The sequence below is a fragment of the Amborella trichopoda genome, chromosome 11 (assembly GCF_054954075.1).
Source record: "Amborella trichopoda isolate Santa Cruz 75 chromosome 11, AtrichopodaSantaCruz75HAP2 v2.0, whole genome shotgun sequence".
In the NCBI taxonomy this organism is placed as follows: Eukaryota; Viridiplantae; Streptophyta; class Magnoliopsida; order Amborellales; family Amborellaceae; genus Amborella; species Amborella trichopoda.
In genome coordinates, this window is record NC_142346.1 from 46,618,724 (window position 1) to 46,762,902 (window position 144,179).

The following is a 144,179-nucleotide window of genomic DNA, read 5'->3' on the forward strand; positions in this document are numbered from 1 at the left end:
TGAATTTTTTTTGCCTTTGAAGATGCACTCTCGACCTCCATTATCTCATCATCCATGCCTAATTAAATTGTCAATATCATAAGATAACAACATGAATTGAAAGCAACATTTCACGGCCATAAGATTCATTCAACACATGACTACATCAATGCATGAATTGAGCATGTCATACTTTGTACTTAATAAACTGAAAGCTATTCCAACAACATTTGACTAACAAAGAAGAAAACTAAGAAATGCCAAGATGATCCTTCCACAATGAAGGAACTGAACATGTTATATTTAGTACTTAATAAATTGAAAATTTGCTATTCCAACAATATTTGACTAACAAAGAAGAAAGCTAAGAAATGCCAAGATTATCCCTCCACATTTTCATTGACATATTATCTCGAAATTTCGCTCAATCATCCCTCTCACTCTGACTCATCCCAAATGTCTCTGATTCAAAAACCGGAATAGTATTGTCCTCACATCTTTCCACATTGACATCTCCTCCAATTTCTTGCACATCACCATCAACTTCTGTAATGAAATTATGCAATATAAAACAAGCAAGGACTATCTTCACTTGTGTCCTAATTGGATAATTAGGGGCAACCTCCAATATAGGAACCGTGCCTTGAGGACACCAAAGCCACATTCAATAGCATTTCAAAGTGAAGAATGTCTTTTGTTAAAAAACTCCTTATAGTCTTGAGGATTCGAATTACCACGATTGAAATCGCTCTTATGGTAACGTGTTAGGAGGTACGGAGAGAGAAATCCTTGAATATTTGGGTAGCCAGCATCGACCAAGTAGAATTTTCCTATAAAACAAATAGACTACGTTTATTATCTCATTGGTTTATGTATATGCAGTTTTGAATATTGAAAAATAGTATAATGTTTACCAAGGGGCACAGGAAGAGGGTCCGCACATGTGAGTGAATGTTGAAGAATACAAGAATCCAATGCCGAACCTTCCCACCCTACAAGGACATATTGAAATTTTAGAGTGAAGGAACAAACACGCATAACATTCTGTGATGTAAATCCCTTGCGATTCCAGTATGTACTTTGAACATACTGACTAACAATAGCAGGGATGTGGGTGCCGTCAAGGACCCCAATACAGTCCTACATAGACCAAAATTGAAATCAATGAGCAAAGTAGACTCTACCTAAAAATTGATAATTTGAAATGAAATGAATATAACTATGAAGTCACAAACTACCTTGAAGTAATCTTTAAACCTCCTATCTCTGCTTATTTATGCTCGTGTAACCAATTGTAGGCGTCTAATGTAATCAGGGTTGAGTCTTAAAAATGCTTTCAGCACGCAATTGAAATGTCGGTTGACAGTCTATCTTGCGATTCCTCAAGTTGTGGCCAATAGTGTGCAAGAACATAACCAATTGTTCATCTAGAGATATCAAGAATGCATCATTACTGTAGTCTCTCTGCCTAATAATATCCCTAAGTTGGAAGTAGGCAGCTCGACTCATTCTTATTTGGTTACAACGACCCACTTCATCTGTGTGGATTATAGAGCTATAGAAGTTAGTGGCCAATGCTCTTCGATTGGGACCCTCGTTTCTACGAAATGCAGTAGCCAAAGCTGCGGCTACTGCACTTAAATTGGGTGCATATACACCCAAATTATCATCATTCTTTCGAAGTCAGTTGTATCTCTCCGTTGGATAGTCCTTGTAGAATGTAGATATCAACTCGATGGATCTAAGTCAACCGTGCTTGGTAAGTTTTAGTTTTTTCACTTCAAAGCATCACACAATATTTTGCCTCTAGTAGATATAGATAGTAATTTTATGTTCATGCTTGGTAAGGCCAAATTAGCCAAAAAAAACCTAGAATAAATCAATACACTTTTGACATTTAAAAACATCAATATAAACTTCAACAATATTCACCACTTCTAGCACATATTCAATTGTAGATCGAATATTCAGTGTAGCACATAGTCACTTATGAGCTCCACTTACTTATGAGCTCCACTTACATCAAATGAGCAAAAATGACACAAGCTTGGCAGTTAATGGTTCTTGCATGGCAAAAGAATCAGTTTTAGAAATCTATTGTGAGAACACTACACCATAAGAGCTCTCAATGGATCCAAACACTCCTCAAGGTGTTATCTATCATGTATCCTTCATTGCGAAGAGGAAAAGTTGAAATGGGCAGTCACTTTTGTGCACCCAATGGTACAAACTACAAACCCCACAACCAACTAAAAGTACCCATCACCAAAATTGGAACACAAGCAAAATCAGAGTCTTATTGCCATTTTTTTACCAGAAAATAGTGAGAATCACATATAAAAAAACCATGAATTAAGACCATAGTTATATAGTTGGGGCCATAATTCAGTTAGATAACCTGCTATGTAGCAAATTTTAGGTTAAAATTCAGATATATTCAAAATTGTTTAGCAGAATCAAATATATTTCAAAACACCCAAACTTTTGGCCATTTCTAAACAACATACTGCTCATAGACAAAAATAATGCAAAACAATGACCAAAATACAATAGTTTTGCATTCACAAGGAGATGGAGAAAGAACTCCATAACTCATACACACAAGGAAAAGAAATATTGCACTTAACAATTGAAAATGAGAAAGAGTAAAAACAGAAAAACATCAAGAAATAGTGATTTGTAGCTTCACTTCCTATAATAGTATGTATTGTATGATTAATTGCACATAACTGAATTAGCATTAAATAAAGACACAGAACCCTCTCAGAAAAATCATTACTTCAAAGTTCACATATTACCTATCATTTTTGTCAACCAAAAGCGTGTACCAAAGTAGAATGCCATAGCAAGTAACCATGCATCGCTATGAACAGCAACAAGAGAACCAATCCTTTTCTTGCATCCCATCCCTAGCAAAATGTATCCCAAGTGCAGGTTCAGGTAGCTCAGGTGGCACCTCCTCAGCGGGCAGATTAACCTCCCACAACTCATTAGGCAATCAATACAAACATAGATGGCAAATAATACCTCATCATTTTCTTTTACTAATATTAAATATTTGAGTTTATAATATTAATATAGTGTATAATACAAATATTTAATATTAGTAAAAGAAAATGATAAGGTCATATTTTCCATCTATAATAGTGCATAATTGTCAATTATGTAAGAGGATACCACTAAAATAAACAAAACCATGAAGACAAGTAGAATCCTGTCATGCACTCCATTAAGAGCAATATTACACTCATGAAATAAGTACAAAGCCACAGCACATAGTAGTTTGATGGCTCACCACTCTCGTACATTGAGGCACCAGTGTTTGGATCAACAGGGTAGGGAAACCTGCACAAAAAAGTCCTCTGTTTCAATATCTTTATTTCAGTATTTTTTCACAGAGATGAAAGGGCGAAGTGAAGCAAATGTAAACTTTATTCTTGATTTTTTCATTTGTTCGTAGAGGCACATGCATATGCATGTTATATTCATATCGTAATTAGTACATATGTGGATATCCATCTACATGGCACAAACATATGCTGACACCAATGCACACACAAAATCAATTTGCTTAAAGTTTTCTTTCTTGCTTTTTCCTTCAAAACCCCTCATTGAATACTTACTGCTCTTTTCCACCAAGAGTTTTCACCATCTGCCGATGACTCAATGAACCTTTTGGACAAGGATAAACCTAATATTTGTTCCCTCAGCAGATGACAGTTATAATAGGAAAATTCTCAAGTAAAACAAAGACATTTTGGATTTTTACTCTTATATTCCATGGTACCACAGATTCCCTTTTTAAAGATTGTCTTCAAATTTGCTAGAAGATAACAGAGGAATAGAAGCTAAAGAACTCTTCAATCCTTGTACATAATGTATGGTTATACAACCTTCATGCCGGTTCCTAAGTTTCCTTTCTATCAGTGCTTTTATTAAAACAACTACTTAAATGGAACATATGTACTCTCCATACATCCTCGAAATATAAGATACTATAATCGCACCACACTGTTTTTTTGCTATGTGAAGAAGCTTTAACATACAATGAGCTTTAAACTAATCTATGCAACAAGAAGAGGTGAAGTTCTTCTTGAGGTTCATCAATAAAGAGAAAGCCATTCAGATTGCAAACAAACATTTGAAGCAAATCAATACTACTAGAAACAATTCAACTAGCATAAACTGATCTATTGCACAATATAATGCTCTAAACTTCCTTATCTCTCTTGATTTGAAAATCTCCAGAAAATTTTGTATCATTTCAGCTTTGAGTATTGATCACAAGCCTCGTTTTATATGTCCATGACATCGTATGTTAAACTTACAAAAGTATGTCTGTCTAGAATGCCGAAATCTAATGCGCTCATTAGGAATCCATATATGGGCTAGATGAACCACCACTAAATTAGCATCCCTAGGAAACCTTCATGCATTATGATATCAATCAAACCTTAATAGGCCTAGTAAATAATAGAAACACGGCATCCATATTCTTTTGCTCCAAATGTTTGGAGAACAATAATGAAGACAGACACGAATTTAATTGAATAATAATCGCTCCCTCCCTCCCATATTCAGATTTTTGGGTTTCATCCAAATTTTTTGCTTTCTCCGTAAGTTAATGTCCCTGTCCTTTAAAGGCCATAATAGGTATGAAACCACAGACTTATCAGAAACTCAAAAATATATGGCATCACAGAGCCTTATCAAGAATGTAAGGTTATGTTGAGCTTCAACTTCAGAACACTAGGAAATCTAAAAATGCTTTAGTTGAAATAACACAAGGAAAATCCTGTACCAACAACTTCTCACCTCCACTGAAAGATCAAGCTCAGTCATAGCCTGTCTGACTCTCCTGCAAAAAGGGCATGCCTCTGTTTGCAATTATTATTCAGGTAATGCCAAAAAAGAATGAGCACATGGGAGAAAACCTAAAAACAAGAAAACCCCAAAAAATACAGAGAATTGAAATCTACAGAGAAGCAAAATAATGCTGGCAAGAGCCCACTAAACAAGCTTTCTACCACGGTAACTAGTTACAGGTGGAGACAAAGAATCCTCAGGAAGTTGCCAACTTCACAGAAGATTTCTCAAGAAAGATAAAGTATGAATGACTGGAAGCAATTGAAATAAAGACATTTCACCTGATTGATTATGTAAATAAATGGAAGCAATTGTATTAATAATTCACACAAGCATATGACCATTTCAATGACTAAATTATACATCCGTCATGATTATTTCACTGACAAAAAAAAAAACTCATCCTTGTACAATATTATAATTTGAACAATAATGAGGCAGATATAACAAGATAATTACACAATATGAACATTTAATTAGACATTTTGGGTACTCATTATCATGGCTGGAAGAATCTATCACAACGCTCCATCACATTAGCCCCATATAAAGAGATGCTCAATCATCTAAATCCATGTTTGGACTATTTGGAGTAATTAAACAAAATAAAACTTATATATATCCAAAGAATACCCTGTGGATCAGAGTTTAGAGAAGACTTAGGTTTCTTAGTTTCGTCAAGTTTAACTTGATCCTTTAAGTTGTCAATTGTCAAATTAGGATGTGAGCTCAGGCAGCAACTAATGTCTTGACATAACAAGGGAGGCATTAATCAATAACCAAATGAAGGAATTTAGAGAACAATTGGTTAATCAAATGCATACCGGTTCAATGCATTTTATGATTCTAAATATCTACTATCTACCTACATGTGCATTCATTCAATTAACAAGTCTACCAAGCTTCAACAACATGTCTTCATTAACAATCCCAAATCAATAGTCAAAGAACTAGGCTCTAGTTCATGAGTCTTCAACCAAAATTTCCTTATTATGAACACTTGATAGTTGAGCTTAAATTTGCATGTCTTAACTATCATCACCAATCGACTTGCAATGACCTATTTAAGAGAATACATTGTGTTTAACATGATAAGTTTAACTAAAAAATCTGAAATTTCCAAAACTGATTATATTTTTATTATTTTTAAATTGAATATTTTATTTTCAATAAATAAAACAGAATATCTTCACCAAAGTGGTTAAGCTGCCCTAGTATTTGTCTTATTTTTAAATTGAATTTTATTTTCAATAAATGAAACAGAATATCTTCACCAAAGTGGTTAAGCTGCCCTAGTACATATATCCCCCAGCCAAAGCCAAACAGAGAGCGAAGAAAATTTCAGAACATTGGCAATGACAATAGAACCACTTGTGAATAGACCTTGGATATAATGGCAAGACACCTTATATGCAATAGATAGTGATGCTAAGTTAACATGCCACAAAAAGAAATAAAACCAATTCTTCGAGTGGGATCTATGATGCCTGGATATGCCTATAAAATCACTGTTTATATTTTACATATTTTTTAAGGACCTAGTTTTCACTCCATCCTTTTTAGTCACCAAGTGCAGCCCGTACAACAGGCACTCATACAGTACAATTCCTATCAGAGAAGAGGTGTGAGCTGTACAAATGGGATTTATTACTAGAAACATGTTTATGAAAAATAACCACCATTTTAGATCATAGGCTTAGGTAGAATAAAATTACTATTTGGAAGCTGAGGTGGCAGGAAGCAGAAACCTTGCTTCAACTAGACTCCCTTAGTATTTAGGAAGAAATGAGCTCCTTATTATCACAGCATTATCTCAAAAAAGTTGAACTTAGAGGAAGCATGAGAATATAATGAGGCAGGAGGAAACTCATTGGCAGTAAAAATCGATGGTCAAAAAATTAAAAGAAGGGGATCAAAACACTCATATGACTACAACAACATAAGAAGCAGGTAGTCATAGGATGCAGCCTAAGAGGGTACTCATATCAAATACCAGAATCTTGATTAACTCATTATGTGGTGGAGTAGTCTTATATTGACAAGATTTATAATCATTTTGTTTCTGGTGTTTGGAAAATCAGAATTTAGGATAACCTTGATTAATGACTAAAACTACACCACAGAATGAATGACTCCAAAGATCAGAAAGCAAAAACTTAAATAAATCCAAAAACCAGAAACCGGAACTGCAAGTTTGCCATAAGAAAACTGCTATGATGACAGAAAGCTTAAGTAATGAATGCATAGAATAAGAAGAATGAATCATACTTTAAACTTCAAACTCTATTAGTTCTATTGCATTTTACTTCCACTATCTGTTGGTGTCTAAAACTAAATTTACTTAGAGAGCTCAATATCATTAACCTTTGCCATAAGATTTGTATTTTCCAATTGTTCAACGTCAAATAAATGAAGCAGTCTTTAGAATTATCTGCATATGCCTATTTGAAAGCCTTGTTTATTTTGTGAGAGATATCTAAGTACAAATAGCATAAGAAAAATGTCATCTTCGCTCATTCATACTTGTCCTTCTTCCTTCTGTGTTTGCCTAACTTTTAGCATTAGCCAGATCACACACCTCACTTTGAAAAATGCAAAATAGCAGAAAGTTTAACATGAGAAATGGTTCACAAAGCAGACAAATGGATGCTTCAAACCCGAACTTTGTATTCACGTAAACTTAAAAAATATACCCAATCAGATTACAATCATAACATTTAGAAAATAACACGATTCTATTACAGAACTTTTGCTTCAAATCCTCAATACTATTAGGAGTTTAAAACCCAGAACTCAGAATTTTACTTCCAAGGCAGTAGTGACAATGAAAATGTAAGACATGGAAACCATTAACAACAAAGAAACATATCCAATACACTACTAACAAAGAGAACATTCTGACATATCCAAATTCCAAAGTGAACCAGAATCACCAATCCTAGAAGCATTATATATAGCCACAAAAGAATTTAAATTACATAAGTTTATCACTGTACACATTTTCCAAAAATGTTTACCAAGTCTATAGAGCCTTGTGGATGAGCTCATTGGCTTCCTCAATCCTACCCTCTCTGTGAAGACCTTCAATTAGTATCTTATATATAAATCTATCAGGTATGACACCATCAATCATCATACTATTGTACAAGAGTAAGGCCTCAGCTAATCTCCCAGCATCACAGTAGCCCTGAATCAGAATGCCATATGCTACAAAATCAGGCATCAACCCTCTATCTATTGATGAATGAAAAACTGAAAGTGCATCGTCCATCCGCCCCTCCTTGCATAGACCATTTATAAGAGCACTGTAAGATATAATATTCGGAGAAACATGGTCCCCCAACATCCTGTCATGAATTTTAAAAGCATCTTGAAGACTATGAGCTTTGCAATAACCATCAATCAAGCAACTATAAGTCACAATATTTGGCAAAGGACCCCTCTGAACCATTGTATTGAAAATTTGCAATGCCTCATCCATCCTACCTTCTTTACAAAAAGAATTGACAAGAATTGTGAAAGTTATAACATTGGGATCCAACCCTCTTAGCATCATCACCCGATACATTTTTAGGGCTTCATTTATCTTCTTTGCATGGCAATAACCAGTGATCATTGTGTTGTAACTTGCAACATCGGGTTTTAATCCACACCTAGAGAGACAATGGAAGAGTTTGGAAGCCTCTCCCACCCTACCTTCAGTAAAAAGAGCATTAATCAAGACATTGTAGGTGACAATATCAGGGAAAAGACCATTTCCTAGCATCATTTCGAAAATCTTAATCCCATCCGTTACTTTAGGTTTCTTACAAAATCCATCTATCAGAGTGGAATATGTTACAATATCAGGTACTATGCCCCTTTTGACTACTTGGAAAAAAAGATGTAGAGCTTTCTCTACCCTGCCTTGATCACACATCCCCTTGATGAGAGTAGTGAAGCCAAAGATGTCTGGAACTATTTTACTAGCGCCCATCATCTTGTACACCCTCAAAGCATCATCTAATTTTCCTACATTGCAGTACCCATCCATTAAGATATTGTACAAAACAGCATTAGGCTCTAAACCCATTCTTAACAATTTTAGAAAAAAAGTTAAGGCCTCCCTCAACCTTCCTTCCTTGCTTAATGCATTTAAAAGAACCCCAATAAGCACAACATCAGGAAAATGACCCCTTTCGAGCATACGCCCATAAAAATTGAATGCCTCCATAACATTTCCCAATTTACACAATCCATTTATTAGGTGGCTAAAAGTTATTATGCTTGGTTCCAGACCATCTTTGATAACCCTGCAAAGAAGCCCCAAAGCCTCCGAAATTCTAGCACTCTCACAAAGCCCATCGATCAGCACACTATAGGTAACTAAATTTGGACAAATTCCTTCTCCAATCATCTTTATATATAAGTCAAAGGCCTTTTGGAGATTACCCACTTTACTATACCCATCTATAAGTGTACTGTAAATCACTACATCTGGTACAGTACCCACACTGATAGCCTTTGAAAAGAGCTCAAATCCTTCTTCTAACCTACCCACCCCACAAAATCCATTGATAAGGATACTGTAAATGATAAGATCAGGAGCCACATTCTTAGCTAGCATACAATCATACAGTTCAAGAGCCTTAGTTAAATTACCCAGTTCGCAATAAGCATGGATCATAGAGCTATAGGTAACAAGGTTTGGATGGGGCCCCTTTTCAAGAAGCAAAGAGAAAAACTCAGAAGCAATTTCTATTCGGTTTTCCTTGCATAATGAATCAATGATCCTATTGCAAGCTACCGTTGATGGGATGAGCCCCTTTTCAAACATTTTTTTATGAAACCGTAATGCTCCATACGAATTCCCCTCCTTGCAAAGCTGATTCATCATAGGGAAATAAGAGCTCTGGTCTAAAACCAAATTCCTCTCAAGCATTTCTTCGAAACATGATTTGGCATCCTTTGCCCTACCAGACCCATACAATGCAGGGACTAAAGCTATAAATGTTGCAAAATTTGGTTTAATTCCTCTCTCGATCATCAATTCCATGAATCCAATTGCATCTTTCTCATTACCCAACTTCAAAAACCCTTCAATAAAACAATTAAAAGTGCTAATATTGGGTGGACAATTCTTCCTCTCCATTTCTCCGAATAATCCTCTGGCCCTTTCAGAATCACCGACTTTGAAACATGCACTAATCAATACATTATACATGAAAACATTGGGTTTTAAACCACTGTATGAAAATTTGACATAAATGTCCCAAATGGAATCAATCATATCAACCTTGAGCAATGAATCCAGCAAGAAAGCACATGAATAAGTTGAAATCGAAATACCCATACTGTGCAATCTATTGAATGCCTCAACAGCAAGCTCATTCATGCCGGCACGACAGTAACCAATATTGAGGAAACTGTACACAGTTACTCGGTTCGAGCCATATATTGGAAAACCAGATTGGAGTTCTCGAACTAAATCATAATTAGCACCAGAATAAGCAATCATATCATCAAAAAGATCCCTGGAAGCTTCAAACATTTGGTTTCGGATAAGGATATGACAAATACTGCAAAACGTTGCAGGAGTATGAGAAAATCCACGCAAATTAAGAGGTGCCCATTTGAAGAATTGGAGGGCTGAGCTGGGTTTTGACCCAAGTTTGTGGAGAAGTAGGTTGACATGGTGAGGCTGCAATTTGTGCAGGAAAATAGGGTAAGACCCTGTAATGGCGCCATTAGAGCTGGGTTTTGGTGCTTCAGGGTATGTGTTTCGAGTTGGGTTAGCGCTTCCACTGAAATTTAAGGATGGAAGAGAGAGGAAAACAGGCCTTTTAACGATTACCTTAGAGCGAGAAAGCATCAATAGTACTTAACCACCTTATGGCTTGTTTCCACGCTCTGAAGTTTGGCTTTTGGCTCTCTGCTATGGTTTTATATCTCAAGAGAGATATTTATCGAGCTTCGCCTGTTCTCTTTTCAAATTGCTTCTCTCTTTAAAGGGCCGTACCAACGGTTTAGCCTCGCCAGTTTCTCTCTCTAGAAATAGCTCAAATTCGATGAGAGAGAAAATGGCCCCCAAAAAAAATACGGAGATTTATAAGGCCTAAATTTTATCAAAACTAGGGGAAATGGTAAAAAACCCCATGGACGTCTTAGGCATTTTACCCCTACTCTACCTTTCCCGACAATCATCACAAAAAAAAAATTATGTTTTCTAGCTAATACTCTATATAAAAAATTAATTTTCTTTTAACGAAAATACCCTTTTTTTTCATCTAACTAATCGTTTTTGGATCCCAAATAAAAAGAAACACCTAATCGCACTTGTACAAAACGAACTGCTACTTCAAAACGTTGGACTGCATTTTCAAAATGTCGGACCGCTATATCAAAGCGCCGAACTGTCCCTTCAAAATGACGGACCGTAACTTCAAAACGCCAGACCACCCATTCCGGCAAAAAATAATAATAATCGTCAAACAACCACTATGAAATATCGAACACCAGACCACCACCATGAAACGCCGAACCGGCTATCCCAGCAAAAATAATAGCCACCAATTGTTCAAAATGTCTGACCACCCTCTCCAACTAAAATAATGTGGTATCTGAAAGACGGGTATTTTCATCCAAAAAATTGAATTTTTCTATAGAGTATTTATTTCCTAGATAAAGTTGGGTGAGTAGAGTCCGCATAAAGTACATTTTGGGGCGTTTTACAATTTTCCCATAAATAAAGCTTCACCTCAAAACCCCGTCCACAAAACACTTTTGATAATAAAAATCCCCTCTATGCGTTTAAAATCAAATTCCAACACTAAAAATAAAATTTGAAACTAAAAAATATACAAATATTGTGGATTTATAAACACTTATTTTTAAAGTGAAATGGACGGTCTAAATAATTTGGCGATGTGGATCTATGCGTTTTTCATGAATTTGAGGTGGGCTAGGATTCAATTCACAGAAAATGACATGGTTAGGGCAGGTCTCTTTAGGGGGCTTCCCTGATTTAGGCGGTGCAGTGAAAAAATATCGAGAACAATTTCGATAGTGCCCTTGGGGTGGAGGAGAAATCAGATGGCGGTGAAGGTAATTCTTTAGAATTGTTTGAGACTGGCTGGACCATATTTCTACAATATGCACTATGAGGTATAAAGATTTTATTTTAAAAATGGATGCAAATAGGTAGTCCATCTAAAAATAATTGTAATTAACCGCTCAAATGTTTTATTAATATAATTATTATTTATTAGTTTTTGAAATTTATGAGTTGAGGCTCTAAACAATCGAAGTAAAGCACACCTTCAAATAGTGTCGAGAAATGTAGTTTTTAATACTAAAATCTTTGTGAAAGCTTTAAAATATGTTTTCGTATTTAATTATAAAATTTCAAGCTTCAAAAATAGTGTAGATCGAGTAGATTTATGAAAACTTGAAAATCTTGAAATTGAAGATCCAAAAATACCTTATTAAATGCACCATTTTCAAAACTTGAAATCCACTTTTTTGTCATGCCCATGCATCTTGATGTTGAGATGATCAATTTGAGGATATTTGGACATCAAAACAACCTCTTTTTGGTGAAATTTTGAGGTAGGCTCTAATTTGATCGTTTAGAGCCTCGACTCTATACAAATTTTTTCCTTTTCTTTATAGTTATTTTGGTAATCTACAATTTATCTTAACAATTTATAAAGGCCTTTGTATTGCCAGTTTTATAAATATGGGTCTTTTTCTTTTTGTTTGGTTTGTTTTTCTTTCTTCCTTGGATTATAGAGGTACCACATTGGAAATTACATGGGATCCGGGTTAAGTTTTAGGTTATTTGCTTAGTAAAACTATGGGCCGATGTATATAATGTATCGTGGTACCGTGCAATGGTTATTTTTGTACTTTTTCATTTATTTAAAGGACTATGTTAACTTTAACTTGTTTGGATCCTAATCTTTTATTGTTATGCTTTTATTTTGTTTCATGCTTTTATTTTTGTTACACATGTTTATGATTTGTAGCTGATCCTAAGTAATTGGGATAAGACTTGGATGATGATAATACACTATTTTTAGAGCTTAAAATCCTAATTTTTTTGATAATAATGTTCATACCGAAAATATCGATGTAAAAGTTTTTCAATGCTTGAACTATAATTTTTGATGTTATTAGGTGAGGATTCGCTTATTTTGATGGGGCTGCAACGCTATCAAACCATTTTCCCAGTAAATATGCATCATGTTAATTGTTTTCTATGGTCTACCATCAAAAAGCAATAGAAGATTTGTGCCGTTCATTGAAGCACCATGATCAGGAGCTTTTGGATATTCGATAAGGTGGAAATGGGTCCGGCCAGCATTTGCCCTAGCTCAGCCCTATTCCCCACAAGGCAGAAGAGGCCCAAAGCCCGGGCTTGGTCATGTAAGGGCAAGACCGAGTGGGGCCAAATACAAACCAAAAAGAAGAAAGGGAAAAAAAAAAAAAAATCGTGTCCCTTGCTTTGGCCCAGTCCTCGGGCCATAGTGGTCCAGGTCCACATGTTGTGGAATAGATCCTAGTTTCTTAAGCCGAGACTATCCAGACTAAGTCGGTTGGATTGCCAGGCCTAATTCGATGCATCAATTGGGATTTGGACACTCGAAACACACCCACAAATGCGAGTTTCACTTATTCATGTTTCGGTGCCTCTATAATTCCTAGTATACTAGCATTGCATGAGAGTAGGTGGTAATCAAACGGTAGTTTTGGTTCGCAGATTGATCTGACCCGAATCTGAGTCTAGGCCGATCAGGTAGACCTTGCAGGTTAGGTTCGAGTCCAAGTGGGTCATAATTTGGTTGGATCAGCCCGGTTTGCCCTAACCTGACCTATACATAGTATGCTAATGTATATACATATTTAGAATATTTAAAGTAATGACACTAAGAGACCCTCTCACACTTATGTAAGTATGACTCTAAAAGATCACCATTAAATTTTGACACAAATCTCTAGAAGAGGTATCACATAAGTGTGGGACTGGGGAAAATGGATTTATTGATAACTTTTCTAGATATCCGTGTCAAAATTTAATGATAATCATTTGGGATCCTACTCGAGAGTCTCATAGTACATTACTCTTAGATTTAATATATATACAAAATTAAAATTAAATATACATGGATAGAGAAATAACCTTAATATATAGAGATAGATAACCTTGATATGTAATTAACAATTATGATTGGTCGAAAACTCATCGAAACTTAACAATTCTATAAATTTTCAATATATTATTATTTTAAAAAGTATTATTTATATTTGTATTTTATTATTTATAAAATTCACTAGTTCGACCGGCGATATACTGATTTTACAATTGGTGATCTTTTCACCCAATCGAGCACATGAAGAGCACAAAGCAACAAACGTAGACCCCTCAGTGCTCAAAATATCAAAACACCTATTTTGTCATTTATCCAACAATGGTTGACATGGGTCCCTATAGAAGTGTGTCACTTCAGTGAATCTGAATGCTCCTTTGCAAATGAGCAATAATTTGTACAAATCTTCAGTGAAATTGTGTATTCATGTGTCAAATTTTAGAGTCTTTTTAAATGAATTGCCCCCCATGTCAAGGTGTTTGCATCCTCTAGCTGTGCTCCATTAGTCTCTAGTCATTTCTTTCTAAAATTCACTACTATAAGGTCCACCCACAAAGCTGCCACGAATATTTTAAAGTACTTTGTGATAGACACTCCTTTATCCATAGAGATGTCTAGTTCATTATCAAAATACACTTAAATTATAAATTATTTAACATTTTATCTTTTTGCAAATTCATGGCTATTGATGTGTATAAAGTTAAAATAAAATAAAAATGAGTATAATGTTAAATACTTCATATCTTTGGTGCATTTTGATACATTTCTTTATTCAACGGGACATGTACGAGCTTTTTATCTTCTAATATTATTTTTCTTCAACTAATACACTATAATATCATGTTCATCATCATCGTAGCTTTTTTTCAATTAATTGATGTCGGCAACACAAATCCTATTCTGTCATTCTGTTCTATTAAAGGAAATACCCTCGGTAAGACCATAAGTCCACATATTTTTCCTCACTAATTTCAGCTATGTCCTTTTGGGCCTACCCTGTCACGCCCTAATAATTTACAATACCGATATTCTTAAGATGTGACAGTCAAAACATATATACATTTCATTGATAGGACAAATTTACAGTAACGAATTATTATAATATAACAAAAGAAAGTTTAAGCACAACTACAGTATCTTCCAAAGTTGATTCTGACGAGCACTCAAAATGAAACCGCAGTTATCCTGAAAAAATGTTTACAATAATTTGATGAGTTTGGCTACTCAGTAGGTGATCATCATAATCCTAAAAATAATCATGATTGAAAGATATCAATATTTTCAAAAAGGAGATCTATTAACATGAATGCATTAACAGTTTCACTTTCAAAAAATGCCTAATTAAGTATAATCCGAATAATTGAAATGCATATACATTTTAACGGCAGTGCATAATTCAAAGGATTTCACAAAATACCCTACTAGTGTCCCAAGCAGGTCACCTATATACCCCATCAACGTCTTGATAGGTCCACTTAATCCCTATCGATGTCCCAGATAAGTCTACTTATACCTCACCGGCGTACCGGATGAGTCCACTTAATCCCTACTGGCGTCCCATATAGGTCCACTTATAGCTCACCGGTGAATCGGATGAGTCCACTTACATACTTAAAGTATTTTTAAATCTCTTTAAACATTCGAAAGCAGCAATATCATGTACTCAACATATCACTTAAATCATTAATATGAATTTCACTGAAACCATTAATAACAGTCACTTTCAATAACATTTCAAAAATAACCAATCAAATATTTTGGGCTCAAATTTAGAAAGGTAACAGCTCGTAAAGACATTCTAGCATAATTGCCAATGTATAGAAAAACTCTTATAGAAATTCAATAATACGAAATTATCACAATTTATAGGATGTCAAATCGCAAATAAACATTTCACAGACAATGCTATGATCAATTGCAAAAATATCAGTTTTCAGATAATAAGGCAATCATTTGCACATGAATTTTACAATGTCTAAATATTCAAAAACAGTAGAAAGAAATATCACAATTTTAGTAAAAGCATAACTATCACATTTATTTACAATAATTTTATTTCTAAAATTTTCTAACAATAGACAAGAAAAATAAATAAACTTATTTCTAAGAATTTGCAGCATTTAAAATTTATAATATCATAATTTTATTAAAAATATTATTTTTCAAAATAATGAGGTCGCTTGTGCATAAATTTATCGCGCCTAAAATTCATGATAATAAGAAGAAATAATTATTTTATTTCATTTTTAAAAAGAATGGATTATTTTTCAAGATAATGAAGTTACTTACCTAAAATATTTAAGAGGGAGCTTCCGATAAAAATTCGGCTAAAGAGAGGAGCTCACTGTGTTTGTAAGAGGGAGAGCGAGAAAGAAGTTGTTAGGCGACATCTTACCTATCGTTATATTTAATTTCTTTTAAACACCTCCACCTCATGTATGAGGCGTCTCGTTAAAAGTCCGCTTTTATCATATAAAAACCACGTCCACTGAAGGATGTGGCAAGGCAGCAAGCAAAAGCTTAAACCACGTAAAAGCTTTTGAAAGTAATGACGGTCCTTAAGAACCATCATGCTCATATGAACAATCACTTATTTAAAATTTTATTCCTTTTTTTTAAAAAAAAAAAATTAAGATTATTACATATCCCTTGCCCTTGTTGAGCCCTCCACTTGAACTAACACGTACCTCCTAAAAAATGCTATATTGAGTTTGGGCCACACATAGCCAGGCCACCTATATCTATTCTCAAATTATCCCCTATTATAATATTAATATTATTTATTACAAATAATGAGGGGGTATTTTTTTGTTATTACTTAATATATATATACAACAATATCATTTATTGCAAATAATGGGGGGTATTTTGCTGTTATTACTCAATGGGTGCAGGTGGCATACGGATGCATCCATAGTTGTAGAGGTAAGGTGCAACTTCAAATTTTATCATCGTATATAATTTTGATGTAAAATGTTCTTAAAATTATCTCAAAATTTTTTTTTATATCTAATTATAAAATTTTAAATTTCAAAAATGGTTAAAATCAAGTAGATCTATAAACATATGAAAATCTTGAAAATTGACGGTGTAGATAATATATTGTAAAATGCACTATTTCTGAGACTTAAAATCTTTTTATCTTCATGGTCAATCAAAGGTTAAAACTACCTTTTCTGATGGATTTTTTAGGTCCATCTGTAGTTTTACATTATAAGGTTGCATCCTTATATAAACGTTTTCCTTACTTAATATATATAAACAATGGTTTTAATTATTTATAAATACTATTATATATTTTTAAAAACACATTGTAAAATTGTTACCCTTTTTGGTAATTTAGGAGTAGGCTTCAAATTTGGGGCACACCCTAACAAATGAAGTTTCCTTGTTTTGTTATGGTAAACAAGAAGATTATACTTTATTTTTGGGCTCCATACTACTTGTACCTTTTCAAGTTCCCAATCCTTTTACTATATATAATGTTTGCCCTTATAAACATAAACGAATATTAAAGTCCCACTAGATGATTAAATATATTTATAGTCCCAGCTAAGCACTCGCCCACCTTGTAACTTCATTAGTTTAAGTTATAACATTACCAAATCCCAAATCAGCTTGTGGTCATCTCCCAAGTTTTCAATGATTTTTGGACCAAAACACATCCCCTATTGCTATAAATCCGTTTTTGTCGTGTATCCATGAATTTGAAGCTGCAAACAAATATATATGCATAGATCTGATGATATTCTACGAATACAAGTGAACAATTTAGATAAAAGCATATAATATAATTTTTTGGAAAATTAACAAAAACACCTCTTTATTTATTAGGTTATTAAAAATAAACCTCAAAATTTTTAAAACCTCATTCATACCCCTTTTCACCACTGTTCTCATTTTTTTTTACTAAAATACCCTTCATGATTGTCTTAGATTCATGAAGGCATCACGGTACATACATAATTGTGATGATCGGCTACATTGTAACAATTAATAAAGAACCATGACGCAAACCACGGCAGTCGCACCACTGTGATACCCATTTCACATACCTTAAAATATCATTGTTCTATTAGAATCGTGATGGTTAGACAACCCAATCACAGTTGAAGGAATACCATAATGGTTGAATAAGTGCAAGAGGCATCACGATTTTGTGAGTGCCATGATGTCCAAATATTAACATACCTACATGGTTCAGCTAGAACTGTGATGACTTAAACCCCAAACCAAGAGGGCTTGAACTCTATACAACCATCACGGGTCTAGGTTAAGTGTGATGCCTTTATGGACCTAAAATTACAGTCGAGGATAATTTAATAATAAAAACGTAAATAGTGGTGAAAAAGGATATGAATGAGGTTTTAAAATTTTGGAATTTATTCTAGATAACCTAAAATTCAAGGATATTTTTAATAATTTCCCTAGACTTTTTTTAGGTTCACAATGATTTTATCGGTTACATAGTAGAAGAATAGACATGCAAAATGTCGAACCCAATGTCCATTTTCAAAAAGGAATTTGGAACGGTAGACTCACAATAGGCACACGGCAAAATTACAATAAATAATTCTCTTACCCAACAAAGGATTGTGAACGAGTTTGCAAGAAGCATGTTAGCTTCACATAATTTTATTATGTACAATATACAAAATGCAAGCCATAGGGGACTTTTGGTGTCACGGCGGTTACAGTCCTTGATAGAGCAAAATGACGAACCAGAATTCATGTAGCCTATCCCAAATAGTTGGAAAACATATGTGATGATGATGATGAAGCTAAAAGAAAATTTTACGATTCTATATTTATTTGGAAGATTAATAAAAATGTTTGTAAGTAATAAAAAATGATTGTTTTCTTTATATATATATATATATATATATATATATATATATATATATATATATATATAAATTTATTGCAAAATGAAGTGAGGAAGGGGTAAAAATGAAAAAAAAGGGACATATGACGGACATGGAAACGGGGTAATATTTCATAAATATATTCATTTTTTCTTTATTTAGCAAAAGGGATGTTTTCCTTTACATAGAGACCGCTATTTCCAGTTTTCAATGTTACTTCATTATAAAAATTAGGATGTATTCAACGAGTGTCAAGCCGTTGTATAATGGATTTTATAGAGGAACGATCGGTTGTTATATTTTACAACCCATTACCTTTATACGGTGTCATAGGTAGAGGTTTGTTTCTTTTCGACGTGAAAATATTTTTTAAAAATTTATTCATATAGTTAGGTGTGAGAATATTTTTACATCAATTGGTTTTAGTACATATTTTCACATCAATTGACAATTAATTAGTATGAATATGTTAGGTACGAGGGAATTTTTTCATGTAAAAATATTTACTATAAAATATTTTCACGCAAACCAAACATGCATATCAATCATTATTTGCTCTGTTGGGCAAGAGTAGTAGCACAGCTTGTTGAAAACATTGGGATAGGCTTGGTTAGGACAATAACTCCATGTTATGCCAATCCTAGCCTTAGGAGCCAAAATGCCAACTCGTACCCCGGATTGCGGGGCTGACATACCCATTTTAATGCCCATCCAAAAAAAGAGTCACATTCTATAGTTTTTGTCAGTTTTTTTTTGTTTCTCGTAGTTAAGTGTTAGGAAATTTTGAGTAAGTTTAGAGTCGATCTAAGAGCATGGCTAATCATCTCTTTTTTGCAAATTTGTTGAGTGAAGGAGGGTGGGTGTTTGTCTCCATGGCGGTGTGAATCTATCAAAGGATGAAGTTTTTATAAGGCCTAGGCTTTATGAAAACAAAATAAAATACCACCTCAAATCTTTATTCATAAAGTACTTTCGACAACATGAATTTCTATAATGGCTCTTAAATTTAATTTCTAATACCAACAAAAAATTTTGAAACTCAAACAATGGTACAAATCTTGTGGATTTGTGAATATTTATTTTTAAAGTAAAATAGATGGTCTAGATAATTTGTTACACTATACACTATTTTAGAGTTTGAAATCCTAATTTTTTTTCACAATCGTATTATTCAAGTCGAGATGATCGATGTAAATAGCTTTTCAATACTTGACTTGCAGTTTTAGATGAGTTATGAAGTGAAGATTTACTTATTTTAATATTTTAATAAAGCTGCACCCCTATCAAACCATACTCCTTTTATCGAATAAGCACGATTGGTTTGTGGGAAATATGATGACCAAGACATTGTCTCATGTTTGTTTCATGATAAAGTTTTCACCTTGAGTTGTTATACAATAATGATGTGACATTAAAAAACATATTTGTACCTTCGTAATCAGTGTTCCAATAATGGACTCGGACCATGTACTCGCCAATGCTCGGAGGCGCATTACTATGGTGTCCGAGTAGACTCGTATGAGTTAAGCCCACTTTAATGTAGGCCGGTGAAAAACCTGAAAAATGGGGAAAAACCTGAAAAATCAACATTAGTATTGCGTGTGATTTTTGTTTCAAAAAATATTTGTAATGGCCCAGAAAATTATTTTATATGAAAATTACTATTTTTCTCAAAAAAACAAAAAAAAATACAATGGAATTCAAGTGAAAAATCTCATTTTCCATCTATTAAACGAAAAAATCAATATGGGGTTATTGAAGAGGGTCGAATCACGATCGAATGGAACTAATTTTTAACAGTTTTAGGCAAAAAAATGGGGGACAAATCGATAGAATGGCGAATAGATTATGCTTGTTCTAAAAACGGTTTTCTCACTAGAACCGAGATTTTTCGAGCAATATCTCTTTATATCTAGCTTCTTACCCCCAACAAATGAGTATAAAGATATTTTAGAGGGTTGAATCAAGGACAAATTTTCAATAGAATTGAATAAAAATTGTGATAGAACTCAATGTTTAGGTTGATTGGTTCAAAATAACCAAATTTTCAACAAATTTTGATAAATAAATACCTATCACGAGTTTTGTTCTAATAAACCGAAGGTAGATTGATATGGATGGATAGCAAATTATATACCCCCAACAGTAAGAAAAATTGATCAATTATTTTTATCAAATTATGTGATATATATCGTGTATATCCAGGGTACCGGGTAACTCGAGTGCTTTTATTTACTAAGAAAAAATAAATAAAAATTAATATAAAGGTTTAAAGGATGGGGATTTATAGGACCTAAGAAAACACTAGAAAGACTTAAAAAAAGAAAGAAAAAAAAAGGAATTTTATTGGGGAATTAGAGACTAGCTCATACCATCTTGAAACTAATTAGGTCTCGACCGACTCCCTATTAATATCCCGATCAAAAAGTGCATGCTTTTAAAAGGCTCGTTTGGCTTATTTAAGAGAGTGAGAGTAGAGGTGGCAATGGGTCGGGTTGGGTCTGGCCCGACCCAAAAAAATCTTACGATACTTTGCCCAGATTTGGACTTGAACCAAATAATAAAAAAAGATATATATATATATATAAATATTAAGTTAGTATACATACATTATGTAAATATTATAATTTTAAATATGCAGTTATATTTATTTTATTGTTGTTTAAAAATTATATATTAAATATTATTTCAATATTAACACAATTCGTGTCAGGTCCCCGGACCAGGACACAGACCCGAATAGTGGGAACCCAACTGCACCGGTACACTTTTTGGACCTATACCCGAACGTGGGTCCGGGTCCGGGTCCGGTCCGGGTCCATTTCCACCGTAAGGCGCTTGTTTTTATGAAATGGCGCTGCGCTGTGCTGTGCTTGGTCTCCAACACAAGAGAAGCGGCTACCGGTCGAAGCGTCCAACCCAGCCCAAGACGAGGTCAGAGCCGGTTAAAGCCATCAGCCATCCCGTACATCCGCCGGGTATTGCCAGTAGGGCCACAACCCAACGAACCGAATAGATACCCCCTTCGCACCTCCTGTAGCCTGTCCCAAAACCGCCAAACGCCGCACTCCGTGCAAAACCCACCTCCTGCAACCGGTGAAATCCCTCATCCGTACTCATTCCTCTTGGCTATAGCCAGTGACTTCGCGGGCCCCGCCAACAACAACAGGACGGCCACAGCGCAGCCGCGGCGGGGCAGCGCCAGGACAGCCTGGGAGTCAGGCTAGGTCTCGCCACGTAGGTTCCGATAACGGGTAAAGTTTAGTTCGGAACTCGGTACCCCCAATGGTTAGGTTCAATGAACCCGAGGCTCAAGGTTCGGATCCTTGCCTGGAGGCTACGGCCACAGCTGGAGCCAGGCTGTCAGCAACCCAGCCCCTTCCTTAACACCCTTTTTTTTTTTTTTTCCGCTCTTCTTCTTTGTCCTCTCTCTTCTCTGTAAATCTGTTTCTCTCTCCTCTTTCTTTTTCTCTAGGGTTTTCTCTCTGATCGCTCGCATTTCGCCTGGAGGGAGGTCCAGATCCGTTTCCGCCTCTTCGAGCGCTTTCATTTTAGCCCATTTTCTCTCACTTCTGTTGATTCTGGCGCCGCCCTGAAAAACCTTGATTTCTTGCCTCCTCTCGTCGTTTCAGAGGCCGGCGATCTTCGTCTCAGGCTGTAATGTCAGGCTATGGAGGCTTCCTGAACAGGTATTTATGTGTTTTTTGCGTTTTTTTTCCTGTATATTTGTTTGAGCTTTTGTACTTCCCTTTGATCGAATGAAAGTGAAAGGATAAATCTATGAATCCCTGGTAAGTTAGTGTTTTTGTGTTTGTCGATTCCGGTATTAGATGTTTGTAATGTATTTAAGGAAAGGTCTCTGTAATTTTCTGGAAATTGTGGTTCTGGATAGTAGACATGGCGGATTGTTGAGGCTTAAGTGTATTTGAAGTAATTCATCTGAAAATTTGGTCCTTTTTCGTGCAAATTATCGCTGCATTTTGTAAATATTTGCAATTCAAGCAAGTACACTTTTGTTACTTAGAAATGGTGGTTTTTTATTCTAAAAATTGTTGAATGCAGTAGGATTCATGTGTAGTGAAGAAATCATTGTTTTCTCTGAAAGAAAATACATCTGCAAGTTAATTGTGTGTGATTATACAAGTGTTTGAAACTTCATGGAGCTTTTTTAGTTTTGTACTTTGGTAACTGGTTCTTGATTGAAATTGTTCAAGTAAGGATGACTTTACTTGTGATTAGAATTCAAATTGTTTTTGTTGGGTCATGGTATTATTATTATTATTATTATTATTATTATTATTATTATTATTATTATTATTATTATTATTATTATTATTATTTTATTTTGAAGTTCATTTTGACATTGTTATGTTATATCTGAATCAGAACATGTCTGCTCTATCTCTTTATTGGTGATACATGGAGAATATGAACCAATTGCACCTGTTATGGTAAAATTCGTTGTAAACTTGAATGCTTGGTAGCGTTTAACTTTTAAGCTTAACCTCAGATGTTTATTGAAGACAATCATATATATTACAGCTCCATGAAAGTAATTGATTGTTTCGCAATTGTTGAGTGATTGTGTCAGATTTTACTCGCGTTGGAGATATTTATGTCTATTTTGTACAGGCAGGAAGAGTTCAAGTTCATGTTGAAAATTTGTGTAGCTTCATTGCTTTGGGTACTGTAAATGTTTTAAACATTAGAACTTTAGGCTTGTTTTGTCATGGAAATTTTTAATGAGTTCAAATTGTAAAATTCTTGGTACCTATGCTTCACTAAAAAAGTTATTGGACTCTTATTTTATTGGAGATTTGTGTTCCTACATACTGAACATGGTTGGTGTCTTTAAAGAAATCTGTCTTTGTTAAATAATTTGACCAATTTTACGGTCCTTGCCCCAGTTAGCTTCAGCCATTGGGGCAAGGGCAAGGTACCCTGAGTTGTGTGTACAACCTGGGTACATGAAAAGTTTCAAAAAATCCCAAAAAATTGTAAAAAATATGGGTTTGTTTTATAAATTTTTTATATTTAATTTGAAATTTTTTTTGGCAAATATTGGTGAGCTTTTTTTTGGCAACTTCCTATTTTTATATTTTGGATTTCATTTTGAAAATGTCCACAACTATAAATCAATTTTTTTAACTGCATTTTTCCTATACTCTTTTTTGGACTTATGTAGAGTTTAGAAGTTTTTTTGTTTTTATTTTTTTGAAAATGTCCCCCAACTATAAATCAATTTTTTTTAACTTCATTTTTCCAATACTTTTTTAGGCTTATTTAGAGTTTAGATGGTTTTTGGTTTTGTTCAACTTTTAGTAGCTTCATTTTATTTTATTTTCAAAACTTTCCATTTTTTTATTTATCTAGGGCTTTTGTGCCTGTACATGACTTTGCTGCGTCCACTCGGATTCGGCTGAGTAACTGGCCTTGGTCAGGGGCCGAGTTCCTAAACATTGATTTCAACCATAAATGAGGTAGGATATTGGTGATTTTACTTGTTCCAAGTTTGATTGTATTTTTTGAGGGGTGGTGGGGGGGGAATAAAGTGAAATTTTTTTTCTTTTTGAACATATAGGTGAAATAGTGTTTATTGATAAGGATTATGAGTCTCTTGGATGCCTTTACATTTTCCTTGGGATTTATAGATTTTTACGGGGAATGATTGGGACTCGAAGTTGTTTGGAAATCATTTAGGGCATGTTTGACACCAGTAGTTTGTGGGAGTGGGATGCCCACTCAACAAAATACGGAAGAAGTCTCTTCCATCTGTTTTGATGGAAAAGGCGGCTTCCAAAACGCTGCCTCTTTAATGTGAAAATTTTGCCCTATGGAAGGCTGCCCTTCCACTTTGCGGCTTCCCTGAGGGTGTTATGAAACATAGAAGTGAGACGTTCGTCATTAACTCCCATTTCCAAAAACTCCCACTTATCAAACATGCCCTTAATGGTTTCCTTTATGCCTGTTAATGTATCCAAAGCCATTATTATATTGTGCTTGTTTTGAAATTTCATTCATATTGGCCATGGAAAATGATCAGGACTGTTGAACTTTGCATCTTAGAAGGAGTAAGTGTTGTTTGACCAGAATTTTTTCTTTTTCACTTTTCTGGGTAAATTGGACATTGAGAATTTAAAGAACATTTCGGTGAGGCATAGTAAAGAAATCCGTTCTGAACGTTTTTTTGGTTTTTTGAAGATGAAATCGTTTCTGAACATACTCATGCTAGATAAGTTCTTTCTTAAAGAGTTCATTTTTCTTTCCCATTTCTTTCGATAAAGTTGTTTTTTAACCTTTGTGGGGGATTTTCATTCTTATTCTGTCATTTGATGATGTTTGGCTTATTGAGCACGTCTTCCATTATTCCAAGTGATCTATAAGCAAATCCTGTAGTTTTATTTATCATGCTTTTTGGGCTTGCGAAAGGAGGCCAGATGAGGGAGAGTAAGTAGGAACCATTGTGCTATGTCTGTCGCTTCTGTTTTATATACCTTCTTGTTTTCTAATATAGCAATCCGTTTTGTTTTTTTTTTTTTTGTTTTTTTTGTTTTTTTTTAAGTTTACAGTCTTCCACTAAATCGTTATCTTGTTTCTTCTAAGTGCGATGCTTTCCTGAACAAAACTTCCATATTGTATATTACTTAATATGTGCTTTAGAAGTTGATGGTCTGGACCAGTCTGATTTACGAGTCAATTTCTGCCTTAGGTCATTATTGTCAACCCCCTTCTGTACCTTCTGTTTGTGGGTGTAAACTAATGAAGTCGATTTATTGATGACCTATATTCAAATTTGTAGGGATAGAAGAACCAAAAGTGGCACATGGGAATAACGGCAACTTAAAGGACTACTATACGATATATGCCTATTTGGATGCTCTCACTAAATTGAATGGCAGTAACCTGGCTGCGAAAACTGTGCTCTTTTCGCTCATATGGACATTTACTGGTTTACAAGGCTGATCTCTGGATGTGTATATAGGGTTTCAATTCCTGAAACTTCCAGGGGACATGTGACCATTGCATGAGTAGAAGTGAGCATTTAATCTGATATCAGCAGGTTATACTTCTTTTGGAAGGTCTATGATCAATTCTATCCCCTGATCCAATTGGGGGCAACCAAAGATTTAAGTAACATATTTTGTTTTTGGAAAGAAAAGCAGAGAAAAACCCAGTAAAAGCTCCAGAGAGAGAAGCTTATTTGGGATTTTGAGGGGCAGAGAGAGAGAGACACACGTTATTGCACTCCTGCAAGAGAGGGACAGAGGGAGGGTTTGTAGGGGTTTATTGTGCATCCATGCTGGAAGAGAGCATGCGTGGAATCCGAGCTTCGGGTGATGCCCCTGACCAGCCAAGTCGCCGATGCTTTCGGTGCTGTTACCATCTCTCTAGTCATCCTCTTCATTCTTCTTGGCTTCTTTTGCATTCTCCGTTTATTACACTTCCATGCTCGTATAAGAAGGCGAAGCACACCTCAACTCTGCTATTTTAGCGGCCCTTGGTTTGTCCGTCTCTCTCTCATCCTTTTCTTTCTCTTGTGGTCGCTTGGAGAGGTACTTCGACTGAGCCTGCTAAGAAAGAGGAGCAAGTTTCTTTCTCTAAGCCTCAAATGGCAGGAAGATTTATGCAAGATCTACCTAATTTCAAACCTGGGTTTCTCGGAACCATGCCTGTTTCTCTCTCTAGTCCTCCTCCTCCACGCTTCTCTTCAAAGGCAAGACTCAGGAACATTAAGCCGGCAATGGAACCGAAAAACCATGGCTTACATCTTCCTCTTTTGCTTGCCTGCCTTTCTTTCTCAGCTGGTCGTAGTTTTAATTGGACCCAGGTTTAATACATCTTACAAAAATGAGGGAATATACTCAGAGAACATCCCCAAATACTTTACTTCTGCAATTTTCAGAGCTCCGTGGAATCAGGCTATGGTTCTTTGTGCCTACCCTTTATTGAGCACGATTCTGCTCGGCCTTTTTGCTTCTATCTTAGTTGGATACTTTCTCTATTTGGCTGCGAAGATGGTGACCTTGGTTATTAACAGGGGCCTACAGAAGAGGATCTATTATCTGATTTTCTCCCTCTTGGGTCTTCTTCCTCTCCGTATCCTGCTTCTTGGGTTCTCTGTTTTATCCCACCCAGGAGAGCTGGCCTTTGAAATTCTTGTTTTCTTAGCCTTCTTAGTGCTGCTAATTTGTGCCGGAGTTGGGGCCTCTATACTTGTCTATTGCCCTGTCTCCGATTCGTTGGCGGTGAGGGGTGCTCTCTCTCTAGACATGGGGGTGAGGAGTGCTCTCTCTCTTGAAATCAGTAGAGAGATGGAAGATGATAACACTTCCCTTATCGCGAGCCAGGCATTGATCGAGGCAAGCCCGAACAGAAACTCTGATGCTTCAACAAAGGGGGGTTCGATCTCTTTTAGAACAATGGTTAGAGATGCAGAGGGTTCATCACCTGGTTCTCCTCCACTGCCAGGAAGGCCGATGATGGTTGTTCCCTTGCAAGAATTTGTAGCATCGAGAGGTCAGAGGCTTCCGTACCCTTATTTGAGTGATGTTTGATACACGAATGTTCCATACTATATTTGCTCTCCATGCTTGTAATAGAAACAGTGGTTTGGGTTCTGGCTTCTTTCTCTCTGGGCCCTTTTTCTTTGAAATGAAGATGTTGCAGAGTAGTGTTTTGTAGGATTATATTAGTTTAGGGGGAAGTGGTTGATGCGGTGAGTCATGTAAAGAGGGTGTGAATTAATAATGTTTATGGTCTTTTAAGAAAGAGAAAACTTTGAAGAAGGAAAACTGGTATTCTCTATTTGGCTTTTCTTCTGTTGCACCTTGGCATGCTTTTGTGCATGTGATGTCACCCACCAAATCCAGGAGTGGCAATGGATTGGGTGGGCCAGCTCAGCCCGATCAGCCTGGCCTTAGAGACTAGGGAATCATCTGACAAGTGCCAGGCCAGGCTGCGGTCAAGACAGGGCAGGCACAGCCCAGTTTTGACCTTTATTTTATCTTTTTTGCCTTTATTTTATCTTTTTTGTTTTGTTTTTCTTCAAATTTACAACCGAGTCTTGCCATGAGAGGGCTGGCATGGGCCGGCACTTACGGGGATAGGGCTGGCTACTAGCACTATTAGGCTGTTGGGTGTATGTTTAAGGGAGAGAGATCGTGAAAAAGAACGAGCCTCATTTCCATTATTAAATCTTTGATTGACCCATATTTTCTTATTCTTTTTTTATCGGAAATGCCCTAACTTGGACCTCAAAGACTTAAAATTACAAAAAATTGTGACGTATGAGATGATTTTGGTTCTTGAATATTCAAAATAAATTTCTCAAGTGGATTATGAAGGAGAGATTGGACCTTTAAAGTCCGAAACGGGATGGCTGGATGTTTTGGTTTTGGACCATTTTGCTTTAGGCTATCGGGGCCTATAGAATAACATAAACCTTTGTTTGAACTTGAAAAAATCGGCTGCCCGCATGGCAGCGTGGACTCACCGCCCAGTGCAGGATGGTGACCCTAGGGGACCGACTAGTTACCCAAGTCATTGCATGGGGTTCTTTTGGCCAAAGCCGAAATTGCCCTGGTAAAGAAATATCATCTTCCCCCATTAAAAAGGGGGGAAATCCTTGCATGGGGAGAGCCGAAATTGCCCTAGTAAAGGAAAGAGGTCAAAAATATCATGTTCCCCTTTTAAAAAGGGGGGAAATAGTATTTGTGCCGGATTTTAGCCCTCCCAAAACTTTAGACAACTATTCCTTTGTCTCAAAAACAAATTTTTAGATCAAAATCAAAAAATTTGAAGGATTGAATTTATTTTTGAAGTTTTTGGTTTTTTGCAAAATTGAAAGGTATGCACCCTAGAATTTTACATCTGAAGATGTAAAATTTGTAACATATAATTGGTTATACTTGGCTTTGTTTCTAATTATGATTTAAATTTTAAATATAAAAGCCAATAACACCCGTCTCCCCTAGTGGCTGCCCTAGTCACCGGGCGGCCGCCCTGTCTTCTTGAACGTTAACATAATAAACCTTCCACTCGGGCGGATACAACTTCACATGTTGGATTCAGACCAAGTTAAGAGATGACATGGGTTATGGGTTATTGAAGGAGTACTTGGGAATTTTTGTTTCGGATCCCTAAGATCCAAAGTCATTCCATAATGTAAATGTGCTTTAGATTCCCATGATCCAAAATCATCACATAATGTATTATTGGATCATTAGTTTGTAATAAAAGGTTTTTTGGGGTACATGAGCCTAAGTCCTTGTTTCACAGACCCGGACAATAAAAATTTCGTTTCCAAAACAGGGTAAAATGCTCTCTCGCCCTAATTCTCTTTCTCAATCACCTTTCTCTCTACCGCACATTTACAAACACATGCCTCTTTCCCTCGCACACTCTTATATAAACATGTTTCTCTCTCTCAATGAACTACATCAAAAGTGCAAAATGACGTGTACATACATAATTCTATGCAGTCTAAGTTTACTTTTGATGGAAAAAGGGAATCCATATTTTATCATAGTTTCATGACTGGAATGGTTTGGGGTCAAGCGGACCTCGGCTGTCTAAAGCAAAACTAGATTTAGATGAAAATTGATTAAAATTAATAAGGGATGTCTATAAGAGATTATTTATTTTTTGTACATAGAGGTCACAATCATTTTTACTCATTAGATTGTTTAAATTTAAATGGTTTTGGGTGAGTCACGAAGTCTGAGAATTTTTTTTTTCAAACTTTGTGTCTATTCAATAACACTAACCCAATTAGAAATTTAAGGGACAAGAATGATTGTGACTTCCATGTACAAAAAATAAATAGTCTCTGTATAAATAATCCTAGTTAACATTTGATCAATCTATCCATCACACCAAACAATTTTGTCTGGTTAAACAAAGTTTGACAAACTCTTTATACCTTCTACATACTTAAATTATTATAATATTTTTTTCTATTTTTAAAATTTTAATCCAGCCAATTTCACCAGTGATCGGATTGGTCTTGGCTTGACCAAGGCCCTCGATATTTTGTAGCGCACTAGTAACTCTACTCTTGAAAGTCCCACATTTTGAAATCGGGATTGTCTACAAAGAGACCATTAATCTTTTGTACATAGAGGTCACAATCATATTTGTTCCTTACATTTTAAAATAGGTAGTTGTATGAGTTTCGTTTAATAGATACAAAGTACCAAAAAAAATTTTCAGATTTCGTGACTCAACTAAGCCATCCAATTTGACATCTAACAAGTGGAAATGATAGTGACCTCCATATACAAAAAGATAAATAGTCTCTTTGTAGACAATCCCATTAAAATCGGTAGGAGAGAGCGCTTATGCAATATGTCAATATGTTATGATGGCTCATTGAATGACATTGCAACATCAAGAGAGAGAGTGAAGTTACTTATCCATATAGACGGTTATGATGAGGCCAATCTTACATGCAGAATTACGAGAACATGCACACGCATATTTTGAGTGATTGAATCCACACTCCCACAATTGTAGTGATTGTCTTATGTGTGACCATGATATACACAATTATATTTTTTTGAGAGAAGTTCAGGAATATTATTATAAAATCAACAGAAATACAATAAAATTACATCATTAGAAATCACCAGTGCCACATGAGAAATGCCGTTCTTCACGAGAGAGTCAGCCACAACATTGGCTTCCCGATACACATGAATGAAGGACAATGAAATGGAACGTGAGAGATCCAGAATTTGAAGCAAGAATGATCTCAACTCCCACGGAACTTTCTTCTCCCTATCGCACCAATTGATAATATTCAAAGAGTCTCCTTCAAAAATACAATTGGTGCCAATAGTTTTAGCGCATAAAAGTTTAAGGCCTTGAAGAAGTGCAAAGAATTCCGCGTAATTTAATGTATTCTCACCCAGAGGACCCGCATAAGTGAACATAATTTTACCCTTCCAGTTTCTTACAAGACCTCCAAAACCTGCAAGCCCATGATTTCCTAAGGAGCTACCATCAAAATTCAGTTAAAAACCCCCCTTAAAGGCGGAGACCAAATATCTCTGATTAACCAACTTTATTTTCCTCAAACCGAACCCTCCTTCCTTCTTCGATGTGCAAACCCTATCCCATCGAAGAAGATGGTATTTTTTGGTATCACCCACAGAGCCCCAAAGAAAAATCTGCATAAGCAACTCAATCTTACGAGCTACCGATGCAGAAATCTGCAAAATAGACATCTGATAAATTAGAAGATTGAACAAACAAGCTGTAATCAAAATAATCCTTCCACCCAGAGAAAGATATTTAAATTTATATAAATCAAGCTTAGTTTGAATCCTTTGGATAACCCTCTCCCACACGGCCAAAGGCAACCGAGCATCTGAAATTGGCAATCCCAAGTACATAACAGGGAAGTGTTCACCTTAGACCCTAAAACTTCCGCCAAATTCTCCACCAGCAACTCCTCACAATTAATGCCAATTACCCTTGTTTTCTCTAAATTCACCTTCAACCCCAAAGCTACCGGACAACACTTTAAGAATATTGCTAGATTGGAAACGTGATCGTCCATCGCCTCACAAAAAAACAACATATAATATGCATATTGGAGGTGAGAGGTGCAAGGACCATTATTTGGCAACTGAAATGCCACAAAATGTCCTTTAGAAACAACATTGCGTACCAACAAGCTAAAGCACTCAGCATAAATTGTAAAAAAGAACGGGGAAAGGGGATCATCTTGCCGAATACCCCTAGAAGCTCTAAAAAGCCCGTAGGACTACTATTATACAAAATGGAAAAATGGGTCGAAGAAAGACACCCATAAATCCAATTCTTCTACCTTTCCCCGAAACCCATATTTTTAATAATCTCCAGGAGTACACTCCATTCCACTCTATCATATGATTTCTCCATATCCAATTTAATCACCAGTCCAAAAAGCCCATTTAAAACATACACTTTTGGGCAACCAATACACTATCAGTGATCAGTCTATCCTTGATAAAAGCTTACTGAGGTCCCGAATAATGAAGGGTAGCACAAACTTTAAGCGTTCCGCAAGCACTTTGGCAATGATCTTATATAGACTTGTCAAAAGACTAATAGGTCTGATATCACAGAAACTAGCAATAACAAACTTCTTAGGAATAAGTGCTATAAAAGTGGAGTTAACACCTTTGAATAATTCACCTCTCCTAAAGAAGTCTCTAACCATCTCCAGAAGCTCTCTATTCACTAGATCCCAAAAGATACGGAAAAAGATCAAAGGAAACCAATCTGACCCATGAACTTTATCACTAGGAAAAGAAAACACCGTTTTTTTGAGTTCTTCCATAGAAATATCATCTTCTAAAAATGATGCCGAATGAGAAGGGAGGACATTGAAACCCACTCTTTCAAGCCGTGGGGTGATCTTGACCACTGAGGAAAATGCTTTATGGTAATGATTAACGATCGCACTGGACATCCCCTCTCTATCATCCGGATCCACACCCTGGATCACCAAGCCATAAACATCATTTTGACGAGAACGAGCATTAGCCATAGCATGGAAAAATTTCGTGTTCAATTCCCATTATTTTAGCCACTTAACTCGGGAGCATTGTTTCCAATAAACTTCTTCCACCCTCCTCAAGTCCGCTAATTCCTTAGTACAACCGGCTCTTTTTGCCAGTAACCCCTCCGATAACACACCTATGTTCTCTACCTCCGCATCAACCATTTCAAGTTTGGTAAGAACTTCCTCAATCTTACCTCTGATATGAACACAATTAGTTTTTTTTTCTAGTCCAACAACTTATGCTTGATATTGAGCAACTTTTTATGTAGCTGGAAGTCCAGAGAACCAACATAGATAGTATTCTCCCAGGTACTCTTGACAACTTAGCCACTTCTCTTTCCTGTAACGATCCAATTTCCAATTTGAAAGGTGTGGGAGCCTTAGAGAGTTTCTTCATACATAACATAATAGGGGTATGGTCAGAAAAAAGCCTAGGCAAGGCTTTGATCGAAGTTATAGGAAAAAATTCAGACCATTCACCAGAAATAAAAAATCGATCAAGGTTTGACATAAATAAATTTTCCATACTCCCATTGGTCCAGGTAAAGATTGAACCTGAGATCTGCAAATCAATCAAGGCATGGGTTTCAATGAACCGATTGAAGAGATGCATTGAGTGCGTAATAACCCCACCATTGTTATTTTCATCAGGTCATCTAGTAAAGTTAAAATCCCCCCCCCCCCCCCCCCCCCCTAGACAAGTTAGAAAAGCAAAAGTCTGCAGAACATAAGACATTTCATTGATAAAAAAATCCTTAGAAGCAGCAACTTGAGACCATAAACATTTATCAGACCCCACTTCAAAGCAGAATGAGGGCCCAAAAACCCAACTAGCAAAAAATTATTTTTCACCACCATAGTAAAGGACTGTAAAACTGTAGGATCCTAAAGAATCCACAGCCCTCCATAAGCACCAACAGCATCAAGCCCCACAAAGTCAACAGAGCCAGGTCCCCAAACTTCCCAGGCACCAGAGAAGCTGGGGCTGGGGAGTTTATTTTCCTGTAAAATAAAAATAGACGGTGTATATTTTGAAACAAAAAACATGACGCCTTTTTTCCATTTGAGGTTTCCCAAACCTCGTACATTCCAGGAGAGAATATTCATAAAAAGAAAGGGGTAGAGGAAGAACCTGGACCATCCTTGAACGCACCAAAGTAAGCATATTCCAATATCAGTGCTTCTGCAAGGCTATCTCCCAGCATCCCCTCATCAATCGAGGAGCCAGAGCTGGCCTCAATGACTTGGTCATCCGCAATGATGAGCCCACGTGCCGCTGCATTCAGGGGCATACGTCCACGAGCCTGCAAACGTGATCTAGTGCCTTTGACAGTACCCTTCCCTTTGCCTTTCGCTTTACCAACACTAGTTCTAGGTGTATCAAGCACTACTTCCTCAGCTAAAAGTACTTGATCAGACACCAACACATTCTGCTTCGGGGCCTTCGTCGAGTTCTTAGATCTCTGTCAAATTGTGTGGTCACTAATTTGGATTGGTTTGGATCAGTTTGAATCAGCGATATGCAAAATATTAAAAATAAAAAATAAGGGAAATTATCAAATATATCCCCCATAGTTCCCTTTATTTCGAACTTAACTCTCTTTCTTGTTTAAGACATCCCTACCTGTCTTCTACTGATTTGGCATAAAAGGCACTTTTGCATAAAAAGCACTTCCGTGGCACTCTTTAAACAAACCCTTGCACCTCTTCCTCCCATCACCCCTCTCCGTTCTAGCTGCCATTTGTTTCAGATTGCACCACACCTCTATTAGATTTGTGGCAACCGTCACAGACTTTGTATGTCTGTAATGGTTATAGGCTTCTTGGAGCACCATGAAGCTTGACCGAACCCGTCAAGCCACCATGGCGACTGTCATGGACACAAAAGGTCTGTGCCGATGTATAGGATTCCTGATGCACCACAAATATCGACTTGGTTAGGGCTTGTTTTGAGGGAGGATTTTAGGGTACCTAAAAAAATATTAAATAAGATTAAACAATAAACAAATAAAGAGATATGAAAGAGGGGTTTGGGGTCAACCAAGTTGATATGATACCTTCTTAGAGTTCATTCAATCCTGACTGTTTTAGTCCAGATCAATGGTTCTTGATTATATCAACGGGTTTTAAAAACCATTCCACTCGAAAACAAGAGAGGGGGAAGAGGTGACCATTTTAGGGAAGGAAATAAAAGACGCCTCAACCCTTTTACAAAAAAAAGGAAACAGAGAGTGAGAGTGGTTGAAAATAAATGATGGCTGATTGAGAGAACAAAACAAATGCTACTTACCATGCTGATACGGATCTCATAATCCACTTCTCTCTTCATTCGATACCCCTTGGTCGGCTTGTCCTTAAAATACTATGGTTTGGGCTCTAAAACGTAGCTCGAGGGCGGAGCTACTACAACTTTAGGGCTGCACTCGGCCAAGTTTGGGCGGACTGGTCCGGCCTGGTCTTGTCATGACAAAGCCATGGCTAGGCATGGCCTAGGGCTTGTTTGGCCCGGCTATCCCTGATGGAGCCATGGCCGGGCGCTAAACGATCAAATTAGAGCCCACTTCAAAAACTTCATTAGAAGAGGTGGTTTTAATGCTCAAATATCCTCAAATTGATCATCTCGGCATCAAGATGCATGAACATGAGAAAAACATAGATTTCAAGTTTTGAAAATAGTTCATCTTATAGCATATTTTTGGACCGTCAATTTTCAAAATTTTCAAGTTTGTATACATCTGCTCGATCTACACTAATTTTTAAGCTTTAAATTTTATAATTAAATATAAAAATATATTTTAAGGCTATTACAAAAATTTCCAGTATTGAAATCACATTTCTCGACGTTTTTTGAAGGTGCATCTTACTTTGATTGTTTAGAGCATTGACTCTATACAAATTGCACCATATCTACATAGTCCCTCCTCAATTTTTATACAAACTGCACCATATCTACATAGTCCCTCCTCAATTTTTATATCTGACAACAAACACTCTGTGTCCCAACTAAATTTCCATACGAATTAGATTAGATTTTGGAAGTTATAGAAAGATGAAGTAGTTTGGGATGAGATACATGAAGAACTCGTTTTTTTCGAAATGTTTTAAGGCCCCCAACTCAATTAGACATCGAGATGCAGACGGTATCGACTAGAGAATACAACCAAATTAAGTTACATGCTCAAAACCCGCCCAAAATCATTTATATACTCTTTGACTGTTACTAAAGTTTTGTGATCGTCAATTGCAACTAACTGTTTCAAAATTAATAAATTATGCAGGCTTTATAAAGCTCGTATGATCTCTATAAAATCACATAAAGTATTTCATTACCATGACAATCATCATGGTCATTTTGGCATCACCAAAGGTACAAGAGAAAATCATGGTCATTTTGGCATCACCAAATGTACATGAGAAAATGGGAAGTTTTGGAGTAAAAATAAAAGGGAAAGGTTTCCCCTATAGCATATAAGTTCTATCTTTCTCTTACCATCCAGCCATCCAATTTTGATCAAGAGAGTCACTCATCGTTTGATCTTAGATCCGACGTCTCAAAGTATTTTATTTTTAGTTTTTTTATACAAATTGTATGAATATGAAATTGGTATGTACCATCTTCTCATTGGGGCGTACTTATAAAAAATATTTAAAATAATTTTTTGATAAAATATAATGACCAAAATATCCCTTGAAATTTTCAAAAGTATTTTGGTTATTTTATTTTATTGAAAATATCTTTTTTAAAAATTTTTTGCTAGTACGAGTTTAATAAAAGAATGCACACCCAAATTTTGGTGTCAAAATAATTCATATAAAAAAATTAAAAATAAAATAATGTAAAAATGTGATATTTTGATTGAGATAATCTTAACCCTCCATTCAAAATGGAGGGTTGGATAGAAAGAGGATAGAACTTCTACGTTGCAAGAGAGCATAGAAAACTTAGCCCAAAATAAAAATAAAGAAAACAAAAATAGAAAAGAACAGTATGAGGCCATTCGCGATGCTATTTCCAGGAACACGTGGCAATTTCTACGCCATACACGCGTCGGTATTTCATCGACCCCCTTCGAGCTTGACCTCGGGCGAAACTTGGGGATTTCGCTAGTCTGGCTTATACAACTACCCTTTTTATTCAATTAATTTACGGGTGTACTCCTCGCATGTTTAATTTCGTATTTGCGAAGGACGACCTTGTGGCCTTGTTGCTTTGGTAGCCTATCAAATGGGCTCTAGGTTTGGCCTGGTCAGCTTGGCCCTTAAAAGCTAGGGCCTGGGCGACGAAATGTGACTTGAGGACCGGGCAACTCCGGCATAAAAGTAGGCCTTGGATTGGGTGTGGGCCAAGGCATGCTCAGCCTGCGCTAATAGAGCTAGGGGCGGGCTTGGGCCAGGGCTTTTTTCGCCATGTTAGGGCCGAGACAGCCTAGGGCCTTTTTTGCCAGGTTAGGGCTAAGACGGCCCGGTGCAAAAGGCGGTGAGGCCCATTGCCACCCCTTTGGGCTCAAAGGAATGTGGATGAGCTTAAATATATCAAATGAACATGAAACACTCACTCTAGTCCTTTTGTTTTTTAGCATAAACAACTAATCATAGTTTTCTTATAGAAAAGCATTTTGTCTACTGGTTTACTTTATATAAAAATGTAGTCTTAGGACCCGAAAATTTGTAAATCAATCATCTCGTTTTCGACAATGATAGACATAAAAGAAAACGGATAAAAAATGAAATGTAAGCTTCAAAAGTGAGCCTATTTCATAACTTGCTATGTGGACCATTTAGTTCTTGTGTTTATAGAACCATCATATGTGCACTATTATTGAAGTTCGAAATTCCATGACTTGGCTTGAAATATATTTACAAGCCATCACTAGGTTTTCGGCAATGGAATAACTTTATCTAGTGAGGCTTTGAGGTGCAGATTTACCAAAAAGCGAGTATAGTGTAATCAAAGCAAGAGCTGTGCGTTGCTCAAAAGACCTATTTTTGTATTTTAAAATTTTGGGAACCACCTAAAAATCACTAGATAATTATTTTTAAAAGAAAAAAATGAATTTTTATTTTTTTACATTAAATCTCATGGTTAGAAAATTGGACAGTTACCGTTATTGTTCCAGGACATTATTATTTTTAGTAAATAGAGAGTTCAATTCGGATCTTTTTAGTCTATGAGTTGAAAGGTTATATTCTAAAATTTAAAATCCTAAGATTACTCGTTTTACACAAGAGAGTAAATACATAATATACTCCTACATGACTACAAAATATTGTCAGGGAATTGGATGGTCTAAGCCACGCTGATCGCTTGATTCCCTAATTTTATATTTATATTTTTTTCCTTTTTCTTTTCAATATTTCATTTTCATAGAGCAATTCTCATTTTTTTTTTTGTTTTTTTTTTAAGGTTTTAACTTCTATAAGATTATAATTTGTTCATAATGATCATTTTTAATTTTTTCATAATGATCATTTTTAATTTGAAAATTGAAATTTAGTGAAAAAAAGTGGGACTCAATAACTCATTACCAGCTAGCTATACATAGGCTCAATTATGCAGGGAAAAAGTTCATATAAAGATGATACCTTATAATGTAGAACTACGGATGCCCGGCAAAAATCCACCGGAAATAGTTTTCATGTTGAAAAACCTTTTGATTGATCATCTTGACATCAAGATGTATGACTATGAAAAATAAAAAGATTTTAAGTCTTAGAAGTAGTGCATTTTACAACATATTATCTACACCGTCCATTTTCAAGATTTTCATATGTTTATAGATCTACTTGATTTTAACCTTTTTTTAAATTTAAAATTTTATAATTAGATATAAAAATAGATTTTAAGATAATCTTAAGAACATTTTACATCAAAATTATATACCATGATAAATTTTCAAGGTGCACCTTACCTCTACACCTACGGATGCGTCCGTATGCCGACTGCATCCATTATGTAGATTCTCATACTCAACTCATACTACTATGTAACGCTCTAATTTTATAGGAGGTTTTCAAATAGCACATACTGTAAAATAAATTACAAAAATTACAAAGTTATTCATTTAGACATTTATAGAAAAAATTGTTAAGACGTACCTAACTTGTCATTTAATAAATATTTTAGCCTTTTTTAAGCTATTCCAATTCCTCCATTTTGATGGAATTTTTAAAATTAAATTAAAACATATGAATAAAAAAATAGTATTAAATAGTTATCTCTAAACATGTTTTGACAATTTTTTTTTAAATTATTAAATAAAGAGAAATTTATCAAAATACACTCAAGAGATCAACTATTTAAAATTGATCCTTTCAAAATATTTATCAAAATACATATGACCGAGGGAAAAAGTTTATATAAAGTGCCAACCTTATACTGTACCAGTAAATTGCATCTAAAAACCCTCCTAAAGAAGGTTTTTGCTATGTTGGAAAACCCTAGTATCGATCATCTCAACCTTTAGATTCATAGACATGGGAAGAAGGGATTTTTTAGTCCTAAAAATAGTTCATTTTCTAACACATTATCTGAACTATCTATTTTTAATATTTTCAAGTGTTTATAGATTTGCTTGAGGAGCAATCATATATTTCCATATTATCGCAAAGCCTTGTGGCACCGAAACTTTATTTTCAACATAGTTTTGAGGTGCACCTTATTTTAATAGTATGAGCTTGACATTTAATACAAACCTCACCCTAATTAGAATAGTGGAAAAAGTATAAGTTATTAAATTGCTGAAAATTTAGGTATATTTTGCTAAATTTCCTTCAAATAAATAAAATGTCTACCGGAAAATTCTCAAAATTCTGGGGGGTATTTTCGTTATTTTGCCAGTTCACCAAGGGCGGTTCAGATGTTATTTTTTTTAGCAACAAATAAAGGGTATATTTGATATATTATTGTTATATTGAGGGCTAACTTTGTAGCTCCTTAGCTTTCCATGACGGCCAAGAGACGTCGGACCATTTTTGAACTTCTTTTCGCCTTCCTTGGCAATAAGCGCAGAGAGCTTTCGGCTGGTCTTTTCTAGGGTTTTTAAAGCGTCCATTGCTAGGGTTTCAGATCCTCCGTTTTTAAGGTTTCCTGCAAAAAATGGCCACCTTCAATGAAGCTCCTCCAGGCAATGATAAGGCCGGAGAGAAGATCTTCAAGACTAAGTGCGCTCAGTGCCACACCGTGGATAAAGGAGCTGGACACAAACAAGGTAAGAATACTACGAATCTGCGGCTTTCATTGATTTTTCTGGTTGTTGTTTCGTATATGATCTAATTGACCTTTGTCTTAGATGTTTATGCTTCTGATTATGCACTTTCAGGGGTTCATTTGGAGCCTGATGGTTTCTTCTCATTCTTTGTTGATTTTATGATGTGATTCATGCTGATCTGATCAGTTTTTTAATATTTATGCGCTCCTTATTGGACAATTTTAGGATTTTGTGCGGCCAGGGACGTCTGTGATTATTGATTTGACTGGTAGTCTAGGTTAATATGCTGGTGAATTGGATATCATTTTTCTTCAAATCTGTCAATTGTTCTAAGCTCACAGTTATCAGTGGTTCTCTAGGTTGTGATGTGCTTCGGTATCGATTTGTAGGGTATTTTATTTCATTGACTTTCTAGAATATCACTGTGTCAGAGGAATCGAATGCTTTAAGTACGGTAATTTTCTTATCTTGGAGTGTTGGTTTTTTACTGTTCCGTTTATTTCCTGCTATAGTATTTAAATTTGTATGGATCAAACACTGTCTTAATACGTTTCCATTCTTGATTAATGGGGTCTCTAGAGATTTTACATGTTTTCATGATTTACATAGATATTTGGATCTTATTCTAGCCAGTTATTTATTTCAATGGTATTCTCCAGATATAAACGTTCCTGACCATATGTTCTCTATTTAGATTAACCTTGGCAGTTAGGAATTATGTATTTCATTTGAATTAATGTCATTGGTTTTTTTCTTGGATTTTCCTTGGGAATGATTTGTTTTTGTTTGAATTTTGAACTCTACATTAGGGTGGTGGCTAATGAGCATGTATGGCATGCTGCTGGGAGGGATTACACAAGATCCCTGTGCAATGCCACATACCTAGCAGCCATGCCAGGTAATATTTCAAATCTAGTTATCGAAGCAATAACCGCAAAAAATTGTGTTATTGGAATCTTGGTACTGTCTCATGTGGTTGACTATAGAAGAGCGGAAATTAAGAACCTTGGCTATGAAGCTAATACAGAAAAATCTTGTATAAAAACTGATCCAAAATTCCATGATACCATAGAAGGGGCTGAATCATACAATATTTTGAAAATTAGAGAAGTTCACAAAAGAAAACCATTAAGCCTTGTAAGTTCTATTCGAGAAACAAAGGCACAGAGTTCAAGCTTCAAGGACCATGTTATGCCCGTAGAAAGCAAGGCATCTTGCAACTTAATGCCCTCAAAAAGCCCCAAAACAAATGAGACGTTTATTCGGGTAATAATTTCTTTTTAAAGATTGGTTTATGATTGAGACAGCCGAAGAGTTAGAAAAGAATTTGAAGAAGAAATTGTATGTGTTATAAAATAGTCTATTTTTGTCTTTCATTGTTATAGTCCATGGGTTTCTTTTACACTTGCCTGAGTCAACTCGGCTTGGGCTCTAGGCCTCTAGTCGAGTTTGAAGACTTTTATGGGTCTTGCAAACATGTCAATTCTATAATGTTGTTTCTTTAATAAAGGTGACCAGTTCTAATGAATCGTTAGCAAGTCAATTTGGCTTGGAATTAGGCCTAGTTCTAAAATAAATCTAATTTTTTAAACTCTAGTGCTGCAACTCATCAAAAAAGATCTTATCCTCTATTCCTCTGCACATGTGCTTGGACGAACTTCCACGTTATGTTTTTTTTGACCTTTGATCTGAATTGCCACTATTTTTAGACTTTTTTGTTTTGCATGAAGTTTTTATCGATTATTAAGACCTTGGTTAAGGTGATCCTGATGTGCCTAAATAGAGTTGCAGATAATTAAATAGTCTGTCTGTCTGTCTTGTCTCTCTGATGATTTAATTAAGATGCACTTTAGAAGATGAGTATCTTAGAATTATCCAGAAAAAGAGAGATTCTGGTTACTCCAGAACTTAAGCTATTGCTTGGATATTGAGTGTTAACGTTCATAAAACTTTGGAGCAAATTTATTGTGTTATGGGAGGGATTCTAATATGCTATTTGTTGTTTATTTATTTAGACTTCTGTTTTGCAGTCTAGGAACTATGTATCATTATTTCTTTTTTTCAAATGTGTTAGGGTCTTGTGGATATACTTGTATGTGGGCGTGTGTGCATGTGAGTGTGCTGTGCATGTGTTGCTAAGGCACTTACAGATGGATTATACTAGCACTCTGGATATTAATTATTTTTTAGAAAGGACTTCGATATTAATGTGTCTTGTTTCCTTGCATGTTTGTGCATTGTGCTCTTGCCTCTAGTTGTAAATGTTGATTTTCTGTCCAATTAGCTACTTTTTTCCAATTTTGGTTGTGTAGTTTGTAGTTCTGTATGATTAGGACCCTTTGCATGCCGTTTTATGCCACTTGACTCTAGTTATTCTCTTGTTTTCCTTTTCAAAGTGTTCATTTTTATTTGCTTGGGGCGCTGCAAATGGTTTTAATAATTGTACCAATAGAGCATCTTCATTTGTATGTTATTTCTTTAGTTTTGTAAGTAAAATCCATTGATCAACAAGGGAGCGCACATGGATTAGGTTAGGCACGTTTACAACAAGAACGTACTTTTTGTTGGCATGCGGATACTTGTTTGAACATAATTTATTATTCTGTCTATGAAATTTGATCTCAGTGGCTAACTCGGTCTATGCCAAACTCCTTTCATACAACATTGGTACCTCATAGTTGAGGACAATTCATGTGTTGAATAATTCTATGTTAGAGAAAAATAGACTTCTCCGGAGACTTCCATTTGTACAACTTGCTCATGGGCTTTCATTTGTACAACTTGCTCATGGGACGAGTTGGGTTTCTCAGTAAGTTTTTTCATTGGTCTTCATATTGCAATTGTGGACAATTTATTGTGAAGAATTTGTGTTGCTGAAGATGCTTGTCAGCTTTCAATGGAAACTTTTTTGTGCAACTTTCTTATGTCTTTTTAAGTCTTTTTTGTATACTTGATGGGATATACTCTGTTTATTGGCTTTATAGTATCAACTCATTTGTCATTTTTTAGGTTTACCTTCAAGTGTACATTTCTTGATTTGCAGAGTTGAGATTTAGATGAGTCTATCCTTGATGGGCTTTTCTTGGATTATTAGGATTTATTTAAGTTCAAATTGTAGGACATTTAGATGAATCTATTCTCGACCCCTATGGTTTCTTAGGGTAGAATTGAAGAGGTGGAATTTTGCAGGACCCAACCTGAATGGTCTCTTTGGGAGGCAATCTGGTACAACTCCTGGGTATTCTTACTCAGCTGGAAACAAGAACAAGGCTGTGATATGGGAGGAGTCGACTCTCTACGATTACTTGCTTAACCCAAAGAAGGTATGGATTTTTTCCCATGCAAAACAACTGGGTCCCGAGAATCTTAGCATCTAATGTAACATGGCAAGCCATTGTCCCTTCTCAATGAAATTCTCATTTGACAAACATTCATGCAAAATAAGTTATTCCACTCTGTGAACCTCTATAACATAAATTGAAATATGGAATACTTATTTTGAGTCTTTCTACTTGCAAATGTCACTATGAACTATTCGTCTATGGTATTATGATACATGGGGTCTGCTGTACATAACTGATGGCTTGGTAATGGATGTGAGAGATTAACTGTGGTTCAGATGTGTGGCCATCATGGGGAACAACAATTGATACCATGAATCATGGGGAGCATTGGTAGATGTTTGTGAGGCTTACGATCAAATCTCAGGTGTATGTTAGCAACAACAATGTATGTTGAGACCTACCACCAGTGTTAGGAAGGGTTAGGTGGTTCCTGGGGTGGGGGGGATGTGGTACCATATCATTGTGATATGATGAAACCAAACTTCTAAAAACTATGTTCATGGCATTTGTATGACCCAAAAGTTGAATACACCATTTATTCATCCCAATAAGCAATCCCCAAAAAAATAAAATTCAATTTGCATCCTAGATATAGTCATAATGAGTCTCCATTTATAATCCAAATTGTCTATTTGGTAAATTTCAAGATGTAGGCCTTTATGAACTCAGAATCAGTTTTTTTGTTTTTAACATTAATAATAAAACACTCTAACAAATTTGAAAAGGTAAAAAATCCTTCTAAACAATTGATCTAAGCATCTTACCAAAATGGATAACTTATGTTAATTGGGCTAGAAAAACAGTTTTTAGGTGTGTCTTTAATTTTTCTGTTTTGTACTTTTTCATTGGAGTGAAAAGAGTTGATGTTTAAAATTTGGTGTTAAACAAATGCAGCTACATTTCTATGCAACCATTGCATGAAATCACACACACACACACACATATATATATATATATATATATATATATATATATATATATATATATATATATATATATATATATATATATATATATATATATATATATATATAAGATACTACAAAACGCTTATAGGCGAAAATGAACAGTGATTTCGTCTACTCTCGTCGCCTTCCAAAGTTCATCTCACGGTTACGATTGTCCGGTAGTGTTTCATTTTTCATTTTTTTCTACAAATTGGAATGACCTGAAATTTAGAGCATATGTTCATAAAAAATAGTCGAATCTACAAAAAATGTCATAAAATATTTTACATAAAATTGACAAAAATACCCTTGAAAAGTTTAGGGTATTTTGGTTAATTTTTTCCGTAAATTTTTTTTTTTATAGTATTATTAGGTGTGCCTCACTAAGATGTACACACACTCCAAATTTCATTTCATTTTGATTTGTAGAAAAAAAATAAAACACTACGGGAGAAGCGTGACCGTGTGATGAACTTTAGACGGTGATGAGGGTAGGTGAAATCACTGTTCATTTTCGCCTATAGGCCTTGGGAAGACTTTTCCTATATATATATATATATATATATATACACACACACACGAAGATATTACAAAATGCTTATAGGCGAAAATGAACAGTGATTTTGCCTACCTTTATCACCATTCAAACTTTTATCGCACGATCACAGTTGTCCGGTAGTGTTTCAATTTTTATTTTATTTTTACTGATCGGAATGATCTAAAATTTGAAGCGTGAGTACATATCAGTGAGGTGCACTTAATAAAAATATAATTCAAGAAATATAAATTGACCAAACTACCCTCATAAGTTTTTGGGGATATTTTGGTCAATTTATATTTTACGAATTATTTTTTTCATATTTTTATAAGGTGTGCCTAACTAAGATGTACACATGTTCCAAATTTCAAGTTATTTGGATTTTTAGAAAAAAATATGAAACACTACCGAATAATCGTGACCGTGCGATGAATTTTGGACGGTGATGAAGGTAGGCGAAATTACTGTTCATTTTCGCCTATAGGCGTTGGGAAGAGTTTTTCATATATATATATATATATATATATATATATATATATATATATATATATATATAAATATATAAAATGTAGAGCTACGGATGCACCTCAAAAATCCATCGGAAAAGGTAGTTTTAATGTTGAAAAACCCTTTGATAGATCATCGCGATGTATGACCATGAAAAAATAAAAAGATTTTGTCTCAGAAATAGTGCATTTTACAACATATTATCTATACCGTCTATTTTCAATATTTTCATATGTTTATAGATCTACTTGAATTTAACCATTTTTGAAATTGAAAATTTTATAATAAGATATAAAAATAGATTTTGAGATAATCCTAAGAACATTTTACATCAAAATTATATACCATAATAAAATTTGAAGGTGTACCTTACCTCTATAGCTACGGATGCATCCGTACGCCAACTGCACCCATTTCACCTACCCATTACGGTGATGAGGGTTGGCGAAATCACTGTTCATTTTTGCCTATTGGTGTTTTGTAGTATCTTTATATATATATATATATATATATATATATATATACACATGAATACATGTATATATATGTATCCAATACATTTGTGTGGGTTTGCCAGAAACACACATGTATACATAGACATGCATATGTATGCACAATGAATTGAACATTAAAATATTCTGTTATATTTCTTGGTAGTTCACAAATAATGTCTTATCCAAAAAAAAAAGGATTTTAGATGATTTCTCAAAGTTTTTGGATACGCTCTAAAAAAAGAATCGAAAATCTTGATTTTTTCTTTTTGTATTCCCTCTCAAAACAAAACAAAAAAATGGGTTAGAGGGGGTTTGAATACATAGAATATTCTCCCACCATACACAGGACTACTAACTTGAAAGGGGAAAGAGAAGGTGGATTTGTTGGTTGGAGCAAGGGGAATAATATTCTTGCCCATGGCTTGAGGGAAATTTCCACCCTTGGGCGGCAGCCTTGGCTCTGTGGCTAGAGGCGCCAGCCTAGGGCCTGCTGGCTTGTGGGGGCATTCCTTATAGGAGTGTCAACTGACCCTACCCGAACTCGGATCTGGACCCAGACCCAAAAATATAGTGTGGGACCAGGACCCGACTGTACATGATTGAACCGAGACCCGAATAGTGTTCGGGTCCGAGATTTGGACCCGAACCCAATCCACTGGGTCCAATTTTTGGACCCATTCCCTGACCCAGATCGGTTCTACCCCTTGGGTCTTGTGTCGGGTCCGGGTCCATTGCCACCCCTAGTTCTTCAGCATATAGGCAAGGCATCTAGCCCCTGAGGTGGGCACCTTTCAATACATCGCCAACCGCTCTAAATTTTTTCTTTCGTTCGAGAGTATCAGTATCTTCAATTTATCTATGCACTATTTTTTACAATATTTTCTAGTATCCATTGTTTTTAGAGGGGCCATCTTATAAAATATCAAGAAGAAATTAGAGGGTAGGCCTAACGCTATCCCGTATTTGGTTTTGTGCAGTATATTCCAGGGACTAAGATGGTTTTTCCAGGTCTGAAGAAGCCGCAGGAGCGAACTGATCTCATTGCTTACCTCAAGGGAGCCACATCCTCCTAAGAGAAAGCATACTGTTTTTTCCCATCATTTTCTCTCTTCATTTCAATATTTTTGCGGCTCCCATGGTGTGGTTTGAAGCAGAGATACTCTACTATTTTTTCAACAATAAGTCCTTGTTGGGATCTCAAATTGGCTCTTAGAATCCTAGAGAGCCATTTCTCCTTACATTGTACATGTGAAACTCTACTCTCTTTTTGTACCCTTATAATTTACATTCGAACTAGGTGAATGTCTACTGTGAATGATTGCATTTAGGAACGCCATTCCTCCATTATAAATCTGGATTAATCTCTAATTGATTATCTTAGTCTTCAGAAAGTGCTTATTCTATGCAGGCGTGCCATTGGATTGGGGTTGGTGAATCCGGCTTGAAGAACCGGGAATTACTGCTGTCGGTTTTCTAGTGTGTTTTAAATTTTTTGTGAAATATAGCCTGGTCTGAGTCGGAGTCTTTCTTTTCCAATTCCTCCTTTTTGTTCTACTTAAGTGGAGTGATCCGAACTCGACTGAATAGAAAAGAGGACTGCAGGCTTGTGTGTCACCTTGGCACCATCAGAACTCATGTGGATGCCTAGCCCGAGGACAATCTATCAAGTATACATACAGATCGAATTTCCTTATCTTTGCTGGTGTCTTAATGAAGTTTCCCTTGTTGCACTAAGTTACGGGTCAAGGGAATTAGAGTTGGACCTTAATAGGGATCCGATTTGTGAAACCCTGGTGCAGCAGCTAATGTAGGGTGCAGGTACACTATGTTGTTTTATGGTACCATATTGCCATAAGGTTGATCCTGATGAGTGATCGAAATTATCCCGGTCGATGGATATTTAGCTGGGTGAGCTTAATTGTTGAGTGATTGCTTACTTTTGGTACAAAAGAGGTCAGAAACACGTTGTACGATATCAAATTGGGTGGTTATAGGAGTATGACATTTACTGAAAAGTTCAAAAAATTGATTTCTCGATCCTCGTGATATACCCCTGGTCATTTAATTTATTTGTGACTTCATTATAATAAAGATAATGATCTTATAGCATACAATTCCAAATTTAATTTCCATTGTCAAAAGGGACAATCGACTGTCTACAGTATAGGTGTATGATGTGTTACTATTAACAATCTATCATCATGTTGTGCTAAATGATTTTGATCTCCTTTGATCAAGATGATCGATGGTTGAGATTAACAATTTCTCCTAATGATTTAGGCATTTTTCTGGGTAAAGTTAATGGACATTGTCATGGGTGGTATACAAAAATTCACCCAGTTGACTTAGGCTATTTTGCAGTTAACGAGCATATTTTGTTTAGAGTCACCCGAATCGCCCAAGTCTTTTTGGGTTGGAAAAACCTATGAATCGGTTTTTTTTTTTTAATCTTTTCGTAAGGTTCTTTTTCTCGACGTTCATGGGCTTTTTAAAATATTTCTAGTTATTTTTGGCATTATTTTCTGAGGAACCACGAGAGATTAGCTACTTGACATTCTGCTTATATTTGAATATTTCAAAAGGGTGTGGTTTGTGTAAGCCCAAGATTCTAAACAATTAAAGTAAGATACACCTTCAAAGAGTGTTGAAAAGATACGCCTTCAAATAGTGTTGAAAAGATGCACCTTCAAATAGTGTTGAAAAGATACGCCTTCAAATAGTGTTGAAAAGATACACCTTCAAATGGTGTTGAAAGATGTTTCAATATTGGAACCCTTTGTTATGGCCTAGAAGCTTATTTTCATCTCTAATTATAAAATTTAAAATTTTAAAAATATTGTAGATCAAGAAAATATGTGAACACTTGAAAATTAACGGTCCAAAAATGTATTACAAGATGCAATATTTTCAAAACTTGAAATCCAATTTTTCTCACATCGCTACATCTTGAAGTCCAGATGATAAATTTGAAGATTTTTGGGCTTCGAAACATCAAGCGAAATTTTTGAGGTGCACCTTAATTTGATGGTTTAGAGCGTCACCTTTATATAAACTTTTTCCATTTCCAAATACCCACTAAAAAACACGTGATGGAATAGTTATTTTATAAGTACAATGTTGAATAGTTCATTTTTTATTGGTATTTTGATAAATTTTCATTTCCTTTTATGGGTAAGGTTTTTGCTTACAAAATTCACCATCCAAGTATCCAACCAATGGAGGGATGATGAAATGAGGACTATTATTTGGGAAATGCCTTGTTATACCGAGGCTCTCCCTCTCTCTTGGTAATGCCATGTTCTATTGTATCTCTTTGTCTCTCTCAACCCGTATGGCAGCAGTTCAAAATCTGTTGTCTTAGTTAAAAGACCCAAAAATATTGGGAAACTTCTCCAAGTCCTCTGCATTAAAAAAAAAAAAAAAAGGATTTCAAGCTCCCAAAATGCTTCAAAATAGCTGAAAGCTAATGCCTTTCGGATCCACCTAGGTGTGGATCGGATATCTCTAGGGCATCAAATTCGTTTGGGAAGGTTAGAGAATGATTTCCAAGTTTCTTTGGGTCCCCAAACACCCAAAGAAACAGCTAATGGAGATGGAGTCAATAGGTTCTGGTTCGTATTCCTGAGCAATTCTTCTTTGGTTACATATTACTAAAATATAACTAACAGATCCACCAGAGAAAGGAGCATGTGCATTATACTCCCACGACAATATAGTGTACATCTACTCTCTCGGTCAAAAGATCTACTTGCGAAGATTTGTTCAATCTTAAATTCTGGGAACCACCTAATAACAACCAGATGATTATTCTCAACAGAAGATCAAAAAAAAAAACAAACTTAAAAATTTGAATTTTTAATAGTTAGATCTCACCCTCTAAGAATTGGACCGTCTCCATTCAATCTTGAGACGGTATTTTTTTTGGGTGCATAGAAGGTACAGTTATGATTTTTTTTTTCATTGAGGTTAATCGATGGGTTAAAACACCGGACGGGGTTTTACCCGAGGGAGTAAATAGATAGTATATTCCCGGCATAAGAAAGATAATCATCATTTGCCAAAAGAGCAAAATGGTCCCTTTCTTATATGCAAGACAAACATCTCATGACTGATCACAACAAAAATTCCGACACTAATCCTAAGGGTATCCACACCAGGAAATCTTTTTCAAGTATTTACGTAGTAACTCTTACTGGCTCATTGTAACGGTCGACGAAGGAGAGGGATCTGCAAATGAGTAAAACGACATCAGCCTTAACTTACTCCTATTATGATTTAATAACTAAGGGCTTGCGTGCAAGGTGTGAACCAATCGAGAGCATTTTGAACAAAACAATATATAAATTGATTGTCTACAAAAAGACCATTTATCTTTTATATAAGACCATCACAATTACTCTTATCTTTTAAATTTCAAAATCGGTGGTTGAAAGAATGTCATTGAATAGACACAGTTCGAAAAATAAATTATCAAACTTCGTGACTCATCCTAAACCATCCAATTTGACATCTAATGAGTGAGAATAATTGTAACCTCCTTGTAATAAAAATAAATAGTTTTTTTATATACAATCCCATAAATAAAACACATATTTCATTCATGTAACACTATATGCAGGAAGAACTAATTAAGCAACTCGCTTCCCCTGGTTTTAAAAGTGAGTAACAAAATTGATGTTTGTCAGCCTGAATTAGAATTGACTGGGATTTCGGCCTAGTAATAAGAGACCTTTCCAAGGCAAACTTAAATTCTGCTGGATATATAGCTGTGTGGTGTAATTAATAAACATTCCACTTTCATCTATCATGTTTATCTATTATTCAGCCTGAATAAAAAATAATGAGAAACCTAAGTATCCAATTGACTCCTTTGGCGGCAAATGAAACTTCCACAGGAATATGAAATTTCTCATTTTATCCATTTCATCAAACATCACTGCATTCCACGTGTTCAAGTTACTTACAATATATCAAACATCACCACATTCCACAACGTGTTCTAGATACTTACAATATATCAAACACCACCACATTCCACTACGTGTTCTAGATACTTACGATATATCAAACATCACCACATTCCACAACGTGTTCTAGATACTCAATATTGTAAACCTTCTTTACTTTTTGGTTTAAGTAAGAATCACCTTGAAGTTGTGCATACTTCATCAGAACTGCCAAGTGATTCATGATTCATCTTCTATTAAACACATTAAGAAATCCTCGCATATTCGAAATTTTCATAACAATTCATTAAGGATCATACCATTTATCAATCTCCACCCCTAGAGTACCGTATTAATTGGCAAACTTGCTGAAGATGCCACATCCAAGGTATCCCATAATCCAATGGAGTATTGAGAAATTAGTCTCCTGGGTCATCACTGTACAATGGCGCAATGGACAGTGATGGAGAGGAAGTAGAACTCTCCATTGGAGTAATGTCTTGTTCCAGTAAGTTCTAACTCTCTCCCCATCACCATCCACCATTTGAATAGATGGCGATGACCCAGTAGACCATGCTTTCTTCATTGAATACTTTTCACCATTTTAAACACCACTACCCAACCAATAGTTGGGAGTTATGGATGAAAATGAAATGGTCAGGGAATTGAAACATCTTCATGTTTGATTATATAAAAAGGGGAAAAACAAGTGACGATGACAGGCACTTAGCAAGAGACTGTTAATGAAGATATTTATATGGCGATCTGGTCATGCAACATCATATTGTGAATCTTATTTTTATTATATATAGGCAAGCATACAAACCTGAACACCATGAGGGCCAATCCGATTGCGAGATATGAAATTGAGGACAAGGCCAGCAAATTCATCTGACACATCTTCCTGCAATTATTAGTGACAAAGACTCAAATACTTTATTTGATGATGATGACGATGATGATGATAATCCCTTTTTGTTGGGGATATTTAAAAAATGTTCCAAAAATTATAAATTTCCTTTTTTCCGTTTATCTTTTTTCCTAAAATACTGAGTAGTTTGGTACTCCAAGTCAAAACTACTATCCAATACTAGAAGTACCAAACAAATTCATGCCTTTTATAAAATTCGGTACTAAGAGTACCGAACAAATTCATTCTTTTAAATAAAAACTATACTGTTCGTACTCTTAGTACCAAACATAAGAGAGTCCCGAATACAAAATCTTAGTACTGAAAATAACGAATACAAAATTTAATATGAATTTTTTTGGTACTCTTAGTAGCAAACTTTATTAAAAGGCATGAATATGTTCACTCTTAGTACGGGGAAAAAAATTAAGGGAAAAAAAGATATATCTTACTAAAATTCAAAATTTTTGGGACATTTTAAATAGGATGTCATCCTTATATTGTAGAAGTAAGGTACACCTCCAAAATTTGCTTGGAGATGTAGATCTGGTGTCAGAAACCTTATGATGGCTTGACAATCTATTTTCATCCCTGGTTATGAAATTTAAAATTGAAAAAAAGGTATAAATCGAGAGGATCTATAAACACATGGAAATCTTGAAAATAGACGATCTAGATAGCATGTTACCAATATGTCACTTAAAATTTACTTTTTCTTCATATGATCATATCCACACATCTATCTGAAGGTCAAGATGATCATTTAAAGGTAACTCCAACATCGGAACACTCTTCTACAGTACTTTTGAGGTGCGCCTTACTTCAGTAGTACAAAGTTGAAAACTTCTATATCATTTTTCATTTTAAATAACCCTAAAAGAGGATATTTATGTTAATTTCCCCAATAATAATAATAAGAGACGGATACTCAAAAAAATTATCAAGAAAGTACAAAACACTTTTATATATATTACAAAAATAATACCTGTATAGCATGTCCAGTATGACGAACAACAACCATTTGAAACTTGCCTTGCATTTGGCCAATTGTAAGGGATCTGCAATAATTCAATACAGTAGACTTTCCAGTCAAATTGACGTAGTACCACTGCACCAATTATGGACAATAACACCCACCCAATCCTCTCATGCATTTCACAATTTAGAGAATATTTGACCTAACAAGCTGATCAACAGAAACTCTTCTTATTACTGCTCGTAGTCAAACCTATGCACAATTTAGTCCATTATTGTACAGAAACTCCATTTATTACTGCATATGTTTGGCTGGGCAATTGTTCCAAACCACATGGATTTGGGGATTGTTTTAACAGGCATCTTAAAAAGGAGAAAAAGAAAAACTCAGCTTACTAACATTTGTCATAAATAAATAATTATCCAAAACAAAATAGTCTGCCATAACACATATTTCCAGTTTCGTCCATTAGCATAATTCTCTTAATAACTTTCCAATAATAAATCAGTCCATTTCTCAATGGATATGTCTGCTATCAGATTTCAAGATTCCATAACTAAGACATGCATAGGTTGCCTGTACTAAATCTGCAAGACATGCATAGGTTGCCTGTACTAAATCTGCAAGGTCACCAGAAAGTGCTGTAGCTGAGGGAGTACATGAAAAAATTGATAGAAATTTTAGAAATTTCTCTAGAAGTTCAGGGATAAACTTCTTACATTGGAATTCAAGAAACTTAAAGAGAGAAAATTCTGAACTAACCGTCAGCTAGAAGTTGTATCAAAACATTTCTAAAGGGGCAGTTCAGAAATACTACAGAAAAATATAAACAAAGGTCTCATTAGAAAAAGCTCCATGTATAAAATTTACTTCGTAAAATTTTATGAAAATCCTGTATTGTAAATATTTTCCAAACATTGGAAGCATTTATAAAAGTTTACAGAGTTTTCAGAAACCAATATACACAACCTATTTAAACGAAAAGCGCGTATTGCATGCTCCTGCCGGAGATTTTTTTATGAGGTTTTGGATCCAACTAGTAATAACTGGACAACTATTTTCAAACCAAAAAAAAAAAAATTTGAGTTCTTTACCCACCTAGATCTTGTCCTCCAAAAACTGGACGTTCCTTGTTCATTCTCTGGACGTTTTTTTTTTTGCAAGCACAGACAACATTGCAATTTGAAAGATTTTTTTTTTTTTTGAGAGGTTGATTACTAAGCTCAAGAGGGCACATCCCCAAATTTTGGGGTACTAAAAGTATTTCTAGCTTGAGATTGACCCACGGGAGCAAATGGACAGTATGCTACAGAAGGAGCATCATATCTTTTGGCTTAAAAGTAATTAATATATACTAACCTAAACATATCAGGTATACTTCGTATTAGACGTTACACAAATCACATGATCAAACAGATACAGAAGTATAAAAATGTTCTGATCAATGGGAATGTTAAGTGAGACTGACGAAGAAAGCTCAAAGGTGATCATGTTCATGTGTGATACAACTCTCAGTACCGAGAATATATCAAACAAAACCATTTAATTTTAAGGAAGTCTGCGTTAACAGCTTCAAAAATTTTATTTTATGGGAGTCTGATAAATAGATCATGTTATAAAAGCACACATGCAAAGATAATAACCTGTCTAATCTATCTGTTCCTGCTAGCAGCAGGAGTTTTGGAACTGGGCTTGACAAGAACTTCTCCGATAAGCCTTCATACCTGGCATATATGACCAAGATCATATAATTCTCAACAATCACAACGTCACATCTGGTAATTTATAACATAAGTGTTTCTATGCATGTAGTGCACACTCCATACACACACATGGCACACTCACAGACATGCATACCCAGATACACCTTTCAACCAAGGTGTCCATACCAACAAAAAACAATAAAGGAAATTGCTATGCAATGTAACGGAGCAGTGATTAAAAGCAGATTCAGGCTCGGACTCACCAGGGTCCCAAGCCCGAGTCAGCGGTTGGACTTGACAGAGTTGGCAGACCGACACGGCCAAGTCTTTCTGAAGAAATACACAGAAGGGCCATGACCAGTGAGACTCACCCAAGTCTGACGGCTTTTATTCAGACTGGCACCCTGCATGGTCCAAGCGATTCTAGCGAGTCTGAGCCTCTATATGTTTTTTCATTTCATTTATAGACATCGATAGGCAAAACCCGCTATTTCACATGTGACATCCCATACTGTATTAATTTATTAAAAAAAAGATATCAATTTTTTATATCTGAATTTTCATGAGGTATCATCATATATCCAATGTACCACTATCCATGCTTGTAACCATCTTATATATCCCCACCCAATGAGAACTAAACCGCCACAATTTTGTGGTTATAGAATTTTGAAATTGATGTCTATTGTGTTATGGATCATAGGGTAGGTAGACCAACCACCCAAGCAAAGCATTCTTCCCAAATAAAATGGCAACTGGTATGTACATTGTGCTTGGTTTCGTCGCATAGGTACTAGATGTGACTATCTATAATACAAACTCAACATGTCCTCTCTGTCCTTGAATTTGTTCTTTTTATATTTTATATGTCCTAAATATCCTAGATGTTGTTGGTCTAACCCCATGTTGTAAGCAATAGCAGGCATTCCATACAACGTCACATTTTCTGCATTAGGGAGCTCTCAGAATTCGATTAATGGACACTTTGTCAAATGATCCGCCTAGCATGTGATTCTACTTCTAGGTAAACTATTGATTATCTAACCTGCAACTATGGAAAGAATGATGGACTGCTTCCACCTCTATTCCCCACAGAAGTACTTGTTGAATGTAGGAGTCCACATAGCTTCTCCCTTCCACCATATCCCCCATGACAGTAGATACTCATTGAACCACAGCCAACTGTCTTTAGGCTCCTCAAACCTAGTCAACACCTTCGATCTATTGTTTAGAATAGACATATAACACCATTCCAGGGGACAGATCCATTTGCTTAATGGAAATCATCTTCCACACGTGTTCATGTGCTTTGTTTCATAACAACTCCAAACATTCCCACCCAACTGATACTATAAAGATGTAAATACTTAGAAAACCATTAGGATATGTAACATGCAAGATTGATGTGTATCAGTACCATAAGCTCAGAAGAAAGGCCTTCTAAAATCAACCAAATAACAAGGAAGAGGAAACTTAGAAACATACCAGCCCTTCCAATATCCTTCTGTTTCCTCCAAACATGCCCGAAAAGTGTAACTGTAATAGAACTTCAAAATCAGAGCCATATTTAGTAGATGTAGGAAATCCAAAGAACAAAATGAATTCAGAAATATCGAAGCGATAATTGTGGCCATCAGATGTAAAGATACACACTGAATGAATGGTCCATTCTGCATTATTTTGCATAAGTACAATGCCTTAGGTTTCTTTTTCAACATAATTCCATAATTGGGCCCCTTTTTCCTCTGCTCATGTTGGCACAGATTATGGAGTTCATTAAATACATACCATTTCTTCGATTCATCGTATTTTAATGTCGATCGAACTGAAACACGTGCAGATTCAACATTCCTTAAAGAACCTCCTTTGACACTCCATTCGATCTGTGCAAATTGAAGACATCATCAATGATTTGCAAAAAGGGTAACCAACAAAAGCTTCTTACAAGACAAGCAGTCATTATTGAAATATTCATAATAGGAATTTTGCCAAAGGGATGCTTATGAAGAAATAGATCATGATAACAATTACTATTATTTCGAAAAATTAAGGACCATTGGTGAACTTGTACATTTGTGTAAGATGGCTACTCAATATAGTTTTATAAAAAAGTGAGAGAGTGTCTCCCTATGCGAATTAAGTCCATTATTTTCACATGTATATAAGTCCATATAAATTGCTCCATATTGAATGGTAAATGCTTTCCATCAATGGCAGTTCCTCATAATCATGATACCGATCAGTTTGTTTCTCTGCTATACATATCTCATTTTTATGTCAGGCATTGCAACTCTTAAAGGTCAAAGCAAAATGCATCAATTTCTGCTGGTGTATTTCTAGCTCACACATGTGGCTGTGAAGGAGAAGTTCTGTAAGACAGCTGTAAAACCAGCCAAGCTTTATGGGATGGAATGTTTGGCAATCAAGAAACAAAAATACTCATAGAATGAGTGTAACTGAGATGAAGATGTTGACATTGTTGAGTGGCAAGACAAGAAATTATAGAATTCAGAATGAATAAATTCAAAGGAACATAGGGTTGGCACCAATAGGTAATAAGATGAGGGAAAGTAGACTTAGGTGGTTTGTCCATGTGCAGTGTTAACCTAGAATAACACCGGTTAGGAGGGGTGATTTGGTTCAAGTGGAAGGCTCTAAAATGACAAGGGGAAGGCCCAAAGGACATAGATGGTGGTGAGAAGAGATATGGTAATGGGTAAACAATGGTTTGACTGAGGGTATGGCCCTTGATAGCGCGGAATGACGGAATAGGATTCGTATAGCCTATCCCAAATAGTTGGGATAGGGCTGATCACATGTTTCTGCGAAGGACAACTCTACAAGGTAACAAGGACAACCTATTAATTCTAATGCAACACTATTTTGAGTGGCCCATGGTGGACTAATTAGAGTATATCGTAGGAGTCCATATGCATGACAGTATAAAAGGTGACAGAAATATGGTCAGGACTCAGGTTTGCTTAACATGATATCTATTGTGTAAGGAGCAACCCTAAACGGTAAAGCACCTATTATTCACTGTGAAATAGCAATCAAATTCTGGCCCTATCTGTTGCATCCTTTCTGTTTTTTATGTTTGTTCCAGAATCTGTTGAGGCCTTGCTCCCACAATGGATTATCCCATCTCCATCAAAAGCAGGGCGCATCCCTTTAGAGTGCATACAAGCAACTCTATGTACAGTTTGGCTGGAAAGATAAATTGCACATTCAACATGATATTTCACATAGTATTTCTGAAGAATAAAATAAGGGCAAAAGTCATCGCGTGGTCTTAAATTACTTTTGGGATACTCGGCAGTGGACTTCAAAAATCAGTGGCAAACTATTGTGACAAGCAAGCCAAGCTGTGCAAGTTGCTCTGCAAAATTGGTCCCACCTTGTCAAGGAGTTCTGAAATTAAATGTCAATGGCAGTTCTAAGTGGAATACAAACCAGCAGAAGGTGGAATTATAAGGGATCATCTCGGAACATAGGATAGCAACAAGCTAAGCCAGCTCACAATCCATGACAGCTCAGCTTGGCTCACAGTGAGCCAAGTTTGAGCATTATTTTCCCGCTCAACAAGCCAAGCCATGCTGAGTATACTAGATCGTGCATTAAAACACCCAAGCTTAAGCTGAGACAAGCTCAAGTTGAGCATGTATAATATAATACATATAAAATGTACAAACAATATGCAATATACATGACATTGCAAGATATCACAATAATATAGACATTACATTGTAGATTGCCTTGTTTATGGGTGGATTGACTCAGTCACGCCAAGCCAAGATGAAGCTTACCTTTTCTTAATCAAGCCAAGCTCAAGGTTGCCTCAAACCACTCCAGCCAAGCTAGAACATGTCCGAGCTTGGCATGGCTTGGCTCATTGACACCCCCATCAGACAGTTATTATTCAGGCCCTTTGGTTAGATGTGATTTAAATGAGGTGGATGAATGGACCCCATTCTTCAGGATGCGTAATATGAAACCAAACAAGAACATACAAAGAAAAGGGGATTCATAAGCTAATGGGGGTATTGAATATCCATGAAGCTAGCAAACTTTTTCGATTATTTTTTCAAGATTCCCAAATCTCATTATTACTACCCATTGTACATGGAGCGAAGCTAATGTTGCTTACTGACTGCCATGCTGACCGACTGGCATGAGATAGAGTATCCAAGGCCTCCATTGGAATCTCATCTCTGTAAACATATCAGAGCCAATCTAGTGTTTCAATTTTGTGCACACGACATATTGTATATGTTTGTTATTATTTAATTTTTTTTTGTTGAGAATGTGTATGTTTGTTATTATATCAAGGAAAGAAAGTTAACCATCACAAAATAAATAAATTGAAAATCTGCATTGTTGTGGTTAGGATAGATCATAGACAGCCATAACAGTGGGCACTTTCCTGCTATGACTTGCAGTGTAAATTATATATTTATATATTGGAAATCTTTTCCACCACATTTTTTCACTTGATTAGATTTAAACTCATTGTTTTCTCAAAGATGGTCTTCTAAGTAAGATCTCAATGATCAAACTTGATTTCAGAAGCATCACAGCATACTGGAGTCTAATAACTATGAAGCTGCAACTCTCAGTTTGAAATTTCAGACACCTAACGCCCAACAAGCCGATCCGTATATTAAGTCCAAACTTTCAAAAAGTGAAACATTGCCCTAAAGAACATGATAACTAATAATACGTGAAAGAGCACATATTCCAAAATTGCAATCGTTCATACAGATTTTCCATAAACGTTGATGAGTTTTTTCATATCAGTCTCAAGAGCAGTAGATAAGACTCATCCCTATACAACTTAAAAGAATCAGAAACATTCATGGATAAAAAACTTGAAACTGCGATTGAAATTTAAAATTGTTGGTTCAGAACTTCAGGAACTTAAAAATCCAGAGGAAGAAATTCTCATCTCCAATAATCACCTTCATATAATTGACCAAAACAAATAAAAGAATAACCATAATGTACACAAGAACTCTTCCTAACCTAGTTAATATATCCAGAAAGCCGTAGCCCTAAGATAGCAAATGCACTAAGGTTCGAAACAATAAATGCATGATACATACCGCTTTCTCAATACTGTGAAAATATTGCGGTCGGCTTGCAAGGATTTTCTGCATATGAATCAATGATGCCATGGCTGTACCCTGAAGATGGTAGACCCAAAAGATAAATGATATGAACCACATTTATGCATCAGATTCTCAGTTTGTTAATACCAACCTCTACAACGTCAACTACAATCAATCCTTCCAAGCTTTTGATCACTTTCTTTGCTGCTAAATGCACAGCAACTGATCCACCCATGCTGCAATCAAGAACAGATGTTAAAACTTGGATAAGGAAAAAAGAACAATATACTGGTGAACTTACAAAAAAAAGGTGCATATGATCCTCTTCTCAAAAATCAGATCTTGCAAAAGGTTTTAATCTGAAATTCCGTCAATTTGAAAAAAAACTAACTGAGGAGAATGAATTCACACAAGGCATAATAGGAGAAAGAATTCACACAAGGCATAATAGGAGTATAGGACCATATGCACTGTCAAAAATGATAAAATGTGCCATTATTTTTTTCCCATTAAGAGAGAAAGCGAGATCGAGCAAGAGAGAGAGAGAGAGAGAGAGTGAGAAGAACCAAGGAAAAATTTTCACCTTAACTCAGATACAATAGTAGAATTGTGACAAATTCAGCTACACAACATGTTTACAATATATACACTGATAAAGGTACTCGCTGACATTATAGTGATTAAAGAAGAGGGAGGGGTACCACTTCAAGGTCTAAAAGAAATCAGAAACTGAACGAGGTCAAAAGTAGCATTCTTAAATGAACATCCATGACCACATCGTAATATCTCCTAGCAACACTGATTCTAAATACAGTAGGCAACCACATGAACATAAAAAGTGAAGCTTAGAAGCCAGGCTTGAGCAAGCTGCAAGACGAAAGGCATGACAGGGAGCAGAAATGTTTTAATGAACATTGTTTCCAATGACAGAATTGTCTTCTCACTGGCTCTTCCGGTTAAACCGGGACACTGAGACAATCCATATTTTGGTAATAGGGTGTCAGTTCATGTGAAACTTTCCCTGTACATATAGACTATATAGGAGATATCACAGAAGTACCTGTGGCCAACAAGTATAATTGCAGGGGCCGAATCTCCATAGAGTGCCTTCAGAACAGCCAAAACATCATTGCATAGTGTCTGCCAGTAATCAATGTCCCTAATTACGATCAGGAAACACTATTCACCACCAAGAATGGCTTTTGTAAACCAAACGCAGTCGAGAAACTCTAAAAAAAACTACTACGAAGACATGATGCATAACTTTTGTATTTTGGAGATTCATAGTATTATAAATAGCATACCTCTATAGACATATCTTTGTCATTGTCTGTGCAAGACCTTCCATGTCCTCGCATGTCCATGGCTACTACCTGAGCCTTTTCCTTCATCTGACGAGCTGCTATTGCAAAGGAAAGACTGGAAGAATGCGGCACCACTAAAATTCACATGTGAACATATATATATAGACTATCCGAGCCTTTCCTTCATCTGACAAGCAGATATTGCAAAGGAAAGACTGGAAATTTGGTGCACGACTAAAATCCATATGTGAACATACACAGATACATACATACATACATACATACACATTTAGTCAAAAAAGGTTACATATGCCAACAGGCTCATACTATAAGCGCACGCCACAGAAACGAAGGAATCATTGGAGTCTAAATTTTCAACACATTTAGAAATCATATAGACAATCAAAATGTAAAAAAGGAAAAAGAATTCACAGAAAAAGGAAGAGGGAGGATGAGCCTGTCATTTTCGGTGAACATATAACATCCATATGGCAGTGGAATTAGGCCTCCAAGTCAAAATCCTTTTTTAATTGTTTATTTTTCAAATTAAAGATTTTATGCAAAATTTCAGCAAAACAACACCTCTAGCTATGTGTTATGGAGCTGAGCTTATATTGTAGCTGTAAGCCAGTTGGCTTATAGAAGCACACACAGGTACACACACGCTCGCACACACACACACACACATCTATAAGTCCTAGAAGATGAGGCAATTGCCAAGGCAGCCTACTGGAATTTCCAGGCAAGGCGAACCTACATTGCTCAGAGATCGTCCTCGCTTACAGAGTTTGTTTGATAAAATCATGTATGGGTTTTAATCTTGCAATCCGGTAGGTGTCAGCCATCATCAAAAGATGTCAAACAGTAAGTAGGTAGGTTGGCTAACCTAGGGTTTGATCTGTTAAAGAACACAACATTGAAAGTTAAGTATCATTTTGTTCTTTTTTTTTTCTTTTTTTTTTTATAAGAAGCATGCTATACTAGATTTTCTTTGCACCAGTCTCCCTTCTTTAAGTGACATAAATAATAGCACTCATTGAAAACCATTTCATGATTTTATATTAGCATCTAATTATAGAAAAGCAAGTCAGAAAGTGTATGCATGAGTGTTGTTTGTAGTGCCATAAAGAACCTCTTAGACCTCTTCTCAAAAATAACATAGACCACCTCTTGAACCATTTATACATCTACCTGTAACCATTACTATTGGGCAACCATCTATGGATTGGTTCTTGACAGCACTAGCTCATGAAGGCCACACTTACATTCTAAAACACAAATCAATGAACAATAATTTCCAACGTCAAAACTAGCATTACAATAGTCCAAAGAAATGATGCCTGCCAACTGCAATCCATATCCATAGTAATTGAAAGTATTACAAGTTGCACGTAAAGATAGCATTCAAACAGAAAAGTGTGGAGCTTACCCTGAATAACCACCACCATGGATACAAAACACAATGGGTCCATGAGTTCCTGCAGTGTATACATGAAAAACCTAGAGGAGACAAACAATGTTATTAGCTTATTTTAGATAGAAAACTAAAATTAGCATTCCTGTATATGACAATGGAGATGAATGCAAGAATAAATTATTAACATCTTTCTAATCATTAAAATTAATGGTAGTCCCAACGATGAAATATATTACAGGAATTAGATCACTAAATAATACTTCATGTGAGAATATATCTTGTTGAAACAACATGAGCATAAAATCTGAGACTTTGACACCACCTGTTCAGATTCAAACCATCCAGAATAGGTCTTCTACAGGTTGTCCATTACATATTCTCATTCGCTACCATTATTCAGTGATCCATCAAAAGTCATAATTAAATAGCTCAATCTCAACCCAACTATATCAAGAAGGCCAAAAAAAAATCATTTTTTATTTTTTTATTTTTTTGGTACTAAGGTAGCATAGAGATCCACACAGAATTGAAGAAGTCAGAATAGCTTTTCTCTTACACTTTGTGAGTCTGGAATGTCAACATCCTCCTCTTTATCAAAGTAATCTGACCACTCCAAAGGTGAATATTTTTGGGGCATACTCCTGAGAGAACAATAAATGAAGCACATAAACAAAAACTTATAGCCGGGGCTGGGGGGGGGCGTACAAAATAAATCTTAGTGCAAAAAAAGAAAATAGTGCTATCTATAACACAACTTACAGAAAAAAAAAAAAAACAGACTGTCAGGATCTAACAAATGACAAAAAAGTTTGTCGACACTTGGAGAGAAGGGTTAGTTTAGTATGTTACCTAGCATGAAAAACTAATGTAGTTAGGGAACTACCTTTTTCTCATGGATTATTTTAGTCATTTGTGTTTCAAAAGATTTTAATGGGCAACTAATAAATTAGGGTCCAGGTTTTCTAAGTATTAGTTATTACGGTTTTACTTTCTTATAAATATATGTATTGCGTTTTGTAAAGAACGAGAAGTTGAATTGAGTTTTTTGGCCTTGTGAAAAAGATCTTTCCGGGGTGGATTCGCTCGCATACCTAGAAAGGGTCAAATCTCTCAACCTTTAGGGTGGATTCTCTTGCAGACCCAAAGGGAGCATTTCTCTCAATTTCTACTTTGTCTAGCTTTTATTTTCTTTCGTCTCATCCTTCTACATGAAAAACAGACCACATCATGATGAATATCTTTCGTCTCATCCTTCTACATAAAAAACAGACCACATCATGATGAATTTTCAACTTCTTTTGCATTTATTGATAATGAACCAGTTGAATTACAATGAAGTACACGTATAATGTAGGACCAAGGGGGCATGGCTCCTATACAAGCGGAACACATGTGGAGGGCGTAGAAAGAGGGGCACAAGCTATGGAATTTTGAATTAATTATGGATGGCAAGGTTAGGGCTTTGGTGTGATTTGTAAAGGGTTTGACAATGATGAGAACAAGTTGAGGCTTAGGATTGGATAAGGGCTTCTAATATAAACCCAAGACAATGATTTGAAGCTCTAGGAAGGTAGGGAAGGAGTTAGGGTTATGGAAAATGGTTTGGAAAGTTTAGGGCAACATTTGTATGAAAGGTTTTAACAGAGATACATCATGCTGAAATTTTGCAGGTCCAGCACAAGTGATGGCTGGGATTGAAGGGAATGAGGTGAGATTGTGGCCAAATTAGGTTTGGAGGGCTTAGGGATGAGGGTGATGGGTTTGGTAAGGAGGGGGGCTATGTTATTAGGGTTGGGAAGAGTCGGTTTGATGGGTACAAGTAGGGTGACAAATTTGATTGAGAGAAACTTGGATGGGAAAATGACGCGGTTTAAAATTACGGGCACCAACAACTAGCAAATCCAAATAAAAACTTGAGAAGAAATCCCCAAGAGAAAGGACAGACGTGGGAGTCCGTATTCTCCACCACGCACCACCAAAGCACAATAAAGAAAAACCTACAAAAAGGGCTCGTCACTCTCTTTCTACAAAAAGCTTTTTTCATTCAACCAAAATCCCTTCCAACTGTTACAATATACGCCTGTTTTATACTACCATCTCATTCTAAATGAGTTTGCCACCCCACCAAAAAGAACGTAACTTGCTTCCTTCTACTAAAGATAGACATCCCCATCACGTCAATAGAAGACACATCATAAATAGACCCTTCATATCCAACACTAAGACTTCTAAAGAAAAGATAAACATGCCTACAACCAACTGTGCAAAACGAAGGAAAGAAAATACATAGCCCACTCAATCAAAAAAATAGACTTATATTTTCTTTAAAAAAAGAAGCGAAAAGATTGACTCTTATTTGAAATTTGAATAAACGGACTCACTTCTTAAAAAAAATGTGCTTCCTTAAATATAGACTTTATCCAAACAAAAAAAAAAACCATACTAATCCTATTTCTAAAAATTAACCCTAATAAAAAAAATAAAAAGTCTACCAACATCTCTATAAATAAAATTAGCAAAATTAAAATTTAAATTTTGTAAATTAAAAAAAATAAAATTAAAATTTATTAGCAACCAGATCTTGATCTACATCATTCTCCCCTAGTTGGAGAAAACTCGACCTCAAGTTTTAAAATGCACTAAGATGAAATTTGTATTAATCGAAACCTTCTTTGACCCGAATATTGTAAACACAATCTTGGGACCTATGGGTTACTGCACTAATCAAAACACAAAAATTATGCATTGAAAATTAGAAATCCTCGATGAATGGGTCATTGTATATCCATAGAAATTGTTTATGTTCAGCCCTAAAACATACTAAGGGAGTATCTTCGAGACGAGCGCTTTCGATGACTGAACTAACTTCACTCATCGATTCGCCTTTGAGTAAGATTGTGCACTGAAACTGAGAAATCCTCAAGGAATGGGTCATTGTATATCCATAGAAATTGTTTATGCTCAGCCCTAAACAAACTAAGGGAGCATCTTCGAGATGAACGCTTTCGATGACTGAACTAGCTTCACTTATTGATTCTCCTTTAAGTCCATCTTTTTCTTCGTCAAGTATCTATATAGGCTCGATCTCCCCTGGGTTTGGGTCTATATCTTGCTTTTATCCCTCTCTCCATTGATGAGAAAGTTAGATATTATTGCTGCTTGAAGGCCAATTTCTCTCCTTTCATCTTGTTTTTCATCAAATATAGGACCTTCATAAAAGATAAGGTCATAAATGACATCAATGAATGACAATTCCAATTGAAGATCCAAACCTACTTACTCTTCACCTTCAACTGGATCTTCATCAAATTTAGGTAGCTCACTCTCCCAACCATGAGGCTCCTGACGCGGAGCATGCACATAGAACGGGTTCTCCAAAACAACGTCCGACTCACTACCGTCATCATAGTGTGTCGGGGCCAGATTTTGTGCCAAGTGCTGGGTCAGCTCCTCTACTTGCCTCCTCAAATTTTTGACTCAATATCTCGGATGTCTCGTTCTCGTTGGATGGGCTCATTCCCGATACCTGGCCATAGACTATGTCCACGAGCCATGATGCCTATCGATGAACACCACGATCCACAAGAATTTACCACTTGACGCAGTTTAAAATTACTGACACCAACAACCAGCAAATCTACCGCCTTTTTAGAGAGAGAAATAAAAATCAGAGAAGAAATATGCAAGAGAAAGCACAAACGCGGCAGTCCGCGTCCTCCACCACGCACCATCAGAGCACAAAAAAGAAAAACCCACAGAAAGGGCTCTCTCACTCTCTCTACAAAAAGCTTTTTTCATTCGAACCAAAATCTCTTCCAATTGTTACAATACGCCTCTTTTATACTACCATCTCACTCTAAATGAGTTGGCCTCCCCACCAAAAAGAAAGTAACTTGCTTCCTTCTATTGAAGATAGACTTCCCCATCACGTCAATAGAAGACACATGATAAATAGACCCTACATATCCAACACTAAGACTTCTAAAGAAAAGATAAACTTGCCTATAACTAACTATGCAAAAAGAAGGAAAAAAAATACAGACCCCACCAAAGAACTAAGCTGCATGTGCATGTAGTTTGTATAGGAACTAGGATTGCATTGAAATAGTTGTTATGGGTGCTGGGTTAGTCTTGCATGTAATTATTCAAAGGTGCATTTGGGTCATCAATGCATAAAGAGGTCATTAGAAGCATCTAGATTTTGGTTTTGAGACCCTAACATCTTGTACAATGGCTGAAAATAAAAGTGACAAATTTTGAATGAAAATTTTATTCGTTGCAAGCAGTTCTCTGCCACACTAGGAGTTGAGTGTGTCCTCCTACTAGAAGTTGAGAGATTCCTCCTACCTGGTGAATGTTTCCAGTCCACCTTGCTCTTGCAAGCCCTAGCCTAAGCACCCTAGACATACGCAATTGTGTGTTTTGGCTGCTAGAGGAACCCCAAAAGAAACTTTACCTTCATCTTTCTTTTCACAAAATTTGGAAGTCACATAATGGGACTTAACACCAATATTTGACATGTACCAAATGATGATCTGGATTTTGTAAGAAGTCCCATTACAGGTGATGGGTTCGAATTTGAGAGGTTGGATATTGAAGAAGGAAAGCAAGTTTATGAGGGAACTATAAAGAGTGGTTTGAATTCTAATGTTTGTGTCCATCTATGACAAGGGAGAGAGTTTAAGGAATACTCATAAAGTGCACAATGAGTGCAAGAGGTTGATTGTTAGCACTTGGGACCCCACGATTCTGGTTATCTGAGATGGGCTGAATTTGACATTGCATGCCAATTGTTTGATGAGAATGTAAAGAGGGATGTAGTATCGTGGGATTGCATAGTGAATGGTTGTTTGAGGGATGGTAACATGGGCTATGCACATCGATTATTCGATGACACCCCTAAGAAAAATTGCAATCGTAAAGAGGGAATTTCTTTAAAATGACAGTAGTTGAGGGAATAGACCCAAATGGGGTCTTAGACAGTGTTCTTCCTGCAATTGGTCATATGCGTGCCCTATGTCAAGGCAAGTGAGTATATGCATAGTGCATGCATAGACCAACACACATAGTATGGCATTGGACTGTGTTATGAGTTTAGCTCCAATCAGCATGTACTCTAGGTGTGGAAAGATTAAAGATGCCTCTGTATATTTGAGTGTATAGCGCACATATCAAATGTCATCAATGGAATGCCATGATCCAAGGACTATCCATGCATGGGCAGGGTATAGGAGTACTTACGCCATTTTCACACATTCAAAGATCAGGTATGAGCTATGACACATTAGTCACTGCTTTGAATGCGTGCAATCCAGGCGACCATATATACTCTAGCCCCACAAAAGAGAAGAACAATCGGATGTATGAGTATGGAAAATAAGCCACCAAACCCTTCAAAGAGATGAAGCTACTGGGGGTTATATTCATAACTATTGAAAGGACAGTTAACCTTGGAATGTTTGGAATAGTTCCTCCAATTTATCAAGATTGATTTCTGGAGGTTTTCACTTTTCCATTTAAACTTTAGATCCAACAAAGGAGAAGGTTGCAGGAGAATGTGGATTTGCTGCAGAGACCATCCTAACCCCTTTCAAAACTCAAGGACAAGTTTTCTACTACCAAGGAAGTATGATGCAGCGCCTAGTCAGCACCAAGGTGGATGCCTAGTGAGTTCATGTGCATGTGCATTGTAAGATGGTTGAATGGGCATGAAGTTTATTGTACTTTAGCTTTGGAGTTGTTTGTATAAGAACAAGGGTTGCATGCATGTAGCTGCATGAAGAGTAATGTATTTTGCTTTGGAGAAACTCACAAAGAAACTAGAGTTGCACGTGCATGTAGTTTGCATAAGAACTAAGATTGCATTGAAATACTTGTTGCCGGATGATGGGCTAGTCTTGCACATAGTTATGTTGAAAGTTTCAGTGGATTATGGTAATGCATGGGAACTTGGTGAGAGATCTTACAAAGCATCTAGACTTTGGTTTTGAGTTGGTAAGTCTTTTGTACAATGGCTGGAAATAGGAGTGACGAATTTTGAATGAAAAAATTTCATTTGTTGTAAGCAATTTTCTGCTGCACTTGGAGTTGCGTGTGTCCTCCAACTAGAAGTCATGTGATTCCTCCTAACCAGTGCACTAATTTCGCCCCACCTTGCTCGTTGAATGATTTCTGACAACACCTCATGGGCCCCTGGCTTGCATCATAACTAATATTGAAATTCGTAGTGAATTTTTTGGGAAGCTTTCAACCATGTATGAAGCCAGACATCCGAATTAGGGAAAAACACAAGAATAGATGATGTAGATCATGTAGAGATCTTTGATTTTAGATTTGGAACACTCCAAATGGAAATCCAGGTAAAAGCAATGGCCTCTGAAAGGTGATCGCATCTACTTTAAGTTGCAATCAAGGGTAGTGGACAAAAGGATACCTACACATCATATGTGAGTGACAGAGAGAGCATGGGAAAGAAACAAATCTGAGAGGAAGAGTACAAATCAAATCCTCTTACTATTGTTCATCTGCAACCTTAGACAAGGGAAATAACAAATCAATGAAAAATGATAGACAAACACATGAAATAAGTTGTTTCAAATAAATGTCGTGACATAAACCATGGCCCTGGTATCGGAAGTTATCTACCCTATACCACATTCCATGTGACGAATTAACTGCCAAACATGTCAAACCCAATGCTTGAGCTCTTAAGCCGTGACACAAACCATAAGGGAAAGAAAATACAAGCCGTCATATCAGTTTCTATCAAATTAACGAGGTTACGAACTTATAAGAACGAATTTTCAAGCAGATTAGGGCATAGAATGACTAATTTTTTAGAAAAATAAACTCATTCAAGCATGACATAGAGAATTCCAATAACTTTCACCAAAGAAAAGAGAAATAAAAAAAAAAAAAAAAATCAGACTCCAGCATTAGGTCAGGTGACTTAGTTTATTGCCCCCTGAGAATGCAGTTTTCCTTTGATCTTATCAATAAAAACTGTCATAACAAGTACAATTGAACCCATAATAATGAATTACATCAATCTTTCCCAGCTATCCTATCGATGTCAACCATAAAAACAAAATCATTTATCTTCATTTCAACTGAATCATGCCAAACGATAATGAAAACTGAACATGTTTCATTGATCACAAATAATTCATGCTTGCACATGAATTCATGACAAAAATCAACCTAAAATCCATTTACACCCAATAATCCATTGGTTCTAGGGTTTCATTTCTCCAGTGAACCAACGATCATCCATCAACACATGTAAAAATGAGAGAAACACACAAATGCAGTGAAAGTTAAAACTATTTCCTCAAAAAAAAAAAGGGCGGTGGCCTACCGAGTTGCAGGGCGATCATCGAATGCAGAGATTGGAGGGAGCTTAGGAGAGGAAGAGGAATCATCAGGATTTAGGGTTAGGGCTTCTTCAGAGTCTTCGGGCAGAGCAGAGAGCTTTGCAGCATCCATGTTTTCTGTCTTTGACGAGGAGAGGAGGGAAATGCAGTGATCTCCCTCCTTTTATAGTTCAACTTTTTCAAAAGCTCTGAGGTTCCCATACGCTGGTCCCGCGGAACTATTTTGTACATTTTTTTCCACGTGTTGGAAAGACACCGGCCAGCCAGGCTCCTGTCAACGTTTTCGTCCGGAAATTTTCTTAAACGAAAATAGTTTGATAGGGCTGCGGCCCTATCAAAATAAGTAAAGCCTCAACTAATAACCCGTTAAAAATTGTAATTCAACCAATAGAAAAAAAAATTATATGATGTTATGGACTTTGGGTAAAAAAATTAGGATTTCAAACTCTAAAAGAAAAAAATTACTTTAATAAATTATCTAGACTGATTATTTCTCCTTAAAAATAAGTAGTCAAAGATCCACAAGACCTCGACATTTTTTTAGTTTCAATTTTATTATCGGTATCGAACATTAATGTTAGATCCATCATGGAGATATTTGTTGCCTCAAGTGCTTTCCAAAGGAGGAATTGAGATGAAGTTTTATTTGGTTTTCATAAAACCTAGGCCTTACATAAACTACATCTTTTTTTAAATATCAAAAATAATAATTATTTTACTCAATGTGTTGTTTTAATAGGATTGCTTAGGCTCTAAAGAATTAAATTTAAGCCTACCTTCAAATAGTATCGAGAAATGTGGTTTCAATATTGAAAATCTTTGTGATAGACTTAAAATATATTTTTATATTTATTTATAAAGTTAAAAGCTTTAAAAATAGTGTTGATTGACTATAAAAACTTGAAAATATTGAAAATTGATGATCTAAAAATACATTACAAAATATATTATTTTCAAAACTTGAAATCCATTTTTTTTTCATGTGCACACATCTTATGTCTAGATGAGCAATTTGAAGATATTTGGACATCAAAAGAACCTCTTCTAGTGAAATAGGGTCAAATTTGATTGTTTAGAACCTTGGCTCTATATAAACTTTTCCCTTTTTTATATATATTATGAAATTAAATCAAAAGTTACATGTTAGACATCAAATTAGATAATTTGATAAATTTTTTTAGTTTTAAATTTATGGAAAGTATCATTTTATTATTTTTTATATTTTTAATTTTAAAAATAGGTCCATACTTTTTTACACTGAAATTCACTTTTTCTATGCACTTGTAAAAAATATTTAATATATATAATTAAGTTAAATAAAGATAACCAAAATATCTCTATAAATTTTAAAATTTTGGATATTTTAGTTATTTTATTTTAAAATTATTTTTTTGTTTTTTATAAATGTGAGACGGTGAGAAATATTAACTCTTCAAAATTGAATTTAATCCAATATATAGAAAATAAAATAAATTTAAAAGACACAAGTACTCTTGAAAATTGTGAATAGGGGGTAAAATGTAAAATATGCATGACTATTTATGGATTTTGATAAAAAAATAGGATTTTGTTTGGTAAACTTCCCTAAAATAATTCTTATGGTTTATATTTTAGTCTAAACACCTAATTGTGAACATATATTGCACTTTTAATTTTATTTCTTTTGTAGATGTGATTAAGCTTGAAATTGGAGGTACACGTGATTCTCACCATCACATTGTCAAAATTACAAAAATATTAATTTAAAACAAAAAAATGATCAAAATACCCCTAGCAAGTGTAGGGCTATTTTGGTTATTTTATTTTAGTAAAGTAATTTTACATTTTTTAAATGCACGATGAGAAGTATGAACAACCAAATTTTAAATTTAATCCGATATTTTAAAAAACCAAAATTAAATTACAAATATGCTCCCAAAGGTGGGAATTTGGCATAAAATAAAAATAAATTCGATTATTTTAAGGGTGTGGTTTGTATGGAGCCGAAGCTCTAAACCATCAAATTAGAGTCTACTTTCAAATAGTGTCAAGAAATGTGGTTTCAACGCTTGAAATCTTTGTGATAGCCTTAAAATATATTTTTATCTTTGTTTATAAAGTTTTAAGTTTCAAAAATAATGTAGATCAATAGATCTATGAAAACTTGAAAATCATGAAATTATTACTAAACTTGTATTCTATATACTCTAACTTAATCCAACTATTTTTAAAACCTTTAAATTATATAGTAAGGTCCACCAACTCTTGATGCGACGAAAAGACGACAATCTTCTAGCCACATAACTTAAAACATGGATGATGACAATTCGTCAATGAGGAGCACCACTGCTTAGAAAGAACAGGGCATTGATCTGAAGTGAGTTTATTTCCATTTTCATACCTCTCTTTGTATCGTAAACCATGTATATATATATATATATATATATATATATATATATCAAGCCCTATGTCATTTTTCTCTCTACCTTAAACGTCTGAATCTCTCTGTCTCAAACCCGACATCCTTTGCTCTCTATGACTTAAACCTCCTAATCTCTATCTCTCTCTCTCTCAAAATAGTAGAGTTCATCTCTCTTTACACCTACCCTCTCTATCTTCTCCCTTAAACCCAATCTCTCTCTCTCTCCCTCCCACCCAGCTGATTGTTTTTCTTACATGAAACTTTGCAACTTTCTTAGTCCACTTGGTATCTTCGTTTATGCTTCTTTACAAGCAGGAGCATATAGTAAGATCCATGTGGTCATGACACTATCCTGACCAATTTTCACTCCCTTATGTTCCCTATCTACAACGCACGAGAGCATTCAAAGAAAGATGAAATCAAAATTTCATTTTGTCTACCAAAAGTACTAATGATGCTATTGGATGATTATAAGTAATTGTGATATCCTTGTATCAAAGGTAAATGATATCATTGTGTACAATCCAGTTGAAAAAAAATCAGAACTAATGGTACTATGGGATGGTTATAAGTAAGGAAAAAATTTATATACAGCCGAGGCTCTAAACAATCAAATTAGAGCCAAAAAATATACTTGAAGAAGTTGTTTTGATGCTCAAATATTCTCAAATTGATCATCTTGACATCAAGATGCATGGACATTAAAAAAATGGATTTGTAGTTTTACAAACAGTGCATCTTGTAATACATTTTTGGACAGTCAATTTTCAAGATTTTAAAATTTTCATAGATCTGCTTGATCTACAATATTTTTGAAGATTTAAAATTTATAATTAGAGATGAAAATATATTTTAAGGCTATCATAAAGATTTTCAGTATTGAAACCACATTTATTAACACTATTTGAAGGTGGGTTCTACTTTTATTGTTTACTTTGATTGTTTAGAGCTTCAAACCTATACAAACCGCAGTCTATAAGTAATTGTGATCTTCTTGTATCAAAAATTAATAGTATCATTATATACAATCCCATAGAAAAAAAATCTAAGTTGCGCTTCAAACGAAATTATCATTCTACCTATCTTGAAATGCTCCCGTGACTTCAGATAAGGAACAGAAGGGAGTGGAAATTAGTCAGGATATTATCATGACCACATGGATCTTACTATATAGTCCTGCTTGTAAAGAAACATAAAACAAGAGGATACCCAAGGTGGACTAAGAAAGTTTCAAAGTTTCATGTAAGAAAAACAATCAGCTGTGAGAGACAGAGAGAGAAATTGTGGCAATGGATTCTATACAATGAGATAATCAGATTGTTATCTTAGTAATGATAAGTACATTTGTTCGATGTAATATATCATGGCTGGGGTGCAGTACTTTTTTTTACAAAGTCTATGAAATAATTTTTCAAAGGAAAAGTGTTTCATGAGTCATCTTTAGTTGTGTAAGATGAACCTCCACAACTAAAGATTCCTACCCAATAGATAGGAAATTTTTTTTAAAAAAAGGTTTAAAATTTCATTTTATGCTATTTTATTTTTTATATTTATGATCATCATAGTGTAGATCATGGATCTCCACAAATTAGATACAAGATCTATATCAAAAATAGGTGTTAGAGGGAGCCCACATGAGAATAATATGAGTCAGGGGACGCATAAAAATCAAGTCCATTTTCAAAACATAAAAAATAAATCAATGACATATTCCTTGCAACCCGATTTTACATCTAAGGGCTATGGAGTGATTGTAATATTTTTGTACCCAATGCTATATGGTATACAGATGTCTGCTTTGTCATGAGCGTGTTCATCTCGACCATCCATCATTTTGAATAAATGGTCATTAATGTGGCACAATTTATCTCTAATGCATGTATCATAGTATAAGATTTCTTAACAGTAATTAAAAATTGGCCTAGTTCATGTGGTACCTATCCGAGTTTAAAACCCCCAGGTTTTCCCGGTTTCTACCACATATCATGACTATTTTGTTCTTTAAATTTTTAATATGCAAAGAACCTAGATAAATATGATCCGATTTAGGCAATTCCGAGTCAACGCACACTCGGTGACTGATTAAACCTCCATTTATGAAATAATGCTCCTTGATAAATGCTAAAAGTTTTTTAAAATGAGAAAATATCTTTGTATTTTTTATTTTTAAATTTTATTTTTAATAGACTCTAAATTTTTAAAAATATCTTCTAACGTAAATTACGTTAAACTTATTTTTTAATTTAAACTTATTTTTTAATTTAAACTTATTTTTTAATTTAAATTACGTTAAACTTATTTTTTAACTTAAACAAATGTGAGAATAACATTTTAAACATATCTTTTAACTTCAAATGTGAAAAACACATACTAAATCTAAACACAATTTTTTTTCTCTTTATATACCACAAACTGCTTCCTTTCTCTCTCTTGGTGTGCCTTTCACTCTCTCTCCCCGTCCTTATCCAAACACATAACCTCTCACCTCTCTCTCTCTTTCAGAAATGGAGCATCACCCATCTTCTCTCCTTACTTTTTTTTTATCCACATTTCTCTGCATTTTTCGGTGCTCTCTCTCTCTCTCTCTCTCTAAAATGCAGCATCTGAAGCTCTATCCATCTGCTCTTCATGGCTATTTCATTCAAGATACAAAATTATTTGATCTCAAGTCCAGGCTCACTATGATCGGTAACTGACCTAGATTAGCCGGGCTCTCATTGGAAAATTGATTTTCCGATACGTCCAACCTACCTAATAGTGAGCCCAGGTCACCAAGATCGAGAGGCAGGGAGGCATTGAAGAGATTCGAGGAGACGAGGTTCTTAAGGCTCGATCCCAGCCCTGCTGGAATCTCGTAGAAAAATCGATTCCCCGCTAGAATCAGGCGCTGGAGTTGCTTGCACTGTGAAACTGTGAAATATCCGGCGAGAGGGGGTCGCCAAGATCATTATGAGAGAGGTCAAGGTTTTGGAGATGAGGGGGCCAGCATAAACCAGGGGGCAAGCTCCCTGTCAAATTGTTATTATAGAGAAGGAGGCTATGGAGGGAGGAAGCATTGAAGAGCTGAGAAGGCAATGAGCCTGTGAAATGATTTCCATGGAGGTTGAGCTTGTGAAGTGATCTCCATCTGGTGTTGGTGAGCACGAGAAGGGAATTAGGAGCAGCAGAGAGAAAAAGGAACAGAGAAAGAGGGAAAGCCCCATTTTCTCTCTCTAAAAGAGAGGGAATTCGAGAATGGGGCAAAAAAAAACATCTTCTGTGCTTCAGGAACACTCTTTAATGATGGTGAACGTGAAGAGAGAGAGAGAGTGAGGATCAGAGATAGGAAAGATGGAGAGAGAGAAGTCCCACAGTTGAATCTTTTTTAAAATGATTTTTTTAGATTTGTTTGGTCTAAAAAAACATGTTTAAAATAACTCATAAACTTAAAAAAATAAAATCTACAAAATAAAATCTACAATTTTTATCTTTCAATATATCTTTTAAAAACTTGAATCTATTGTGAAATGAAAATTAAAAATAAGGGGCATGAAAATATTTTTCTTTTTAAAATCTAGCAATTTTCCATCCAAATTGCAAATCTTTATTGGAATTAATTAGGACCCAACCAATTATGGGATGGTATGGGTCCCAGTTCCCTACAAAACCCTTCATAATTGCATAAAAGAGATTATACGTCTTTCGGTGAAAATAAATAGTATTTTCACCTATAGGCTCATCACCATCCAAAAAAATCGAACGGCATACGTTTTTCGGCCACCACATACTTAACATGTTCGTTGTGGTACCTGTGGAAAATATGGAAACCTATATTTAATTTTTGGAATAATATTTTTTTTTCTTTTTTTTATGTATAACCCATATTAAGAAGATGATTAATTACGTATGTTAGTTTATTTAATAGTTCATAACTTTGTAACCCTAAAAACTAGAGCTCTTGTTAGAACTCTCGTCTCTTGTCGTTCCTCTATTGAAGGTAAGTCTCCTTTTCCAATTTCATTACAAATTTTCATTGTAAATTTCGTTGCACCTTAGTTGTCTCTCAGTAAAATCTCAGCCCTTCAACAAGTGATCACCGCCTTTGTTTCCTTGTTTGCCTCCTTTCCTTTTTTTTTTTTAACTGAAGGTTTGGTTTCTATTTTTTTGGACATTCCATAGTAGGGTACTTGCACCTTGTGCTATCCATTACTTCTGTTTTCTCTTACAGGGCTAGGGTTTGTGTTGCAAAACGAGGGTTTTCTCAATGTTCTTATTCTCCCTCTTCCCATTGTCTTTTCTTTCTGGGATATGCCCTTTGTTGTTTGCTTTATGCAGTCCTCGTTGTTGAGGGTTTGTACTAAAAAAAAAGAATTTTGGGGTTTTCCATAGTATGTCTTTCTTGGAGTTGGTTTGGAAGGCATTACCTTGATTATGTTGGCGTCGAGACAGTTAGATTCAGATGATTGAACGCCTCCATAAAAGGAGCAGCTTCTAACCAAGCACCGTCCTCGCCGGCATAATTTCAGCTGTCGGAATCTTAGAAGAATTAAAAAAAAATAGAGGATCGTGGTTAAAACCCTTTCTCTCAATAAACCCCGCCCCAAAAAATATTTGACTGCAACTTCCACGGCCTTTGTCCTTTGGTTGGTTCATATTGAGGTCTCATCCATCCTTTTTTTTTTTCTTTTGCTCCGAATCAGGAGCAGCACCTCGTACGATGGTTAAATGCGACTAGGGATTGCTCCCCTTTGATGCTGGACCCTTGATGAGCCGAATCTGAAAATGGCATCTGAAAACGATCAATCTGCATCATCTTCAAAACAACCATCGAGTCGTATTTTGACTATCTGATTGTCTCTCTATCGGGTCGTGTTTCGACTCTCTGATATGTTTTGGATCTTATTGTTTCATCTCTGAATCTAAGGTCCAACTGTGCTTGTTGATCCGCTGTTGATTTTTGTTGGCTCTTCTAAGTGCCTCCTGTTTGATGATCAAATTTTTCGATCCTGATTAACGATCAAGTTTTTCGATACGTTATCCCATTTGATGATCAAGTTTTCCGTTACTCGATCATGTTTAATAATTAAGTTTTCCGTTACTCAATCATATTGGATGATGGGGTTTTCCGTTACTCCATCCCATGTGATGATCGAGTTTTTTTTTTTTTCGTTACTCTATCTTGTATATTCCGGAGGCCCATTGATTTGCTGTTATGTGAGACTGCTTTGTTCGAGGCATGCCCAATTATATAGAAATATAGTTTTTAACATGGACATGCTAGGTCCGTGACGGTAAAAAATTCACGTGGACCGCAACAAACCGTGAGTTGTCGATTGCGAGTCCATTCAATGAACCACTACGAACATAGGAAGTTTGTGGCGTGGGGAAACACTGTAGCACTTTCGCGTATATAATTATCGGATAGATGGTATGACTATTTCATAATCCAAGGAATTTGATATAATGCTATGAAATACATATGGAGATCTATTTTTGGATTATTATTATTGTATTCCATAAATTTTCTCTGAGATATTTGCATATGGGATGGTAATATTTCCGTCTTAGATCCCCATAACTGAAACCAATTCTTGAACCAGTTTGGAAATTCTCCTATTACTGGTATTTTTATTTGTATAAACCAAGTATGAGAATTCATATCATTTTGAAAAGTAAATACTTCGTGCCATGCCTTAATATATTCAAAATATTGATAATATTTATCATTAAACCCTTCAGCTTGTATTCTTCGGGGTTTTAGAGGATCAATACCCCATTCTTTGTATGAAATTATCTTTCGTATCTGAAATTTAGAATATGCTATTGTATTGGTATTCTTTTTATAAAAATGGACCATGGTTATTGATCTTGTCTCGATGAAAATGGTGTCATACCACTCTCTATTTTTCTCTCTATTATTGGGATGTAAATGATTTCTTAGGTATTTCGTGGTTATTTTGGCAGGATCTTTATCTTTGTGGTCATCTTCTACTATAGTAATGGTTATAAAGGAGGTTTCTAAGAATCTACTCTTTTCACTTGGAGTATTTATGGCTAAGGGTACAGGTTCAGGTGAAAAAGTTATTTCTTGGGTTCGTTTGGATTCGACTTTTGGTGATGATGAGGATGCCAAGACTTTACTTGGAACAGGGCCTATTTCCATAGGCCCTTTCTTTGAGAGACTCTTCTGGCCCTCCCTGTAAAAATTCGCAGGTCAAAAAGTCAGGAAGGTAGTTGGTAGTTCCATTAATATGTTCAATCTCAAATTCGAAATATGAGAATATAGCTTGCCAATGAGCAAATATCTGTTTTGAGACGAGATTTTTTACATCTTTATGGAGTATATCTCTGACAGCCTTGCAATCAATACGTATTAAGAATTTTTGATTGAGGAGATCACTCTGAAACTTTGTTACACTATGAACAATGACTAAGATCTCTTTTTAACAGTAGAAAAATTTTGTTGAGTCGAATTCCAAGCATTAGAAGTAAAACGAACTAATTGTTCTTTATTCTCAATTTGTAGTTTTATTATTCCTCATAATCCTATCTTTGAAGCATCACATTCAATAATTTTGATGGCAGTCGGATCAGAGAGTGTAAGGCAGGGTAATGATTTTGCCTTTATTTTTATTTTTTGAACAGCTGTAGTATGTAAATCCGTCCATTCCGGATGGTTCTTTTTTAATCTTTGAAATAAAGGCTTAGCATCAATAGCAAATCTTGATATAAATCAGCTCTATAATTAAGACAACCAAGTAACCTTTGGAGCTCAATTTTATTGGTAATAATATCAGGGAATTTGTTGGCAAAGTCAATGGCTCTATCTATGGGGACTATCTGTCCTTGGAAAATATTATGTCCTAGAAATCTGATTTTTGTTTGGCAAATGCTTATCTTTTTTGCAGAGACGACTAAGCCAGCTACTTTAATTGCTTTAATGAAAGTATTTAGATGCTTAAGATGTTGTTCTAGATTTTCTGAGAAAACTAGGACATCATCAATGTATACAATCATATATTTTGTATAAAGGTTAAAGATATCATTCATAATATTTTGGAATTCTGAAGGGGCATTTTTTAAACCAAAAGGCATTACATTTTACTCATATTGCTCAAAAGGGACATTAAAGGCGGTTTTATAACGATCATATTCAGTTATTTGTATCTGCCAATATCCTGATTTTAAATCGAATTTCAAAAAGATACAGGCATTGACCAGATTATCTAAAAGATCTCTTTTATTCGGAATATGATATTTTATCCATCTTAAAGCTTTATTGAGGGGCTTATAATTGATAACTAGTTTGGGTGTACCCCTTTCTATTTCAGAGGCCTTTTCAACGTAAAATGCTGAATAGCTCCAAAGGGGAGAGCTTTTTTGAATAAGCTTTTTTTGAAGTAATTCGGCAATTTCTTTTTTACAAATTTCCAGAAGCCTAGGATTCATCTGAATGGGCGTAGCCTGAGTAGGGATATTTTCTTCATGGAAATCCACTTCATAGGGCAAATGAACAATATGTTTATGTCTATCCCAAAAAGTATTTGGGAGTTCGACACATATTTCTTTTTCTATATTATTCTTAATATTTTCTATTACCCTTTTGTTTTCATGAAGTCAAAGCTTTGTTTTTATTGTTTTACATTTTATTTCTTCTTTGAGGTAATATAAGAATTTTTCTTTATTTGAGATTTTTTCTTTCATATTATTTATTTCTCTTAATTTCGTTTTTTAAATAAAATTAAACTCTATCGATTTTTATAGGATAAAGTATATTTAAAAAAGCAGTTCCTAATATTACAGCCTGACTTAAACCTGTAACCATGATGAAAGGAAACTCAAAGCAGTTACCGTTGTTACAGACTGCAGTATTAGAAAGTTTATAATTAATAATCATTTTACTGCCATCAGCTGTATTTAAGACTTGTGTTGTTTTGCTAAAATACTTATTAGGGACAAGTCCTTCATTTATGTAATTTAAATCTGCCCCTGAGTCTATTAGAGCAGTAGTTTTAAAACTGTATTCTTTATGGTCAATTATTTCTATTATGGTAAACCATTTTTGAGTAATTACTTTATCTAGAAGGCTAACATAATTACAATCCTGAATTGTATTCATGCTGGAAGATTCTGATTTATTGATATTCTTAGAAAGAGAAGTTTCTTCCTCGGTAGTCAGGGGATTCTTATAATTTTGTATAAGATTACTGAATTCTATCTCATCATTATCGGGTTCATTATTAGAATTGTCAATTAAAGGATCAGAAACCATTTCTATAGTCTGGACTCTATTTTTTTAAGCTTATTAGTTCATTACGAACTTCATTTATCTCATGTTTTAGTTCAGACAGATAATGCTCTTTATTTTGATCCTTTTTATTTTCCACTCTTCGGAGGATATTAGCAAAACTATAATCTTCTCTTGTTCGTACAAGAGGAGTAGAAGTTTTATTTGTTTTAGCCATATTTATGTATTGGACCAATGCTTCTCGTTTAGTCTCAGGATTAGATATTTTATCAATTAGATCTATAATTAGATTTTCCTCTTTAGTGAGAGTATTACATAAACAAGAATTATCAATTCTATTATAATCAGGGTCAGAACTACTAAAAATTAATTCTTCATCCTGAATTTCTCTTGTTACGATATTCATCTCAAAATCAGACGAATTTTCAAAAGATTCTTCATTAGTTTTAAAAATTTGAAACAATTGTGTTTTAATATTGTCATCTATTTGTAAAGAACTTACTTGTTTTTTATCCTACATTTATTCTTATAATGTCCTACTTTACCACAGTTATAGCAGACTGAAATTTTTCTTTTTCCCTTATACTTAGAAGTATTCTTTGGAAAAAAAAATTTAGAAAATTTTTCTTTGGTGAAAGGTTTGTTAGGACTAGTTCTATTAATATATTTTTTATTTTTATATCTCTTCCTAGCAGGGTCTTTAGAAGAAGGAAGCGTATTGTATCCAAATTGTTCACAAAAATATCCTAATTCTTTATTTCCAGTCATTCTCTGTTTTTCTAATTGTCCTTTTAGCTTTAAGTCTGTATAGAGAGCAAGACCTTAAGCACAAATTTCTGCAGACAATTCTCCCAATGTATATAGAGAATACAGGATAAGTCCACCATGTTTATTTTTTAGCCTTATTTTGACATTTTCGGCAAAAAGATGAGGTAGTCCGGCTATAAACTTTTCTTTCCAATGATCAGACTTACTATCTTCTCTAGAAAGAAGTCTAGAGAAAAACACATCATTATACCACTTATAATGGGATAATATTGGGCATTTAAGATTAGAAAGCAGGTCTACCCCAATAATGTTGGGCATCTAAGATTAAAAAGCAGGTCTACCCCAATGACCCATATTTTTTTATTTCTAGTTTATTGCATTTATTTTTTGATATTTTTTTATCACCAACTATCTAGACCTGATCCAGATCTCCAATCATGCAATTTGACACGGATGTGTGGATGAATGATCTACGTCACTCTTCCAAGAGTTAAAACATGCCAAAAGATATTATACTCCCTCAGAAATATACTGTCCATTTACTCCCTTAGGTATAACCCCACCTAGGATTAGTTTTAGGACCTCAAATTTCGAGGATATAACCTCTTTAACACATAGATTAACCTTAATAAAAAAGATTAACCTTAATATAAAAAAAATCTAATTGTACCCTATAAACACTTGAAAAAAAAACTCAAAATTGAATAGAAATCATCTAATTTTAGAGAGTGAGATCCAAGTGTTAGAAAACTCAAATTTCAAAAAAACAAAAACTAAAATAATCTTTGAGTGCTTCTTAGGTGGTTACCAAATTTCAGATTGAAAAAATCCTCTCAAGCATATCATCTAACCGATGGAGTAGAAGAAAACTATGCTCTCAATAGAGCACAATATACATTTTTTTTTTTTGGGTAAGTCAGCATTTGGGCTCTTAAAAAGAAACGCAGGAAAAGGAGCCTTAGGGTGACTACGACACATGAGCAATGATGATGACTATGGTTTCATCACCATGTAGTGATATTCCGCTTCAACGTAGAGAAAGTAAACTTCTCTCATTGGACACCTTAAAAGGAAATCAAGATCAAAATTCAAATGCTCCCGCGGGTTAGGACCAAAAATTTGGAGGGATGGATGTAGAAGATCAGAGATCAGCATAAGAAAAGAAAGAAAAAAGGAAAAACTATAGAAAACACCCCCTTATTTTTTTTGTTTTTTATAATGTTAAATTGTGGAAACCCTACTAGACTATAATTTTGTGTCATGTTTTATGTAAGTATCTTTAAATCATACTACAAATCTAAATATTATTTATTTTTGTATCTAGTCCCAAATACTAAAATAGGTTTTTAGGACTAAAATAACTCCATCTATAACTTTTTAAAAAAATTAGATAATTTCTCTCTCCTGGAAATATGTGAGTCTAAAGTTTGAAATTTGAATTAGTTTCTCTCTCTAAAACAATTGAAATAGTTTATCTATCTAGCAACTTGTATCTCTCTAAAAATTTAAAATTCGAGATAATTTCTCTCTCTAAAATTTGAAATATGAGATACATTCTCTTTCTAAATTTTTTTAGATAAGTTATCTCTCTAAAATTGTTGAAATGATTTATTTTTAAAATTTTAAATTTCAAATTTTTATGGAGAGAGACTTTGTTAAATACATAGAGGGTATTTTTAGGGATTGTCTACAAAGAGACCATTTATCTTTGTACATGGATGTTACAATCATTCTTGGCTATTAAATTTCAAATCAGGTGGTTGTAAGAGTGTCATTGAATAGACACAGTACCAAAAAAAATTGTCGGACTTCATGACTCACACCAAACCATCCAATTTGACACCTAATGAGTGGGAATGATTGTGATTCTATATACAAAAGATAAATGGTCTATTTGTAAACAATCCTATATTTTTATCCTAAAAATGCGGATTTCTTACTTGGAGGAAAATGTAAAAATAATTGGAAAATTATAGAATGAGAACATTTACTTTTTGTATAAGGTAATCACATTTAATCTTGACTATTGGGTGTCAAATTGTGTGGTTGTTTTTATTTCATTGACCAAGCTCAAAGTTAAAAAAAAAATTCCTCGACCTATATGAATACTTAAGCTATAAGATTTTCTATTGGATGGTTATAAGTAAATGTGACGTCCTTATACAATCCCGAAATAAAACTAGGCATTACCTAAAAACCATACTCCAAGGGGTATCTATAATTTTTCGAATAAACAAAATATAAAATTTGCATTTTGTGTGTGTATAAAACAAATAACACTTCTGAAATCGAATAGCAATTATTCAAAATTTAGACAACCAAATTTAAGGGTCTTGAAACTCAAAATTATTATGTTTGGAAATACTCAAGCAACTAGGGGTGGCAAATGGGTCGGGTTGGTCCGGGTTCAGCCGGATCCGGACCCGAGCTCGAAAATATAGTATGGAATCCAGACCCAACCCAAAAATTAAAATATCTATGTATTAATTATGTTGAAATATATTTCATATATTTAAATATCCAAAAATTATTATCAAACCCGGATTCAAATAGTGTGTGGGTCCAATATTTGTACCCAGACCCATCCATCAGTTCCAACTTTTAAACCCAGACCCAGATCGGGTCTACACCTCGAGTCCGTACCAGTTCCGGGTCCATTGCGACCCCTACAAGGAACCCTTCTAACGTGCAACCCAAATGCAACCGAAAATTTTAGATTAAAAACACTCGTACAAGTCTTTTGCACGACTGGAGCCGTGTACACTGTGCTCCTGTGGGAGCACATTGTACAGTCTCCACTAATTTTCCTCAGTGAACACCATGAATACGTAACAGATGATAAACTTTTTTAATGGACATAAATAAAATAAGTGAGATAATGCCCAAAAAACAGGAGGATTTGGTCGTCCCCAACATAGGACAAGAAGAGCGAAGACGGACAAATGAGTGGGTAAAATTAGACAAAGTGGGAATTTAATCTCACATTACACAGATATATTGAAAATGATAGAAGCTGCAAGGATAATAAGGTCACCACGTGGAGAGAGCACAGGAAGAGTGAGTGCTATGGAGTTGGTAATTACAATAATAGTGTTATGGAGTTGGTAATTATAATAATGAGCATGTACAAGATAAGGAAGTAGACAACTTTCTTGTCCTTTGTTTTGGATGATCTTTTATTAATGGATGCCCTTTCTATAAGACCTAGGTTTATAAAAGCAAAGCAAAGCTTCACCTCGAATTTTTATCCGCAAAATATTTTGGACATGGAAAATATCCACAATGGTTCTAAAATCAAATTCTAACACTTACTATAAAATTTGAAGCTTAAAAAATGGTGTAGATATTGCAGATCGGTGGATATTTATTTTAACAGCAAAATGAATAATCTAGATATGTGTTACAACGCACCATTTTTAGAGTTTGAAAACTTAATTTTTTAAACTAATGGTCAAAGTTGAATCTGAGATAATCAATTTGAAGGTTTTCCTTCGTGATAATTGTAATTCTAAATGAGTTTTGAGGTGAGGCTTTTTAGTATTGGAAAACCCTCCAATCATTCTTCACAGACCTCAAGATGTATAGATACAAAGAAAAAAAAGAATTTTAAATCTTATAAATAGTACATCTTGTAATTATCTGAACCATCTATTACAAGATGATAAAGTATAAAGATCTGCTCGATCTATACCTTTTTTGAAATGAGTAATGATCCTATAGGATCCTCTCCCACCTATGTGTGTAGGACCCCAAATGATCACATTAAATTTGACACGGATTTTTAAAAATATTATCACATAAGTGTGAGACTTGATTTTTTTAGAGATCCGTAACAAATTTCATGGTGATTATTTTGGGTCCTACACACATAGTTGGAAGAGGGTCTTATAAGATCATTTCTCTTTTGAAATTTTAAATTTCATAACTAATAATAAAATTTAAAAAATGCACTTTATTTCTACAATATAAGAAAAGCATCTTATACAAACCTTACTCTTAAAAGCATTACTCTCACTAAATGGATTATGAAAAATTTGTAGGAATTGGTGGAACATTGCCTTCAACTTTCAAAAAAAGCGGCCACGCTAGTTCAACTTTGATGTAAACGTGCCTTATCCACACTGTGGTAGGTGTTACATAATGTTCTATAATGGTATAACGGCCCCACCTTCTTCGTTTGATAAAAAAAATACATTGAAGAAATTCAAGCATTCCGTTCCACTTGATAAAAAAAAAATATTGAAGAAGTTCAAGCATTCCGTTCCACTTATGCCTAGTTAATATAACAAAAAAAAAAGAAAAAGGAAAAAGTTTTGAGAAAGTACATGATGAGACCATTTACCTTTTCTACAAATTGGTCATAATTAATCTTGATCGTTGGAAGTGAAATTAGGTGGCTACAATTATTTCATTGACGAAACTCAAAGTTTAAAAGAAAATTTATCGAACTTTAAGGCACATCCAATCTATCAGATTTCATATCCGATGGTTGTAAGTAATTGTAACCTCCCCATTCCAAAGGTAAATGGTCTCATTTTATACAATCCCAGAAGTTTTATATGGGTGAGGTCCTAAACAATCAAATTAATACGCACTTCAAAGGTTCATTGGAGGAAGTTGTTTTGATTTTGAAAACCCCCAATTCAATCATCTCAACCACAAGATGTATGGGCATGATAAAAAATAGATTTCAAGTATTGGAAATAGTGCATCTTGTAATGTATTATCTAAACAGTTAATTTTCAAGATTTTAAAGTGTTCATAGATTTATTTGATCTATACTATTTTTTAATATTTAAATTTTATAATTAGCAATGAAAATAAATTTTCAAGCCATCATAAAGATTTCTGATACTGAAATAACATATTTCTACACTATTTGAAGGTGTGTCGTACTTTGATTGTTTAGGGCCTCAGCCTTATAGAAACCACACCCATAAGAAAATGGGTGGGGAAAAAGAAAGAAAGAAAAGTGTCTAAGACATTTAAGGAAAAAAAAAAAAGTATACAATGAGACCCTTTATCTTTTATACAAAGTAGTCACAATTAATTTTGACCATTGGATGTGAAAATGGGTGACTACATTTATTCCATTCATCAAACTCAAAATTCAAAAGAAAATTTATCAAGTGACACATTTAAGGTATCAAATTTCACATAGAATAGATATAATAAATTATGACCTCTTTGTACAAAAAGGTAAATAGTCTCATTGTAAACAATCCCTTTACATGAATATGCTAGTGTTTATTGCCAACATGGTATTTGTTCCCACTAGATAAAATAACCTAGTTTAGGTTCCAAATTTTGGGAATATAATGTCCTCAATCAGGAAAAAAATTTCATGAGCACTTTTTCGTAGTCTAGGATTGAACATAGACCATCAAATTTTTACAAAAGTAATATCTAAATGTTGAGAAATTGAGAAACTCAAAGTCCAAAATTTATCTCTTGAAAATACTCATCTGGTAATAATTCTCAAATAGATCTCATGTCTAAAAGATCCTACTAAGTAGTTTTTTTTTTCTTTGGGTAATTCAGTGGGGAAGACAAACCGCTACTCGTTTTTTAAGTACATTGGGAATTAGATTTTTTTAATAGGATAGTGTTAGTGTTAGGAATGAAAACCACAATGAGGTAACTGAAAGGACCTTATGATAAAGCACGGTGTATATATTTAAAAAATAAAATAAAATTATTCCTACACCGGCAAGATCATTTACAACCTCAATTACAATTAAACCACTCTTAAAAAAAACAAAATAAAATCGATTCTCAATTGCTACATCTTCAAATACAATTCTTTTATTCAACAAACAAAACTAGACTTTTAGTGCTTTATGGAAAAAGAATATCAAAATGTATATAAATATTTTAAAAGGTAAAATTGTCAGTGATTAACTCAATCGGGCTGAGTAGACCCCACACCAAGTCTCCTCCTTCCGATGATGCTTAGGATCTGTGATCGGCATGTTGATTTCTTTACTATGGCATAAATCCACTCAATGGCTTAATCGTTATCGCGATCTGTGATCGGTATGTTGATTACCCTATTATAGCAAAAATCCACTCAATGACATAATCTTGATCAAGCCTCTTAACTTGATTTTAAAGAGATGAGAGATGGATCCCAAGAGAAAGGCAGAGATCTACTAGCAAGGGGCACCCCTTTGCCACCCACAAAAAAAACACGACCTAGGCTTAGGTGTGCCATCCAAAGAGAATTCCCCAAAGAGAAAAAGACACACAATACAACTTGGAGAGGGAGAGATAAAATTGGGGCGTGCCCCAAGAGACACCCAAAGAGAATTTGCTAAAGAGAAAAAGGTATATAATACAACTTGGAGAGAGAGGTAAAATTGGGACATGCCCCAAGAGATAAATTTGGGGCGTGTCCCAAGAGATAAAATTGGGGCGTACCTCCCTTTGGTAATCTTTCCAGAGATAGCTAAATTTTGGGGTAGAGGGAGAGAGAATAGATACATAATTTGTTGAAGAGGGAGACCTCATTTTATAGATTTTCTATACCATAGATTTTGCCACAATTCGTTTTGCTCCAGCGCGAATAAACCACACGCCCTTACTAAATTGATGCTCATATCCTAATGCAAATTATTACTTTAGTATTGGCTTTACTCTTTTTTCTCATGAAAAATTGGAAAATTAGAAGAAAGGACATAAAAAAAATTCTAACAAAGAATACTCACTTTGTGGAATAAATTAAATAAGACAAGATGCTGACTTAATAACAAATGGTAGGTAAGGTTCACATGGTACCACTATTCCATAGATTGGTGCGGAATTGAAAGGGAAAGGGGGAAGAAATTATTTGAGAGGGAGAGAGAGGGAAATGCTATTGGCCACAAATTTTCCCTTTATGTGTTTCTTTCTCTTTTTCATCCTGCAAATGCTTGGAACTTGAAATGGTCTCTAGGATTTTTCATCCTGCAATTGCTTGGAAGTTGGAAAGGTCTCTAGGAGTAAAATCAAGTTTGATATTCTTTATTGGACACTATTTTTATGAGTACAAGAAGAAATGAGTCCCCTCTTAAAAATCTATTTTACAAATGGATTTTTTACTTATTTTTTAAGTATATATAATCTCTAATATGAATATCATGAATATGAAAAAAAAATTTAAATTAAAGTTTAAAATAATAGTTTTATGAAGAAAACATTTAAACCTGTTTTTAAATGGACCTCCCATTTGTATCCATAGTAAATGGATGCTTTATACCTTGGGGGATGTAAATGTAGAAATATGTTCCCCAACTCATGAAACAATTTTCCTTTTTTTTTAGGAGCTTAATATCATTAATAGCTTAATCTTAATTAATTTTTGGGAGCTTAATATCATTAATAGTTTCCAATTTTCCTACTTTTTTAGGACAATCTATTTAGATCGCACCTTTTAAGATTGGACAATCTATATTCACTGTGGAGCAATTATTGTTCTCCAGTGATAATTCATTGAGATTGATCTAGGGGTTGAAGAGATTGCATGCCCTAAAATCAATCCTATATAGGGTTTTACCAGAGGGAGGAAGTTGATAGTATACTCCTATGAGATTGTAATATCTGTTGTCTAAACTTGTAAAAGATAAGTCTACCTAACATTTGAGAAAATAGAAGTCTGCTGCCCTATGACGTAGGCAAGTTGAAAATCATGTAAATCTATATTTTTCTCATTTTCTGCATAAATTTTATTTTTCCTTCAATTTTTAACCAAAAATTGTTTTTTATCATCTAGATCATTTAGTATAGCTATTAATTATTAAAAAAGGAAAAGGTCAGAGAAGGGTCGTGGCTCAAACCTCTCCAGATATCGATGGACTAACACTAAATTGACTCTCCCGCTCTTCCAGTCTCCACAATTATATATCTAAAAAAAAGGGAAAGTTTATATAGAGCAAATGCTCTTAACAATCAAATAAGAGCCTACTTCAAAAATTTCACTAAAAGAAGTTGTTTTAATGATAAAAAATCTTTAAATTGGTCATCTCGACATCATGATGCATGGAAATGAGAAAAAAATGGATTTTTTAGTTTTAGAAATAGTGTATTTTGTAATGTATTTTTTTATAATCATTTTTCAAGATTTTTAAGTTTTCATAGATCTGTCGATCTACACTATTTTTAATACTTTGAACTTTATAAATAAAGAAGAAAATATATTTTAATGGCTATCACAAACATTTTCATTATTGAAACCACATTTCTCAATATTATTTGAAAGTAGGCTCTAATTTGATTGTCTAAAGCATGGACTCTATACAAACCGTACCCCTAAAAAGAAGATAACAAGCCTTGTAAGACATAATGTGAACCATTCATATTTGACATATGCACCATATTTTCAATTCTTGATAAAATAGAATTTTAATGCCATCATTAATGTTTCTATGCCATACTGCATTTTTCACTTGAGCTGTGGCTTTACTATTTAGAAAAAGTGTTATTTGAGTAAGCAGACTCACTAGCCCGCACAATCACAACGTAGATCTTTAAGATTAATATACACAACTAAGGATTCTTGTCCAATAGATTGGAAAATATTCTGATAAAAATATTTTTAAATTTTATTTTATTATATTTTATATTCATTATCATAAATCATGCACCACTATAAATTTGGATCCAAAATCGACACAAATAATGTAAATTATGCACCACTGCAAATTTGGATCCAAGATCGATACAAATAATGTGTGTTAAAGGGAGCCCAATGTGTGTTAAAGGGAGCCCATGAAAATATTACGAATCAGGCGACTCATAAAAAACCGGGTCTAACTTTTTATGTTAACGCCTGGGCTTTTGCACCTGTAGAAAAACAAAATATTCTTTTTCAAGGACCCTATAAACATAGACGCCACCTCATTTGTCTTTAGTTGTATTGTTTGTATCCGCGAATCCAAAGAGAAGAAAATTCCAAATCAACCAAAGGAATCAAATAGACCAAATAAATGCACCAAAAATGTGATTAAGCGTAAAAAATCTAAAAAACCTGAACTTACCTTAATTTATAATTACAAAACACAAAAAAAATTGATAAGCCAGGAAATGAGGTTTAAAGAAACATCCTTTATGCTATTTGGAACTGAAAAATTATCCCAAGTATTTTGTATTTTTCTTTGTCCCACTTTTTTAGAGAATGTATTGATATCTAATTTTAGTACTTTTCTATAGGTCGGATTATGCACTAACTTTTGAGTGCTATGTAGAAATTTCAAAAATAATAATTATAAATAAATAAAAGGTTTTGTTAGGCTACACCACTCGGTGGTATATACTCTTAAAGTCCTCAACATTTTTCGACACGTAGATAACCTTATCTGTAGTAACTTTTTGTCTAGGGGTATTTCAAGTAATTTGTCAAAAGTAAAGTAGCAATTCCTAATAAAAACAAAATCATTTATTAACAATAGTGGACAATGATATCACCAACATGATGTGTGGCATCACCCATTGTCACGACCCCACCCCTAATCCCTACCGTACTTGCTGGAGGGCAACAGAGTGTGTGACCGCGACCAGAGGTAGCGAATGCTACCCTGGTGTGAGTGCGCTAACGCTTTTAGAATGACGGAATCAAAGCAAACAATGGAAAAAAATAAAAACCCGTGCACAAAGGTACAAAGAACTAGACAAATTAAAACCAATTTATAAATATAGGCTCCAATTTTATTACAATCATGTCCAAGGTACTACAACAAAATACAAGACTTCAAACAAAACAACTATATGGTCACCGCCATCAGACACCTACTATCTGGATAAGCCCTTTATTGACAAGCTCAAATATTCAGCTGCCAGCCACGAATTACCCACCTCTAGTCACGGTCCCGCACTCTGTTGCTCTCCGGCAAGTACGGTAGGGGTTAGGGGGTGGAGTCATGACACCCATGTATTAATTGTTTTGCAATTGTTAATAGAATGTAACTATTTTTTTATATAAATACCCATTATACCCTTCTAAATGACAAAAAATGCTTCTACTTGAAAAGTTTTCTAGTACAATTCAAGTGTATTTAAGTGTAAACAAATGTTGAGGACTTTTAAAGGGTATATACCACCAAGTGGTATAGCTTAGCAAAACCCATAAATAAAAATACCCTTAGAATTTATACACATGTTTGGTTATTGTATTTTTATTTAACCATCTCTTGTAATTTTTATGATCAATGTTGTTTTTTATGGGACAAAATGTTAGACGGTCAAGAAACAATATACTCTCAAGATTAGTGTAGTAGAGATGATAATGTTGAGATGGATGAGTGACTAGACAATATTAGATATAATTCAAAATGAATATATTCGAGATAGCTTAAAAATGGCTTTAATAAATAATAAAATAATACGAATCAGGCGACTCATAGAAAATCGGGTCCAACTTTTGGTCTTAAAGCCTGGGGTTTTGCACCTCTAGAAAAACACAATATCCTTTTTCGTGGACTCTATAAACATAGAGGCCACCTCATTTGTCTTTAGTTGTATTGTTTGTATCCGCGAAACCAAATAGAAGAAAATTCCAAATCAACCAAAGGAATTAAAGAGACCAAATAAATGCACCAAACATGTGATTAAGCATAAAAAATCTAAAAGGCCTGAACCTACCTAAATTTATAATTACAAAACACAAAAAAAATTGATAAGCCAGGAAATGAGGTTTAAAGAAACATCCTTTATGCTATTTGGAACTGAAAAATTATCCCAAGTATTTTGTATTTTTCTTTGTCCCACTTTTTTAGAGAACGTATTGATATTTAATTTTAGTACTTTTCTATACATCGGATTATGCACTAACTTTTGAGTGTTATATGTAGAAATTTCAAAAATGATAATTATAAATAAATAAAAGGTTTTGTTAGGCTACACCACTCGGTGGTGTATACTCTTAAAGTCCTCAACATTTTTTGACACTTAGATAACCTTATCTGTAGTAACTTTTTGTCTAGGGGAGTAATTAATCAAAAGTAAAGTAGCAATTTCTAATAAAAACAAAATCATTATTAACAATAATGGACAATGATATCACCAACATGATGTGCGGCATCACCCATTGTTATGACCCCACCCCTGACCCCTACCGTACTAGCTGGAGGGCAACAGAGTATGTGACCACGAATGCCACCCTGGTGTGAGTGCGCTAACGCTTTTACAATGATGGAATCAAAGCAAACAACGGAAGAAAATAAAAACCCGTGCACAAAGGTACAAAGAACTGGACAAATTAAAACCAATTTATAAATATAGGCTCCAAATTTTATTACAATCATGTCCAATGTACTACAGGCCCAACAATAAAATACAATACTTCAAGCAAAACAACTATATGGTCACCGCCATTAGACACCTACTATCTAGATAAGCCTTTTATTGACAAGCTCAAATCTCAGCCGCCAGCCACGAATTACCTACCTCTAGTCACAGTCTCGCACTTTGTTGCTCTCCGGCAAGTACGGTAGGGGTCTGGGGGTGGGGTCATGACACCCATGTATTAATTGTTTTTTAACTGCTAATAGAATGTAACTATTTTCTTATATAAATACCCATTATACCCTTCTAAATGACAAAAAATGCTTCTATTTGAAAAGTTTTCTATTACAATTCAAGAGTATTTAAGTGTAAACAAATGTTGAGGACTTTTAAACGGAATCTACCACCAAGTGGTATAGCCTAGCAAAACCCATAAATAAAAATATAGCCAATGTAATTAAAATACCCTTAGAATTTATACACATGTTTGGTTATTGTATTTTTATTTAATCATCTCTTGTAATTTTTATGATCAATGTTGCTTTTTATGGGACAGAATGTTAGGCAGTCAAGAAACAATATACTCACAGGATTAGTGTAGTGGAGACGATAATGCTGAGATGGATGAGTGACGAGACAATAATGGATATAATTCGAAATGAATATATTCGGGATAACTTAGGTGTGGCTCCAATAGATGATAAGATACATAAAATAAACATAGACAGGCTGGGCATGTGCAACACAGATCGAGTACAACATCTATTAGGATGTACGATTTAGTTAAAGTGGAAAGCTTAAAACGAGCAAGGGGTAGGCCCAAAAGAATACAGTTGAAAGTAGTAGGAAAATATATGGGGATTTGTAACTTCGATGAGGGTATGACCCCTAATAGAATATAATGGCATACCAGGATTCAAATAGCCGAACCCAAATACTTAGGAAAAGGTTGTGACAATGGTGATGATGATCTCTTATATTTTTAATAGACGTATGACAGTGGAAAGTATTGATACACAATTTTCAGTTAAATTGAAAATAAAATTGAAGTCGCTTCTAAAAGATGGGGCATAAGATATAAAATGTTGGAGATATTTTTTAAAAGGTGTGATTTGTATAGCGCCCTGGATCTAAACAATCAAATTAGAACCTTCCTTCAAATAGTATCGAGAAATATGGTTTCAATTCTGGACGTTTTTGTAATAGCCTTAAAATACATTTTCATCTTTAATTATAGAACTTAAAGATTAAAAAATAGTGTAGATCGAACAAAAAATCTTGAAAATTGACAATAAAAAAATGCGTTACAAGATCCACTATTTCCAAAACTTGGAAATCCATTTTTTTCTCATGTCCATCCATCTTGATGTTGAGATGATCAATTTGATGATATTTGGGCATCAAAACAACATCCTTTAGTGAAATTTTTGAGATAGGCTCTAATTTGATTGTTTAGAGCCTCGACTTATATAAACTTTTACCTTTTTAAAAATTTTGAAGTTGCAAGAGCTAAAGAGTGTGGTTTACCTAAGGTTGCAACCTTAAACAATCAAATTAAGGCGTATCTCCAAATTTTATCATAAATATAATTTTGTCGTTAATTTTTTTTAGGATGGTTGGAGAATCTATTTTCATCTCTAATTATAAAATTTAAAACTTCAAAAATAATTGAAATCAAGTAGATCTATAAACATATAAAAATATTGAAAATGGACCGTCCAAATATTGCGTTGCTAGATGCACTAGTTTTGGGACTCGAAATCCTTTTTTTCTTTTTATATTCATATATATATGAGATGACCAATTAGATGGTTTTTCAATCTCAAAACAACCTTTTATATAAGGGTGCAGTTTGTATAGAGCCTAGGCTCTAAACAATCAAATTAGAGCCTACTTTCAAATAGTTTCGAGAATTGTGGTTTCAATACTGAAAATATTTGTAATAGCCTTAAATTTTATTTTCATTTATAAATTTTAAAGCTTAAAAAACAGTGTAGATAGATAGATATATGAAAACTTGAAAATTGACGGTCAATAAATACGTAGCAAAATACACTGTTTTCAAAACTTGAAATCCATTTTTTTCTCATGTCCATACATCTTAATGTCGAGATGATCAATTTGAGGATATTTGGGCATCAAAACAAACATCTTCTAGTAAAAATTTTGAGATAGGTTCAAATTTGATTATTTAGATCCTCATCACTATATAAACGTTTTCCTTTATATAAACTTTTTCCTTTAATACTTTTTCGTGAAAATATAGGAATAATGACGAAAGAAAAGAAAAAAAAGAAAAGAAAGATACCAGTCCAATTTTTTTTAAAAGTTGGACGGCGGAGCCTAATTTTTTGCTGCATTGTTATATAGATCCGGACAGACCTGGGATTCCACAAGGTGTATTCTCTCTCTTCTCGTTCTCATTATCTTCATGATTATTTCTATTCTTACTCGTTGTCATCCGATCGTAGTATCAACTCTCTCTCTCTAATGATCGTATATGCCTCTCTCTCTCTCTCTCTCTCTCTAAATCACAAACTCTCCAGTGTTCATAATTGTACCTCACCCTATCTACGTTTCTATTCGTTGCTCTGCCAGGCGCGCATTTCTAACGTGCCGAAGAATCTCTCTCTCTCTACCTTGCCGAAGACTCTCTCTCCATATCTCCGACGGAATTTCAGGTTCCGTTCAAACTTTTTGGCGTCAAATTCAGATCTCAGCTCTCTCTCTCTCTCTCTCCTTAAGTTCCCGCTTCTAATTCGTCGAAGATCCATCCCTCTCTCCTCTCTCCTCTCTCCTCTCTCTCTTCCCTGTCAATCCAGCGCTTATAATTAATCGAAAATCCTCTCTATCTCTCTCCAGGTCTCTGTGAACTTGGACACGAAAGTCAGGTCTCTCTCTCTCTCCCTCGAATTTCAGGTTTTATTGATCTCTTCGGCTTGAAAACAAGGTCTCTCTCTCTCTCTCTCCTTTCCTCTCCCTCTCTCTCTCTTCGCTATCAATCGGGTTCATCTTACTTGTAGAAAAGTCTCTCTCTCTCTCTCTCTCTCATTTCAGAGCTCTCTTGAACTTCTTCGACACGAGCTTCATGTCTCGTTCAATCTCTTCGGCGTGAAAGTCAGGTCTCTCTCTCTACTAAATTCAAGTCATTCTCTCACGTCAACCTGAATTTCAGGTCTCTCTCGCTCTCTTGTTTCTTCCCCATGTAGTTGGATTTCTTTGGTCTCCTGTTTCTCTTATCGATTGCATTTAGTTTGGTTTCTCTGCTCTCTCTCGTTTGTTCCATTTTCATTACACTTATGTAGTTGTGTACTCTGCTCGGCCATTTACTTGCTCTCTCTCTCTCTCCCTATCAGATTTATTTCGTTATTTTTTCCCTTATCTGCTCTGTCCTACGTGCTTTCTCTATCTTGGTTCTTCCTTTTCGATCACGATTTCTTCTTTCTGATACAGATTTTAGTCGCATTTGCTTCCAATTTTATTTCATCTATTATTCTCTGCTATCCTGAGGAAACATTTGCTTAAAATTTGTAGCTTTCAATTTGTTCTCTTTAGAAATGCTTAAAATTTGCCTTCTCTTGGAAATTCGAGACAATCTATTGAATGACTTGAAGTTGATCATTTGAATCATAATTTTGATTTTGGAATTATTGTGGATTAGAGATGCTATTTAGTCATTTATCTTCTCAAAAAGTGAGGAATAATCCTCGTGTAGATACTGTAATTTGTTTGTCACAAAATGTTTTTTTTTCTTCAAAATTTTATACTTTTTCCCTGAAAATTTAAGATAAATCTTATGAAGTGATTGCCAGTTCTTTTATTTTGAGACACAAATTTGAATTGTTTTCATTTACTTTGTGTAATTGTCGTTCTTAATATAATTATGAAAATACAGTCCATGTATTTATTTCTTAACATTGGCTGTTTTTTTGAAAAAGTTATTATTCAAAAATCTAATCATTTACAATTTCAAGGAGATGCCATCTAAATATTGTGAGTTTTTAGTAAATTTTGTTCAGTGATCGGCTTCTTGCTGATTTGAGGCATTGGGCTTTTAAACTTATGTTTTTCATGTTGTTTTATATTTAGTTGCTTTCCAAATGGGGAGCCTTCTGCTGGAATGCTGGTTTTATTAATTTATTGGAGTATTATTGAATGCTGTAATTTATTGATTTATTACAACTCTTTTTTGTTCAACTTGGAAATTTTGTGGGATTTTTGGTCCGGGATACTCAGAAATCTGAAAATTCTCATTCATCCTTTGGTTTTTAATTTATAATTTTTGAATTTCTTTAAGTTGTTTATATCTCAAACAATATTAGAATATGTAATCATTTGAAATACTGCAACATGTCCTTCATGAACTTTTTCAAGGTAGGTTGTTCAAGTATTCACGTCATGCTTGTTTAATTTTTAATATTCGAATATAGTAATCATTTGAAATATTGCAACATGTCCTTCATAAACTTTTTCAAGGTGGGTTGTTCAAATGTTCACGTCATGCTTGTTTTAATTTTTAAATCCGAATTTTTCTTTTTAATAGTTTTTGATGAAATTTTTTTGATAATTTGATTGAAAATTAAAGATGGAAGCTCACCTGCCAACCTTTATAGCCACTTTTGGTTCTAACGAGAATTTACTCAAATCAATAATGTTCAACTCCGATTCCAAACCGTATATAAGTCCCTATTTATAGATGAAACCTTAACTTAAACCCCAAGAAACCCGAATTCTAATTTTTATGGTTGATTTTAGTGGTCTATAGCATGCTTTACTGGTTTTGCTCAGTGAATTTGGCTGAAAAATGCCTCTAAGGGTTTGAAATCAGCTGCATGCATCATTTTTCCATGAGAATCCTTGCTTAGTTTGTTGGAATGCTCATTATCTCATTCTTGGATTTTCTAAATACCTGCTTTAATGCTTTAACCTGACGCACTTTTCTTCTGCTCCTTTTTAATATGTTCTGATTACTTGTATTTTGAGTTTGTCACCTTATTTTACTCATTATCTTTCAATATATAGGGAATAATCAAAACTATATCTAAAACAATTTCTTTGAAAACTTTATTGTGCTGCGACTTGTTCTTTATATGGTTGTTTAAAATTAATACAACTCAATCTCTGTATAGAAATTATGAAAATGTTTGGATACTGTAATTTATGTTGTCTTATGTTATTTTCATGTTGAAACATACCATAGATTGACTCCCCAAGATGCTGACATATGGTTTCATTGAAGAGAAGAATGATTCCGCTAAGGATTTCACTACAGAGGTATGAGCTTAGTGTGTTCTACTGTGCTTTTCCTAATTTAGGGAATTCTCATCTCTGTTACTTTAGTCAGAGAGTCTTACCTCGTTGATGATTGATCATGAATTTAAGTTTGGGTTTGAATTTATTGACTAATGTCCTGCATGTACTCCTTATATCTACTTGTTCTTCATGGTTATATATGTACTGAATCTTTAATCTCGGTTCATGATGAACTCTTTTATTTAACTCTGGATATGTGGTTGCTTTCACACCTTTTATTAGACGCACGAGTTGATTGATATATCAAATAATGTTCTTCTATATGGGAACGCTCTTATATATAGAAATATGACTTCATATAGCTTCTCATCACATAATGGGTTATTTATTTTTATTGCCCCTCAGATGTTTACCTAGCCGATGACTTTTTGTATAACGAAGCACTGAAAATATACCTTCTGATTATCTATGGTTAACTATTCTCTAATCATCTACCTTGAACTATATAAATTCTAATTGCTGGCTGGCTCTTTTCCAGGTCTTTGTTGATCCAGGGCAACCAGCACCTTTGACTTGGCATCGCAAAATAAACACTAACCGGGATGCCCTTTCAGAATTCACTCTTACTATGCTTGAAAAGCTGAAGATGGTAATTTTGAAGAGCAATAAGATACTGCTTTCTAAATTTGTTGTACACTTGTTACTTAAATTTTTGTTCAACCATTTCCATGAAATTTTATTTTTTTGAATAATTGACATGTGAACAAAATTCTCATATGCTCTTCTATGATACTCATTTTTTTTGTTTTTAATTTATCCTAAATGTTTTGAACTTCTTTATTTTATAGGATAATGAATGCTAAATGTAACATGACAAAAGTTTGTTTTTTGAGTATAAATTATCAAAAGTATTATTATAGGGCACTCTTCCCCCTAAAATAAGAATGGCTGTTGCTGATGGTAAAATATATTTAAAAGTTATATTGTATGAATTTACAAAATGGGATTCTCTTGGAAAGGGATATTAAATACTCATTATTTGAGAGAATATTTACTTATTGTTGTGCACTCGTGATGAACTTCATTTTTTAATACGACATCTTGAATGTGGGCTATGCAATTTTTATAGCCTAGGTTTTTGAGAATTTAATATCATGTATCTATTGTTCTGATTCACCATGAATATCAATATATTTAGTTATATATTAGAAGAGTTTATTCTTGATGACAAAAAAAATATGTATTTGGATGTGACTTGATAAATGCGATCATGCATAGTAAAACAATGGTTTGGAGATGAATTACTGCAGAATGTGGCAAGATTGAAACTGACTAGCCTAGTAGTAGCATGAGAGTTATCATGGGAGGAAAATCTTTTTGTCCCTGTTTATTTTATCAGGAAACATTTTGAGCGTCTATATGGATATTGGTCTATGTATAATTTTAAGTATGTCAATATGTTCAATGACCAGTTTGTGGACACTTGCTTGTTGATTTGGATCTCCGGATTTTATTTCTGAAACCTGGTTTAGTAATTCATGAACACACTTTTATATCACTAAGCCTAGTCTTACCTTTTTTTCTTTAAAAAGATTCTTCTGTTTGGGTGAGTATGTTTTCTATTGGTATGTGGCAGATAGAGCAACACACACCTAAGATTTTCTGTATCTATAGTTGCATCTTAAGCAGACACAAGTGATTATTATTGTTTCAGCAAATATATTGTTACTATACATAGTAATCCAAGACACCACTTCTATCTAAAATGAGTCATTTTTAGTTTAATTGGGTTCATGTTTTAGTCTTCTTTCGTTTTTCACTACTTATGTCTAACTAAACTAACTTTATTTCTTAATGAATGACAGGCTAGTTTAGGTATTCGAATGTGGCGCCATATCAACGAAGAACATTCTAAAGGACGGGTAATTATTTCCTTATTCGTGATGTCATAATCAAACCTGTTTAAGGTATCCAATGCAATAACTTTATTTCAATTATAGCTACTTCCATTAATTTTTAATTTCTTCATTATCAATGTTTCCTTTTGCAGACAGCTGTTATTGATCCGTTTAATCCACAGATAAAGCATACATCTTGTCATGGCATCCCTCTTGGTGGGATTGGGTTAGTATTGATAGCTGATTGTAGTTGCTTGTATTTGAACTTTGACCTCTTTCTATTTTGTGACTATATATAGATGTATGACATGCAGACCTTTGGATTCTTTTATTTAAATTTGTTTTAGCATTTTTTTTTGTACATAGTGAATGTGCTATGGTATTTCACTTAACACAAGTATGTTAGACCTGGACTTGGATGGAAATCTACAGCCTCATAGTAAAGTAGATACTCTGATGAGCATGGTTTGCATTTAAATGTAGTAAGATTTGGGGGCTTCACTGAAATGCTATGTTTGTTGATTTTCTTATGCACTCTTGATAATAGAATATTATTGCATAGTTTTTAATAAGAGTAAACCTTTCAACAGCTGGATAACTATAATGAATAGTAATATAGGTGGAATATCAGCCGTCAGATCTTCATCATGTGGTTCAGAATGCATATTACTATATGAATTTTAATATTTTTTTTAGAAATCGGATCACAATAAAATTTTAGATGTGTGTACTAAACAATAGAGCGCACAATTAAAAAATATATGAAAAATATTTCCCAAAATAAGATGATCGAAATACCCCTGAAAAATGACGGGGGCAATTTGGTCATTTTAAATTATTGAAAATGTTTTTTTTATATTTTTATATGGTGCGCAAGAGTGTTAGGTATATACACCCAAAATTTTATCTTAATCAGATTTATGAAAATAATTAAAATTAAAATATCGATATGTATTTTGAACCACTCGATAAAGATTTGACGGCTGGGATTCCACCTATATTACTATTCATTGTAGCTGCCCAGCTATTATTAGCTTTCTCCTTTTAATAAAGATTAGGACATATGAGAATTGATTCCGAGCTAGTGGAATAAATATATTATGAGGGTGCATGAAATATGAAAGCGGATATATATATATATATATATATATATATATATATTTATATATATATATATATATGGGTGCAGTTGGCATACGGATGCATCCGTAGGTGTAGAGGTAAGGTGCACCTTCAAATTTTATCATGGTATATAATTTTGATGTAAAATGTTCTTAGGATTATCTCAAAATCTATTTTTATATCTAATTATAAAATTTTAAATTTAAAAAATGGTTAAAATCAAGTAGATCTATAAACATATGAAAATCTTGAAAATGGATGGTGTAGATAATATGTTGTAAAATGCTCTATTTTTGGGACTTAAAATCTTTTTATCTTTCATAGTCATACATCTCGATGTCGAGATGAGCAATCAAACGGTTTTTCAACATTAAAACTACCTTTCCGATGGATTTTTGAGGGGTATCCGTCGTTCTACATTATAAGGTTGCATCCTTATATAAACTTTTTCCATATATATATATATATTGGTGTCTCTCCAAATGTTTTTGAGTAATGTAGCTATTGCCTCACTATGGAATTTTTATGCTTCTGCCCTCAAGAAATTTTTTGTTTTAAAAATTGCTAACAAAATTGGAGCATGTGTATGGTATTCTGCAATAGGCATGGTGGATAGTCTAAGGGAGAGAAATTATGCTCTGTGAATGAAGTATGTTTTGTTCAATTGCATGAAGTGAAAAACTATTAAATTGTAGAAAAGGCGCTCATTCCAATGTAAGATAAGATGATAAAACTGCACATACATCATTTAACCTTAAATAGGGGTATTAGATGTTTGTAGGCAGTACCCATTTTAAGCCATACTTTGATCATTGGTGATATCTGCAACTTGGAAGATATGGGGAGCTTGTAATACTTCTGACCTAATGAAAGCAACCAAGTTTTTGGCAACACAAATTTATCGAGATGATGGTGGCATATATCGTACTAAGTTGAGGTAATACTGAAGAAGCCTAAATGGGTGATTCTTTGAACAATTAGAATCTCAATATCCTTAGAGGGGATGTTAACTTCTCAAAACTTTTAGACAATGGAGTTGGCCTTGGCCACCATCTGTATCATCAACTAGGGAGGATAGTGGTTTTTAATTATTTTAGATATGTGAGCCACCATATGATCTTAACTCATGAAAAGCAGTAGGTTTTGGGTGAGGGACATGTGATGTGTCTTTTAAGAAAATTATTGGTTCTCTAGAAATTTATAGATGTGTCCAGCTTCAGTAAACCTCAAATTATTGGGCATTAGAGACATGATTGGATAATATTGAGAGTGGACTTAAGAGGTAATGTTGTAAATTGAATTCAGGTTTACGATGGATCGATTTACCTCTTTTAGCCTTGCTTCTCATCTCAGTTAGCGAATGTTTGGAAATTGAGCTATACACGATAAATTCAGGATGAAGAATGTATACTTTAATCTTATATCATGGGAAGGAGAGGTAATATTTACTGTAAAAGATGATTCTTGTGTTCCGTAACTGAACTAAATAATTTGTTAACAGGGAAAGGAGCAAGGGGACTTTATCGTAAGGGATAACTGACATATTGAATGAATTGTGTTAAATTCACCTACAGAATGAAATAAATTTATGTAATCATGATCTTTTTGTTTCTTATACTGCATGGCAAACATAAGGTCAATCACATGTTGGCTATGATTCTCTCATGTTACCCCTTATCTTTTAATAAAGAGAAAATCAATTATCAACCTAACCTTTTCATAACTAACTACAGTGCAGGAAGCATCGGGAGAAGTTACAAAGGCGAGTTTCAACGCTGGCAACTGTTCCCTGGAATTTGTGAAGATGAAGCTGTCTTGGCAAACCAATTTTCTGTAACTATGACACTTTAATTTTATTTTTTCTGAAGTATGCAGCCACTAAAAGTATTTCTGAATTGCACAAAATTTAGGCCCTCTTCGTTTATGGAGAATTACTTCATGTCTGATGAGAAAATAAATATGAATAGACATATTATAAGGTGTATTCCCCTGGTGATACCAGATAGATACCCATAACACTCGCATAGCTCTGAAGAGGCCCAAAATCTAATAATCATGACTTTGGCATGCAAACATGCTATGAACACTTCAAGTGTTGCACTTCCGCAATGTCCATGACACACTGATTCATTGCCACAATATAAGGTCATACAAAAATCTGCAATGGAACCCAACAGTGATAAAAAACCCATTATCAATTTGGAAAAACTGGTGGCATCAGCTTGACTCGCCCAATTGCCTTGTTTAATGGATTAAAAACTTGAACATTTCCCAGTCTTTGGTTATACATACATGCACATATACATATGTATAACCATATGCATATACATTCATATATATATATATATATATATATATATATATATATATTTATATTAATATATATATAAACACACACACACACACACGCATACATATGCATATTGTGTTGTTTTGATGCATAAAAGGCATTTTATGTGGTAAAGAGTGTGGTTTGGCTTAGTCACAGGCTGGTTTGGAATCCTAGAGTTCAATTTTTTGTACAGTGGTACCCAGGATGGTAAGTAGTCTGCCTTCTATGTGGCTCTCTACATGGTCTACTTGCTTGTCTACTAGTATTAAGAATACAATGAGTTGGCGCGACCAATGATAAACATGATAAAACAAGCATGACGATGAAGAACTTCCAACTACTAGCACATGGGAGCCATATTCTAGCATCCCATGTTGAATTCTGAGTTGAGTGCAATGAGGAAATTCTTGCTGCCAACGCATGGGAGTGACATGGCAGTATTTCATGTTGAAGCCCAAATTAAGTTCAAAATACAAATCTGGTGACCATAGTTCTGATCTCTGCTTGGAAGCTGGAAGCTTCCCTATATGAGTGTGTATGCATAAACCCATTTACTTTCATGTCCCTGATTAACTCCCCCCCAAAAGAAAAAAAGCTGAGCCTGTTTTGGAGATACCATCTGAATTAATTTAAACAAGCCATGTGGAGGAGGAGACCAAGCAACTGATCTTGTCTTTCAAGCTGATCCCTGTCTTAAAGGAATCCCCAGTTTATGTAGGCATCTGCACCAGTAACATGTTTTGGCTCTGGGGAAGCACAGTACTCTTCCATCAATCAATACTGGCATTGCGTTTTACTAAGGATTTCAAATAATAGAATATTTGGCCAGCCTAAATTTTTGCATATTTCCATAGCATGTTAAGAAGATTAATGACGCGATTGAAAGCTTTTCTATACTTGGAATAACTTAAGAGAAAAATCATGAACATGATTTGATTACTTGTGTTAGGCTTGGATGTGAGTTGTCTCCATTTAAATACTTTTCATGTGACGTGTCAAGAATATTCTGATGACAGAGTCCCCATAGACTTGTTTTATGGCTATCCTTGCCTCAAATATTGGCAACCAAATCGAATTCGCCTCCTTACCTAACCCATTAACAAAAAGAAAAATTAAAATCCTCATAGTAAATGGACCTTATTATTGTTTCATTTACCACACAAACACCTGTAAATCTATTTTAATTTACATTTCCCCCCTTTTAAGGATTACTTGTGTCAATCATTAAGTCATTTTTCACGCACTTGATATATACAAGATTTTAAACCTCCTTACTACGCTTATGGGTTACCAGGAATCTGGCTTGGGTCAAGACGGTAGAGGCTGGGATTTCATAGCACAATATCTCAAGTTCCATTCCTATGTAACCTTGTCAAAAAAGAAAAACATGGGCTACAGAAAAGGGTGCCTGAATCAAAACCTAACTGATGGTGCAAATAATTTTTTACAATTAGATTTTTTAAGTTTCAAAATTTATTTATTTTTTCATATTCATGATCCCCATGGTTGAGATCATCGATGCCTGGAAATTTGGATCCCAAAGGCATCTCTAAGATGGACTCATCAGAACTGGATCATTTTTTGAATTTTGTTTGCATGATGATTCTTTTAATAAGCAAATCATGTGAGCTCTGTCTCCCTAATGATGTATCTTCTTCAAATATCCAGTATGACATTTTTTTCAGTGTCCATTTTTCATTGAGGTTTTCCCCATTAGTTTTCACTATCTGTGCTTGAGAAGTTATTTTCTTCATCATCATGGTTTATGAAACTCTCACGCAAGCAAGGGTTACCAATTTATATATTTGATGTCTTCTATTTTCATTTATACAGGTTTTCATTTCACGTCCAAATGGGAAAAGTTTTTCTACTGTATTACACCCTGGTCGCCCAGATGTGCTCAAGTAAGTATCCCTCTTGATTATTTCATTGCTAAATTCATGAATTTCCATTCTTGTTTAGAAGAAGTTTATGTAAATTTTTAATGTGAACTTTTTTTTTTTTTTACTACGTTATGTGAACTAGAGATTCTAATGTTGTTTTTCCAGTATTACTTTTTCTTCTATTAGTTGATTGAGTTGCTGGTGTTTGGTTTTACAGAGATCATACTATTTCAGGCATTGGATCTTGGGATTGGAACCTTAATGGGGAACATTCTACTTACCATGCTTTATATCCAAGGGCTTGGACAGTGTATGAAGGTAACAATATATTAGGAATATCTCCACAAACATATATGAATTTTAATCACCAAAAACATGTATGAATTTTAATCACCAAATGAACTTTGCTTTCTTTGTACATGTGATTTTACGTATTCTAGCTGACTTCTATTCCATTGCAGATGAACCTGATCCAGATCTTAAAATAGTATGCAGACAGATTTCACCAATTATTCCAAATAATTATCGGGAGAGTAGTTTACCTGTAACCGTATTCACATTCACGGTATGCAAGGGCACTTCAAGACATCTGGTGGCATCTTTCACTTCTCTTCATTATCATATCCTATTGTGAACTTATTTATTGATTCTGTCCAGCTAATAAATTCTGGGAAGGATGCTGCCGATGTCAGCTTACTTTTCACATTTGCTGTAAGTTAACAACTAGGATGTATATAATATAATATTGCTCATTTGTTCTTATATTTTCCTGGAGGTTTCATTAATTTTTACCAAGAAGAAGTTAATTTTATAAAACAATTATCTCTTAACTTACTGTCTTTTTCTTTATAATAGCAGATTTTTGCTGAAGTAGCTATGTAAATCACCTTTATCAAGTCAAGTGACTCAAAATCATCAGTCTTTGTATTGATCGTGCAATACTCAACTTCCTTGATAATTTCTTAGACAGTCCCCCTTATTTATTATCAACATGTATTCCTACTAGACTAACTATTTATTCAGGCTTAATTCTCTTTCGAAATACCTTGTAGAATTCTGTTGGGGGACAATCAGAGTTCTCTGGCAATCATCTCAATTCCCAACTGAGGTAACAATATATCTTACTTGAAATTAATATCTCACCAAATTTGTTGTTTTGTAGTGAGTAATTAATTTAAGTCTTTTCTATTATCCATACCTATTTGCGTCATATAATGCCTTCTTCACTGCGTGGAATGACAGGATGATGGATGGTGTGCGTGGAGTGACTCTATGCCACAAGCTAGTTTTCCTCTCTCATTACAATCTTTTTGAGTTTCATTTGCTCAATATAGATTAATTTGTTCACTTATTTGTCTATCTTTTGTCTCTTTATTCATGTTTTAGTGCATGGGCAATGCAGGGTGGTAAATGGGCAACCAGAAGTAACATTTGCTATAGCAGCCCAAGAGACCAATGATGTTCATGTCTCTGAATGCCCCAGCTTTGTGATCTCTGGAAATTCTCAAGGATTCTCAGCAAGAGACATGTGGCATGAAGTTAAAGAGGTTAGACATGTCACCATGTTTTCTTGGTGTTCATGTTGTGGAGATTTGATACTGCATCGTTGACCTATGTATTTCTGAGTGACTTTGTTCAATACATGTTAGAAACCTATTCTAGTTGACAACTTGTTTTGATAAATGCAGTCTATTGCATAATCTTCCTTTCTTTCAATCATTTCGTTCCTTACATGTTCAACATACTTCATGCATAGCTAACGTGAAATCAAACCAAAGTCGGGAATTTGTCACCTACTCATGATTCCTCACACATCCAACAAGAAGTTAATTCAAAATTTGAAAATACTCTTAACTCATGTTATATTCTGTTCTTTCTCAAGGATTTGACTTTTTAAGCTTTTTGTCTTAATAGCATGGATCATTTGATCGGCTTATTTCCAGTGCCACAACCATACCTTCGGAACCAGAATCATCCATTGGAGCTGCTGTGGTAGCCTCAGTTACTGTTCCACCTCACACAGTTCGAAATGTTACATTTTCTCTAGCATGGGCATGTTCTAAAGTCAAATTTCCTAGTGGAAAAATTTATCACAGGTAAGTAGTTGATTTCAGAATTAGCAGCAGTAATTGCAATCTTATCATATTGATTCCTGGTAATATACTTACAGGCGGTACACCACATTTTATGGCACTCAAGGGGATGCTGCGGCCAAACTTGTACACGATGCTATTCTAGGTAACAAATCTATAGACATGAGAATCCATAGATTTCTTTTTTTTAACAAACTTTTATCTTACAGGTCTTTACTTGTAGTATGTTTACCAATCTTATTATTGCTTTTCTATTAAGCCTATGAAGTCCATGTTAAAGAAAAGAATTGAAATTGATTACCAATTAGCACAAAGACTTATTCCATTTCTATTCAAGACAAACATATTTGAACATTTTACATTTTATGACACCTGACTATAGTATTGAAAGAGGAATATCCCATCTTCAAGAGGCCTGTAAGTTTAGATATTTTGTATCTCTAAATTTCTCAAGTTAGAAACAAAAAGAAATGCTTCTAATGATATGGACTTTCATCGATATATGTTATGCCCCTTACATTTTGTTCTTTGTTTCTATATGTTCTAGAGCATGGCAGTTGGGAGTCCCAAATTGAAGCATGGCAAAAGCCAATTATACAAGATAAAACCCTTCCAGAATGGTGAGTTTTATGTCCTTTCTAAATGTATTACAAAAACTCAACATTTCCACATGATCTTTTTGTAATATATAAACCATGTGACACTATTTGACTTTCTTTCTTTCAAGGTACCGCATCACCCTTTTCAACGAGTTGTACTATCTTAATGCTGGAGGAACAATTTGGACAGGTACTTCAAATATTTACAAGCCAAACTCCACTATGTGATTGAATTTTATCAATCTAAACATCTAGGCTCTGTTTTGCAGATGGGTTACCTCCTATCGAGAGTCAAGTTTGTGTAGAAGATAGAAAGTTCTCCCTAGACAAATCAAATTTTGAGAACACCACTTCCTTAGGTCGTGAAAATGATACTGCAATTGGGATCCTCGACCGAATGACATCCATACTAGAAGAAATGCAAAATCCAAGCACAGCTAATTCAGCCTTTGGACCCACATTACTCCTAAAGGATGAGGAAAACATTGGGCAGTTCCTCTATTATGAGGGCATCGAATATCACATGTGGAATACTTATGACGTCCATTTCTATGCATCATTTGCATTAATCATGCTCTTCCCAAAGCTTGAGCTAAGCATCCAAAGAGACTTTGCTGCTGCGGTGATGATGCATGATCCAGAGAGAATGAAAACCCTACAAGATGGTAAGTGGGTCCCACGAAAGGTTCTTGGTGCAGTCCCCCATGACCTAGGGCTAAACGACCCCTGGTTTGAAGTGAACGCTTATAACATTCATGATGTGAATAGATGGAAGGATTTGAATCCAAAATTTGTTCTCCAAGTTTACAGAGACATGGTATTCACCGGAGATAAATCATTTGCTCATTCAGTGTGGCCTTCTGTCTATATGGCGATGGCTTATATGGACCAATTCGACAAGGATAGAGATGGGATGATTGAGAATGAAGGCTTTCCTGATCAAACTTATGATGTGTGGTCAGTGACTGGTGTTAGTGCATACACTGGGGGGCTTTGGGTGGCGGCCTTGCAAGCGGCTTCTGCAATGGCCCATGAGGTTGGTGACAATGCTTCTGCAGATTATTTTTGGCATAAGTTTGAGAATGCAAAACGTGTTTATGGGACATTATGGAATGGTTCTTACTTCAATTATGACAATAGTGATGGCGCATATAGTTCGTCCATTCAAGCCGATCAATTAGCAGGGCAATGGTATGTTCCTTAGTTTTCCTATTCCTAATCCCATCTGTATATTTCTTTATGAATTTCACAATAAAAATGATGATGACTACGATGACAACAACAATATAATTGTCATTGTCCTTGTTGTTGTCGTTGCTAATGCATATCTATAGGGAATGGACTAGTAGGTCCACCTATATCGTTAGTCAACCCATGTATTTTATTTTGGGATAGATTGTCGACCTATATATCTTCTTTTCTATGTAGTTACTCGACCTATATATTTTCTTTTTGGATCAGTAGTCCACCTATATATGTTAGGATACTACATACAAAGAGCATTGTATGTGGCTCATGGCTACTTGATTTGCTTTTCAGGTATGCAAGGGCATGTGGGCTTGTACCAATTGTTGATGATGAGAAAGCACAAAGTGCACTGGAAAAAGTGTATCAGTTCAATGTGTTGAAGTTGGGTGATGGTAAGAGAGGAGCTGTCAATGGAATGCTACCAAATGGAACTGTTGATATGAGCACCATGCAATCTAGAGAGATATGGACGGGAGTGACATATGCTGTGGCGGCTGCTATGATTCAAGAAGGCATGGAAGATTCTGCATTTAAGACAGCAGAAGGAATCTATGAAGCCTCTTGGTCTCCAGAGGGGCTTGGGTGAGTTCTTACTTCTAGTTTTCTTTTGAAAATAATCTTTTCTATATTTAGAGATAATCTGAATAAAACAGAAGGGTCGCATTATTAATAGATTGCTTTCTATTTTGCAATTAATTTCATAGGATCCTTCCACAAATCTGAAGAACAATAATAGGCTGGTTCTTATTAACAGAGTATGAAACTAATATACAAATAGGACAAAGGGCATTCAAATAGTTGTTGGCATGGATTTATTTTAGGACCTGGATTCTGTGGCCAAGCCCGCATATGTAGAAATTCGGGCCTATTAATAAATCTAGTTTTTAGATAGATTTTAAGACTTAATATTTAAGAACATTTAATCTCTAACATGCAGATCATGAATCATGAAAAAATAAATAAATTTTAAAAGCTAAAAATAATAATTCTAGTAAGAAAACATTTGAACCGTTAGTCTCCATTGTTTTTAGATAGAACACCTACTTGCATCTATGTTTTAGATGGATGCTTTACTATTTCTGGACCGCATATGTAGAAATGCGGTCCAGCCCGCATGAAGCAATTTCCCTTTACTTTATGGGTGATGTCATATGCTCCTTTAGTTTCCTTTGTCAATTACTATATTGTGTTATGTTTTTTTTACACTGACAAATGACATGCATAACCCTTATTTACCTACATATTGCTCTGAGGGGTAGAGATTCAAGTGTTCAACACACTTGCACAATGTAGATAAAGTCCACCATATTATGAGGGGAATTATCATTCTCTTCATAGCTGAATTCTGGACATGAAGTTCATGAATAGCTACAAGGTTCTTCTCTTAAATTCGTTTTTCATAGGAGAGCCAAAACATTCATTCAATCAAGAAAAAGGGAACCAAAATGAAGAAAAACATGAAGACATTAACTAATATAGTGCATTCAAAATTAAATAGCTCGGATTTGTTTCTCTATAGGTACTCTTTCCAGACTCCTGAAGCTTGGAACACAAATGGTGAATTCCGATCGTTATCTTACATGCGCCCTCTCGCCATCTGGGCAATTCAATGGGCCCTCTCTCCTCCCGTTTTGAACAACAAAACTCAAAAGCCTAGAAAAACAACGGATAGCTCTCTCAAACATCATGTGGGTTTCTCAAAGGTTGCGGAGTTACTTAGATTACCAAAAGAGGAAAGTGCTCCCGGCTTATTGAAATATCTCTACGATTGCACTTGCAGAAGATTTAGGCACTGATCCAACAAGAAGTTTCATGGTTTATGAATATTTGCCAAAAGATCAAGGAAACGGCTGTCATCATATCTATATTCTATAATTGGTTAGAGTCCTATAGAGCACAGTCTGATATGAAAAGGGGTAGCCATGAATGGCTTGTATACATATTTATTTATGATTTGCAAATGCAAATGACTCTGCTTCGATGCATGAATGGCCTGTAAGGGTTTCCCGAAATGGAAATATTGATTTTGTAGTACTTTATATAATTATTTACTACTGGGAAAATCTGGTTTAATGCATGATATATTTGTTGTTTCATTGGTTTCCTAAGATGTGTGAACCGATTTAAGTTTGATGAGTTTTGCTACCTCTAGTTTCGGCCAAAATTGAATGGAAAATTTATACATTTCTAAGGAAAAAGACAATTCTTTTGTGGGCAAAATGCAGAATCGAGGAATTCAGTATGCCAAGGTTGAGCTAACAACATGAAAAGTGAGTAAAACTAATGAAAGTGAAACCATTGTGCATGCATGCACAGGAATGTCACATCGGCAGTATATATAATTAACAGTCAGAAGGCTGTATGTTCCCGCATGTAAAAAACCCTACCTACAATATCGTTGGGACCACAAACTGAATGCAACCTCCTCTACCTAGGGACCAGCCTAAAAAAGAGAAATAAAAAAATAAATGAATCGCATGTTCCATATGTCCCCAGATTGAACCGAGAATTTTTAAGTAGTCAGATCTAAGTATTTAGAATCGTTTTTTATACTCAACAGTGATTCTAAAATAGATTCCAAAATTTTTGGTCGAATAAGTGTACAATATGCTCTTGGGGAGCATGCTATAGGCACTTACAATTGAAAGGTTCAATCTATATTAGCAACAGTACATATAGGCAACATTGACATTGATGATACTTTTGAGCACATTGAACATAACCTCTCAAACTAAATACAACTTTTAAGAATACCATGCCATGAAGCACAAACGTGTAAGAGAAAGTTGTCCTATAGAGTCCTATGAACATTTTCCTTGTGACCTTACCACTGTGTAAATGGCTCAAAAGATGGCAATAAATTGCAAAGAGGACACGACGAAAAAAATACTAAAATAAGGGGAAAGATCAACAGGTTGAAATCTCAATATCTGAGTTTTTTGTAATATAATATGAAAATTTTGAATTTTTCATTATTGTTTAGAAAATATAGGGAATAATTCAAAACAAAAACCTAAAAATGAAATTTTATGAAAGGAAAATATCAATTTTTTTGTTCTTTTGACTGTGATCAAACTTTATACATGAGCAATCTATTATCGATAAATTTATGCACATATCGCCCAATTTTCCATTATTAGAAAACTCCCCTTTAAATTTTAGAATTTATGTTCATACCCAAACTTTTCGATTTTTTTTTTTTGTTCCAAATCTACCCTTGTTTTGTACCTTTTAATGGACAGGACCTTAAACCATGTAATTATAAAAGGAAAATTATATAAATATCCTTTTAATTTACCGTTATTACAGAAATTCCCTAAGATAGAAATATTACATTCATACCCAATTTGCACAATTTTGAATTTTTTCCCGAAAAATAGCGTGTAACAAACCTAACTTGTTTTATCACACATTTGCCACTTATATGCCCCAAAGCCCAAAAAATAAATAAAAATAAAGCACTTCGGATTCTAAAATCCAAGCTTTTACTTGACAAACAAGGCCTTTAAAATTCGGAGATTCAAAATCTGAAGTTTTTTTCTACAGTCATAAAAAAAAACTTTGGAATTTGAAAATCTAGAGTCGTTTCTCTACCAATAGAATAAACTTTGGACACTGAAAAACGAAAGTTTTTGGTTGAAAAAACAAGCAAAATTTTTAGCGCTTTTGATTAAATCAAGATCTAAGTTTTCCTACCATTCTGGTTTTTGGCTTTGAACACAACAAATGGGCTTTGATAAATTTCTGATATTCAAAATCTAAAGTATGGGTATTTTTAAAATGAACAAATTGGGTGAGATACAAAAATATATAAAAAAAAAAGAAAGGAAAAAGTTTATATAAGGTCGCATGTAGAAGTAAGGAGCACCTCAAAAAAATCAGGTAAAAATGATTGTTTCGAAGTTGAAAACCCTTCCAATCGATTATCTCGAGCTAAAGATATATGGATATAAAGAAAAATTTAAATAATAAAAAAAAACGTATTATAACAAGTTATTTGGCTTATTTATTTTCAAGATTTTTATAAATCTGTTCGATTTGTACTATTTTTATAATTTTAAATTTCATAACTAGGTTCAAGTATAAATTTTCAAGCCATCATAAGGTTTTTTATGCTGGAATTACATCTCTCGTAGTAATTTAGAAGGGAAATGTATACAATAAAATTATTCACTTTTGATAAAAGAATATCACATTATCATTAACGTTGATAACAGGTGGTTTAGATATAATATAAAAATAAATTTTTTTTTTTATGTTACGACCCACGTTTGTCTATTAAATTCTGCATCCAATGGTTAAAAGCCTAGGAGTGATTGTGACTTCTTATGCAAAAAATAAATTATTTTGTTATACAATTACTTAGAAGCACTTACACTGTGTGAAGAGGCAACCTTATGTATACTTTTCCTAACGGATGATCGGGAGGACACGCGCGTTAATTACACAAAAAAGTTTCTCTCTCATCTGAGTTCATATTTTCTCTCACATCCTCTCTCTCTTAACCCAAAATATGGCGAAAGGCGAGGGGGACAGCCCCTTAAAATTTGAACTCAGGAGAGAGAGGGGGGACCTCCACCCTAAAAATTTAACCTTTCCTCTTAATTCTTTTGAGAGAGATTGATTTTCTTAATTGATGAGCTTTTCTATTCCCTTTGATCTTTGGAACATATCCAGATAAAAACCCATGTCTTCTGATAAACAACCAGACTTCAAAATCGATCGAAGGGTCCATAGCGTCGATGATCCTCATAGAACAGGGACTGTAAAATACGTAGGTCCCGTTCATGGCTACTCTGGATTCTGGGTTGGTTTGGATTGGGACAATGGAGATGGTAAACACGACGGCTCTGTAAATGGGGTTCGGTATTTTCAAGCGAGAAGTGAGCATTCTGGTTCTCTTGTGAGGCCTCATGCTTTAAGCAAAGGAATTTCTTTTGTTGAAGCTCTGGATCGTAGGTATAGAGCTGACAGCACAAAGGAAGAAGAAGGTAGCTTCAATTGTGTCTGTATTTCTGCTTCTTTTGTTGGGTTTTCCTGCTTGTGTTTCTCTCTCTCTCTCATTGTAGAATTGTTTGGTTTTTCCACTTTTGTTTGTTTCTTTCTGTCATTCTTGGGTTTTTCACTCATGTTTGTTGCTCTCTCTCTTTTCAATGAGGTGCATTGTTTCTAGCTAACTGTGAATAAGTATTTTATATGGTGATTTTGGAACCAGTCATGAAATGGTTTGGGCTTATATCTATTTTCATTGTTGGGGCTTCTTCCTATCATTTTACATCTAAATTAAGTAAATTATTTATGTCACACTTATTGAATCTGTGTGTGTGTGCGTGCTCACACGCCTCATTGTTTCATGACCAACTGTGCGTCATTGTTTTGGTATGTTGTAATGTTGTAATGCAAGGTGCTCTCTCTCTCTCTGGTGTGAGCATGTGCGTGTGTGTGCGTGCGCTCGCAATCAAGAACAATAAGTGGAACAATCTATAGTCATAGTTATTTTTATTTTGTCTTGTCACTATCATCTTCTTGGATACTTTTTATATCTATATTTTTTTGGCATAAGATGTAGATACTCTTGTTTTTCTAGGAAAGTATACAATGGTCTGATAGAGTATGATATATGGTACTCCAGAGGGCATCTGGTTCCTAGTGAAAGACAGTGGAGGCTCACTATAGTAGCCACAGTTAATCCCAACTTCCATCATAGGAAACACTGGGTGGACTCTCCTTTTGAGTACCATATGATTTACTGTCCAATATATCGATTGCCTTTGAATTATGCCTAATGCTCTCGTATTATTTGTGTTTATATTTTAGATGAAATGTATGTGCTTTCGACTAGCAAAAGGCGAGTCAACATTGAACTTGTAGGCAAAAACAAAGTTCAAGAGAAGTTGCAGAAATTTGAAGACATGCACTGTGCATCACTTGCCTGTTTGGGGGTCAGTTCCCCTGGATCTCCACATGCTATTGGTGCTATTGTACCAAGTAGGTTGACGATGATACTCTTCTCTTGTTTATGGTTACGGCGTTTTAAACATTGTCTTCAAGTGAAATCTTAAGAGTAGTTATTTTTGCACTCGGTGGCCCAAGTTCTTGTGAACTGCACTTTTTCTCTTTTCATCTGATTTAATTTAATTATTTCTTGGATACGGAAAAACGGGATGCTTAATGACTACTTGTCGTCATATTTTATTTGCATTTCATACCTTATGTGGAACAAGAACTGCACTTTTTCTCTTTTCATCTGATTTAATTTAATTATTTATTGGATACGGAAAAACTGGATGCTCAATGATTACTTGCTGTCATATCTTATTTGCATTTCATACCTTATTTGTGTTTCACATATGTGCTTTTTGTTCAAAATATACATATCAAATTGTTGGCATCTTTTGAGTTTAGCCAAGATAAAATTAATGAGCTAGTGATTCTTTTCCGATGTTATCTAAAACAAATGTTTCTGTATAGATATTATAACGTCAAAGTTTTTGTCATAATTTTCTGAGTGCTAATGCTTCTTTGATTGCATTAAATTGCCATATTTTGTGTTGTTAATGCTCTTCTGGTCTCAGATTTCCTATGCCAGTTTGTTCCATCCATTTAAATGAAAGTAAATTTAACTATAGATTCAAACAGTTATTCTTGCTTTTAGAGTAGCTTCACACAAAGTACACAAATGCAGCTCAATCTTTATATTATAGATGTTCCAAAAATCTTAAATTATTGATTTCCTATTCTGATTATGTTGCACATTTGGTCTGCCTATCGTAGTGTTTCTATTGTTGCTATTGCAACTTATTTTTTTAATTATTATATTAATGTACTTTTTTCTTTCTCAATTCCAGATCTTAGGGAGCTTGATTTGACTGGTAGCTTACTTGGGGATTGGCAGGATGTGTGTGCCATCTGTGAACAGTTACCGGTTCTTGAAGTTCTAAATTTAAGCAACAATCAAATGTCACATAATGCCTTAGCCATGCCTTTGCTTAAAAGCATTCGCATTTTGGTATTGAACAACTGTGGAATAACATGGAAGCAGGTAATTGCTAGCTTCTTGTAATCTTACTTTCTATGAGTTCTACTTGGGGTGGTTAATATCATTGGCATATCATTGAACAGGTTGAAATATTGAAGCATTCACTTCCTGCACTTGAGGAGCTTCATTTGCTGTCAAATCAATTGGAGTCAATCGAGGTAGGTGTCATAAGTTTGTGAAGAATCCAGTTATCTTTTCTATAAAAATTGAACTAGTGTTACGTGACTCGCCCGAGTCAACTCGGTTTCGGGCGAGTTACTTGGATCATCCTATGGGTGAGGCTCAATAGCGTGTACACATGTAAATAATATGCATTACCATTTTAATCCAAACAGGTCTTAAATGGCTTTTTGGCTAGTACGTACAGTCTATAGGCCTCACGTCCAAGGTTCAAAGTCAGTCAGACTCTGCCCAACAACCTTCTCTTTTTTTTGAATAATCAAAGGGGGCTCATTAAAGTAAGGGGTTATTATGGGATTCAAAAATAATATCCATTTGTGTGGCTCAATCCCTCAACCTCTTGTTGAGGACCCACGCCATCCAGCTGGTGTGCCATTTGAATTTTAGTGTTAATAATTTGTTTTATATATATATATATATATATATATATATATATATATGGGTTTTTCTAGAGTTAACAACCTCTCAAAATACAAAGGTTCAAGTGAGAAGGGGTTGTGATGGGTGTATTTATCAAAACAATTATTACTCTTTTATTAAAAAATTGTTTAAATAGGTTACTTTACTATCAAGTAAAGGCAAATTTGAAATTTTCACAAAAGTATAATGGCATTTTGGAAGTTAGTGTCTTGAAACTTTGTTTGTAAAGTGCCTTTGTACTTTAGTTAAAATTTCAACCTTACCCCTTATGGAGATAACAAAAATACCCTTTGTCTTGTAGTAATATTTACAAATTTGCCCCACAAAAGTAACTTTTTTTAAAAAGTAAGATAACAAAATTAATAAATCCATCCTTCACAACTCTCTTTATGTTGAACCTTTGTAATTTGAAAGCGTTGTGAAGTTTAGAATATCCCTATATATATATATATATTCTTTTTCTTTTTCTTTTCATTTTTAACACAGGCTGGATTCAAGCGACTTACTGGGACCTGCCTGAGTAACTCGCCTCAGCCAATGGACAAGTACCTTGGCCAAAGTCCCGGTACCTTGAATTGAACTATTGGCTGGAAATATAGTGTCCTTTGCATTCATAGTTAAACGTTTTATTCATAGAAGTCATAGCTGTATATGCAACATTCCCTCAGCAACTAACCCCATTGTCATCTTACCTAGCCTCTCTTCTCACCATGAATAAGCGTTGAAGGGAAATTACAGCATGCTCTCCATTCCCTACTCTTCTGTCCATTACATATGGAAGTTGCACCGCCATGATGGCAGTAACCATGATAGTAAGGGAGACAAAAGCCATAGCTCTAGTCAAATCTGCACTGTCCATTTGTAAGCTAAGTGGATGGAGGAACCTACTAAAAGCTGCTTCCAAGGAGCAGACTTTGCACTTCTTATAAATAACAATACCAGAAAATATCAATAAAATGGTCAAAACCACCTCAAAAAATCAATGTGGTGATTTGGTAAAACTAATTTCATATTTCACTTAGGTAGCTCCTCCATTGTTTGGTTAGAAAATGCCAAAACTGCCCCTGTTCTGGGTATGGAACTTTGTACAAATGAGGCTATTTTAGTAATTTGGATGCCTAACTAACACGAACCTAATGATATAAATCCCCTGCTTGTTCTAGGTTCTAGTGTTGGAATATGTTTGTCTTGTTCTAGGTTTGGGACATGGACCAAAACAAGCGAAGGTATTTACATCTTTTGGTCAGCTCACTTAAGTGGAGCTAAAATACCAAAATGCACCCACTTGTGACATGTGAGCAGACGACCCCAAATCAGGGTGCATTATGTTAGACAGGACGCTTGAGTTATCAGACCACCTGTCCACTTAGACTAACCATAAGAACCAATCTAGGCTGCCATTCCTTCACTTGCCAAAACCAGGGTGTAGCTGACTTGCATTGAAATAGCAATATCCACTGAATTTGCATGTTTTTAACTATGTTCTGTTGTTCATTTTATGGCATTTATCATGCAACAACTCTCTTATGTTGTTTAGTTATTAAAAAAAAAAGTATGTTTTGACAGCAATTAATGAATTACTGCATTCATGTGTGCCTTACAGCTCTCAACAGGCAAAAAGGTCCAAGGTTTTGATTCTTTGAGGATTTTAAACTTGGAAGATAACTGTATAAATACATGGGATGCGGTTCTCAAGCTTTCCCAACTAAGAAGGTATATATATATATATTTGTTCTCTTTTTAAAGTTGTTAATTAGGAGACTGACATGCCTGTAAACAATATTTATTTTGACAAGATTATGTATAATTTGTTGGATTCAGCTTGGAGCAGCTTCATCTGAACAAGAACAGCTTAAAGGACATATATTACCCTGATTTTGTTTCAATTGATGATTCAATTTGTGCATGCGAACCTCAAGACAGTAGTTTCAAGCCATTTGAAAATCTGGGTTGCCTTCTTCTAGGTGATTTTGTTGGAAACCTATATCTCTGGTTGTGCATGCTTGTTCAAGGGTTACTTATTGGTCTTATATTTACCTTCTAATTTGCAATAATTTGGTAAGTGGCATGCTTAAACACTAGGGGATAACAAGATCAATGATTTCTCATCTGTGGATTCGCTGAATAAGTTCCCAAGTCTTGTGGTAAGTGCACTTTTACTGTTATCTTTTAACTTCTGTTTTCGTGCTTGAAAATGTAAGCGTATGCATTTATATGCTTGAGATTTATAGCAATGTTATGCTTTTTGTGTTGATGATTTTTTTGAGTCTTGACTGCTTTCATGAAGGACGTTCGGCTGTCTGGGAACCCAATTGCTGATCCAAGCAGTGGTGGTCTTCCTCGGTTTGTTTTGATTGGACGTTTAGCTAAGATTGCAGTGCTTAATGGAAGTGAGGTGGAATTTCTTTTTACTTATGGCATGAGTTTGTACCTTCCTTTCTACCTTTCCTCAATTATAAAAGCAAATGAGTTTGATTTCCTTTAACAGTTTTTTGGATGGTTAATCCTTTAACTCATGTAAGTTCACTTGCCAGGTAAGCCCACGTGAAAGAAAGGACTCTGAGATTCGGTAAGTTTTCTTCTAACAGGGTGATATGTTTCTTCCATTTTTTTCTAGTTTCAAGCTCTTATCTCTCTATCTCTGATATTTCATTCAGTAATGGAAGCAGACATAATTTCCAGTAGCCTATATAGAGAGAAGATATAAATATACACATTTCTAACTTTCTATACGACCCTTTATCCTTTGCATTATCCACCTTCCAAGTTGCTCTTTATCCCTCACGCTCTCTCTCTCTCTCTCATGTATTTTTCTTTGTATCTCAGAAAATATCTTTATGGTAATTTCTATGACATGCCTTTTCTTTGGTTGCTAATTTGAAAGCTTTTGCTTGCAGGTATGTTCGTCTCGTGATGTCTAAAATGAATATCTTCGGTCAAGAGGAGATTAGGTGGCTGCACCCTCGGTGAGTAGAAACTTGAAACCTGCACTTTCCTTTAAATATGCCATTTTTCCTAGCACCAACCCAAGTCTTAATAATGTTATTATCTACACTTACTGGGCGGTCAATCTATGACCAATGCTAAAAAAATGTACCTCAAATGCGTAAAATGCACTACAAATATAAAAGAAGATATTTTTTAGGTTTTCAGATGCTTGGTTCTAAACAATTTCAATCGTATTTGTGTGTTTTTTCCATTTAACCCTGTTTTATAACTCCAATTGAGTGCAGCGAATAGTATCATGTCAGAAAATACCTATGGGATTGTTTCTGCAATTTGAACATTCCATAAAACTGCCGCATCCTATCATAATGTCATAGGAAATGGTGATTCTTTTTTTGATAGCTCGGAATGGTGATTTTTTATGAGTAAAGATTGATAATTTGTGGAAAGATAACAGTGAAACAATCAAAGGGCTAAATCCTAGGGTTCGAATGTTATTTTTGCAGGTTTTTTGAGCTTAAGGACAGGCATGGTATTGAGTATATGGATCGATCAACTGGAAATGCTGGCCTTCAGAAAATGGCTTCCAGTCTTCTTTGTGAGTATTTAAAAACAGGATGTTAACTCCTTTCACCAAAATTTCAGGATCGCTTAACTACATACATTTGTAGAAACTCTCTCTTTCCCCATCCCCCCCAGGGACCTTGTTAACAATCCCTTTCATAAACAGAAAATTATGCACACAAACATAGAAAAACACTTTTATGTGTGCATGCGCATGCATGTGTGTATCTAAGTGCCTTTAACATCAACTAGCTGATTGATAGGTTTTGCTATTGTGTAGCAATCACCTTTAAGTGCATTGGGGCATCCATGGGGGAGCGACCATCCATAACAAAGAAATTGCCAGCAACCACGACTGTATGTCTATTTAAGATCTTTTCGTTGTTTTATTTATTTTATTTGAATTGATGGATGATGAGTAACTGAGTCAAATCTTATAGGTTGGGAAGCTGAAGGCTTTGTGTGAGAGCTTCTTCAAGCTGAAATCTATGAAATTAAAACTCTTTTTGCAAGAAGAGGTATGGATTTAATTTATACAGCTTTTTGATCCTTGCCCAAATACTTGTGAATTTAATGTCAAGTAGGCCATTGAACTTGATTTGGGGTTTATTTGTATACCCTATTTTCTAGTTGTGTTGTTACTGTTGTATCATTTTGATTGTTGTGTGTGTGTGTGTGTGTGTGTGTGTGTGTGTGTGTGTGTGTGTGAGAGAGAGAGAGAGAGAGAGAGAGAGAGAGAGAGAGAGAGAGAGAGAGAGAGAGTTTTATATCAATTAATTTGGTACAATTTTATTTTCATTGGCAAGGAATAGCTTATCTAGAATTTCTGATAAGAGTTAAATTACTTTTGCATTTATGGGTAGTGCCTTTCTGTCTTTAATCATCTCTTCAAGTCATGCATATTTTGCTGAACATAGATTATTTGATCTATTGGACTGTGTGCAGGGATGCCCATTGCCTACAATGCTTGATGATGACATGGCTCCTCTTATAGATTTGGGATTTGGAAGCAGCGGGGTTACCATTTTGGTGGATGAAGAAGAGTAACTAGCCTCTCTCTCTCGTGTTTGGGGATTTGGATGTAGTGGAGGTACTATTAATTTATCAACCACTCGTTCTCTCTCTCCCCCCATTTTGGTAGATGCAGAAGAGAACTCTCTGTCCCTCCCTCCCTCTCTCTCTCTCTCCCCCATTTTTACTCTCTTATGTGGTTGATCAAGAAGAGAACTGGCTCTCTCTCTCTCTCTCTCTCTCTCTCTCTCTCTCTCTCTCTCTCTCTCATTGTGTATCTACAACGATGTGTGCCTCGCTTGTGGGGACCGACAAGCCATTGGAGACAATGTTCAAGTTATTGTTGACTATATTAGTATTGTTCTTTTATGTGATGAGTTATAATATAAGAAGATCCATTTTTTGAGTTTAGGTTTGAAAACTACTAGCTGTTGGATCATTTTCTTTATATATATATATATATATATATATATATATATATATATATATATATATATAGAAAAAGATCTTGCACGCCCATGTGCGTACTGCTGCAGTAAACGCCCAACAGTTTAGATTCAATCTGGATCGATCTGACGATCACGACTTTCATTTCATGTTTGAAGTTTAATTTTAATTTTTTTTTTCTACAAATCCAAATTACTAAAAATTTTAAACATGTGTTTTTAAAAAATAGACGAATCCAATAAAAATATAAAAAAAATATTTTGCATGAAATAAATTGACCAAAATACCTTCGAAACTTTTTGGAGGTATTTCGGTCAATTTATTTTTTACAAATTATTTTTGTGATATTTTTATTAGGTGCGGCTTGATGAGAATAACACACGTTTAAAATTTTAAGTGATTTGGATTTGTAGAAAAGAAAATTAAAATTAAAACACGAAATGAGGTAGTGACCGTCAGATTGGCTCAGATTCAATCTAGGCAGTTGGGTATATTCTTATAAGTACACCAGTCAAGTGATTTGGACATGACTTTTTTAGAGATTTGTGTTAAATTTAATGGTAATCATTTGAAGTCTTACATACATGTATCGATGTGAGAGGGTCTCATAAGATCATTACTTATATATATATATATATATCATTCAACGTAATTTGGACAGTAGAGATTGTACCCTGTAATTCCCTATCCCAATTTTTAGACACAATCTTCACCATCAAATTACATTGAGCAGTGCATATTCTAATGAGTGCTACTTTTATTGAGTCAAGGCCCGCTCCAAACCAACTCCTTCAAATGAAGTGAAAAAACTTTGTATGCACATCCATTATCACGTTTTCACGGGAAGCTCTATGCATCAAACTCTCAAAATTAAGGATCTTTTATATGGTCATGATCAAGTTATTACAAATTAAATGTAATTAAGCGACTCAGCAAAAAAATGATATTGCAGAATATATGAAGAGTATTTGGTGACCACCTTACCTATTTTTGCACACGTCCCATACAATATTAATCTGAAAGATGGATTTTGGATCCAAAGTTTTAAAATTTGTTAATCTCAGCCATGATGGTGATCGTGAATATTGGATTTTAGTTTTTTTGAAAAATAAAATAGCATTTTTTTGTCTTTTATTTTCCACCATGCATTTTGGCTTTTAGTGGAGGCACCATCATTTTTCTGTCCATCTTAGAGATTCACGTATGATGCATAAGGAGACATGGGTGAGTTGGCTGACTCACCAAAATCGTTTCTATATATGGAAAGCAAATTAGGTTATTTACCCTTTTCACTAGGGTTGCCACGGGCCAGACGGGCCTGAAGCCCGGTAATGCTTAGGCCCCGCCTTGGGAAAGGCCTGGCCCAAAAATGTGTCAAAAAGCCCGCCCCGGCCTGGAATTTTACTGTTTAGGTCTGACCCAACCCGTTAAAGAGCCTCTTTCTTTTTCTTTTCTTTTTTTTTTGGAAAGTTGATGAAAGCCCATATTTATTGGGCACCTATATTATCTCTCTATAGTTTTGCATCTGGAATGCAAGCCCATTGTCAATGAGAATTCACTAGTGTCTCCACTAGTTGTCTGCATACTAGTTGGCATTTACATATATCTCATAATGTTAATATAGCCTCTGATAACTCTTTTCTTTTCCAACACCCTCCAAATTAAATATCTAGGTACTGTATCATATGCTTTCTCTAAATCAATAAATACCATATGGAGGCTTTTTTTCTTTACTCTAAACTTCTCAATCAGTTGCATAAGTAGGTAAATCGCTAAATTTTCCCTTATATATATATATATATATATATATATATATATATATATATATATATATATATATATATATATTGTATTTTCATATTATAACAATTGAGTTTTTATAATATGATTATTGCACATGTGCGAAGAACATACTTTTAACTACTGTATAAAATACATGTTTATTCATTCTAAACATAATAATAATATTGTTGATCATTAATTTTCACCAAAAGTATCCTTCACACCAAAACGTAGGTGAGAGTATAAGAAGATTTTGGTTGGGCTAGCAAAATATGGTCCAAATGCAATCCCTACTCATATGAACTAGCCACGCTTTTTGTTTTAACTCTTGACGTGGAATCACATGTCTTTAATATGTTAACACTTTGAAATAACATGTTTTTATTATGATAAGTCATCATATTTTTTATGTTTTATTTTCTTTTGCTAAAGGCTGTCAATCATCTCTCTCCGCAAAACTTTCATTTAATTTATAAGGCCAAATTCAAACACCAAATAAGCTGGGAGAAGTTTGGCCAGTAACTTTGAAGGCTTGATGACTAAATGTGGTCCATTTTGAAAAAGAAATTATTTTGGGGCATTGGAGGAGATTGAAGAGGTAAATTAATTTAAATTATTTTTTATTACTATTATACTTTATCTTATATAATTTATTTATTTTGATTTTGTTGAGTAATTTATTATCACATGTAGTTTTTCTTTTTGATTTGTCATATAATTATTAAATGTCAATTTTTATTTTTTTTGTGTACAGTTGAAGAGGATCTAGAGTTAGCTAGGGTTTGCCATAGAAAAATCACTATTTTTTTTTTCCATATTTCTTTACTTTATGTTATTGCTTAGGTGTGTGGTCACATGTTTGAGCTTTGAGAATTCATGTTTTAGTAATTTTATTGTGGTGGCTTAGTGAAAGGATAATGTTTTAGAGAATAAAATTTGAAATGATGTTATTAATTGTTGTTTCCCATCTCTATTTATTCATTAATTTTCAAAATTGAAATTAATTTTTAAATTCCTTTTATCCTTATTTTTTGAATTTTAATTCGAAATTATTATCGATCTCTATCTCTATTTGTTGGTTATTTTTCAATTTTAAATGAAAATTAACTTTATATCTTCGTTTTATTCTATAATGCATTTGATTAATGTGCAAAGCAAGTGCATAAAATGATATATTCTGGGTGGGTTTAAAGATTTTTTAATTGTCAAAGTCACTTTTACCTCAAAGTTGTCAATTATAACTATATTTCTAGTAAATTGACATTGTTTCTCTTATTGAATCATTAATAATATGTGATTATAATAATACAATTTCTAAGATGCGCGTTGCTATTTTCCATTCCATTTTTTCTTTGGAGCTTTTGGTGAATCTATCTAGGTTTTAGGCTTTAAGTAAATATTTCCCACTTAAACTTTTGGAGAGATCAATTCCATGATGGAATCTCATTTCTAGGAACTCATATAATGGGTTGTTATAATTATAAAAAATAAAAAAGATGTGGAGTTTGGCTTTCTAATATTCATATATTTTCTTTTTTATATGTGACAATTTAATATAGATTATATAGATTTAGGAATCCACGAGATTTAGTAGACATAATCCAACTTGAAAAATTAGAGGAAAAGAAGGATTATAAATAAGATTTGGGGCTCTCTCTCAAGAATTTCCTTTCTCTCTCTAGATATCCTCAAAGCTTCTCTAAATAGATATTGTTCTTTTTATTTTTATTTGCCCATTTTTAATAATTTTCCTAAATTAGATACATCAAATTATCCACTATAGATGAAAATATTTTCTAAATGGAAATAAGTGTGCATCTCTATTTTTTTGTAAAGGGTTCTTAGTGCTCTCAACCTTATGCAATCCATGGCACTTGATTCAAGGTCTATTGTTTAGCTATGTGGCACCTACTAGATCTTATCTTAAGCTCTTTTATGAACATTGCTATCTCTTAAATATGATTATTATTCTCACTCTAGATTACGTTATCTAATACGTTGTTTGGGTCCTTTGTTTCACAAATTATCGTAAATGTAAAACCCGGTTTTAGAAACACCGGTTTTGGTGGCTTCGGCATAAACTTAGTATAGTTAAAACCTGGTTTTAGAAACATCAGTTTTTGGTGGCTTCACCATAAACCTAGTATCTAACCAATCCTCTCTCACACATCTAATAAATGAAATCAAGTTTTGGCAGTTTATTTTTAAACCGGTTTAGGCATTCATTTTATTATTTGATAATTACATATGGAGATTCATTTTATTATTTCATAATTACATATTGGTATCTCTACTGTTAAATTATTATTGGAAAAAAACCATTTATAAAAAAAAAAATTAGATGGTTTCACGTGGCTAAAATAAAAAGTAAGCCTATCTTGGAGTGGAGATAGGAGGTGACTTTATAAGAAGGTATATTTTTATTATTTTAAAATAGAGAGATAAAGACACTCTTGCAAAAAAAATAATTGTAGGTAGTAGTCGACTCCAAAAAAAAATTAAGATAGGTGCGAGAATTTCTAATTAAAATATTAATGGTGAGTAGTAGACAAAAAAAAAAAAAAAGATATGTGAGAGAATTTCTAATTAGAATATGTTAATTACTAAAGGTATGTTTGACGAACAGGCAATATCTAAATATTTCATACAAAATCTATAATGATCTTAATCTTAAAAGATAGTAAGAGATAGATAGAAAAGGAAGGGGTGCTTACCTAAATCTTGGGAGACAAATATTACATTGAAATAGAGCAACTTTAGGGTTCGCTATACTACTACCATTTGAAAAAAATAAAAGAAAAGAAAAAACATCTATGATATAAAGACTTATATCATATAATATAAAGACTTATATCATAGATGTGTTTTTTTTTTTTTTCAAATGGTAGTAGTATAGAGAGAAGAGGAAGGCATATGTACCTAGATAACCGTGGGTAGCAGACCTTAAAAAAAGAAAACTAGAGTTAGGTGAGAGAATTTCTAATTCGAATATACTAATTATTAAGAGATAGAGAGAAGAGGAAGGCATAGGTACCCAGATCATAGAGACAAAAATATTAACTTGAACAAATGGGTAGAGAGTAGAGGGAAGACACATGGTGGGAGATAATTTCATTTACAAAAAAGAGAGATGGCTGGATAAGGAAAAAGATCCCAAAAATATGTGGGGGCAGGGATGGAGAGGGAGATGCCTAATTTCGAAGTTTATACATTATTATTATTTTAAAATTGATAGAAACATGTAAAAATTAATATCATGTTATTCCATCTCCAAAAAAAAAATCTAAAAAATATTCAAAGATTTAGAATCACGAGCTGCAACTAAAAAACCCAAAAATTTGTATCCAAAAAAATCAGTAAAAAATATTAGAAAAGGTCTGATATTAAGGTTTAGAATATCTCTAAATCTCCTCAAATATCTCTTTGTATGAGAAAAAAAGATATTTTATGGGTTTTTAATGAGGAAAAAGTGGCTTTACTTTCTTACTAAAGTAAAAAACATAAGGATAATAAAGGTAATAATTTTTTTTTCTTAATAAGATAAATATAATGAGAGATTTTCTATGTAGGCTTTTGCGTAGCTTCAAGTTTAAAGTGAGTTTATATTATTTTTTAGTTTAATATTTTAGAATTTATTTCAAAAAATACAAAAATAAAAGGGAAACTTTTTAGTTTAATATTTTAAAGTTTATTTCAAAAAATACAAAAACAAAAGGGAAAATATCTTCTTACTCCCTATTTTTTACTTCTATTTCTCATCAAACACGAAGTTTGAAAATGTTACTTGTAGCATAAAATCTTTATTTTTTTATCTTGCAACCCCTCCTATTTTATTATTAAAATTTGACCTACACAAATACTAAAATAACACCTATCTTTCTTTAGTGCCTAAAGTTAACCCTCTCTACATCGTCACCGTCTCCACTCTCTCTCTAAAAATAAAACCATAGACTCTCTAAAAAATTGAAAGCACATCCCTCTCTTTCTAGAATCACTCTCTCTCTCTCTCGGACCTCAATTTCTCTCTCTCACGTACCCAAAGTGCAGGGATCCACTCTACATTGTCTCTTTCTCCTCTCCCTCAACAATAAATATAATCTAGTTAGAAGCCATTTTGCTAAACAAGATTTAAATAAAAATTGTCCAAATGATAATTTTTTTAGAAATAAACCCATACACCCAAGTTTCACACCCATATGATAACTTTTTTAGAAATCTATGTCAAAATTTAATTGTGATGCTTTGGGGTCCTACTCACATAGGTGTGGGAGGGTCTCATAGTATCATTACTTATATGATCTTAAATTTTTAGGTTACTACTTCATAAACTGTAAGTTGGAAGTTCCTGAAGAACTGTAAATTTGAAGTTACTTAAGAAGTTCATGGTTTCAGTGTTTGATAACCTCCTTAGGAAGTTAAGAAGTTAATAGTTTATGTGTTTGATAACTCCTAGGATATATGGTAAACATCTTATAGGTATATTTACATTGATAATATTTTAAATATAAATATATAATATTTATAACATACTATAATATATGATATACTGTATTTTATATTTATTTTAAATATATATATATATATATATATAGGAAAAAGATGAGATTAACCCACTAGCTCATATGAACATATGAGGCCAACGGCCTAGAATCAATCTGGGCCGATCTGACGATCACGGATGTCCGATAGTACTTGAATTTTAATTTTTTTTCTACAAATCCAAATCACTTGAAATTTTATATGTGTGTTCTTCTCATCAAGACGCACTTAATAAAAATAGAAAACAAATTATTCGTGAAAAAAAAGAATAATATACTCCCCAAAATTTTTCGGGGGTATTTTGATCAATTTATTTCATGTAAAATACTTTTTTTAATTTTTTTTAAAGATTCACCTATTTTTTATGAACACACGTCTAAAATTTCAAATAATTTCGATTTGTAAAAAAAAAACTAAAATTCAAATACTACCGGATATCCGTGATCGTCAGATCGGCCCAGATTCAATCTGGAACGTTGACTCATATATTCATATGAGCTAATGGGCTAATCCCATCTTTTCCCATATATAAATAAGTATGATGTTGCTTAGACCAATACAATGTGTTATGTTTGTGTCAAGAGTTTAGATTATCTATATATATATATATATATATATATATATAAAAGTATGCCATTGACCAATGTTGTGCGTTATGTTTGGGTCATGACTCATGAGTTTAGTTGTCAACTCTAAGTAGCATTTATGTTTAAAGCTACTTATAGATTTTAATATTTTTTGTATATTAATATTAATGATAATATTCTTAATTATACTTTTTATTTTATAGCAATTAAAATCTTGATTTATTAATTAAATTTTTTAAAGTAAATTTTTTAAATTATTCATATGGAACAAAATTAATTTAATTATGCCTTATTTTTTCAAGAATTAACCTTTTCTACAAATTTCTAGCCTTTAAAATAAAATGCATGTAAATTTTTTCTAAATTGAGTCTTTCATTATTATCATTATACAAATCAAATTCTTTTAATAATCTGTCGCTTTTAAAGAAATAGTACTAGTAGATTTATCTGCATTGCAGGTACAACTGTAATGGCATATAGAAGAATAGCTAAAATAATTATGTGAACAAAAGAAATTAATGATACAATTTTAATATTGACGTAAGTAGAAATAGATGAAAATTAATAAAAATCAAAGAGAAAAAGAAATCAATAATATCATTTTAGAGATATTCATCAAAATACAGCTAACATTTGAAGTATTTTATATTTTATAAGTTAGGAATGTTTAATAAATTCCAAATACCATTTTGATTTATCAATTAATGGGTTTTTTGAAATTTCATCAGAAGAATGATGGGAAATTTAAGCAATAATTAAAGGGTGGACAAGTATCAGAAGAATAAAAAGGGACCATATACCTTGTTTTTATATATATATATAATATAATGTGAGAGTTTTATTTTGGGTAATTAAGTGAATATGCAGAGTCCTGCCTTGGGTATCACAAGCCCTACCCATTTTTGTGAATATGTTAAGTGAGAATAGAAGCATAAACCTTAATTGGAGACATATAAGATAGGATGTAAGATGTGACTTTATAGGAAGGTATATTTTTATTATTTTAAAGGTATCACAAGCCCTACCCATTTTTATGAATATGTTAAGTGAGAATAGAAGCATAAACCTTAGTTGGAGACATATAAGATAGGATGTAAGATGTGACTTTATAGGAAGGTATATTTCTATTATTTTAAAATAGAGAGACTTTATAGGAAGGTGTATTTCTATTATTTTGAAAAAAATCTATAAGATAAAAGACACTTTTGCAAAAGATAATTGTGGATAGTAGACCCAAAAAAAAGTTAAGATAGGTGAGAAAATTTCTAATTAGAATATTAATGGTGGGTAGTAGACCAAAAAATGAAGACATGTGAGAGAATTTCTAGTTAGAATATGGTAATTAGTAAGGGTATGTTTGACGACCGTGCAATATCTAAATATTTCAAGATATTGTAAAATCTATAACGATATTGATCTTAAAAGATTGTAAGGCATTGATAGAAGAGGAAGGCGTGCCTACCTAAATCTTGGGAGACAAATAATACAATGAAATAGATCAACTTTAGGGTACGCTTTACTACTACTATTTGAAAAAAATAAATAAATCTAGGAGAGAAAGACACTCTTGCAAAAGATAGCCGTGGGCAGTAGATCTTAAAAAATATTATAAAGAAAATACCTTTCAATTTTTTTTAAAATGAACCTAAACTTTCTTACACTTCACGAGAGGGATAGAATACCTGCACGTGAATACTGGACAAAAAATTTGATTATGAATTGACATATAAATTATTAAAAAGTATTTATGAATAATTTAAAAAAAGTAAAATAAATAAAATAAATAAGAAAAAAATTCTCTCTTCTCAAATCAATCATCCTCTCCATCCATCACTCTCCCTCTCTCTGCCATCTTCTCTCTCCCTCTCCCTCTCTCTCTCTTCCTCCATATACCCACTCTCTCCCACATGGCTCTTCTCTCTCCCTCCTCTTAAATTTTATTATTTCATATATATCTTAGAACAAAGTTTAGAATAGGTATATATTAAAGAAGCCTCGCCTCTCAAGCTTTTAAAACGCATCATTAATTCTACATTTTAAAGTTGCAACCTTATATAAACTTTTTTCATATATATATATATATATATATATATATATATATATATTTTTTTTTTTTTTCATGCAATTTCATGTACATGTTATTGCACTTCTATGTCATTCTTTCAAGAGCTTTCCTCTCAAGCTTCTCTCACACCTCACAAGGTACGTTTTTTTGTTTCTTTCCTTTTTATGTCTTTTTTTTATGATTCATGAAATTTCATCGTGCAACTTGTCAAAAAAATTTATGCTTTTGAAATAACTGATTACCAATTTCAAGAAATTTTATAGTAACCTTCTAAGTTACTTTATATTTACTAAAATATTCATTATAATTTTAAAATTTAATTACAACTAATTTTCATTTTTCTTAACTGCAGGAATTTTTTTTATAAATTATTTTCTCGACTACATAAATGGAACACCAATATTTAAAACTTTTGTGCTTTTAAACTATATTTTTTATGATGTAAAATTATAACTATGACTACATTTATTTTTACATATGAATTTTTAACATTTTAAATTTGCATTCGTAGCAACTTGTCCATTCTTAAATATTTTAAAAATTAATATAAGAAATTAACATTGCATACTTGCGTGCTATCTACCTAAGCCTCCTCCTCAATGATAATTATGTTAATGTTCTCGAAATCATATGGTGATTGAGAACTAATTTTGTTCCTAAAATTAAAATAAGAATCTGGAAATGCCTAAATGAATTTTTGTATCTTTGGATAAGGTTAACTGTAAAGCCCCTCTAAGAGTTAAAAAGCAAATACATTAGGAAATAGGATTAGCATTCCATTATATATTTTCATTTGCTTGAATTGAAACAAGTTCTCTTGCCCTAGTACTGAAATCAATTATATATTTCCATTTGCTTGGATTGAAACAGGTTCTCTTGTTCGAGTACTGAAGTCAATTATATATTTTTATTTGCTTGAATTGAAACAGGTTCTCTTGCTCGAGTACTGAAATCAATGGGCTCAACTGGTTCTCTTGTGCAAACTTTTTCTTTCATGAAATGGATGCGTTATACAAGAAGAAGTTTCTCTATCTCTACTTTTATAAGAAGAAATGGATGCGTTATACAAGAAGACGTTTCTCTATCTCCACTCTTATCTATCTCCATTCTTACAAGAAGAAGTTTCTCTATCTCCACTCTTATCTATCTCCACTCTTATAAGAAGAAGTTTCTCGATCTTCACTCTTACTAGATGATCTGGTAATTGAAATCATCTTGCAATTGCACTTTCCATTAAAATCCTTAATGGATTTCAAATACCTAAACAAGATATGGAAAGAACTCCTATTTTCTCTCTTATTTGCAAGAATCCACTACCTTTTTCCTCTTGAATAACCTCCTCCTAAACAACCTAAACAAGACACGAAAAGAACTCCTACTTTAATGAACCAGTTAACATTTTTACCCAACAATGGTTCTCAAGTAGTACAACGCTACTCTAAGTTTAAGATAGACAATCTAGAGGGTATAGAGTGCTCCGACGGCATGCTGTGCTGCTTGTGCCGAACGAATGACTTCGACTACACATACTTCCACTACACATTCATCATAATAAACCCGGTCACTGGCATATGCACAACTATCTCTGAATCCTTGTCCAATATCAATCTGTTTGGGTTTTATTTCGATCCAAATTCATATGATTTTAAGATTTTAGTTGAGACATCAAAGGGTTGGACTGAGATGGGCAAATATCATATCTTTGACACGAGAATTGGTAATTGGAGAATAATAAAGCTCCATCCAAGCTTCGAACTGAAAAATCCATGCCTTCGAATGCTAGTTCTCCATTCTTCGTACTGAAAAATCCATGCCTTCGAATGCTATTTCTCTATTCTTCAAATGTTATCTCTCCATTCAAAGTATTATCTAATAGAAGAAGAAGATAGTGTGATAGTTTTTGATATGGAGAATGAGTGTTGGTCTCAAATTTCCAACTTACCGCCACGTGAATGATCCAATAGAAGAAGAAGATAGTTTGATAGTTTTTGATATAGAGAATGAGTGTTGGTCTCAAATTTCCAACTGGCCGCCACGTGAATGTTTATGTTCACTGATAGTATTGGGGGACAGCGCGTGTTTTATTGATGATCAGAAATTGGTGGGTTGGACTTTGAAGAAAGAAAGGGAAAGGGAATGGGAATGGGAGGAAATAATAAATCAGCATGATCATAACTTAGAATCTTTGTTTTAGTCTTCTTTTATTTTATAATGAGGACAAGCTATTCCTTCAAATCGAGTGAGTTTAGATATATTTATTTATCAGTAGAAATTGGTGGGTTGGACTTTGAAGAAAGAAAGGGAAAGGGAATGGGAATGGGAGGAAATAATAAATCAGCATGATCATAACTTAGAATCTTTGTTTTAGTCTTCTTTTATTTTATGATGAGGATAAGCTATTCCTTCAAATCGAGTGAGTTTAGATATATTTATTTATCAGTAGAAATTGGTGGGTTGGACTTTGAAGAAAGAAAGGGAAAGGGAAAGGGAATGGGAATGGGAATGGGAGGAAATAATAAATCAGCATGATCATAACTTAGAATCTTTGTTTTAGTCTTCTTTTATTTTATGATGAGGACAAGCTATTCCTTCAAATCGAGTGAGTTTAGATATATTTATTTATCAGTCGGAGCCAATTGAAAGACATCGTCATCTGTTCAAAAACTATTCTCTTTATAAACCAATTCTATTTTCGGATCATTTGCAATGACCTAGTTTTGGGTCATCGGTGCAAAAACTATTCTCTTTATAAACCAACTCTATTTTCGCATCATTTGCAATGACCTAGTTTTGGGTTTTTGTTTAGAGTGGGTTAGTTTTGTAAAAAATTGCTTTAGGGTGGGTTATTTTTGTTAACCAACTCTATTTTCGCATCATTTGCAATGACCTAGTTTTGGGTTTTTGTTTAGAGTGGGTTAGTTTTGTAAAAAATTGCTTTAGGGTGGGTTATTTTTGTTAAGCGTGGGTTAGTTTTATAAAAGATTGCTTTAGGGTGGGTTAATTTTGTGTGAGTATAATTTGTTAGGAAGAGAGAAGTTTTTTTCAAATATAATTATTTGTGTTCTTCATCCTTTCTGGTAGAATTTTAAGTTCATGTGATTGGTCTTTTTTATGGGCAATAATGTTTTTTTGGATTATTCTATATATAAAAGCAAGAATTTCCACAAGAGTTTGGCCAAATTTTGATACGATACGTTAAATTCCATTTGTGTTACTCTAAAATTCGTGTAAAAAATCAGTATCCTTTAAAGACATCAGTTATATTTTATATGAATCGATCGCTGAGTACTTGGTTTTTTAATGTTGGGTAAGGTTTTGTACAAGATTGCTTCCTTGTACTATAGAAATAAGGTGCGATTCGGGTGCAGTGCCAGAATCCTTATGAATTATTGAATATCTATTTTCATCACTTGTTATAAAATTTAAAATTTTAAAATAGTAAAAATTGAGAAAATAAAAAAATACTTGAACATGTTGAAATTAGATCGTCTAAATAACTTTTACAATATGCACTGTTTTTTGGACTTGAAATTTTTGTTTTTCTCCATATCCACCCATCTCGACGTCAAGACCATCAATTAGATGGTTCTTTAATGCAGGATCACTCTCTTCTATAAGATTTTTTAGGTGCATCTTGCTTTAAAATTGCGACCAGACATGAACTTTTGTCTTTAATGTTGGAACTTGCGGTTCATCTCATATAAAGTACTTTGTGCGGCCGGGGATGTACCTCTACATATACATCACTTATCCCCCGACTTACTTTGTGCGGCCGGGGATGTAACTATACATATACGTCACTTTTCCCCTGACTTATCTAACATCCATCTTAAATATGGATATAAAAAGGTGGTGATACCACCTGAATCCAAAAATAAAAAAGGTGGTGATACCAAAAATAAAAAAAGGTGGTGATACCACCTGAACCCAAAAATCAAGAGTGCAAAAAATACATCAATAAATATTATTTTTACATTTATGTCTCATATTCATGTTCACCATGTTATAGATTGTTAACCCCTAATATGATTGGATCCAAAAATCCCTAAGATGGATTCAAAATTTATCTCTACTTTTTTTTTTTATAACAAGAGCACCAACCATTCTTCATAAACCATTGCGTGGTACATTTTAAATTTTTTTGATAGTTTTGCTCTGTTCTTTGAGTCACGAATTAACCCTTATCCTCGTTCTATAAGAATGCAAAATTCCCACGCCGTGTTCTATCTCAAACATCCATTATGAGATTATTGGACAGAGTTTGTCCCCAGACTCATATGTAGGAATGCGTTCCCTCTTAATTGAAATGGGTTTTGGCCCTAATGTTTTAGGAATATATAATATCTGATATACAGATCATTAATATGTAGAAATAAATAAATTTGGAGGGCTAAAAACAATAATTTTTTAATCTTTAAAATGGATGGTTTATGGGGGGGGGCACAAATGTAGGAATGCATCCCCCAATGCGTAATTTTTTTTCCCGTGATTGTAACTATTGCAAATTTGCAATTACTAATGTCTTTGAGTTGTAAAACGAACCAATTTGCATTCACTATTCACACACAACTAGTCGATTTATATGCGTTGGATGTATATATGAAAAGTAACAAAATATTAAATTTTAAAAGAAAATTTCAGATGGAAGCTGGTGTAGTTTACTTGAGGTCCCTGTTTTTAAGTATGGAAAAAGTTTGGTAAAAAGTTTCACTAGAAGAGGTTATTTTGATGCTCAAATATCATCAAATTGATCTTCTCGACATCAAGATGCATGGATATGAGAAAAAAATAGATTTTAAGTTTTGGAAATAGTGTATCTTGTATCGCATTTTTCGACTGTCAATTTTCAAGATTTTCAAGTTTTCATAGATCTGCTCAATCTACACTATTTTTGAAGCTTTAAATTTTATAATTAAAGACAAAGATTTCTAGTATTGAAACCATATTTTACAACATTATTTGAATGTAGGCTTTACTTTGATTGTTTAGAGCCTTGGCTCTATACAAACCGCACCCCTGTAAGTATATAAAGGGAAAATCAAAAGGCATAAATACGAAAATTTGGGATACTCATCATAAACAATTTAAATTTTAGTAATTAAATAAATTTAAACCATGAAAAACTCATGATAAAGTTACTTGGATATTTATATTCAAAATCTCTCTAAAAAATTTCAAAAAGAGTCATGAGTGAAAAAATCATTAAAATTTCAAGAAACCAATTATATAATCTAATATTATAATTAAAAATAAATTCCAAAATACTGGTATGGAAAATAGAATGGACATAATTTTTAGTATAAACTACAAGTTAGTTATAAACCATTTTTAAAGAATAAAACTCATATAAAATCATTAAATTTTCCAGACTTTTAAAAATAAATTATAAAGATGAATTCTCCTCTCTTTGGTCAGGGTAAAAAAATTATTTTCAAGTGCTTGAAAATTGTACTAAAAAATTAAAAATCAATTAGAGATTTTTAGGATACCAAGGATAGATATATTTAAAAGTTGTACTTTCTCAATGAAATAAAAAAGTTATGCAATAAACAAATTTAGGAAAGATGAAAGCACAAAAATGATTTTCTTAGATAATTCAGAAATTTTAATTATAAAGAAAAATCCATTAACAATAATTCTTAAAAAGTATGAATTTATTGGATATTGAAGATAATATATTTTATTTTTCCCGATTCTTTCTTTCTTCTTTTTTTTTTGGGGGTATTTCGATGAGGTCTTAGGACCCTAGATTTGATCCTCAAATTCATTTGGCACATTTTTTGAGCTCAAATTATTTTCTTGACTTTTGTTAAAAAAAAACTAATCTTAGAGTTGAATTAACATGATTTGAAAGTCTTTAAGGTCAATCAATTTCCCCTAGCAAGTTGTTTTGGCTGTAGAATGAAAGGTAAGCTTTGGTCTAGCTCCATTAGACCATCAACCATTTTCCTTTAATTGTTTACGGCATGCACATATTGATATTATCAATAGTTGGTTTCAATTGAGTATGGCAATTAATTAATTATTTATAGATATAGAGTTTAAGTTTTAATTAAAAGGAGAAGTGGGTGAACATTTTGAAGGTACTGCTTGAACCAATTTGAGGATCAGGCTATTATATTTCCTCTCTCGAGCTTGGTGGGCCTTTTGCTTTTTGGCAAAGTAGGGGTGGCAACGGGTAGGGTCGGGTTCGGGTCCGTCTGGACCTAGACCCAATCAGATGCAAAGTTATTGGCCCTAAGACCCGGACCAGATAGGACCAACCTAAAAATGAAAAAATATTTATTTCAATATGTTTAAATATTATGTTAAATATATAATGTATTATTTAATATTACAACTTAAAATATATGATTATATTCATTTAAATATTATCTAAATACAATTAAATATTATTTAAATAACGACTGTATTCAAGTTGGGTCTGGGTTCGGGTCCAACCCAAACCTGACCTGCTGGGTCCAATTTTTGGACACATACCTAGACTTGGATCGGGTCCGGGTCCATTGCCACCCCTAGGACAAAGGATGGTTCAGATGCCTATGAGGTGCTCTTATGAAAGCACATTATACACTTCTTCCAAATGCCTAACCTTCAAGAGGTGAAAATGTCCAATGTGATACTAAAAACTTTGATCAAATTATCCATCAAATCTGCCGTAGAGTCAATTTTGTAGTGGGCATTTATTTTGAAAAAATTTTAAGCTCTTTCTTTCAAATGTTAGTCTTTATATATGAATAAAAATGATTTGGGAATTTGGAGGTCAAGTAATTCTCTTAACACGGTGTCTTGCCACTTGAGATTCTTTCATACTCATTCAATTCCAGGGTCTAAAATGAGAACGGATGTCTCTTAGTATGTTAAAGTAAAAATCTATATTTGACGAGCCAAATATCTGCCAAGCACCTAAAAAAAACCCAAAAGCGAATATTCAAACAAATGAAATAACCCCAAAACATAAAAAAGAAAAAAAAAACAAAGAAATATGAATATTTACTTTTGGTTTAAGGAAGTTATAATTATTATCGACCATTACACGCAATTTTAAGTGGTTGGGATTGTCTTATTAACTAGACACAGAATCCAAAATAAAATTTATCAAACTATGAGACATATTTTGTGCTATTGCATTCTTCACCTTCTTATACTAAAATTGAACAGTCTTATAGTATACAATCCCAAACACATATGTGATTATTTTTTGTAATTTTTTATTTTAGAAATTCACATTGGGCTAGGTATTGAAAGAAAAAGAGAACCAAAAAATATGAAAATAAAATAAAGGTATTAAAAATTAAATAAACCAAAAAACAAGATAAAATAGGTCAAAATACGCCTAGAAAATAATAGAAAAATAGATGTACAAAACATGATTTATAGTTGGGGTATTTTAAAAGATCCAAAAGAAGAAATATAAAAATTAGAGATTTTGGAAAAAATCACCACTATTTACAAAAAAATTCAAAATTATGTATAAGAAATTTATAAAACAATCCCTTTTTTTTTTGTTGGGAATTTTTAAAATTCTATGCGCCCTGAGTTATATACAAAATTGAAGAAATTCGGTCCCCCAGTGCGCAAGGGCGAGTAACTTAGCCAAGTCCACAAGTCCATCTCTCGTAACACTGGTAATTTTTATCATTTGAAATATTTTTTCGTATTTTTCTTAGTTGCACCACTAAGAGGGGTACATACCCACAAAATTTGAAGTCAGTTTGATTATTTCAAATACATTAATGTATAAACAATTCGAAAAATAAAAAACTTAAACAAAAAAAATCAACAATATAGTTTTAGCACACTTATACATCCTAGGAAATTAAATTATTGTACTATAATCCAAAAATATTGAAAATGAATGACATGAAATATGATAATATTAAAATTTAGAAAAGTAGAAATAAACTTTTTGAAGTGTAAACCTTTGTAAAAAAGATATCATCATGTATTAAAAATTATCCACCGCATGTTTCTTATTCCTATATTTGTAGAAAAATAAAAATATTTTTTAAGCATGTGTTAATCCATTATGAAAAGGAGTTGGCATTAAACTAATTTTGAGGGATGAAAATTTTATGAAATCATTTTTCAAACATGGTTTAATATTCCTAATTTTGAGGGATGAAAATTTTGTGAAACCTTTTTTTTCATCCCTCAAAATTGAGGCGCACCTTCAAATTTTTATAAAAGATAAGGTGCACTTTCAAATAGTATGTGATGATTTAAAAAATTATTTTCATGATGACTTAAAAATTTATTTTCAAATCTAATTATAATATTTTAAGTTTCGAAAATGGAGTAGATCAAATAGATACATGAACACTTAAAAACTAAAAAAATAAAATTGTTTCATGTGGGCTCGACCGTATTTCTACATATGCGGCCCAGAAAGTGTAAAGCGTCCATATTAAAGAGGGATGCAAGTAGGTATTCCATCTGAAAACAATGGAAACTAACGGTCCAATTGTTTTCTTACTAACCCTTTCTATTTTTCAGTAGGCCTGTACGCTCCAAAAATGACCTCCCCAATTGGGGAACTCATTAGATATTTACCTAAACTGGTGGGTCCTTGAGTAGATCCTACATTAGCCCCAAGGTCTCTAACTAGAAAAGTAAATGCTTGAGCTTAAAAAGCGAACACAAAGGCAAAGCAAAGAGCAGGGACACCAATCAGGAGTTTGAGAAGCTACTCGACTCTTTCATAGAATTCCAACAATTTCTTCGGCTCTTCTAGTCACTTCTTGTATGGGTGGTCGACCCTTATTTCTTTTTCTGTGGGTAATCGGTGAAACATTTGGAAATAATTGAATTGATCGATCCAAATTCTTCCGTCCTGAAATCTGAATATAAATACTATACTAAAACTAAACTATTTTAGGGACCTAGTTTTTATGCGGCCAAGCCCACATATGTAGAAATGTGGGCCTCTTGATAAATCTATTTTTGAGATGGATTTTAAGACTTAATTTTTAAGGACCTGTAAATTTTAAAATGGAGATCATGGATATAAACAAATAAATAAATTTTACAAACTCGAAATAATAATTCCAATAAAAAAATATTTGGTCTGTTTTGGATGATGGAACACCTACTTGCATCCATATTTAAGATAGATGCTTTACACTTTCTGGGCCACATATGTAGAAACGCTGTCCAGCCCACAAGACTTAAAATCCATTTTTCTCGTGTCCGGGTGGTAGGAGTGGATTTTTGAGGTGCACCCCTATATAAACTTTTTCCCAATCTAAATCCTCCACTTTTGAGGAATCAGGTGTGTCGGTATCGGTTTTCGTTGCGCTAGGGTTTTGTCTCTCTATCCTTTTTGTCATGCAAAAACACAAACTCTAACCCTAGAAAACGCTATCCCTTAGAGCCCCAGAAATGGCGGAATCAGACAACACAAGATCTCCTCCAGCTATCGAACAAAACTTGATTGGCCAAAAATCGACAAAAAATGCTATTTTCGATGACGTCAGTGAACATTCCCGGGAAGAAAACCAGGAGGTCTTGCCTGAAACAGTGAGCGATTCATTAGTGAACGATTTGGATCAGTCGAGAAGGTCGATGGAGAGGACTCTCGTGTTTTGTCTGAGGTAGATGAAGAAGAAGCCGTGACTGGTGGTTTGATTGGGGGCAACAAGTGTTTGGATGTTGAATCAAGGAAGGTATGTTTCCCATCAAGCTTGGAGGAGAAAAGATCTGAAGGCCATTCTGATATTAGTTTCATTGTTGGATCAAGGAAGGTATGTTTACATCTACTGTTTTATTCTTATTTTTTGGTAATCATGAACAACGATCAAGAATGATTTACATGTTTTTCAGGTTCTTAAATCTGTAAATCCGTAGTTTATTTTTACATGTGGTATCAAAGCCATGGTTGGCTTATTCATGGATACTAGAAACGATAATAATTCTCTCCAGAAGGCTATGGTTGTTTTGTTCCTTTGTTTCTTTCTCGTTTATTTGTTTATTAGTTTTAAGTCTAATACACCATACTTCAGCATAAGATTTGGTCTTGCTTTCTCTCAAAATTTTGATGCATATGATAGAGGAATTTAGAGTTTCATGAGCTAGATACATGAATAATTTATAAGTCCCACTAAAGCCCTGGCAAACACCGTTATGACAAAGTTAATGACCACGAGGTATGATGATCACAACTCTATTAGGGACCATATTATGCAAATGATTGATATCACAAATCAGTTGAAATCAATTGACATGGAGATCTCATATGGTTTTCTGGTGTTGTTCATTCTCAGTCAGTTGCCTGTACAGTATGATAAGCTCAAGCTTGCTTATAAAACTCATAAGGAAAAGTGAAGTTTGAATGAAATTCAAATTATATGTGTTCAAGAAGAAGAAAAATTAAATCAAAATAAGCTAGAAATTTCTCATTTAGCAGAAACTAGCTCAGACAGAAAAGGAACTTTTAGAGCATCAGAAAATAAAGGTTATGTGACCCATGCAAATTTTCAATTAAATGAGACTACTCAAATTCAAAAACAAAATCACCGGAAGGAAAGAAAGTGCTTTTTTTGCAGGAAGAAGGGACATTTGAAGAGAGATTGCCTCAAATATAATAAATGGTTGGAAAATAAAGGTGCCATCAACAGTCAAAAGACTCAGTAATGGAGAATGTAGGCTTGTGATGATAAATTGAGTTGAAGAAGAAATAAAGACAATAGGAGTAGTTAGGTTAACTATATATGGCAGTTTTGTAGTAGGCCTAAAAGATACTTTTTATGTGCCAAATGTTGGGCATAATCTTATATTAGTATAAAATTTAGATATTTATAGTGTTAATCTAATTTTGGCTATAAAATGTTTTCTTATTTCATAGTACATTTATTGTGGGTTTTGGAATATTATGTGATGGTCTCTATAAATTCAATTTGGATTATGTTTTTTAAATCTCTTTTATCCCTTCATGTGTTAATGTGAAACATGAAATATGAATGATAATATTTTATGTTGTGGCATAGAAGGCCAGGGCACATACCAAGCGAAAGGCTGTAGAGATTAGTCAAGTAAAGAACATAATATGTAACTCAAATTTGCATGTTTCACTATGTCGAGCCTTGAAGTCTATTGTTTATAAACATAATCTTGTTCCAAGTAAAGCTATACCAAAAGACCCTATTTGAAAATATGGGTTGGTAGGAAGCCTAGTTTAAAACATTCGTATCTATGGAGATGCCCTACAAAAGCTGAATTTTATAACTTCTTTGAAAATAAATTAGATTTAAGGTCTATAAGTTGTTACTTTTAAGCAATGGTTTAAAAAACGGATCGGTGACCCGGATCGGGCTTCCAAAAAACCGATTCGGATCGGCGAATCGGCGATCCGGATCGGGAATCGGGTGAATCGGTCAGAATAAAGCTTAAAAAAAATCCGAAAAAATTATTAAAATTCATTATAAATATTGTTTTTTAGGAATTCAATAAGAAATGAGGGTACTCCATTAAGAATTTTCATGTTTTTGAATGAATATGCGAATATTGATATGTTCTTTCCCTGCATGAACCGCCATTCAACATTTAATTTACATCACACAAAAGGATAAACATATAATTATCATGGAATAAGTATATCAACATACATGGACTACAATAAAGCATAAAATTAGTAACATATGATCTAAAAATAAAATGATAGACGACGTTATTGTTCTTCTTGGTCACGCTGGTGCCATTGATTGAATTCGTTTAACAATTCATTGATTCGATCTAAAAATGAATCATCGATATTAGCAGGCGTCTGACTATTCTTAAATCCCTGAGTATTAGTGTTTTGTTGTGTTCCCAATCTAAAATCCCCGAAGATTGTCCATCCTTCATGCTCACCTGCACTGTCGTACTCATCCCTACACTGTTGTTGTTGGGACTCGATATGTAAATAATATGGCTGGGATAGGGTGGTCTCATAATCATCATCTCTCTCATTTTTTCTTTGAATAATATGGATTAAAAAAAAATTATAACAAATTTTCAAAAAAATCGATCATGGATTAAAAAAAAAAATCACAAATTTTCAAAAAATTCTATCATGGATTACAAAAAAAAATTTGATCATGGATTAAAAAAAAAAAATCACAAATTTTCCAAAAATTCTATCATGGATTACAAAAAAAAATTCGATAATAGATTAAAAAAAAAAAATCACAAATTTTCAAAAAATTCAATCATGGATTACAAAAAATTCGATCATGGATTACATAAAATTCGATCATGGATTACATAAAATTCGATCATGGATTACAAAAAAAAACAAACAAAAAAAAACAAAAAATTCAATCGTGGATTACAAAAAAGAAAAAAACAATTCAATCATGGATTACAAAAAATTCAATCATGGATTACAAAAAACTCTATCATGGGTTACAAAAAAAGCAAAAAACAAAAAATTCAATCATGGATTACAAAAAAAAAAACAAACATTTCGATCATGGATTACAAAAAAAAAACAAACATTTCGATCATGTATTACAAAACATTCGATCATGGATTACAAAAAATTCTATCATGGGTTACAAAAAAAAAACAAAAAATTCGATCATGAATTACAAGAAAAAAAAACAAACATTTCGATCATGGATTACAAAAAATTCGATCATGGATTACAAAAAATTCTATCATGGGTTGCAAAAAAACAAAAAATTCGATCATGGATTACAAAAAAACAAAAACAATTCGATCATGGATTACAAAAAAATCGATCAAGTATTACAAAAAAATCTATCATGGATTACAAAAAAAAAAAAAAAAAAATTCCGTACGGGACTCGCCGATTCCGTACAGTGAATCGGCGAGTCACTATACAGAATCGTCCGCTTCTCTCTAGAACCGGACGATTTCCGATTTTTAGCCGATACGATCCACTTTTTGCGATTTCCGAGTCGAACCGGGCGAGTCCGGTTCGACTCGGTGTTTTAAACCGCTTTTAAGTATTATGAGTTTGTAGAGAATCTTGTAGATAAAGGCATTTACCTGAAGTCCAGTGGGAATAGATTCACTATTTTAGTTCTATATGTAGATGACATTCTACTACTAACAGTGACATTTATATGTTGCATGAAATAAATATTTTTATCTTTGATATGAAGCACTTAGGTGTAGCTTCATGTGTGATTAGCATAGAAATTCATCAAGACAGATCTCAAGCGATTATGGGACTATCACAAAATGCATATATTGAGAAAGTGCTCAAAAGTTATAATACGCATAATTGTTTTTCAAGTATAGCACCTATTACTAAGGGTGAAAAAGTCAAAAATTACAATATCACAAAAACAACTTATTAAGGAAATATATTCCTTATGCATGAGTTGTGAGAAATTTAATGTATACTCAGGACTGCACCTGTCCAAATATAGCTTTTGTGATCAGTATATTGGTTAAATATTAGAATAACCAATTGCTAGAACATTGGAAAGCGGCTAAGAAAATAATCACGTGTATGTCGAGGACAAGAACATTATGTTTACATAAAGTAAATATGATCATCTTTATATGATTGGATATTCAGTTACAGATTTTGTTGCTTATCCATATGACAGGAAGTCGACATCAGGTTATATCTTCACGATGGCTGGTGGAGTTGTTCGGACTCGCCGATTCACTGTTCGGACTCGCCGATTCCGTACAGTGAATCGGCGAGTCACTATACAGAATCGCCCGGTTCTCTCTAGAACCGGACGATTTCCGATTTTTAGCCGATACGATCCACTTTTTGCGATTTCCTAGTCGAATCGGGCGAGTCCGATTCGACTCGGTGTTTTTTAAAACACCCCTTTTAAGTATTATGAGTTTGTAGAGAATCTTGTAGATAAAGGCATTTACCTGAAGTCCAGTGGGAATAGATTCACTATTTTAGTTCTATATGTAGATGACATTCTACTACTAACAGTGACATTTATATGTTGCATGAAATAAATATTTTTATCTTTGATATGAAGGACTTAGGTGTAGCTTCATGTGTGATTAGCATAGAAATTCATCAAGACAGATCTCAAGCGATTATGGGACTATCACAAAATGCATATATTGAGAAAGTGCTCAAAAGTTATAATACGCATAATTGTTTTTCAAGTATAGCACCTATTACTAAGGGTGATAAAGTCAAAAATTACAATATCACAAAAACAACTTATTAAGGAAATATATTCCTTATGCATGAGTTGTGAGAAATTTAATGTATACTCAGGACTGCACCTGTCCAAATATAGCTTTTGTGATCAGTATATTGGTTAAATATTAAAATAACCAATTGCTAGAACATTGGAAAGCGGCTAAGAAAATAATCACGTGTATGTCGAGGACAAGAACATTATGTTCACATAAAGTAAATATGA

At 34.1% G+C, this 144,179-nt stretch overlaps 6 protein-coding genes and 2 long non-coding RNA genes across 40 annotated transcripts in view; 5 read left to right on the top strand and 3 right to left on the bottom strand.

Moving 5' to 3' along the window:
- Positions 1–10,908, bottom strand: part of LOC18427709 (uncharacterized) — a 12,106-nt gene extending 1,198 nt beyond the window's left edge. For 2 of the 13 annotated variants that reach the window (XM_088851077.1, XM_020663344.2), the window contains exons 1-4: positions 2,778–3,067; positions 894–971; positions 714–809; positions 1–58 (exon numbers count right to left, since the gene is read on the bottom strand). The exon at positions 1–58 is cut by the window's left edge. In XM_088851077.1, the coding sequence (XP_088707203.1) occupies positions 1–58; positions 714–809; positions 894–971; positions 2,778–2,970 (425 nt within the window). In that variant the 5' untranslated portion in view covers positions 2,971–3,067. Of the gene's footprint in view, positions 810–893; positions 1,017–2,777; positions 3,068–3,189; positions 3,325–4,794; positions 4,857–7,862 lie in introns of those variants that run through there. The other 11 variants (XR_016043744.1, XR_016043745.1, XR_016043742.1 and 8 more) reach the window with 11 other exon arrangements.
- Positions 10,909–26,042: 15,134 nt separating this feature from the next.
- LOC18427711 (uncharacterized) lies at positions 26,043–27,630 on the top strand. The gene has a single exon (XM_006836759.4). The coding sequence runs from the start codon at positions 26,176–26,178 to the stop codon at positions 27,391–27,393; it is 1,218 nt and encodes a 405-aa protein (XP_006836822.1). The 5' UTR covers positions 26,043–26,175; the 3' UTR covers positions 27,394–27,630.
- An 11,736-nt stretch (positions 27,631–39,366) lies between these two features.
- CYTC-2 (cytochrome c-2) lies at positions 39,367–46,796 on the top strand. 2 transcript variants are annotated; one of them, XM_088851086.1, is made up of 4 exons: positions 39,367–39,598; positions 40,408–40,496; positions 42,788–42,921; positions 46,406–46,796. In XM_088851086.1, the coding sequence occupies exons 2-4, from the start codon at positions 40,490–40,492 to the stop codon at positions 46,499–46,501; spliced, it is 237 nt and encodes a 78-aa protein (XP_088707212.1). In that variant the 5' UTR covers positions 39,367–39,598; positions 40,408–40,489; the 3' UTR covers positions 46,502–46,796. The 2 variants fall into 2 exon arrangements, with proteins under 2 accessions (XP_088707212.1, XP_006836823.1); XM_006836760.4 differs by lacking the exon at positions 40,408–40,496.
- Positions 46,797–49,481: 2,685 nt separating this feature from the next.
- On the bottom strand, positions 49,482–69,299 carry LOC18427713 (esterase/lipase/thioesterase family protein). Of its 8 annotated transcripts, none has more exons than XM_088851080.1 (13): positions 69,150–69,299; positions 62,349–62,433; positions 61,805–61,875; positions 60,376–60,470; positions 60,132–60,211; positions 59,223–59,307; positions 59,066–59,146; positions 55,752–55,846; positions 55,449–55,499; positions 53,904–53,984; positions 52,270–52,342; positions 51,201–51,278; positions 49,482–49,655 (listed from the first exon to the last, which is right to left on the bottom strand). In XM_088851080.1, exons 1-13 carry the CDS (start codon positions 69,211–69,213, stop codon positions 49,626–49,628), a joined length of 969 nt encoding a protein of 322 aa, XP_088707206.1. In that variant the 5' UTR covers positions 69,214–69,299; the 3' UTR covers positions 49,482–49,625. The 8 variants fall into 8 exon arrangements, with proteins under 8 accessions (XP_088707206.1, XP_011620967.1, XP_088707211.1 ...); XM_011622665.3 differs by having other exon boundaries at positions 60,376–60,490; XM_088851085.1 differs by having other exon boundaries at positions 60,376–60,590.
- Positions 69,300–73,854: 4,555 nt separating this feature from the next.
- Positions 73,855–76,009, bottom strand: LOC148779958 (uncharacterized). The gene is made up of 2 exons (XR_016043750.1): positions 75,970–76,009; positions 73,855–74,693 (listed from the first exon to the last, which is right to left on the bottom strand). It is a non-coding gene; the product is annotated as an uncharacterized LOC148779958 (long non-coding RNA).
- Positions 74,687–78,018, top strand: LOC148779959 (uncharacterized). Its single transcript, XR_016043749.1, has 2 exons — positions 74,687–75,542; positions 77,510–78,018. It is a non-coding gene; the product is annotated as an uncharacterized LOC148779959 (long non-coding RNA).
- A 16,156-nt stretch (positions 78,019–94,174) lies between these two features.
- Positions 94,175–110,339, top strand: LOC18427714 (Beta-glucosidase, GBA2 type family protein). 13 transcript variants are annotated; one of them, XM_088851089.1, is made up of 22 exons: positions 94,212–94,498; positions 94,680–94,767; positions 94,875–94,992; positions 97,018–97,091; positions 97,609–97,719; positions 98,936–98,992; positions 99,121–99,194; positions 101,824–101,923; positions 104,256–104,326; positions 104,523–104,623; positions 104,767–104,870; positions 104,963–105,016; positions 105,358–105,413; positions 105,548–105,586; positions 105,708–105,852; positions 106,220–106,401; positions 106,476–106,543; positions 106,946–107,018; positions 107,126–107,187; positions 107,267–108,188; positions 108,537–108,827; positions 109,765–110,339. In XM_088851089.1, exons 4-22 carry the CDS (start codon positions 97,032–97,034, stop codon positions 110,039–110,041), a joined length of 2,847 nt encoding a protein of 948 aa, XP_088707215.1. In that variant the 5' UTR covers positions 94,212–94,498; positions 94,680–94,767; positions 94,875–94,992; positions 97,018–97,031; the 3' UTR covers positions 110,042–110,339. The 13 variants fall into 13 exon arrangements, with proteins under 13 accessions (XP_088707220.1, XP_006836825.1, XP_020519084.1 ...); XM_088851095.1 differs by having other exon boundaries at positions 94,244–94,498; positions 94,875–94,939; XM_088851093.1 differs by having other exon boundaries at positions 94,271–94,498; positions 94,680–94,708.
- Positions 110,340–112,668: 2,329 nt separating this feature from the next.
- Positions 112,669–120,809, top strand: PFI (tubulin folding cofactor E / Pfifferling (PFI)). Its single transcript, XM_088851098.1, has 14 exons — positions 112,669–113,236; positions 114,063–114,233; positions 115,094–115,287; positions 115,368–115,442; positions 117,488–117,597; positions 117,706–117,848; positions 117,967–118,028; positions 118,172–118,279; positions 118,419–118,453; positions 118,782–118,850; positions 119,337–119,428; positions 119,675–119,751; positions 119,835–119,912; positions 120,340–120,809. The coding sequence occupies exons 1-14, from the start codon at positions 112,933–112,935 to the stop codon at positions 120,439–120,441; spliced, it is 1,620 nt and encodes a 539-aa protein (XP_088707224.1). The 5' UTR covers positions 112,669–112,932; the 3' UTR covers positions 120,442–120,809.
- The last annotated feature ends 23,370 nt before the right edge of the window (positions 120,810–144,179 follow it).

What these genes read in the sequence shown, in the direction of transcription:
- LOC18427711 (XM_006836759.4), top strand. Translation starts at nt 26,176, where the DNA reads ATGCCCCTGACCAGCCAAGTCGCCGATGCTTTCGGTGCTGTTACCATC.
- CYTC-2 (XM_006836760.4), top strand. Translation starts at nt 39,487, where the DNA reads ATGGCCACCTTCAATGAAGCTCCTCCAGGCAATGATAAGGCCGGAGAG. An exon ending in AGGAGCTGGACACAAACAAG is followed by an intron (nt 39,599 to 42,787) that starts GTAAGAATACTA and finishes GGAATTTTGCAG; the next exon opens with GACCCAACCTGAATGGTCTC. An exon ending in ACTTGCTTAACCCAAAGAAG is followed by an intron (nt 42,922 to 46,405) that starts GTATGGATTTTT and finishes GGTTTTGTGCAG; the next exon opens with TATATTCCAGGGACTAAGAT.
- LOC18427713 (XM_011622665.3), bottom strand. Translation starts at nt 69,277, where the DNA reads ATGGATGCTGCAAAGCTCTCTGCTCTGCCCGAAGACTCTGAAGAAGCC. An exon ending in GATGATCGCCCTGCAACTCG is followed by an intron (nt 62,434 to 69,149) that starts GTAGGCCACCGC and finishes TTGTTCTCTCAG; the next exon opens with GAGTATGCCCCAAAAATATT. An exon ending in TTGGCCCTCATGGTGTTCAG is followed by an intron (nt 49,656 to 51,200) that starts GTTTGTATGCTT and finishes ACTCATTTGCAG; the next exon opens with ATCCCTCTCCTTCGTCGACC.
- LOC18427714 (XM_088851094.1), top strand. Translation starts at nt 97,032, where the DNA reads ATGCTGACATATGGTTTCATTGAAGAGAAGAATGATTCCGCTAAGGAT. An exon ending in GGTCGCCCAGATGTGCTCAA is followed by an intron (nt 104,327 to 104,522) that starts GTAAGTATCCCT and finishes TTGGTTTTACAG; the next exon opens with AGATCATACTATTTCAGGCA. An exon ending in TGTGGCATGAAGTTAAAGAG is followed by an intron (nt 105,853 to 106,219) that starts GTTAGACATGTC and finishes TTGTCTTAATAG; the next exon opens with CATGGATCATTTGATCGGCT.
- PFI (XM_088851098.1), top strand. Translation starts at nt 112,933, where the DNA reads ATGTCTTCTGATAAACAACCAGACTTCAAAATCGATCGAAGGGTCCAT. An exon ending in TATTGGTGCTATTGTACCAA is followed by an intron (nt 114,234 to 115,093) that starts GTAGGTTGACGA and finishes TCTCAATTCCAG; the next exon opens with ATCTTAGGGAGCTTGATTTG. An exon ending in AAGCTTTCCCAACTAAGAAG is followed by an intron (nt 117,598 to 117,705) that starts GTATATATATAT and finishes TGTTGGATTCAG; the next exon opens with CTTGGAGCAGCTTCATCTGA.